A 144,179-nucleotide genomic window follows, 5' to 3' on the forward strand; every position below is an offset into this window, starting at 1 on the left:
AATCGGTCCTGCACAGCCAAAGATAACCTCATCATTCCAATCTCTTAACATACCTCTAATGCTTGCTACTCCTGGGTTTCTCAATGAGCTACCATCAAAATTAAGCTTAAAACATCCCCTAGGTAGTGAACACCATCGACTAACAGGCCTAGTCCTAGGAGAACAAGAAAGGGCTAAACTGACAAGGTTCAGCCTTAACATCCACTTCTATAATATCCCATCCCTCTTTAGTAATCGAGAGCCAAGACCAACAAGTATGAATAATATTATGCAAAATCACATCCAAAGACAATATCTTCTCTTTAAACGTTCGTTTGTTTCTTTCTTTCCACACCTCCCAAAGTGTAGCTACCCTAATAATCTTCCAAATCATTCTCCCCAACTTAGGCAACAATGTAAAATCCAGTTGAGAGATAATACCCATACAATATTGAGGCAAAGTTTCCCTTACACCTAAATGACTAAAAAAGAATTCCCAAATTCTTGATACAAAGCTACATTGTACAAATAGGTATGTTATCAATTCCCCATCATTTTTACACATCAAGCATAAATTTGACAGATATTTTCCTCTTTTGATAAGATTGTCAATAGTCAATATCTTATTTTGTCCAGCTAACCAAATAAAGCATTGAACCTTATAAGGAAGGTATAGGTCATTTCTATACTTGGGCTATCTGTGGAAATGTCGATCTCCAACGATAATTGAACAACAAAGCATACATGGACTTTACTGAGAATATACCATCATAATCAATCTCCCACACTACCTCATCCTCTATACCTCAAATAACATGTACCTCTTCTAACTCAGTAAGCAACGAAGTCAATTGAGACATCACTACTTCAAGGACTCTATTATAAGGTAGCTGAATATTCCAAATCACATGTTCTTGTTCTCCTGAACCTTCATAGATCTACTCAACTCTAGCGTAAGGATTGGATACTCTAGCAAAAAGTTTAGGGTAAGATAGCTTCAATGGCCACTGCCCACTCTACTTATGATGTCAAAAGGATATAGAGGAACCTTCACCAACGCACTACCTCAGATCCCCACGAATACAAGACCTACATAAAAAAATATCTTTCCAAAAAACTGATCTAGATGAACTCTCACCCACATCCCAAAACTGTCTACTTTATACTTAACCTCCAAAACCTTACACCATAGTTGGTCTTTAAAAATAAGACTGTGCCACTACCACTTACACAACAAGGCCTCATTCATAAGGCCAAACTTCCTGATCCCTAAACCCCCTTCAGCTTTGGGCATGCATATTCTATCTCACCTTAAAAGGTGGTACTTTTTCTCCTCACCAAACGATCCATATAAGAAATCCCTCATCATCTTTTCGATCTTTTTAATCACAACATTTGGCATTTTGATAAGTGACATTTGATAAACTGGAAGATTAGCCATACATGATCTTAGCATTTTTACTCTCCTCCTAATGATAAGTATTTCGGCTTCTACAAATCTGGCTTTCACTGAGCTCTTTGAATCACCATATCCCAAACCGATATTCTTAACCGAAAGTTTGATAATGGCAATCCCAAATAAGTGATTGGAAATTTACCAACCCTGCATCGTAGTGCCTTAACCAACATCTTGACCAGTTGATCGTCACAGTTAACCTCTATCAACGATGTTTTAAAAGATTTACTTTAAGTCCAACTGTCACTTCACAACAATTGAAGAGACGACCAATGGCCTTAATGTGCTCCTCATTTGCCTCACTAAAGAGGATAGTATCATCTGCATATTGTAAATGAGAGATATAGGTCATTCCTGTGCAGTCTTAAATCCATTAAAGTTTCCCCTATTAACCACATTACTTATCATCAAGCTAAAACATGTCCCATACAATATATACAAGAACGGTGAGAGGGAGTCCCCTTGCTTGAGACTCCTTAAAAAAATTTTCGGGCAACCATCAATGAGAACTGAAAAATGAGCCGCGGATAAACAACCAAAAATCAAATTCCTCCAATTTATCCTAAATCACATGCTCTTTAGTATTTCCAAAAGAATATTCCATTTAACCCTATCATAGGCTTTCTCCATTATTTCTACTTGAATTGAACTATTTTTTAAGTTTAAAATTTTATAACTAGAAATGAAAATAGATTCTTAAGCCATCCTAAGAATTTTTGACAAAAAAGTTATATCTTATAAAAAAACTTTGGAGATATGCCTTACCTTGATTGTTTAAGATCACAACCTTATGTGAACCGCACCAGTTATTTTGTTTTTGGGTTTTTACAAATTATGATAATTAATAAAAAGAAAGTTTATTGACACTCAAATGAAACCGGAGAATCTAAAAGCCATTATGCTTTCTTTCCAATTTTTATATGTTAGCAAAGAATGGAATGATCATGGGAACATAAGTCTTATCAAGCCAACTGTGTGGGATCGTGTGAAGGCAATAGCTGACCTACCTAGAATGCAAAAGGAATGGAATGATTGAATAAGTCTACCAAAATAAAAGAATGTGACATCTTGGCCATTGGATTAGGTTCGTTTAAAAGAATGGCAATGATGGACTTATTTCTTTATACATAAGGATCCAGTTTTGATGAGCCCGCTTACTCACATGTTCATGTACATCCTCCCTCCATAATCCATCCCAGACATGGATTCTGAACCCAAACTTTAATGAACTATAATCTATAAAGATTGTATACTATGAGACCATTTATTTTTTGTTCAAGAAAGTCACAATTTTTTAGTTATCAGATGTGAAATCTAACATATTAAATTATATCATAGCTTTAAAGAAAAGTTTTTCGGATTTTGTGCACAGTTAGTTGCACATCACCACCGATCCATTTCACATCCAATTGTTGACAATGATTGTGATCTTTTTATATCAAAAGTAAATGGTCTCATCCTATACATTTGTTAATCTATATCCCTCATGTCATAAATATGAGAAAAAAATAAATTTTAAAATTTTAAAATGGTATTTTTCTTTAAAAAAAGGAAAAAATGTTTAGACCATTGGTTTCAAATTTTTTGTTGGGTCCTCATTTTTGCAACCATCTTAGAGATGGATGTTTCATGCTCTAGGATGCATATGCCCTTACGTATCAAATACTTTCCCTATATATAATTGCCCACTAATTTTTATCATGGTAGATAAAAATTGGATTGCACAAAATGAGACTAGTATCCCTCATGCACAAGGGAAAGGTTTCTATACTTCCCCTATTGTATAGAAGATATATAGTCCACGCCAGTTGTTCACTTTAGATCAAGTGAGCCACTGATCGTTTGATCTAGATTTGAAGTCTCAGAGTATTTTATTTTTTCTTTTTTTTACAAATTATATGAATATGGCTATGTGCCATCGCCTAAAATATATATTAAAATATATTTTGATAAAATACAATTACTTAAATACCTTTGAAACTTTCAAAGGCATTTTGGTTATTTTATTTTATTGAGATTTTTTTTTACATGTGCAAGTTTAAGAGACAAGTGGACTCCTAAAATTTGGTGTCAAAACGTTTTGTAGAAAAAACCTAAAAATAAAAAGTATAGAGGCGCGACATTGTGATTAGGGTGTCATCTCAGTCGTTCATTCTGAATGGATGATTGGATAGGGGAAAGTGTATAAGTTTTATACTGTAGACGAAATGTAAAAAGTTTTTAAGGTAAAATCCAACATTAGAGGGGTGATATTTCTTTTAATGTTTTTGTTTTAGAAAAATACGAGATGTTATTTCAAAGTAGTATCTCTTCAAAACTTTAGTCTTGAAAAGCACTAATGGTTTCTAAAATGCGTAGGAGAGTATATTCCCCATTGATCTACCCAAAAAAAAAACAAACAGATGAACAGTTACTAATATATTAAAAAAGCAAGGGGTAAATATTGTCTTGACATGTTGATGTGTTTAAAACCATGAATATCTAATTTATTTTTTTAATTCCTCCAAAAACTATATTTTTCACTATCCCCATTCTACCCTCGCTCAAAATCTCCAACAATCTTTTAATACAAACATTGAAGAATTTTTGTTCAATTTTGAGCACAGTCAGTGGCACACTACCAACCATCAGATTCCAAAATCCTGTGACTAGGCATAATTGCAATCTTTTTATACCAAGATATATGGTCTCATTGTATACAAGTAAATCTACTTAATCATTCATTGATATAGAACCCAGATTGGACCCTAATAGAGGTGTTAAAAACTAGAATTCAAATAGATTTATGTTTCAAATGACTGAAAAATGACTGAGATTGCCTTTTTTTTTTTTTTTTTTCTTAGGTTGGAATATTATCTGAACATTTTCACCAAGGAAAAGCCCACAACCAATGGGTCCTATCAATTCCTAAGTAGCACTTCACACCTCTATTATGGGGATCCAAAAGGTTTTAGACCTAATCCCACAATAGAAACTAGTGTCAGTTTTTTCAATGTCATTTAATGTAGTTTATATATTTTATATGTGGTGTCAAACCCTGATTTTGATTGCATGGCTGCTTATCACAAATTAGCACAATGTCCAATATTATTTTTAATTCAATGTCAGTCACTTTGATCAAGATTGGATACTGGTTGATTCTAAAGACGTAAATTATAGGAATGACATACAATGAGACCTTTACCGGTTTACCTTTTGCACACATTGGTCACAAACACTCCGATCCATTAGAAGTGATTTTTTTAAACTTTGAGTACAATCACTAGGATAACTTTTATGGTTCGACTCTTGTCTAACAGTTTTAAAGATGATTGTGACCTTTGTATAGTTATGGTGAATGGTCTTATTATATAGTAAACTTAAAGGAGGTCAGTGTAGGACCGTAGGCTTTTTAAAGCAATGGCCTTAATCTAGCTATAAATTGTTGTTTCACCACAGGAAAGGCAGCAAACTAATCATCTCGACCATGACATTTATAAAACTAGCAAAAAATAAAAAATTTAAGTTTTAAAAGTAATGCATCTTGTTGTAACACATTATTTAGATTGCGCAATCAAGTGTTCACAAATCTGTTAGATTTGTACAATTTTTTAGAGTTTCAAATTTCATAATTAATGATTAAAATAAATTTTCAACCCCCTATGAAAGATTTGGGCACCAAAACCTTTACTTTCTAAAAAAAATGTCCCATCCACATCTTGTGGATGATTGGAAGGGTGCACAATGGTTGAGATTTCACAAGGCCATATCTAATGGCCAAAAAGTTAATTTTGTATTTATTTAAATATTATATTTATCTAAAATTTGGAATGTAAATTCATTTTATAAAGACAACTAAATAAAAAACCCACATGCCCCTAATTATATTTTGGTCGATATTTGTCAAAGTATTTTTTATTTTTATTTAACTATCTTTATAAAAATGAAGTTAAAACCCAAATTTCAAACAAATATAATTTTTAAAGTAAAAATAAAACTTAAAGAAGCATTAATTTTTGTCCCTTAGACAAGGCTAGGTTCACCTCGAACCATTAACAGGCTTGCTTTCTATTATAAATCCTGTATATAGCAATGTTATCAGGAATCAAGATTGGACTGGCCACCTAATCGGTGAGTAGGGTTGGCAGTGGGCTGGACAGCCCGGCTCTAAAAAATAGGGTTTGGGCTACAAACTATGGCTCAAGGGTTAGGGCTAGTGCTAGTGCCGGCCCGGCAAAAAAAAAAAAAAAATCTTATTTTAAAATCTAATCAAGTTGGACTGATATTTAGAATAATTTTGACTGAAACAGACCCTACACCAACATCATAAAGCTTGTAAAATTGATTCGATTGGCGATAACTTTGGCTAAAAGTTCAAACTTCGAAGTTCGGTCGCAACCAAAACCCAAAACAGTTGGACTAGGAAATTTGGGAGGTCGCTCGTGGAATGTGTGCACGCTCTCTGAAGGTACTTTTTGCAGAAATCAAAGTGCTTTTTGTACATTTCCACATAAACTAAGGTTTTTTTATATGCAGGTTTAAAGAGGAGTTTGACCTTCAAATAGTGAAAAGCTTTTCTGTTTCTTTGGATGAAATACTGAAAAGCTTTGCCTACAGGAGAGGAAGCACGAGGCCATTCTTCTGTGTTTTTTTTTCTCCCTTTTCTCATTCTCCCTAGAAAAGTATTACAAGTGCCCGAGACTTTTTTATTCTTTATGCTAAGTGCCTAAGACTTTTGCAGGAATACAATGCCCAAGATATTCTCTCTCTAACCTTCTCTCTCCAAATTTGGAAATGCTTCTCTCTCTCTCTCTCCTTTGGAAGTGCTTTTCCTTAAATTATAACAAAAGCTAACATCCACTCTCTCTCTTGCCTTTGGAAATGCAGTTGTAAAACACATAAAAAACCCAATATCATATCTCTCTCTTTCTCTCTCCTCTCTCTAATTTAAAAGTGTTAGGAAAGGGTCTGGGTTGGTAGCACCCAATTACCACACTGTGGTTTTCAAACACCACCCGCTGAGACCTTCAAAAACGCCAACTCCCTTATCTACATTTAAAAAAAAAATAAAAAAGAGAGAAGAAAAAAAAAAAAAAAAGAAAAGAAAGAAATAATAAAAAAAAAAAGAGGGTAGGAGCCTGTATGCCCAAACAAAATAAAAAATAAAAGTGTCAGTACAGTATAATTTATAACAAGGAACTGGTTTTTATATGTCCCTCAACCGATACTATTCTGGTGCGGGCTCTCTCGAATACCTATTTTTGTTGTAGACCCGGAGTCCAAATTCGTAGAGATCAATAATCTATACACTATGATAATCATGAATATAAAAAATAAAATTTTAAAATGTTTTTTTAAATTCTTTCAAGAATTTTTTGTTGTCGAGGTTCATCTTAAAGATAAAAGTTTGGGAATCAGCAGGCTAGTGAGTATGATGACCCACAAAACACTTTTCCATTATAAAAAAATCCATTCTCTCTCTCTCAGCTTTAGAATTATTCCTATTCAAGGGTGCCTTATGCGAACCACCTTTTAATAATGTACCCGTTTGTAATTATTCCAACTCGACACATGTACTTCTTTAAGAATATATTTTGATATGGTTGTAGCCCTATCTAAATAAGTAAACCTTCACCTTATAACTCACCTTGTAGCTCTGGTGTTGGAAAATCTTCAAATCAATCATCTCGGCCTTGATGGTTATGGTTGTGAAAAAGAAATTAGGACTTCAAACTCTAAAAATAATGTATATTGTAACACATTATCTAGACTGACTATTTTGCTTTAAGAATAAGTGTTCACATATCTGCAAGATGTATACTGTTTTTTTAGTTTCAAATTTTATAATCGGCTTTAGAAATTGATTTTAGAGCTATCATAAAGATTTTTTGTGCCCAAAGTGCTTCTTATCCGAGGACTCGAGATATGGCTTTACTTTGTTTTCATAAAGCCTAGGCCCTATAAAAACTGCATCCAAATTAAATAAAAAAATGTAAGGATAAAATGTTCAATAATCATCCTTCTTTGGTAATTTGATGAGCGAAAAAGTTTATATAAGGATGCTACCTTATTATGTAGAACTACGGATGCCCCTCAAAAATCCATCAGAAAAGGTAGTTTTAATGTTGGAAAACCCTTTGATTGATCATCTCGACATCGAGATGTATGACTATGAAAAACAAAAAGATTTTAAGTTTAAAAAATAGTGCATTTTACAACATATTATCTACACCAACCATTTTCAAGATTTTCATGTGTTTATAGATCTACTTGATTTTAACCATTTTTTTAATTTAAAATTTTATAATTAGATATAAAAATAGATTTTGACATAATCCTAATAACATTTTACATCAAAATTATATACCATGATAAAATTTGAAAGGCATCGTACCTCTACACCTACGGAGGCGTCCTTATGCCAACTGCACCCTCTTATGAATTACCCAGGAAATAATATTAGACTTCAAAATATCAATCGAATTAAAATATCAATCAACGCGTTGTGTATTGTTTGTGAGGCCTACTCTACTATTGAAGCATGTATCATGAAATAAATTAATGATTATCACCATCGGTCATTATTAAACTCCTTTAAAGGGAAAGGAAGATGCCACTTTGGAGACAATATACAAAAGATGAGCTCTTTATATGTATTCATGCTGACAAATGTCTAGACTTTTGATCGATCATTGAGAGTGAGTAGAAAATCATCTCGGGCATTAATTATATAGATGCTGCCGGTTGGTGACATTGCTATGGACTCACTCATAAAAAATGTTATTGGGATCCGATCAGTTATCGAATCGGTGATGGGTCTGGTCTAATCAAACCACTTCAGCAGAAGGCTGAATCAGTTGAAATGAAATGTCAAATATATATATATATATATATATATATATATATATATATATATTCAAAAGTATAAAAATATTGAAAAATTGCTCAAATTTTATTGTGGACCTAAAAACACATGAAAATTACGTGCACAAACAAATAATGGAAAGGTTTCCAAGGGATTGGACAGGAGAACACATGAATGAGAAGAAAAAGGTTATGACAAAAAAAGAGAAGAAAAAATGACAAGAGAGTGAGGAAAAAGGAGGCAGCTGGTCTTGCTTTTTTTGTAGTCTTTTTCCCCCGCAAAATGCGCCATCATCATCGGACCTTTCTTTTACGGTGCGGCTTGTGTAAGGCTGACTTCCAAATACTATCAAAAGATTGTTTTAGTATGGAAAGTCTTTATCATAACCTAAAAATTTATTATTATATTTAATTATAAAATTTAAAGTTTTGAAAATAGTGTCGATCAAGTAGATCTATAAACACTTGAAAATCTTCAAAATTAACAGAATAGATACTGCATTATAGATTAACTATTTCTAAGATTTAAAATTTTTTTTTTTTTTTTTTTACATCGATGTATCTCAATGTCAAAATACTCATAATTTAGGGTTTGTTAGCATCATAACAACTTCTCTAACTGAAATTTTGAGGTGAGCCTCAACCTTACATAAACTTTTTCCTTTCTTATATTACGAAAATCTCGTTTGATTAATTTTATTGTATGCTAAGAAAATGCATGGCCACCAAAGAGATATTTATTTATATCCCTATTGTTTAATATAATACAAAGTCCATGGCGTGGTTATGGATCTATAACCTTTTGGCATCGTATTAGTAAACAAGAGTTGATTACACATTGGTGGTCCAAAGGAAGTTGATAACGTATATAAAAAAATTGAGAGAGAGAGAGAATCAAATTAACTCAATTTATTAATGGAAAATGGTTTGATAGATCTGCAGCCCTATCAAAAAAGTAAAGCATCTCCTCACAAGCCATAGACAATTGCAATTCAAGCATTGAAAATCCTTTATATCAATCATCCCAGCTTGAACATTATGGTTGTGAATAAAAATTAGGATTTCAAACTCTAATATTGTAACAAATTATCTAGACCGTTTATTTCACCTCAAAAATAAGTGTTCACAAAACCACAAGATCTATACCTTTTTTTAAGTTTCAAACTTTATTATCGGTGTTAGAAATTGATTTTAGAACCATAATAGAGATTTCCATTGGCAAAAGTACTGTTTGGACGAGGATTTGTGGTGAGGCTTTATTTTGTTTTCATAAAGCCTAGGCCTTATAAAAACTTCATCCTTTATTTATATCCATTGGCAGGGAGCATATAAGCTTTTTGCTCAATTTAGCTTTCAAGAACATGATCGTAGTCCCCCTGCATATGGATATTCAGATCAGATTATCCTGTCTCACTTATGTACCAAACTAGCATATAATCAATTTAAAAAGGATATTAGCATGCTTTGATCCTTTCTTTTTTAACATTCAATGATATCGAGATCATAATTAGTGTTCAACAATGACAAAATAATAAACAACCATGAGAAATGAAAAGAAGCATGTGTGGAACCAATCAAATGCATGCACATGTAATCGACCACATAGACAAATAAATCAAATCTCTCTCATCATATGCATCTCAGGGGTGGCAATTGACTCGGATCCGACCCGGGATCCAATCCGGGTTTGAGTAGGGGTCCAAAAATTGGACCTGGCGAGTTGGGTCTAGGTCGAAAGTTTGGACTCGAACTGTATTTGGGTCTGGATCCGGGTCGGGTATGGGTTCGGTAATATTTTCTAGGTCCCAATATATGAAATACATTTAAATATAATTAAATACATAAATATTTTAATTTTTGGGTCCCACATTATACTTTTAGGTCCAGGTCTAGATCCATTGAATTCGGGCATGATACAGGTCCCATATCATTTTTGAGGTCCGATCCTGCATCTGGCCCGACCCGACCCCTTGCCATCCCTAATGTATGTTTCTCATTCTCTCTACAAACGTATCTCTCATTTTCATCAACACTCTCTCTCTTAGGAATAGGCAAACGCCATTTAAGTTTGGATGTACCACAAAAATGTAACATATATTTCATATATTTTTATGAGGATCTTGAGTTTGTGCGTCTATGTTACAATATGAGCCTGATAGCTCGGATTTAATAATTTGGAAGGCCCAAGTGTGGAGGTATTGACATCATTTTTATTTTGCATAAGAGTTTTAACACTTTTTATTGTGCATTTGGATTTTGTGTACCTCCCCACAAAATTTCAGCTTAAAAGGATTATATAAAAATGAAATAGTGATGTGACACACAAGCACCATTCAGTTAAACCAAGCCTCATCTACTAGCAACAAATTTTAAATTTTATTCAATGACTATATTTTTTTAAAACAAAAGTATATAATGAGACTATTTACCTTTGGTACAAAGTGGTCACAATAAATCTTGACTATTGGATATGAAATTGGGTGGTTGCATTTATTTCATTGACCAAACTCAAAGTTCAAAAAAACTATATCAATATCGTTTGAAATTGAAATTGATCAATCAATATATTTATTACTATTGTTAATGGTTATTATTATTTATTTATTAAAAAATTATCAAAATGCTTATAAGAGGTGAAATATGTGACAATTAATAAATTATTATTGTTATTATAATTATATATTATTATCATCAATAAAATTTATATATTAAGTTAAAAAAAAACATGGATGACTAATGTATGGGTTTGGCATTTTGTAAAATAAAGAGATCAAATTTGTAAAAAGAACAAAAAAATATATAATTAGAGGGATAATGGTCCCAAACTCTAAAACTTGAAGGGGTGCAAGGGATTTTAGGTAACCCATGACGTTTATAGGAATGGAAATTTCAGGGAGGAAGATAGATGTCATTTTCCCAAAAAGATAATGTCTCGAGATTGAATAGAGTCTATATTTTTTTTGATTTGTTCGCTTCCTTGATTGTTTCTTTATATCATGTGTATGAGGAAGCTAATGATGTTGATGATACTCTTGCGAAGAGAGGTATAACCTTTTACTTTTTGGTCGTTGCTGATGATGGAATTTCTTTGTTGTAATTTCTTTAATAAAAAAAGTTTGATAAAATGTCGTAAAAAAAAAAAATCTAATTGCTAGAAAATTTAAATTTTAAAATAATAGTCTAATTATTTTAGGTAGTTCCTAAAATTTCAGATTTAAAAAGAGAAATCTCATCCAAATATGTCATCCACCCAAGGAAGTAAGTGTATGTAATGCTCCTGCCCAAGGAAGCAAGCGGATAGTATGCTCCTGCAGGAGCATTACATAGACGCTCGTGATATTTCCCTGAACATTGAAAAGCAATCGGCTTCTTATGTGGACTGTAGAATTCCTCAAGGAAATCGCCGGGACTTGCCTTTTGGGAGGCGGCACGTGCGTCGTTCACTTTGACACGTGTGGATACAACGAGGAAAGTGGACCAAGTGTAAACGCAACGGCCCAAACTGTCTCCTTTTTTAAAACTTTTTATTTTTTATGTAGACCCAACTTCCCACCAACCGTTTTATGCACAAAAATCTAATAATCCAAATAAAAAAAAAATGAGAAAACAAATTATTTCCATTAATTTTCTCCAATTTTCGCATAAAAAGGGAAATTTTTTTAAAATATTATTACAAATTCAAAGAAATAAATGTATTTTATCTACTCCAAAATCCAAAGTCCAAAGTTTGCATTAAAAAAAGAGTATTTTATTTATTCTAGTATAAAAAGGGGAACTTTTTGAAAACGGTTTTAATATTAGTAAATTTTAGGATTTTGTGTTTTGTATTTTATTTTTTGATCTATGTTTTTGTATTTTATTTTTTGATCTATGTATCGGATTGAGCTCAAGTTTAGCAAAATTGATACTAATTACCTAACCAAAATACCTTTAAAATTTAATGAAAAATATAAATGCCAAAATTTAAAACTTAATCATACATAAAAAATAAATTAAAAAATACTTATTATAAAAAATAAAACTCAAGTATCAAATATAAAATATTCAAAACTAGAATTTTAAAAGTAAAGAGGAATTTTCTATTTATTTTATTAGAAACATGGTTTGTCTACTTGTAGAGGAAAATATTTTAGTTCATTTTTATTTTTGAGAAAGAAGGTATTTAGATATATGTGAAGTGAGTATACACTTTGAAGAGGAAATATGACGAGGCAAAAAAAGTTAATCAAGACTCCAATTTATTGAAAATAGAGTCGGAGACCTCAAAAAATCGAATTGGCATCAGAAACCGGCCAAGGGCTGGTTAAAAGTAACTAACAAACCGGCTGGTTAGATCGGCCTAACTGGTCAAATTCCAGCCAGTTAAAAAAGCATTAAAAAAAGAAAAATACAAAAAAATCTAAATTTTTTATGAAAATCATATTTAAAGCATGATTAAACAAAACACATCCCAATAAATTTAAAAATTAGTACAAAATGAATCTTAAAAAAATCTATTTGTGTCTTAGGGTATTTTAAATTTTTTTAAAAAAAATAAAAAAATGTAAAAATAAATATGGATGGCCAAAACACTTTCCAAAATAATAAAAAAACATTTAGAAGCACATTATAAACAAATCCATTATTTTTTGAGATTTTATATCTATTTTTTTTTAATTTCTCGGGGGATCACTCGACCAAAGTTAGAACCGGCTATTCCGATTTAACGGGTCGATTCCGATTTGAACCGGATGATATTGCATTTACCGGTGTGAACAACGACCTTTGACAAGTGAGAGAGAATGAGTTTTTAGAGAAATAATGTGTTTTTTAAGAGAGAGAGAGAACGTCAACAATAGAAAGCCCTCTATTTTTGGGTAATTGAAACAAACCCAACCATTTACTTTCTTAGTTTGGGGTGCTGTTTTCATTATTATTCTTATATTTTCCATGCATTTTCTGTATATAGACTAGAGTCTCAAGGCAGTGAGAGAAAAACCCTGAAAAACATGTGAGAGAAATTCATTTGTTTACTGGGAAAATGATATTTATCCCCTCCCCAAAACATTCATCTTTAATAGTCATTTAGGTTCACCAAAATCTCTTCTACTCCCTCAAATTTAAATTTTTAAGACGGTTAGCCGCCTAATTATATTTTGTTTTGTTTTTTTTTACAAATTTGGCCTATTTATTTTACAAATTTTTCCCTTCCCTTTCTATTGTGTTGCCTAAAACTAATCTTACTTTTGCGGATCCCACTCGATAATTTTAGACATTAAAAAAAAAAAAGAAGATTTTTTTTACATTATGACCTATTTTAGAATTATATCAATATCGTTTGAACTTGAAAAATGATTAATCAAGATATTTGTTACTATTGTTAATGGTTATTACTTTTTATTTATTAAAAACTTTATCAAAATACTAATAAGAGATGACAATTTAACAATTAATATATGATTGTTGTTATTATTGTTATTATTATAATTATTAATTTATTATAATTTATTATCATAAATAAAATTTATTTATCAAGTCAAAAAAAAAAATGGATGACTAATATATAAGTTTGCCAATTTGTAAAACAAAAAAATCAAATTTGTAAAAAAAACAAAATATGTATATATATCTATAAATAGAGGGCTAATGAAGTTTAAAACTTGCTGAGTTCAAGGGAGGGGTTATTAAAAATGAAAATTTCAGGGTAGGGGATTAGACGTCATTTTTCGTTTATTTACATTTTCTCTCTCTAAACTCGAGTAAAAATTCGAGAAGCAAATATTTTCTCTCTCTAGAAGCTCGAGAAAAATAGAAAAAAGCCGTTTAGAAACGGTTTCTCTCTCTAGAAACAGGGTAGAGAGAGAGAGAGAGTTGATAACGAGGTGGGGAGAAGAAGAAGACTGAAAATCTTCCAAAGACAAGAAGTGTCGGCAGCCACTGCGCGCCATTAACGCCACAAAACCGCCCATAAATACCACCTCTCAACCCACCCAAAACTACCACTCCTTTCACAATGTCTCCATCTGTGAGGACCCATTGCTCTCTCTTCTTCTTCTTCTTCTTCTTCTTCTCTTTCTCTCTCTACTCTGCTCAAAACGCCCCATTTTCCAGCGCACAATGGCAGCAAGCCACTGCAACCTGGTATGGTAGCCCTGATGGCGATGGAAGTGATGGTAAGTCTAGAGAGAGAGAGATTGTAGTCCTTTTCATGAAAACAGCACCCATTGCGGGCAACAGAGAGACAAAGAGGTATTTCGAAGAGAGAGAAAGTGAGAGTAGTTCTTACAAATACCCATAGAGAGAGAGTGTGTGATTCTTTTCAGAATCACAACAACAGAGAGATAGAGAGAGGTAATTTTAGAAAAAACCCAGAGAAAGAAAGTAATGTCAGAGAGAGAAAGAGCCTTGCACTCACATTAAGTCAGAGAAAAGAGAGCTCTCTGCATTTGCATTAAGTGGGAGAGTTTGAAGTAGCTAAAATGGATCATTCATATGCATTTGTGTGCTTTGTTTTGTGAAGGTGGAGCTTGCGGCTATGGAACACTTGTAGATGTGAGGCCACTGAAGGCTCGAGTCGGGGCGGTGAGCCCGGTCCTCTTCAAGGCTGGCGAGGGCTGCGGCGCCTGCTACAAGGTGAAATGTCTCGACACGAACATGTGCTCGAGGCGGGCCGTCACCATTATCGTCACCGATGAGTGCCCGGGTGGATACTGCTCCGGCGGGAAGACACACTTCGATCTGAGCGGCTCCGCCTTCGGGCGCATGGCCGTCGCCGGGAATGGCGGTTCACTGAGGAACCGAGGCGAGATTCCGGTCATTTTCAGGAGGTGATTTTTTTTCTTCTCTCTCTAGACATGGTTTTGAGGTGTTTGTTTGAAAAAGGTTGGGAGTGAGTTCTCTGTTTTTTTTGGTGGTAAATTTATTTATTTTATTTTGGTTTTCTATTTTCTTTCTTGGTTTAGTAATGTATTATGTTCCCCAAAATGGTTTTTCGTTGTCGAGTTTTCACTTAGTTTATTTGGTTTTCTTTTTACTGTTAATTTTTCCTGATTTATGTTTTTTTTATTTATTGATTTTTCCAAATTTAGCTTATTCCATTTGGTTTTATGGTTTTTTTGGGTACTAATTTTTCCAATTTTTTTTTAATTTTCCCAGTTTATTTGGATTTTTATTTATAATTTTCCCATGGTTTATTTGTGTTTCTAGTAGAAAATTTTCCTACTTTATTTGGTTTAATTTTCCTAGTTTATTTGGATTTTTATTTATAGTTTTCCCATGATTTATTTGTGTTTTTAGAAGCAAATTTTCCTACTTTATTTGATTTATAGGGTTTCTTGAGTTTTTGACCGAGAATGCTAATTTTGGTTTTCTAGGGGTAATTTTAAATTAATTATTTAGATATAAACTGTATTTGGGGCCACTTTTTAGTTAGGTTTCTTAAGATTTTTATTATATATTTTCTCATAGTAATTTTTTTTATTTAGAACTTTTTTGTTTAGGTAAATAGGAATATAGCGAATTTTCTAAAGTAAGAAGAAAAATAGCAAAGTCTCTCCTATTTGATGGCTAGATTCTTGTCATTTAAATTGGTGAACTGGTTTTGTTGTGTGTGTGTGTGTTTCTTTTTGGTTTTACAATTTTTTTGAAGGGTGCAGCTGGCATACGAATTCATCTGTAGCTGTAGAGCTAAGGTGCACATTCAAATTAAATTTTATCATGATATATAATTTTGATGTAAAATATTTTTAGGATTATCTCAAAATCTATTTTTATGTTTAATTATAAAATTTTAAATTTCAAAAATGGTTAAACTCAAGTAGATCTATAAACACATGAAAATCTTGAAAATTGATGGTGTAGATAATATGTTGTAAAATACACTATTTTTTATACTTAAAATCCTTTTATTTTTCGTGGCCATACATCTCAACATCGAGATGATCAATCAAAGGGTTTTTCAACATTAAAACTACCCTTTCCGATGGAAATTTTGAGGTGTATCCATAGTTTTACCTTATAAGGTTGCATCCTTATACAAACTTTTTCCTTTTTTTGAAACTCCATAACAAACGAAGTCAAAAGGAAATTTGTCGAAGATGAACTATTTGACATGTCACTTTTTTAATTTTATGTAAAAGAATTTCATCTCAAGACACATGAGCATGAAGACATATAATCATGTGCAATCATGAGCTAATATATAAGTTCAACCCTACGAAGTAAGTAAAGCATCACCTCATAACTTATCAATGATTACAATTCAAGTATCGGAAAGCTTTTACATCATCTCGACTCAAACATTAAAGTTATAAAAAAAAATTAGATTTCAAGCTCTAAAAATAGTGTATGTAATAACAAATTATTTAAACCATCCATTTTACCCTAGAAATAAGTGTTCACATATGAGAAAGATTTGTACCATTTTTTTAGTTTCAAAGTTTATTATTGGTGTTGAAAATTGATTTTAGAGCCAACATAGAGATTTATTTTGCCTAAAGGTTTTTTGGGGATTTGAGGTGAAGCTTTATTTTGTTTTCGTAAAATCCTAGACGGTATAGAAACCTCATCCTTTAATAAAATTTCCCTTAACTAATTATTTGTACTTGTAGGCTTATTATTATAAACTTTTCCACCATTATGGCTAGAAAGTTCTTACTCATTGTTTATGGGTGCGGTTTCAATAAGGTTACAACCTTAAACAATCCAATTAAGGCGCACTTCTAAATTTTATTATAACATGTAATTTTGGTATAAAAAGTTCGTAGGATTATCTAAAAATGGTATTTTCATATCTAATTATAAAATTTTAAACTCCAAAAATAGTTAAAATCATGTAAATCTATAAAAAATGTGAAAATCTTGAAAATGGACGGTCTAGATAATGTGTTGCAAGATGCACTATTTTTACAACTTAAAAATATATTTTTTTAACATATTCATATATCTTGATGTCAAGATGATCAATTAGAGGGTCTTTCAACATTAGAATAACCTTTTTCCAATGGATTTTTGTGGTGCATATGTATTTCTACATTTTAAAGTTGCAACCGTATATAAACTTTTCCTTTTATTTATTTATACAATATGACTATTTGATTTTTAAGTCATCATCACCGTTGCCTTTGAATGTGAAATTGTGCGGTTAAACTTGAAGTCTTAACTTAAAATTATAACTTGAATTCCGTGACACATTTTAAGGTGTAAAATTTCACATCTAACAATTATGGTAATTACAACTTTATTGTACCAAAAGTAGATGGTCGCAAAGAGTATAATATTTCTATTTATTTATTTTATTCAACAGAACCAAGTGCAAGTATCCAGGAAAAAACATTGCCTTTCATGTAAATGAGGGATCAACAGAGTATTGGCTCTCACTATTGGTCGAGTTTGAAGACGGGGATGGTGATGTTGGATCCATGCAGATCAAAGAGGTATGTTCACTTCGTTGTTATTGGAAAAAGGAAAGCATTTCTATTTTCCTCCACACATAATTTTACATATATTTTATGTGCTTAGAGACCCACATATGTCTAAACAGTTGTAGTTGAAGGTGAGTCGAAAACAATGATACATAACTATGCTACTCAACCATAACTAATATGTAAAATTATTATCAATTTACTCTTAGATTTTTTTATTAAATATATCCCCAAACATATATAAATTTAGAGTATAAGTGTGTGGAGTCTCATGAAAAATCTACCAAAAATTTCCTTTACTTTGTTTCAGTATTTCAAAATCTTGGTAAATGTGGTAGATCCTTCACCCCACAAATAATATAAAGTCGTAACTAATCTTTCTAATCAAGCAATCGTTTTTTTTACTAAATGAGTAAGCAATTATCATCATCGTTTATTTGATCCTTATCACAATTATTTGAGCTTGATTACACGAATCTTAATTTTAACATTTATGAAACAAATGTGGCTAAAATTTTAAGGGGCATGGAACCTAACACAACCATTTTTTTTTTTTGTTTTTTGTGCAGGCCGGTTCAGGGACATGGTTGCAAATGTCTCATTTGTGGGGGGCAACCTGGTGTTTCGTGGGGGGTCCACTTTCAGGTCCCTTGTCTGTGAAAATAACGACTTTATCAAGCAAAAGAAGTCTCTCTGCAAGGGACGTTATTCCCCGTAACTGGTCTCCCAAGGCCACTTACACTTCTCGCCTTAACTTTTTCTAATATTTTCTGAAGTACCCCTCAATCACAAAAAAACTAAAAAACAAAGAGAGAGGGGAAAAAAGGAAAAGGAAAGTAGCCGTTGGGATGTTTTCAAGTAGTCGTTAGTCAAGTGAGCTTGTAGCCGTTGAACTAAGGGATCTAGACCCCTCTCTCTCTCTCTAGAGACCCACTTACCTTACAACAATCTCTCTCTCTCTCTTACTTCAATCTTATTATTAAGTGGACTCTCTCTCTCTCTCTCTTACTTCAATATTATTATTAAGCGAACTCTCTCTCTCTCACCCCCCTAATTTGGGTCTCTATCCCTGTTTTGGGTCTCTCTCTCTCTAGGATTCTTATTAAGTGGGTTCTCTTCTTTTTTTAGTGCAACCAAAACCCTTGGCCCCTAGTTTTTCCTTAGTTTCTCCATTTTGGGTCTCTCTCTCTCTATCTCTAACCTTGGTTTGGGTGTCTCTCTCTCTAGGGTGGGGGTGAGTGGTCCCAAACCCTTGGCCCTTGTGGGGGTGTGAATGGTCCCAAACCCTTGGTCCTTGTTGGGCTTTTGTTTTTAGTAATAGGCACCTTTTCTAACCTTGGTCTCTCTATTTTTTGGGGTTTATTTGTGGGAATAAAATAAGGTTTTGGGTTTTGGATTGTTGTTAAAAGGTTGTAAAAGTTTGTATTTGATGCCGGCCCTCCTAAGGAGCGAGCATGGCCCTTTGCAATGTTCAATGAAGTAGCATTTGTCTTTCCTTCATCTTCCCTCTCTTTGTGTGTGGAAAAAGCTAACAAACACTGACTGCTAACGAGTACTTGATCTAAAAACAATACAAACTAAGGGTCCAAATGTTTTTTTATTGGAATTATTATTTTTAGTTTTTAAAATTTACTTATTTTTATTTTCATGATCTCCTTGTTAGAGATTGCATGTTCTTAAAAGTTAAGTCCAAAAATCTATCTAAACAATAAATTTATTAATAGGCCTGGATTCTACATATGCAGGCTTGACTGCATAGAAATTGGGTCCTATATATATATATATATATATATATATATATATATATATATATATATATATATATATATATATATATATATATATATATATATAGAAAGAGAGAGAGAAATAAATTAATAACCATGACCAATCTTTTTGCTTGTGTTGAAAGAGAGTGACCGCTTAATTAATAAACATGAATCTTTATGTTTATTTATGGAGTAATCATCCTATGAGACCTTCCTACACCCATGTGTGTAGGACTTCAAAGGATCACCATTAAATTCGGTATAGATCATTTAGGGTCCTATACACATGGGTATGGGAGATCTGATCCTTTGAGATCCAACAAACATAGGTGTGGGAGGGTCTCATAGCATCATTACTCTTATTTATGAGTGAAAGAGAAAGACTTGAGGTCCTACACACATAGGTGTGGGAGGGTCTCCTAGCATCATTGCTCTTATTTATGAGTGAGAGAGAAAGACCTCAAGTCATACACACATAGGTGTATTGGAGGGTCTCATAGCATCATTACTCTTATTTATTATGAGTGAGAGGGAAAGACTTTATGAGTGAGAGAGAAAGACCTACTTTATGAGTGAGAGAGAAAGACATGAGGTCCTACAAAGGGTCTCATAACATCATTACTCTTATTTATGAGTGAGAGAAAAAGACTTTATGAGTGAGAGAGAAAGACCACTTAACAATCATGAGTCATTTTATGTGCGTGCATGTGAGAGAGAGTGTATTTAGGAATCGAGCTTGGTCTCAAGTTCTATTTCTATGTAACCTTGTGTGAGAGAGAGTGTCCAATTATTAATAAACATGAATCCTTATGTTTGTTTATGGGAGTGTGCATGAATGAGAGCAAGGTTTGAAAATTCAACGATCTGGAACGGAAATTGTCAACATATCGAATTTGGAACGGAAATTGTCAACATCTCGGGACATATCGGGATCTGGAGAGTGTGTGTTTAGGAATCGGGCTTAGTCTCAAGTTCTATTTCTATGTAACCTTGTGTGAGAGAGAGTGTCCAATTATTAATAAACATGAATCCTTATGTTTGTTTATGGGAGTGTGCATGAATGAGAGCAAGGTTTGGAAATTCGACGATCTAGATAAGAAATTGTCTTAACATATCGGGATCCGGTTGGCATTTTCTACACTTGAATAAATACATGTTAGCATGAGGCTTGCCATGTGCCAGCAGTGAGTTGGGTGGCTAAGCCTTTTATAAAGCCATTTGTTTCTCTAAATGCCCGATGTGGGGTTTTTTTTAGGTTCTTCTGTCTACCGCATGAAATCTAGTGAGCTGCACGAAACATTTGGCTTGGGAGTCCTATTTTTGTTCTCTCTCCTCCCAACCTTAGTGTCTCTATCTCTACTAGCAACCTTTATCTCTCTCTCTCTACAAAGTTTGTTTTATTAATAATTCCACTAAATTTTCTCTCTATCTACTAAGCAGTACAAATAAATAATTCCACTAAAACTCTCATCTCTCTCTCTCTATTTCTCTCTCTCTCTATCTTCCCCTTCTATGTTTTATATAGCTTCTTTCAAAAATCAAAACTTCTAAGTTAATACAACAATAAAATAAATAAATTGAGTTAGAGATATTCATTCTATGATCATGTTGCATTTTAAACTTTATTTTGATTCTAAAATAAATTTAATTGGCAACAAATACTCAACACAAGACATGTTCTCAATATTTACATATTTTTAACATAATAATGAAAAATCGTAATGCAATTGCCACTATTTCTTTTAAAAATCTAAAAAACTAAAATTTTGAGAAACTATAGTATTTTTTGAAACTTTTTTGGGCCAAAAAAACTAACCGATTCTCCAATCCGAATCACCGATTCACTAATCCAATATGATTATTGGAGTGATCGCTCTAATAACCGATCCATTTTTTTTTTGAACTTTAAATGAGAGAGAGAGAGGGGGGGGCATCTCTCCCTTGAGTGAAACATGATGATCATGAGAGAGAGAGGCACAAGGCCCAACCCAAGCAGCACAAATGGGTAAAATATATATTTTTGTGTTTGTGATTGTGAGAGAGACCCATCAACGAGTGTTAGCCAAATATTTGTTGTGTTTGAGAGAGAGAGAGAGTATGAATAGGCCACATGCATTCTATCCAAACAATAATGCAAGTTAGGACTTCCCAATTGGGAGGAGCCTTGCATTCAAAGTGGAATAGTGTTATTGCACATGGACCCCTGACACCCTCTCTCTTCTATACCCTAGAGAGAGAGAACCCTAGAGAGAGAGAGAACCCTAGAGAGAGAGAGAGAACCCTAGAGAGAGAGATTGGGAACATGGCTCGGATATTTTGAGTTAAGTTCGACTTGTCAGGTGGAAATAAAGACATGAAGAGTTTGACAAAGCAATCTTTTATCTTCTTTTTCACACATAAGCATTCATGTGCATAGAGAGAGAAGTTTTTAGAGAGAGAGTGTGAGTTTTAAGCATTCATGTATAGAGAAAGAGAGTGTGTTTTTAGAGAGAGAGAGAGAGTGAGTGAGTTTTTAGAATGAAACTCATGGAGAAGAGAAGGTACTTTCTCTGAAAATGGCCAAAAGATTTTCCCCCGCAGCAGACAATAGGAAAAACAACATCGAGAGTGATGGAGATGTAAAAAAGGGAAAATTCTAGAAATGATAAAATAAACATTTTACTTCTTTTTTTTTTTTTTAGCATAAAAAATAAATAAACATTTTATTTTGAACCGTTAAAGTACCACCACCTCTAAATCTCGCTAGAAGATGCAGTTTCTGTGCTGGCAGTCCTTACGACAGCCCGACAATTTATTTTTATCTCAAATTATAAAATTTCAAGCTTAAAAAATAGTGCAAATTGTTTAGATTTGTAGATAGTTAGAAGTCTTAAATATGGACGGTACAGATAATGTGTTACAAGGTGCATTATTTTTAGGAATTGAAATTTTTTTATATAAGGTATCATCCTTCTACTATTAGAGCAATGCGCAACTAAAAAACTATCGAAAAAGGTTGTTCTGATATTAGAAAACTTTGAAATTGATTATCTCGACTTCGAGATGTATGGATATGAGAAAAAAAAAAAGATGAAGAGAATTTCAAATAATAAAAATAGTACATCTTGTAATGTACTATCTGGATCGTCCATTTCTAAAATTTTAATTGTTTATGGATATTGTCAATTTACACATTCTTTGAGCTTTATCTTTCATAATTAGGGGGAACAATAGATTTCATACCATCGTAAGGCTTTCTGGCATCGAAACTGCTTCTTTCAACATAATATTGAAGTGCACTTTATTTTAATTGTTTAAGGTTGAGGTCTTGTATAAAATTTGCTCTTTTATATCTATACATATATCAAAATTCTGGATGATCAATTGGAAGGTTTTTCAACATCAAAACAAATGTTTTCTAGCGTGTTTTACATATATGCCTTGCTTCTACAATATAAATATTTTTCTTTAATTTTGAAAATAAAAATGACACAATCACTCCGAACCATCAAATGTAAAATAAAAAACTTAGGGTGTACCATAGACTAAGTTGAAAGTGTGAGATTCTGTGCAAAAGCAGACATCCAACGGTTTAAAACCATCCAAACAAATCCTCTTATTTTTCCCACAACTACATAAGTTATCAATTCTCTCTCCACCTTTCGCCTCTTTCTGTCTATGTTGATAGAAAAGGACGAACTGTTGAAAGTGGCAGTAGGAGAGGAGGGCCAAATAAAGGAAAATGGTTTGATAGGGCTGCAGTTCTATCAAAATAAGTAAAGCTTCACCTCCTAACTCATCCAAAATTGTAATTCAAGTATGAAAAATGTTTATATAAAGGTGAGGCCCTAAACAATCAAATTAAAGTGTGCCTCAAAAGTTCACTACAAGAGGTTGTTTTGATGTCAAAAAATCCTCAAATCCATCATCTTGACCTCAAGATGTACAGACATGAGAACAAATGGATTTCAAGTCTTGGAAATGATGCATCTTGTAATGCATTTTTTGGAATATTTATTTTCAAGATTTTCATGTGTTTATTGATCTATATTATTTTTTAAGCTTTAAATTTTTTAATTAGATATGAAAATAAATTTTCAGGCCATCACAAAGATTTACAGCCTTTAAACAACATCTTTCGGCACTTTAAGCCAACTCAGAATTATGTGAAACTTTGGGATGAGATATATAATGCCTCAAATATGCTTTTCCAAGACTTTCAAACCAATCCCCAAAATATCAAGTTTGAGATTATCAGTTAAGATATATATTGACCGTCAATGAGTATGGATGATGGGTTAAACTAACTCTAAAGAATATCCAACTTGTAGAGGCACATGAGGCCTCATGGAATTTATTTTCATTAATACACCACATTGTGATATCACATGGTGAGGTTTCTTTATGCTCTGTTTGTCAAACACTATCCTCGACAGATGACGGATTCAAAAGATATATTCGACAGATTTTATAAGAAGACAAAAAGAATGGAAATTTTATCGGGAAAATTACAAAAAAAAACAACCTAAAATTGACTATCTATGCAACTTACCCCACCCCAATCTTTTCTCTTACTTTTTTCCCCCAAGCACCCTTTCCTCACAAATAACCCCCACACATGAAATAAGACTAAACTACCATTGTTTGTTTTCACACAGCCTTCTCTCTCCTGCTTTCACACGCGCTCTGACAGTACAAACACATGCTCCGGCATTTTGAATGTATGCTCCGACAATGCAGATCTAAGCTGCAGCGTTCCGGCATTATGAGAACTCGCTCTGGTAGTGCAAAAACGTGCTCCAGCATTCCGCTTCAGCAATGAAATCTCTGAAGCCACAACGCTCCTGCAATAAAGGACCGCGCTCCGGCATTCTGAATGTGCGCTCTAGCAATGCAAGTCTGAGCCACAGCGCTCCGCCAGTATACTATTTGGGACCCGCAAATTGATTTGGTTTGTGCGAGAAGGACATTTTTGTTCAAAAAAAAGCAACTTTTTTACCTTGGGGGTTTTTGCGAGAAAATGTTGTCTTGAAGGAAAAAGTGAGAGAAAAAATTGGGGTGAGGGTAAGTTGCATAGTCCATTTTAAGGTGTTTTTTGTAATTTTTCCAATTTTATTATACCCCATACCATCCTTCCTAGACTAACCTTGGGACGACGTTTCTTTCAAGCACGTAGAGAGCGCAGTGCGAATGTTTTTTGAGATTTTGCTAGTTTAAAGAGGTCACAACTCCAAAATGTAACGTCCAAAGTAATCCTGGATATTGATTTACATTGACCAAATAGACAATATTCTCCCACTGGAAATCAATAATAGCTTCAAAGTAATAATATATTAGTCTACATAAATTTATAGAAAAGTCCTTTTTGATTTTTAGAATTTAAAAATATTTCAATATATTTTAAATTTTACACTCATGTCTCACTTTTGAGATCATAAAGTGTATTTCAATTTTATCTCTTTTTTTATACATAGGATTAAGCTAAAATCTGGTAATTCCATACTTTTGACTATCATGAACCTACAAAAAAAGATTCAAAACATAATTCAAAAATTATAAATAACTAAGATACTCAAAATTCAGATAGATGAAATAGCCTCAGCACATTCACAAACTGCAGAGAATGACTGTTAGCCGTTGGCGCCAAAAAACTAATGGTCCAAGACCAACCAATTTGAATGCCCTAGAATACAAAGCAACCCAACAACTTTGATCTCTCTCTCTCTCTTGTCCACCCCTCATGGCCACCATCCCTCATAACCCCTTCTTGAAACCAATCCCCCCTCAAGATTCCATACCCAGAAAACACAGGCAACCTTCCAACTCGTCAACCGCAATCCAAGCCATGGCACCATAAACCAGTTGCAAACCCTGTAATTACTTCTCGGTTCCCGATTCCCTTCACGCTTTCCTGAATTCCGGACAAATAAAAACTGCCCTCCATCCCTTTCACAGAATGAAATCCTTAGACCTTCTCTTGTTGAACATAATGATCAAAGGCTATGTCCAAAATGGATTCTTCCATGAAGCCATTGAATTTTATTACCAAATGCAATCTAATGGTGTCAGTCCAGACCATTTCACCTACCCTTTTGTTCTCAAAGCCTGCTGCTATCTTATCTAATATAGCAGAAGGGAAGAAAGTCCACTGTAAATTGCTCTACGGTTAGATACTGCCCTTTTTGTTGCTAATTCTCTCATAACAATGTACTGCAAATGCAAAGAAATAGAGGCTGGGGAATTGGTATTTGATGAAATGCCAGATACAGATATTGTTTCATGGAATTCCCTAATAGCAGGGTACGCTTCCAATGGTTATGGACATGAAGCCCTTTTGTGCCTCGGAGAAATGCAACTCTTTGGGTTCGAACCAGACAGGTTCACCCTGCTTTGCACTCTCCCTGCAAGCACACTTGATAAATCTAGGGTTTATGGCATAGAGATACATTATTAGGGTGTTTACCGGACCCAATGCTCAAAACATCACTTCTTGACATGTATTTCAAGTGTGGGGACACAAGGGCTGCTGAGGGGCATTTTGGCAAGATCTCAATGAGAAACTTGGTAACTTGGAACACATTGATATCTGGTTATGCTCGTAATAAGCTAGCCCAAAAGGCAATTGATTCATTCTCCAAGATGCAAATGCAAGAAAAGTTATGTCCTGATCCAATCACAATCGCGAACTTGCTGCCAGCTTGTGCACATATAGAAGCTCTATTGCCAGGGAAATCCATTCATGGGTTCTCACTGAGAAAAGGGTTTCTGTCACTAATCAAAGAAATGAAAGGAGACCAGTTTTGCTCCCATCTGGTATTGGAAACTGCTTTGCTGGACACATATGGACACATATGCCAAATGCAAGGAGTTAGAGTATGCTCAAAAGCCATTTGAAAGGATGGTTGAGAAAACTTGGTCTCTTGCAATGCAATGATTGCTGCTTATGCACAAAATGGGCAAAACAAAGAGGCTATAGCACTGTTCCATAGCCTATGGCATGTGCCTATGGAGCCGGATGCAACCACCATTGCAAGTGTCATATCAGCTTGTGGTGAGATAGTGTCTCTCCAAGAAGGGAACCAGATCCATGGTTATGTGGTAAATCAGAGTTGGGCTTGGATACTTTCATCCTGAATTCCCTCATTTATATGTACACAAAATGTGGCAATTTGCAGCTTGCAAGAAGAGTTTTTGATGGAATTCAGAGCAAGGATGTGGTGTCATTGAATGTCATCATCATGGCATACGGGATCCATGGGTATCGGCATGATGCCCTTGAGCTCTTCTCTATGATGAAAAACATCATAACACCAAATGGGAGCACCTTTGTCTCGGTTTTAACATCATGTAGCCATTCTGGTATGGTAGATGAAGGACGGAAGCATGTCAATTCGATGCAAAATGACTATGAAATTGACCCTTGGATAGAGCACTATGCTTGCATGGTCGACCTCCTCGGTCGTATTGGATGCCTGGACCAAGCGGAGATTTTCGTCAGGCAGATGCCTACAAAGCCCACACCAAGAATATGGGGATCTCTATTAAAAGCATGTAGAATTCATGGCCACATAGAATTAGCGGAGTGTGTAGCCAAAAACTTGCTTAAATTAGAACACGACAACACCGGCTGTTATATACTTCTCTCCAACATGTATGCAGCAGCAGGGAGATGCGAAGATGTTGAAGAGGTGAGATTGACAATGAGAGAGAAAGGGTTGGAAAAGACGAGGGGGTGCAGTATGGTAGAGTTGAGCAGCGACTTGCAGTTTCGTATATGGGGAAAGAGATCACCCATAATCTGAGACAATTTATACAGTGTCAGGTATTTTGTCCAGGCTTATAGGTGAATTAGCATATAGCCCAGGGACCAAGTTTAGACTGCAAGATATAGGGAAGAAACGAGCAAATTTACCCACTAACCATAGCGTAAGACCGGCGCTTAGTCTTGGGTTGATCTCTTCCACTATTGGGACACCCAACCATATTAGAAAGAATGTTCGGTTATGTGGAGATTGTCACCATGCTCTAAAGATGATTTCTGAGAAAGTTAAGAGAGAGATTATTGTGAGGGATCCCATACTGTTTCACCACTTCAGAGATGGATATTGCTGCTGTGGTGATTATTGGTAATAAATAAATAAGAATCCTGGTTTCTAAGGACCAAGGCTTAAGTAATAATTGTGACTAGCTTTGAGGTCACGAGCTTCAATGAAGGTGTGGAGCTCTTCATTTCCACCCATAGGCTCTGGGTTGAATCCCAGGTAGCCTATGCACACATCTAAAAAGACAAAAGAGATGAGTAAAAATATGAGTCAGCTCAAATGCTCGACTGTCACAATACATTTGGATCAAGATATAAAAAAAACTGAAAAGCCCCCTCCTATTCTCCACTAAAGCATGACATTATGCAGAATGTTGTACTTGAATAAAAACATATTGATACTCTACCATCAGCATTTGTCGTTTAGATGTTCAATTCCTTGTAAAACTCAACCACGTATCTAGTTCCATGAGATAGGGTAACGCCGTCATATATTTGATCCTTCCCAGATATGTTTGCAAGTGAGATAATTGTCTCTTCAACATTGCCGCATCTCTTTTCGAGAGCCGATTAAATCGACCCATCTTTTTGTTCTGCTCTCAAGTCCCTGAACTTATGAAGTCTTGTTTCTGTAGTGGACCATACAAAATTACTGTGTTTATATCAGCAGGTTTAGCCAAATTCAATTCATCGCTATGTTTATGTACTACAAGTGAAAATAGACTTTCAGTATATTTCTAAGGGCAGCAGATAGATGTAGATTCCTTCCAAAACCAATACAAACTGCCTCAAGCCCTCAACAAATCAAGCAAACACCCAGGTGCTGATCTTTAGAAAGCCTCAAATAACACACTCCATGGCAGTTACTCATACATATCCGTAACAGCATATGATTGACTTGTTATCTGGAAAGTTCATAACCAACAAAAAATGCAAAATTAGCTAATGAATGGATAGATGGTGCTTGGGGATTCCAGAAAACAAAACCTTAACAAGAAGTGTGATTCAAGCAAGAGGCAACATCCCTTATGTTACTTCTTAAACTTTCAATTAAACATGTTCTCTTTTTTTAATCAAATCAGTTGAACATGGTCAATAGAATGGAAATTCAATAAGCCATCATATACATCTGGTATCTTGCTAATATAGCTCATAAGTAAGAGCCGAAATAACCATAATAAATCCTTCCTGCCAGGTAAACATAGTACACTTACAAAGAGTTTAACTTGCACAAAAGTTGGACCAAATATCACAAATGACTGGTCTAATCTATAGTCCTCAATCCAGCTAATAACAATTTCACCAGCATTGTTTGCGATTCCTTAGCTGATTGAATGCTTCAACTGTCTCTCCCTTCCTCTCCTTCATCCCTTCCTCCCTGCCCCCTTGTATTTATACACGTTGTGTGTGTCCATAGTAAAACAGCAGTTTTACATTATGAGTACTTGTCATAGGTAGACTTTTCTTGTTCTCTTCTTTTATTTGGTTCATGTGGGCAAGTATCTTGATCATTTGTACTTGTAACACTCTTAGACAAAGTTGATGAGACACTTCCTTCGTCAAATTATCCACAATTTAATGTGGTTTAGAGCCCAAGAACGACCAGCAAAGTGTGCACACACATTTGTAGAAGTTGTTTGGAATTCTCTGCCAATTGAAGACTGCTATGACAGGACCAGAAGATAGGATTCAAGAGCAAATGATCCTAAATAAATGCTGCAAGATCCTTGGGCCATTTCAAAACCAATTTACCTGTTGAACAAAAATCATGAAGGACCTTATGTCTGGAGTAAATGTAATTAGATATGGCCAAATCCGAATAAATTAAAAAGTGTATTGCTTGCAGGTAGTGTACATCAGATGTCTTACATCAAGAATCACAAATCTTGACATTTTGAACCACAAAAGAGGACAAATCTTGACATTTTGAACCACAGAAGAGGTTGACACATTAAAGTAAATAGGAGAACAGTAATTCCAAAAAGAAAAAAGAAATATTCCAGAACAATTGGAAAATTATATTTTCCCACATGTGCAAGAACACAAAAATGTAGGTTGTTGATACTTGCAAGTGTGACAAAGCACATATCACTAGTGTGAAGTCATGGGCCAAAGGCCTTACCTATTGATTAGATTTAAAAAATAAATTGTATTTGTAATTATTTGTTAAGCAAAAGATTTCTGACATGTTTACCAAGTATGAACAAGATACATGCCAAAACTGTCAAGTGCAAGTATGCAAGGCAAATATGGCCCATGTTTTTGAGGAAGATCCAATGAGCAATTATTGAGTTCCACCAATGTTGGGGTTCACATTCTAAAAGTAGTCATCAGTGTTCGAAATTCAGTGTGTCCGAGTTGGAGTCACTCGAGTTGATAGGGCTCAACAGCCTACAGAATCTGGAACACAAGCCTTTGGAACCGTCCAAGTTTTGCCAGTTCCCAAGGTTTTATTGTTAATGTTTCAAGACTCGGTCAAATTCTCTAACCAAGTTGGCTGAAACCAAGTTGCCCGACTCAGGCTCAAGACCCTGGCAAGTCCCAAACTGAGTCCCTTGCTTTAAGAAAACTGGTAGTAATGACAGTAGGATATCGTATTCCTTCAATTTTGGACAACAAATCTACTACTATTTAGATTATCTACAACTTTTGCATTTTCGAAATTACTATTTAAAATTGACAGAAATACATAAGAGTCCTTTCAAATTTTATATTAAAAAACATGGGAGATCAATCTAGAAAAAGCAACATAAGTAGGAATAGATCAAAGGGGAGAAATGATGTAAATCGCTAATCATCCTATTGTATCAGTGGTTAGGGGACTCAGAACTAGAATTCATTCAGGATGAGAAGGCCTAGGCTTTATGAAAACAAAATAAAGCCTCACTTGAAATCATCATCCGGAAAGCACCATCAGCAATGGAAATCTCCATGATGGCTCTAAAATCAATTTCCAACGGCGACAATGAAATTTGAAACTCAAAAAATGGTACAAATCTGCAGATCTATGAACACTTACTTTTAGGACGAAATGAATGGTCTAGATAATTTGTTACCATATACACTTCTTTATTTGCTTTTTATGAAGTACCATATACACTTTTTTAGAGCTTGAAATCCTATTTTTTTTCACAATCATAATGTTCAAGCCAGGATGATCAATGTAAAGGTTTTCTAATTCTTGAATTGCAATTTCAATGAGTTATGAGGTGAGGCTTTACTTATTTTGATGGGGCTGCAGCCCCATCAACCCATTTTCCATTAATGATTTGAATCCTAGGTCAATGCCCGATAGAAAGAGGCAGTGTTTTTTGAATAAAAGGATCGGTGGGGTGGATCGTCCACCCACCAATCCGGTGTCAGATCACCAGATTGCCAATCCAGATCAGTTCAAATCGGCAATCCAAAAAAAAAAAAAATTAAAAGAGAGGTTTACGAGATATGCTTTACTAATATACCTAAGGAAACATTTAAAAGTTTAAAAAGGAAAAAGGATAGAAAGGGGGGTTTTTAAGGGGAGACCAGGCCAGAACCAATCCCTTCCCAAACAACTTCGATCTCGACCGATTCCTGGTCCGGATCGGGCAAATTCCTAATCCAATTGTGATTTTCAAATTACTGGAGAAAAGAATAGGCCATTGACTCTTGTTGACCGAACACAAATTTCTTAAAGAAACTTGGAAATTTGGGTCTCTAAGAATGTAAGATGATTATGTGCAGGATATAATCAATATAACATCGATATTGGGATCCCTTGCACCCCACTGCCAAATGAAACCTGATGTAGTGTAACATAGAAGTTCCATTACTGTCAAGTAAATATGAAGTCGAACGAATCTAGATATTATCAGTTAGATTAAGAAAAATGTATTACAAACATGGCAAATTTCATTCAGGGATACTATTTGATGGACCTTTCAGATGCAAATGAAAATATGAAATCTTCTGTGTGCAATCCAAATAGAACAAATACTAGGACTTCTCATGGCACTAGACCAAAATTTGAGCAGATTGTGGCATACCCATTGAACCATGCCATTATTGGAGGATTAGCAAGCAAACATGTTGACCATGGGACCAGACCAAGTTTTCTAACGAACGATAATGACAACAACAAAAAACAAACAAAAAATGGAATGAGAAAAGAACTTCATATTCAGTTCGTTGCACTACAAACATCCCTATCCTCACATGAAACCACTGGTTGCATTTTAATCATAACCAAGAACGAATTATAATAGAAAGATAAGTCTTAAACTGAAAATAAAGTGATAAGGTTATTGAGGGTTAAGAACCAATAAGCCTCCATAGAAAGTGACACAACCACACATGAGATTTAACATTATTACAAGGCAACAGGATAGAACACAATTGAACTAGCTAATTACCCTTTACAAAGGCTTGACTACAAACCATGTAAGATAGAGGGTTGTAATACACCAGACTTTCAAACCAATTGTTTCATAACACCCATCCCAATTGTTCATCCATTCTGTGATTGGATGCATCTTTCAACAACCCAAAACCAATGAACAAAAATAAATAAAATCCCTAATCCTATCTACATCATTGGGTCAGATTTCAAAAATAAACATTCCTCTTTATGTCTATATCAGCATCCCTCTAAACCATCCATTTAATTAAATGGACTGTAAATCAGTTACAAGGCTTCTCCTCTTCCAGGAGGAAACCTGCGAACTCCCAGATGCAATATGTAGATAAAATTTAGTCCTCTGTGCACGAACCCTGTGTGAATGGATAACCTTTGCTTATTTCTCAGGTGCTTTGAGATCTCAACCAGTTTAAAAATCAGCATGTCCACAACCAAGCTGATAGCTGTACAGGTCCCTCCCAGGTATCGCTTTGGCATTGGCCAGAAGATTGGGATGCAACACAGACTACCTTCTCAACAAAAACGTGGACCTCCCTCTCTACCTGGATGTACCTAGAAAGGCTCGAAGGGATGGAGTTGTCTTGAGGTTCGATCACAGACTAGCAACCTGGAAAGGTAGATTCCTTTACTTTCTCAAATATCCTGATCTATCACTTATCCCTCTTTTGAATGCTAGTGGCTATTGTGAGCATTTTATGATGCCTAAAGTGGTACTTCCTGTGGGTTGGTGCTAGACTCACATAAGTTTTATCTAGCACGGTGGGACACTGCATGTAAACCTAAAAGAGCAGGGCTCCGTTAGATTTGGACATTTGGTGATACGCCATGGCGAATCCACCACCAAAACAGGGAGAAGCAGCAGGTTCTGGAAGGATACTTGATGCAGTGAGAGATCCCTGGAGGTTGACTTCCCAAACCTCTTCATCTTAGCATCAGATCAAGGAGTTCCCATCTCCCAGACATACGAGTCGTCCGATGGTAGAGTTATCTAGTTACCGAGGTTTAGGAGAAACATCAATAACAATGTTTTTGGATCTTGTTGTCTTGCTGGAATGCCTTAAGCCCCACTTCATCCACCAATCTGGAAGAGAAAAAATAGTATGGCACCATTCCTCAACAGGTGTCTTTGTATCCTCCTATGCAGACCTGAACCCCAACTTGACCCTGGCACTTGGATCTAGAGCTTGGTTTCTCCCTGCCCACCTAAAGTTGACGCTTTTAATTGGATTGTCATAACCAGAAAAGCCCTCACAAATGACAAATTCGGAGACCAATCTACCTTCCCAGCAGATGCATCATGTGTAAGGACAGTGAGGAAACAAGAGACCATCTTTTCATTCATTGTGAAGTGCAGAGAACTTCAGTTGGGCTAAGTAACACCCAAACTGTACAACACCTTTTCTCCTCCCACTTCTCACCCGCTCTCTCTACTTCCGGCCTGCAAATGTGGTGGGGGTCTCTCCTATTTGTAGTCTGGACCATTTGGCTAGGGCACAACATGCACTTTTCAAAAGTCAAGAACCCCAGACTAACGTGATCAAAGATTGTGTTGAAGCCAGCATTTTGTGGGCTCACACCTGCAAGAGCTTAGCGCATACTCCAAACCAGGCTTTAAACAGCAATGAGAAAAACTCCTATGGACTACGTTGATGACAATCTCACGGCCACTCATTGGATCCCACCTACCCCAGGTGTGATAAAACTCATCTTTAATGGCTGCGCTCCTGGCAACCCGCGGTCTAGCTGAGATTGGGGATACTTTCAGAAACTGTTCGGCCTAGACTGTCCAATCGGAGTCCCCAACACCACCATTGCTGAAGCCCAGGCCTTGCTGTGTGTTGGTGAAGAGTATTTTACGAATGAGATTAACTGAGCAAACAAATCTGCCCCCTGCCCTTGGAGACTGGAAGCCAGTTTTGAAGAAATTTTCAAGTTATGCAGCATTCTAGACAACTGTGGAGAGAAGCAAACACAAATGTCTGCTCCTTCATGAAAGACAGTGCTTCAGGCACAACGCTCGCAATCCATGGGCCTTATGACCTATAGATTGTTTCACATTTTACCCATTTTTTGTACAAACCTTCTATACCCAACACAGTTATGCATACCAAACTCCAATGGCAATCTGTACATCTCTTTTACTTAACACAAAAAGTTAATTTCTTCAAAAAAATGAAAAATGTGATATTTGTTAAGAAATACATATATAAGCTAAAAAATCTTGCAACAGCTGGAACTTTACAAACTCCATTGAAATATTACATTATAATGATATCAGCACAGCCCTGATGAGATTTGCATGCATCACACAAAAGATGCCTAAGGCATTCCGATTCTAGGTATAGTGGTGTACCATACACATCCTTGTATACAATTTGAAGTCATCATTATCCACATGATCCTACACAAGTCATCCCTTGCAACGGAATGTGGCAAGGTACCTCCTTTGCCTGGAATGTTCACGAATAAGCTTATCAGTTAAGCTATTCCAAATTAGATATCACATTAACTAAAAATAAACATGCCACATTTAAGAGACACCAATAAAGATTTATATACAGCCACAACAGCAGCACAACAACAATATCACAGAAATGGAGTCATTTAGGCAACAAACTTCAACCAAATGCATCTGGAAAGGATTAACATTGTTTTTTCTTTCATGTTCAGGCTTGCTGAAACATCTAAAACAGCAAATGGTGATGAACAAACTTGAAAAGGAGAAACGAGAAAAAGATGAAAAATAAATGATAAGACACTTTACATGGAGCAACAGATCTCAATATTTCAATGAATCAAGGATATGAAAAGGCAAAACAATGGTGGGCCAGGAACAAGATGTTTACTTGGGGATTCTGGCATATTGATGATATGGGAAAACTAAACTTGCAACTTCAATGAAGAAATGAATCAGGAAAATAAAAAAGATGAATGCATGCAAGCAATTGAATGTTGCAGGGCTTAGAGTCGCAAAATTTAGTGGAGAAAAGAATCGGAGAAAAAAAAAGGATAAACAAATGCAAGCAGTTGAATTTTGTGACGAAAGTACCACGAAATTGAATGGAGAAATGAATCAGGGAAAAAAAAAAGTATAAAACAATGCAAAACAATCCAATTTGTGGTGAAAGAGCCATCTAAACCACAACATTTGAACTGAATAAGCATTCCCCAAAAGTTAAAAATAAAAAAGTTAATCATCATCTACATTCAAAATTAACAGCTAAACAAACTTGAAAATTTAAGAGAGAGAGAAAGACAGCATTCCCATGGCAAATTCACAAACAAAAAACAAACAGAATTAGAAAATGCAAAGAGAGAGAGAGAGAGAGAGACTTACTGGTCCCGATCCTTGTCAAGCATCGCCCTGTGCTTCTCGGCAAGCTTCTCAAGGGCATTATACACGGAGTCCCTTCCCCCGATAAGCAACCGTGTAATCACCTCCGGATCCCTCTCAAACCTCGCCTCCTCGAACTCGCGACGAGCATTCTCCCTCAGCACGACGCACCAGGGCACCCCTCTCTGATCAGGCCACAAGAAGAACCTTGTCGCCCTAATTATGTCCCTGTAGAGGCTCAAAGCCTCTCTTTCACTGCTCATGAGCCTCTGTCTCAGGACCGCTTCCTCCTCTTCGCCATTACAGCCGCCTTTCTTCTTCTCTTTCTTGACGAGATGCCGGTCGAGGAGCTCCTCCACTGTGTCGGGGCCGCTGTACAGTTGCCTGAGTGGGTCTTTCTTCAAAGCAGTCATGAGAGATTGGAATTTCCTCCATTTTGACAGAGACCTCATTATTTTCTCTCCATCTCCCTCTTTCCCATCTGCTACAAATCTCAGTGAAATGTTTGTTTTGGGTTTCACTTCACAATTGCGAATGGCCTGAAAAGCAGGACCATACTTAGCAAATCGCACTTTAATCGGTTGTTTTTTTTTAAAAAAAAAAAAAATCGCAGCTTTTATTGAAACAGTTTGTTAACGGCAACTTGTTTAAAAGTCGGAAAAAAAATCGCTTAATTTCCATAAAAAAGTTTAACACGCGTTTTTTTTTTTTTTCATAATACGATTTAAATCAGGCCAAAAAATCGTATCTTTTTTATCTATAATTTTTTTTGAAATAATTTTTTTTTTTCCCCATTTTGTGTATTGCAGTCATGCTGCTTTTATGCTTTTGAAAAAAAATAAAAAATAGCTTAAAATATTCATTTTTATCCTCACTGTGTTCTTCAGAGCTACAATTGCAGATTTAAGGTATGAATTTTTTTTTCCCCTTTTTCAAAAGAACTTAAACAAATAGATGCATAATTCAATTGTTACTATGGAAAATCATTGCGTAAATGAAATACTGATTATAGCAAATCATTTTGTAAAGTAAATCATTGTGTAAATGAAATACTGATTATAGCAAATCATTTTGTAAAGTAAATCATTGTGTAAAGAAAATCATATACATGCATATTTCTGTGATTATTTGTGATAATTTTTTTATGAAAATACTGTTTATGGTACAAGTTAGAGCTCAAAACATAGTCTTTTAACGAATGTGAAGCTAAGAGTGTGATTGCAGGACCAAGTAATCAATATTTTGTTTTTGATTATGTGATAACAAAGATAAACAATATAGCGTAAACGGTAAACTTACATGAGCAAGCAATTGTACATACTGGATTAGTTCCCCAAACTTAATCCTTCAGCTCTGCTTGTTGTTTCCACGAGAAAATGAAAACCTCTTCCTTTTCTACCTCTAAATATCATTCAGGGCCTCTTCAAAAACTTATTCCATTAGAGTTTGTGAAACAGATGACTTCTTCCTTCTTCCTTCTTCTCTCTCTATAAACCCTAATAGCTATGAGCCTTGCCTTATTTTTTTCTCGTCCTTATTTATTTTTTCTCTCTAAACCGTAAACACAAATATTTGAAACCCAAATTTCTACAACCCTCTTTTCAATTAAAGAAATTTATAAAGCTTAACCATACTTATGGAGTGACCATAATCACCATACCATAGTTAAATCATAATAATGAGAAAACAAACATCGTATATTTTTTTTGGTACTTACTAAGTACGTATGATGTTTTTTAAAGTATTTAATGGTTAAATTTCTATGGTACTTTTTTTTTTTTGGGTATATGTTAGTTAATTATGTATTTAGTATTGGATGATTGGATGAGAGTCACGAGGCATTTAAATTAATTGACTTAATTATATTAGTCTAGTAAAAAATTTATGGATGAATTAGTTATCAATGGTTTTGATATAATTTTTCTTTTTTAGAATTTAAAAATTTATAATATTATAAATTCAACTGATTTTTTTACACTAATTTGTTTAGCCTAATCCGATATATTAACGATAACTTTATATGAAGTATTTTTACCGATCCATATTTTTAACCTGATATTTTCATCCGACTTTTTAAAATAAAAATGATTTGTTTTCGATTTTATGGTGAGCCGATTTATTGATAGTCCCCAACTTGCTAACTATGGTTAGGACCGGACTTGCTAACTATGATTAGGACCTGACTAGTGAGGGCACTTGTTTATTGAACCGGATATGCTTACAGGCATACAGGCCTAGTAAAGTAAAAACCGGATCTGTTCACACGTAGATAGGGCTAATAAATTGCAAACAAGAGAAAGTTTATATAAGGTTGCAACTTTATAATGTATAAATAAGAGGATTTCAACTTTAACTTTCTAATGGATTCGTTTGATTTCAAAACATATGACTATAAAGAAAAAACAAATAAATTAAAAATAATAATACATCTTGTAAAAGTTTATGTAGACCATCTTTTTTAATATTCCCAAGGGTTTGTATATATGCTTAATTCTATACTATTTTTAGAATCTTCAATTTTATGAATTATGGTTGAATGCAAATTTTCCATCATCAGATTTTGACAATGAAACGCATTACTTAACAAAATTTAAAAATGTGTTTTACTTCTATGGCCTGTTTGACAACTGCAAGCTGGTGTTATATAGAACTTGGAAGTTCCTTCTCCCTATGAATCTAGATGACATAGCTTCTAATACTGGAAAGTACTGTGTTTGGTAACTTGTCTATAATTTAGAAGGAGTCTGGAAAACTATGTTTGGTACCACCTGGAAGTTGTCAAACCCGGAGACCTGAGTAATCAGGTCGGGCTAGGACTGATTGCTCGGTTCAAGCCGCACTTTCTAACACTGGTTCAGAGCAACATACTAGTAGAAATACAAAGCCAATCCAAAGAAACACCTCTCTTTACCAAGCCATCAGCAATCTCATTAGCGTCTTTATAACCTGAAAGAAATCTCCAAAATGGCTACACAAATCCATCATCGTGATCTACATTGATCGCCAATTCCAGGGTAATTTAGATTATTTATTGTACCAATTAATCACATTAAAAAAATCTCCTTCTAGTATGCATAAACGCCCAAACTCCACTCCACTAAAATCTGCACCCCATGAAGGCGCAACTCTAAATTATGCAAGAAGATGTAGTTTGGGTATCATAAACCTTATAATGGCTTGAAAATCCTTGTTCAACCTTAAGTATGAAATTTCAAATTTCAAAATAGTACAGGTCAGGCAGATCTATAAAAAAATTGAGAACTTTGAAATAAATGGTCCGTATAACTTGTTACAAATATGTATTATTCTTCGGACTTTAAATTCTTTATTTTATATCCATATTTCTCGATATCAAGATAATCAATTAGAAGGTTTTCAAACCTTAAAACACTCTTTTGAGGTACAACTTAATTCTATATTATAAAGTAGCAATCTCATATAAACTTTCCCCTTTTTAATGAAAGATTTATTTGCACAACTATTCATGTTACTATGGAAGAATGAATAAGCATAATATTCTTAATTTATTTTCAGATTTTGAATTTTTTTTTAAAAAAATGTATTGAGAAAATATTTTCATCCACATTTGATTCTTAATCACTATCCCTGGGCGTATTCAATAAATTTATCGTTATTTTCAGCTCCAATAATTTATAGCACAAAATGTAGGGAAAATGGGAATCTCATCTCAAGTATTTGGAAGAAAGTTTCACATTAATTATTTTATATTGACATGAATTATTTTTAATGTATAAATAATCAAATTACATTCTTAATAAATATTTGCCATAAACAGGTATTATAAATTTCAATAAATCTTGGAAATCACGAGCATAATTACTGCTTCATACTTACAACATTGATTTGTATATTTTCTATCTTTATTTAATGGAAAACGAGTAAGGGTTATTCTCCCCACAAACTTACCCAAAAAAAATTGCTTCATACTAATAAATAAATGGGTTGGTTGTTCTATATCTCACCTAAATAAATGAAGGAAAAAGTTAATATGAGATTGTAACTTTACTTGTAAAAAAAAGTTTCCATTTTATTTGGACAAATGAGCAATATGGTTCATTATTTGTCAAGATATATCCTATGGTAGAGTAGAAAACAACAATGAAATATAAGGGTACAGTAAAGGACTAGAAGTGTGAGCTTTTTTAAGTTTCTCTTTAGGTGTATATTTTATTTATGATATTCAGTTATTCGCTATTGATTTGATTGCTAGAAATGAACCGACAATAGCACCAAGCATTAAATATGATGGGACACAGTTTAGCACTGTCATGTGGCATTGTTCTCACGTATTACTTATTACGATCAGATTAAGATTAGACGGCTATGCATCTCCATACAGAAATTCCATTCATTTAAGGACTCGTAAAAATGTGTCCTTTGGATATGTTATAAGATACTCCAGTGAAAGGACGGTCTCCCTCCAAGTGTTTGAAAAACTCAAACTGGTCTCGGAAAGGGCCGTTTCTGAGTAACAGGTAAACGGACTGGTTCAACCGTTTTAACTAGACAAGTCTTGGTCGGTTAAAAGTGTATTGAAAAAAAATATATGAAAAGTATATGTAAAGCATGATTAAATGGAGCACATTCAAGTGAAATTGAAAATTAGTGAAAACTTTAAAATTTAAAAAATCGGTTTGCACCTTTGGGTACTTTTGATTTTTTTTTTTTTAAAGATGGAAAAATGTAAAAATAAGTATTCTTGGCCAAAATACTTTTCAATATTTGTCAAAATAATAAAAAAATTTAAAACTCATTACAAATAAATTCCTTATTTTTTTAAGATTTTATATAATTTTTTAAAATTTGTTTTTAAAATACCTAACCCTGATCACCCAAATTGGCTAAAATCAATCTGATTTTGAAATAACGACTCGTGTGATCTAGCCAGAGTATATAATAAATTTTTTTTCCTTTTGCAATTATTTCCTTTTCTTCACGGTCTAGATCACTCACAAATAGTCCTTTTACAATATAATAACTTCAACTAAAAATAAAAAATAACAATACAATAGGATCTCAAGAACTTGAAGCCATTAAAACCATATTTTTCATTAACCTAAGAAAATACACAACATATGCTTGAAAATAAAAAATATAATAAATAAATATAAAAGAAACAAAAGAATGTGTCGAGGATTACCTCGACCGGATTCTTACACCTCATATCAAGTCACCACCTTCTGATGGCACGGGATCTAATAGTCAACCTTCAATCTCAACGGTGAAAGCAAGTTTGGATAAGCCACGCCAATGGAACATGAACCACATATAGCAAAACCTCAAAACCCCCAAGTGGATCCCCTTAGCAACCTAATTTTGAAAGAGATGATCATCATACTACCGTAACCATATAATATTAGAATCCCAAATAAAATATGGGAGGCTATGAGAGAAAACACCATGAGAAAGAAAAGTCATGAGATCAGAGATCATAAGAGAGGATGGGAGAACCACCAAGAGAGATATATCAAAGATGTGAGAGTCGGGCATGCCCTTTTGGGTCTCTTGAGAGAGAGACATAAACTTTCTTAAGAAATAGGGTTTTTTGCTTAGAGTGGGCTGTGCCCTCCCTTAGATGGATGAGAAAGAGATGGAAAGTTGTGGTAAGATATAAGGTGTAAAGATTTTGGGTAGAAACAATATATTTTTATAATGTTTGATCAAGATTAGGGTTTTCCTTGGCTTGACACTCATATGAGATTTAATATGAACCATTTATCTTGGGTTACTTGTAAGGTAAGAGATCTAAGCTCTCCATTCCATATATGTGCCATCAACAACTTATGGAAAGTGTTAGATCATTATCCCCTAATTCCTAAACTATTTTTCCATTAATTACTTAAAATAAAAATTGATATATCATAATATTATCCTTTCTTATTTGAAGCATAAGTCTTCTCTTACATTCCAAAATATTAATCAAATATTCCTCAAGGCTTCAAAACTTTCCAAAACAACACAAAACCTTATCTCAAGTTGCAAAGCTTGAACACCAATAAGAAAGATGCCATAGGTGGTGCGTGCCACACATGGTGGGTGGCGGATAATGAGCTCCACCCATCATGCAATGGTGGGCCCAAAAGACCTATTGGGCCTCTCATGCATCTTTAATTTATTATATATTTTGGAAATGCACAAAACTAGTATTTGAATATTTAAATGATTATAAGATCAATATATCTGTTTTTATAAATCTAAATTTGATAAATAAAATATCCAGATATTTAGAAAAATTTACATAAAATATAATAAAATATAAATAAAATCAATAAATCTTGATGGGAAAATGATCCATACGGTCTATGAATAAATATCAACTAGGGCACTCCATGTCTCATCGCGAATTACGAATCACGCATGCTTTTTCAAACCGACCTAGCGTTGTTTGTGACCCACAGTCTATGCAGGAGATCATTAGTGGGTCACAAAAGTATAGGCAATGGGCAAGGGGTCGCAGTTCCAGTATATAGATTTCAAGTCCCCCTCGGAGACGAAATGCCAATGTCATCCTCATATTGATGCAATCTATGGCTCGATGGTGCATATGGGGTATATCTCGCACATAAACATACTTCACCCTGAAATGTGGTATGCTTTCCTGACAATGGCTATCGATGTGCATGCTATGTGATAGAACAAATGATGAGGATTTGATCATGTCCTTTAAGGCCTCTATCACACACAAGGGTCGCACAGTCCATTGGCTCACTCATCCGGGCACACTCCAATTTCATCAAGGGATAACCCATATAACCCTCATCGGTACGATTCTCAAAGCTCATAAAACATGGGTTTACTCCAACTAGATTGATTTAGCACATCAAGCATAGTCTAGTATCAGCAAACATCATTAGCTTAGTATGGTCCACAAAGGGCTACACTCCCATTGCGTTCATGTTCTACTATATCATTTCATTTTATAAGCACTCATAAGGCATTTAATGGCCGCACTCACCCAACATATCGAACAGGCCGGCTTCGAGTTGAACCAACCAATATTACATTTACTCCCCCTCCTTAACAAGTAAGCAGAATAGCTATTCCATCATTCTCCATTAAACCATACCATACCATGTAATCATTCATTGAGTACCTATCTTAAAAGTAAAATGTCATCAAACCGCACATGCAATCACTCATTTAAGTGCCATCATCTTAAAAGTTCAATGTAGAATATGGCTTTAGATAAGTAAAATATAGTTGTTTTTCTATCTCTAAAAGGATTTCATATAGTTGAGGGTGGCAGCATGTTGGGTCAGGGCTTATGACCTAAAAGGCCCAACTCGTGCCCAACCAAGGCTCAAGAGCTCGCCTAACCATGGGTCTATGGATCACCTTGCTTGACCCGTTCTCTAGAATTTATTTCCTTACCATACTTTTAAAATAGATCTCGTTCCTCTCATGCATTGGAAGAAGCAATATGTTATCAAGCTATTCTATTGGGAATAATGAGTACATTTCCAAATACTCAAAGTTTCATATCAAAAGCAAGTTTTCAAGAAACCACAAGATTGTTAATGAGTTCAAAAAGTTCCATATCAAAAGCGAGTTTAATGAAACCCACTCTCCAAGGTTGATTGATAAGTTGAAAGACCTAAAAATGAATATTCTTCTAGGGAGATGATACCTATTGGTATCAGATTCAAAGTTTGCTCGCAAAAATCCTATTAGTTATTTGGGTGAAAAAACATTAGACATTCAATATTCTAAAAAACATTTTAGATAATATTGTAATGAGTTTTTTATATATGAAACAACGCTATCTCCTATGCTCCAATATGTTTTTGTATCTCCTATATCCTCTCCCCCATATGGATTTTATCTCAGAATTGTATATTATCGTACGTCATTTTTTGTCGTGCTTGTATCCCCGGTACGAATAAGAAGAGAGCCAGTAGCAACCTAGTCCTATCAGTACCCAAGACACCGCTAGACCATGGGAACTCTACAAAAAAAAGCCAAAAACTTGTCAATGTCTCAAAGAGTATTGAAATGGCTTCAAAATGCATGAAAATGGTATTTGGGATGCCCGATTCTCATAAAGTTTTCGTCACATTCTGATGACATGATCAGAACGAAATTTGGTTTTCAAATCCAGTTTCTATCATGTTGAAAAGTGGACATATAACTATAGCCCTAATTTGTGGGTATCAAAATAGTACCTGACTGCCACCATTATATCTGGAATGTCGAAAAACCCCTAGGTACCAAATTATGGCTCAATCAGATACTCTAGAACCATTATGGGTGTAACTTACTATAAAATGGTGGGTTTTACACTATCGCGGTGCAGCCTCAGCGAATTAGTTTCCATAGTCTTCTCATTTAGAGTGATCATATCTTGCTCGTTTTTTGTCAAATTAAGCTCAAATTTAGATACAAGCTAGATTTTGATGACCATACTATTTTGACATAAAACATGCATCTTGACGTGTTTTAAAGTGAGAGAATTTCTAGATAGAAGATATGCTCATAAATATGCAAATTCATAAAAAAACATCAAAACCTTTGGAAGGCCATAACTTATGATTCCAATAAAGAATTATCACAAAAACGGGTCTGTTGTGACCGTGTGTCGAAGCGCTATAGTTTGGTATAAGTTTTATGCGAAAATCGGAAGCCGGATGTTGCAAATTTGAAAGATGAAGAAATGCACATTTTTCAAGTCGCAGGAATCCCATTTTCCGGCGACATCCCGAATTTGGAAAGAGCTCAATTCTAGACCAAAACGGACGAAAATTATTGCAAAATGATTGTAACACTGTCCTTTACAAATTGTGACAAAAATGAAGACTTGGAACATCACAAATCAAGCAACATCGATGGTTAAAGATTTGTAAAGTTTATGAACTTGGCCGGATTTTGGGTTATTCTTAAAAAAATTGTTTCAAGACGATCAAAGGGTATTAAAACGTTCACAAGAGTTCAAGCATCGACTCTGTGACGATTAATCGTCCAAATTAACATCGTCGGTGTCCAAAAAACCTCCCAAAGACTAGCCATAGCAAGAGGCCCCTCATAGAAGGAAGGTTTTGTTATTTGTTGAAAAGTGCTTCGGGGCAGTTTGGTCATTTGGTCTAATTACGACATGATTTTTTTAATTCATTAATTCTGTATTTTTTGACAATTTGGGGTACTTTTGAGCATTCCGCCCCCGTTTAGTGATTGCTCTATGTAAGGAAGCCCTATCACTTGTAAGAGAGGTTGGTTGGTCTTTGGAATTTGTCTTGAAATTTTGAGAATTGAAGGCTTGGAGAATTTTTGCCTTTTGAGTTATTTATTTTGGCAATTTGTGAGTATTTTGGAGGGAATTTCGGTCTATTCTCTTTGCTGCGCACACACGTCCAAGACTAAGAGAGCGGGGAAAGAAACATTTGGTAGAAGGAAAAATACCCCTAAACCACCATACACTACCCCCATCATTTCGGTATTAATTTTTGCGTACGAAAATTTGTGCCGCAAATTTTATTGTTGGTTTTAGAAATTGATTTTAAATCCATCATGAAGATTTTTGTTGGATAAAGATTCGACGTGGAGCTTTATTTTGTTTTTATTTAAGCCATCTATAAACTTTATCCCTTTAAATAATAAAATATTTTTAAATTTTAATAACAAAGTAAAATTTTTAATAATTTTTCCTTTTCAATATAGGATTGTATGTAATGAGACTATTACCTTTGATATAATAAGGTCACGAGTCTCCTTATAAGCATATCCATATTTCATCTGATGATTACAAGGAATTGTGGAATATAAAGCCCTCTGATTCATTGTCTCCTCAATTGAGGAGTGGGTTTAGAGAGAGATAGAGATGGATCGCATTCTGAAAGCTGCGAGGAGCTCAGGCTCTCTCAATCTCTCCAATCGCTCTCTCAGGTCTCTCTTTCCTGCCATTTCTATTTTCTCTCCTCTATCTCTGCCATTTCTATTCCCAGTTCATTGAATGCAGGCATTAACAAATTCCATGTTCAAAATTTCTCAAATTTCGAAAAATAAGATGGTTCCACTGTATGGAAAAATTGTGGATTCAAACCCTGTTCCTTGATCCCCTTTATCGCAAATTGCTCTGAATGTTTCTATTTTGGAAATCTCTGTGATTTTTCTTGCGTTCCTGTAATTGCTTAGCTCTGTCCCTCGTTCTCTTTCTCTGTCTCTCTACTTCACTGACTTGAACACACATTGCTTACCTCTCTCTCTCTCTCTGTTGGATAAACTGTTTTACAAGATGGGATGTCATATAGTGCTTAGCAAGGCACAATTGATCCATAAAATGCAGAACGTTGTAATTGATCTTTCTTTTCAAGGCTTACTACTGGTCAAGTAAGAATAGCTCATTGGGAGAAAATTTCATACCAGTAGAAGCTTTAAACTGTTGACTTGAGAAAACCATAGAAGCATGTTTTGGCAATAATGGGTCACGTTGAGAATTCATTGGTTGCATTTCTGAAATTCGTAGTCTTTTCAATTATCGATTTCGGTTGTGTATAATTTGTTTGTCTTTATAATATTTTGCATCCAATTTGTTGGGGCATGGGGACCCTGATTCCAGGCTCTAAGATGGCAAACCGATCTATTGCAAGTACGGGAAAATATATGAAAGTTATGTTTTTTTTTTTTTTTTTTGATCAATAAAAATTAGAGCTATGCTTTTAATGTTGAGTTCGTTATGTTTGGCATGGTTATTAACACCAAGAATGAGCTACTTTCAACAAAATTTATATAAAAAATATTGCTAGAGAAAGCCGGGATTTTTGTGTTATGATATCCAGAAATCAAATTATCGATTTTTCACATTTCACCTGACCACGGTCTTTTAATCTTTTAATTTTGATAATTATGGTCGAGTTTGTTTTGTCAGGGAACTGCCAAATGAGGTTTATAGAAATTTGGAGGGGGTTGGGGAAGGCGATAAATGGTGGGAGGTATTATTTAACTTCTCTCCAATCCCAAAGCATATGCATTTATGAAATTGCGTGCTTTTACAAGTTTGGCTTGGTCTTTGTAGTCCGTGAATAATGTATAAGTAATCAAGTCTTCTAACAGGAGGTAATGATGCAATGTTTTGTAGGCTGTGGAGCTACAAAAGCTTATACTAGCTCACAATAATATCGAGGTCTTACAAGAAGATGTAAAAAATTTATCCATGTTAACTGTTTTGAACATTAGCCACAACAAGCTTTCTCACCTACCAGCAGCTGTAGGACAGTAAGTAGTTTGTTACGTTTGCTGAGTTTAGGTGGCATTCTAAAATATACATGTCTCTTGGTTTTCTTTTTCTTTCTCACCATGTCAAGTTTATCTTTTATTTACAAGTTATTGTGTGATTGACAGGCTCACTGTTCTTAAATTACTTGATGTTTCATTCAACTCAATCAAAAGTATACCCGAAGAGATTGGCTCTGCAACTTCTCTAGTCAAGTGCGTCCCATCTCGATTTTCCATCCATGAATTGGGATTCTTTATATTCATCTGCTGATGGATGCCGTCCAAATATGTATAATGTCCCTCCAACATATTTGTAGATCAATTTTAACTTTGTGGATATAGGAAGAATGATTTTATGTTGTTTCAGGGTTGGTCTTCAGAAATCCTATGTGTATTTGACTGATTATACTAACTGTATGTTTTTAAAATGAATGTAGGCTTGATTGCTCGAGCAATATACTAGAAGAACTTCCTGGGAGTCTTGGAAGATGTTTAGAATTGTCAGAGCTGAAGGTATTATTTTACTCCTATAAGAATAATAGGGGTATCTAATTCTCCAGTTCCATGGATGATATTAAGGAATATTTATTATTAGACATCTTCTGCCATGTTTCACAAGAATGTCAATGTTTTATCCATTTCTAAGATTGGGGAAATCAGATGCAATGGATGTAATAGAATGTTGACTAGGGGCTTTTTGTTCAGTGGAAAAGTGGATAGCTATGTTGGCCAAACACTGACCTGGAGTATTGTGTCTGGCATGCATCATAAGTGTTAGTACTTTGGCCTAAAAAGCCGCTACATCATGACACATCCGTATAATTATAATTTTTTCATAAAACAATGTAGTTTTCATATATGGGTAATAAATGGTTAAGGCTTCAAGCAATGGGACATCACAAAGGAGGGCAGGCCTCTCTCCTAGGCTGAAAGCTTCTAAGAGGACAACTTAAACAAATTACCTGTCTTTGCTCCACAAGGAAGACATATACTGGTTCCAGCAATCTCAAATTTGGCGATCTCAATACCGCTGGTTTTCACAAGATCGTGAGCTGTTGCCGTAGAGATAATACCATCACACAAATTAAAGTGGGGAACCTTTCTCTTGATAGAAAATGCTATTCTGCAATTCTTTTCTGACCTCTTTATTGCCACACCTGGTCCCAGGCCCTATATGGCAGATATGTTTTTTTGCAACCTTACCCCTAGACTAGGCTTCCTGGCTAGAACGGCCCTTCTTGGAAACGGAGATCCTCAAGTCCATTAAGGACCTTGGGCAGGACAGAGCCCTAAAGCCCTGATGGATTTCCAGTTGCCATTTCCAACAGCTTCTGAAGCTCCTTCCGGCATGACCTCCTCTCGTTCTTTGAGGAGTTCTACTCCAGAGGTATCATTCATGGGGCCATGAATGCCACATTCATTGCCCTTGTCCCTAAGAAAGAAGGGGCATAGAAACTCAAGGAGTTTAGGCCAATCAGCCTGATTAACAGCTCGTATATAATTATTTCCAAAGTCCTTGCATCCTGTCTCAAAAGAGGTACTTCATTGGGTAATCTTGGCACACCAAGGGGCTTTTATCAAAGACTGCCAAGTACTCGACAGCGCCTTCGTCACCCACGAATGCATCCACTCGCATCATCTCTCAAGGTTGTCGGGAGTCGTCATCAAGCTTGATTGGGAAAAGGCCTATAACCAAGTGGATCGGGCACTTCTAGACGATACCTTGTATCACATGGGCTTTGGAGTCCGCTGGAGGAACTTCTAATCCCTTCTTCTCAGTTCTCATTAACGGTTCTCTCAAAGGATTCTTCCCCTCCTCCCGTGGCCTTAGACAAGGCGACCGTCTGTCGCCCTTTCTCTTTGCCATAATAGGGGAGGTTTTCAGCATGTCCATTACTAGAGTGTACCAACATGGTTTCATTGATGGCTCCAGGATTTGGGTCCACGGGCCCAACCATCGCCTACCTCCAATACGCAGATGACACACTCCTCTTCTGTGGGACTTTGCAACCCCAAATTGACACGTTGTGGTTGTTCCTCAAGCACGCCATTGGTTTTAGGGTGAATATGAACAAAACCAAGATGATTGGGGTGTTTGTGTCCACCGAACTCGCAATAATCCAAGACCTGGCTGAGCGCTGGGGTTGTGAAGCCCAGTCCCTACCCTCCACCTATTTAGGGATACCACTATGCATCGGTAATCCCCAAACCAGCCAATGGAACCACCCAATCGACAAGTTCAATAGAAGATTCGCTAGCTGGAAAGGTAGGTTTCTCTTGCGCGGTGCAGATCACACTAATCAAATCTACTCTTTCTGATGTCCCCATATTTCAGATGTTGCTTTCCATGTGCCTGCAAAGGTAGCCCATTGCCTTGAATAGCTGATATGCAACTTCCTATGGTCGGGGGACAAAGAAAGCAAAAAGTTCCACCTCATTTCTTGGGATAGAGTGTGCTTACCTAAAATCTAGGAGGGCTGGGCATCTGCCACCTTAAATTGAACAATATTATCCTTCTAGGCAACTGGTGGTGACGCTTGACCACCCTGGAGCGCCATCTGTGGCAAGTCATCCTTCGATGCAAATACTATCTCCCCTTCTCCGAATGGTTACCTTCTGGCAGGCCTCTTGGTCGTACCTCAAGGGTGTGGAGATCCATCCTCCACTGCTTGCCTCAATTCAAAGCCTACATCATATTCCGTCCTAGGGAAGGTGGACACGTGAGATTCTGGTTGGATCTCTGGCTTGCTAACTCCACCGTCATAGAGTGGTACTCAGACCGTTCAGAATTGCTAGCCTGGGCCAAGGATTCATGGCAGATCATTTTGATTCCCTGGGCTCTGCTAGAATTTGGGACTCCAGGTTCCGGAGGGCCCTAATGGATGCTGAGTTGATCTACTTCCTTAACATGTCCTCCCTTCTCCTCACTGTTTTTCTCCCCTCTCAGGGAGCTGATGGCATCATATCGACTCTTACCACCTCAGTTCTCTTCTTAGTCTCGTCCTTCTATCGGAAACTACTGTTGGGCCCTACCTTCCGCACTATTCCTCACTCCATCACTTCTAGGACCTGGTTCCCCTTCATTCCACCTAAGATCCAGGTGTTCAACTGGATAGGCCTTGCCCAAAGAGCCTTAACTGTAGATCAACTCCAAATCAGGGCCCTCCCCATTCCCAACAGGTGCACTATGTGCATGGAGGATGAAGAGACCAATGCACACATTTTCATTTATTACAAGCTGGCAACATAACTGTGGGGGGACGTACTACAGCTCTTCAACTGGTATTGGGTAACCCCCGAAAATGTCCCCAGTTATTTGGCTCCCTTTACCCCTTCCCTTGTAGCAAATCGGGGATCTTACTTTGACAAGCAGCAGTCGCTGCTACTCTGTGGGTCCTGTGGACTGAGCGCAACAATAGAATCTTCTGGGGTGTCTCTTCCACACCTTTGGTCTTGCATAGAAAGAGAATGGAGCTCATCATTTTCTGGGCCACGAATAGCCCAGCTTTCAAATTCTTCTCACGCACAGACTTTCACCTCAATTGGCAAGCCTTGCGGTACCTTTCTCCTTCTTGCAATTCCTGGGCTTCCCTTTGGAGACCCCCTGTACTGGGGCAAATCAAACTAAATTTTGATGGGTGCTCTTAGGCAACCCGGGCCCAGCTTGGATTGGGGGCATATATTGGGACCACGAAGGCTGAACCCTTTTCTCCTTCTCCAAGTCCATAGGACAATCTGACCCTACCACCGCTGAAGCAATTGCTCTGCTTGAAGGCCTTTGTAACTTTCAAAGTTCCTGGGCTTGCATCCTTATCGTAGAGGGAGATTCCAGTAATGTCATCCAATGGGCCTTGGGCTCTTTGGCCAGTCCATGGAGATTAGCGCATATTTTTGACGATTCCCACCTTTCCAGCATGATTCTTGTCTCTTGGATGCACATGTGGTGGGAAGCAAATGCTACAGCAGATAATCTTGCTAAAGAAGGGACTCATCTTGGTGTGACTTCCTTGGGATCCTTCCCCGCCCTCTTCTATAAGCCTCCTGCTTAGTTTTTGCCATTTTGTATAGGCCTGTGGCTGACCACTTTATTTCTCTTGTATAGGGGTCCCTGAGAGGGTTTTCCGTGTACGGTGCCCAGTTGGTGGGTGGTCATTTTTTGCGTGGTCATTTTTTGTAACTTGTACTAAGTTCTTTTAATACAAAATTAAAATTTTCTCTCTCGCTTTCTCTCTCTGTAATACACACACACACACATACACATATACAAACACCTAACTATGGTTGGTTGGTGCAGCGGTAGACTCCAGGAAATTGGTACAAGATGTCTTGGACTTTTGGTTCAAACTTTTTTGCTAGGTCATTTTTTGTAACTTGTACATCTTTTAATAAGGTCTTTTAATACAAAGTTAACATTCTCTCTCTCTCTCTATAATATATATACACACACACACACACCCACATATACACACACCTAACCATGGTTGGTTGGTGCAGCGGTAGACTCCAGGAAATTGGTACAAGATGTCTTGGACTTTTGGTTCAAACCCAAGCCTTGTGCTCTATATACTCTTTTATTGTGCCCATGTTTGGAAGTGTGGGCATGGTGTCTAAGTGTGAACAGCTGTGCAGCAGCAAAAATGAAGTGTCTATGTAACATATTGTTGGAAATGAAAGGAGTAAGCTTTATTGTATTTGATAGAACTTTGATTTATCTTTTATTTATTCCTTATTTGTCTTATGTCTCTAAATAAGGGCAGTATTGTCTATAAGTTGTAATTAGGATTATTACTTAATGTTATCAGAGGAGTATAGGTCACAAGTGACCTCTAAGACACTCATTGTCCCTCTCTCTCTCTCTCTCACATGTCTCTCTCTTCTTCTTCTTCATCATCATCATCATCTTTATTTTGTTTCCTCTCTCTCTCTCTTTCTCTAGATCCTACAAAATTGTTTTCTTCTCTACTTTAATTTCAACTCATAGGTGATTATAGAGACTAAGGTGTGGTCATTATGTTTTCTGAGGACGGTGTGGGATCAATAAATAACTAAAAGTGTTGGAATGCAAATACTACTTGAGATTAGACCCATAGAAACATGCTGTGATTCACAAATTCTGCTATCTTTGAGTCTTAGATATTTCAATAACTCCTGCAAAATGTTTAGCTCTCTTAGTGGTCTACTTGGATGATTTCTTTCATATGTACCCAGATTATCCTAGAAGTACAGTCCAATCACCAAACTGAATCTGTTTGAAATATATTTCCTGGCCATGTTTTCATATTGTTCTTATTATTTGGTGATAAAAAATAAAAGGTTCGCTTGAAATGTGTGTACTTTTGAGTTTGTCAAGTCTTTCTTCGATATCAGAACTTGTGCGGCTATTGAGTTTCTTGGTACTTTCTCTTTCTTTTTGTTCTACCAAGAGAAACTTTGGGTCTTGAGAAGCTGAAGTATATTTTATATGCTTCTCAGGCATCGAACAACCACATCACTAAGTTGCCAGATGATATGGTGAAGTGTTCCAAGTTGATAAAATTGGATGTGGAGGTATTCTCTTGGTTTTTTAAATTTCTTTGATCATAAGGAGCACTGGCATGATTGCCAATAATATTCCTCTATATGCTAGGGGAACAAGCTAACAACAATTCCTGAGCATCTGGTTGGATCATGGACCTCCCTGACTGAGCTAAATGCTGGTAATCTCCAATAATGTATTATGTCAATGTCTGTTTAGATTACTCATACTTATTTTTGTATTGTGTCTGGTAATGCCAATACTTGTCCTTTGTACCCTGTTCAGCGAAAAATTTGCTTGGTAGTATTCCTGACAACATTGGGGTCCTCTCTCGACTTGTTCGACTTGATCTTCATCAGAACAGTAAGTGGGACATCTCTGGCCCTTTTTCTCCTTTTTTCCTTGTTTTCCATATTTGCAGCCTTTATCTTATTTTATGAATTTGCTTTTTGTAGGATTTAGCAGTACCTCTCGTACTTAGAACTGAAATATTAATTAGTGAGCCAGAAAGACTTGGGTTGAAAAAATGGTTAATTCAGCAAATGATGAAATGCACATAGATGTTGACTGATATTTTTGAGTGGATTTATGTGCAACATGGTTGGTTGTTGCAAGACAATATTTTCAATAGGAGGTTACTGGGTCAATTCTTATTCTGATCTTGGTGAGCAGATCATTCATAATTTATTTCTGTATGTTAGACTTAAATTCCAAGAAAATCGGGAAGTGAAAGTGATCGAGAACTTATTGATGAAAACCATCATGTATAATTCATTAGTTAATGAAATGGCAATTTAATTAAATAATTGGTTATTATTAAAACGACAAGTTCACTTCTTCTTTTTTCTGAAATTTAGAATATGAACTGGTAGTGGCATGCTTTTTACCTTGCTTTGAGGCATGATGACTGCAATTCACTACATTTTATTCTCCTAATTTGTAGGAATCTCATCAATACCGTCATCTATAATGGGTTGCTCTTCACTTTCAGAGCTTTATTTGGGGTTAGTTTGTGGCTTTACTAAATTATGTTGTACTACCATGGGATATACATCTGGAGTTTGATTTTTTATTTTAATATTATATATCACTGCGTTTTTCAGGAACAATCTGTTGTCCACATTGCCTGTGGAGATTGGTGCTCTTTCTGTGCTAGCAACCTTGGATCTTCACTCGAATAAGGTTCTCTGAGTATTTTTGTTTAACAATTCGAAGATGTAACTGCTTACTGATTTTTGGAGGTATTTGAAGCAAAATATTTTAGTGTTCCAGCTGTCTACACATTGCACATATGATCTGTTGAAATACATGCTCATTTTCGATTCTTTTGAAAGTCAAGCTTAATCAATATAGTTAGAGGGGAGAAAATTTGCTTGTGGTTGTCTTTGGTCATGTATTTCAAGGTACTGTTACATACAATTTTTGTTTCATAAGTAAACTTGATGCAGGGAGAAATAGAAATTGGAACAATAAAAACAACAAAAGAAAAGGTTGAGAGAATATACCCTATCTCAAGGTCTGCAAGGGAATCTACCCCAAAAACGATCTTTTCACAATACCAAATTTACTCAATTCTCGTTGTCTGCTCTTTACAAAGAAGGGACATCTCCCTTCGAATAAACTTTAGAAGAAAAAAACCCACAAAGATAATTCTCTCTTCTACTTACTTTCCCCTATTTTATCTCTATCCCTATTTTCTCTCTCACTTTTTCTCTCTCCCATATACCATTCGTATTTCTCTCTCACTTTTTTCTTTCCCACGTACCATTCCTATTTCTCAATCTTTAACATGGTTGATCTTCTCCATATCTAAATCCCTTGTCTTTCTCCTATCTAAATCCATCTCTATTTAAATCTAACTAAATCTCCTACCAAGATTATTTCCTATCTAATCCCCAAAATTCTCTTAACAACTCACGCACCTTCTCCCACTTAACACAAAGTCACGCATCAAAATTTCCCTCCTCCCACTTTAACTCATCCTCTCTCTCTTTCTATTTTTAAGGAAAATAAAAAAAGAATAATAAAATAATAAAATAATAAAATAATAAAATTAAAACAGCCCCAATTTTATTTGCATCATTCTTCTTGAGTTGGGAGAAGCTCGACTTTGAGCTTATAGAACTTACATATTTTAGAGGCCGTTTTGCAAGTTGGTGATGTAATCCCATCATGCACCTCGACACTTTTTCTTCAATTTCTTCATTAATCTGATTCATCGAATGCTTCGTGTTTATCTTGAAGTAGACTATAGTAAACTATGGCTCAATCTTGATTTTTCCTTCAGACTCAATTGGTTGGATTTCGAATACTGCATCACATATATCTTCTTCTTCGTAATTGATTTCAAAATTTCTTGCACATTGGGGTTATCGGTGCCATCTTTTGTATCGAGATCTACCTCTTCTTATTCTTGTTCTGCTTGTTCTGATTGCAATCTATGAAATAGATCTCGTAGACATTGTTTTACTACTTTGCTAATACGCTCTACTAGTACTTCTTTGAGTCCATCAAAGATTTGATCGAAGCTCTCCATAGCTAGATCAGGGATCTTAAGGCTTTGATACCAACTGATGTTGGGAGAAAATAACAGGATAGTAAAAATAAAAAAAAAATTGGTCGAGAGAATATACCCTCTCTCAAGGTCTGCAAGGGAATCCACCCCAAAAAGATTTTATCACAAGATCAACTTTACTCAATTCTCAATCTCTGTTCTTTATAATGAGGGACTTCTTCCCTTTTAATAGACTTTAAGAAAAAAATAAACAAATAAATAAAAACCCAAAATAAATAAAACTCTCTCTCCCTCTCACGATGTCTTCTCCCTATTTTCTCTAAATCTCTTTTCCCTATTTTCTCTCATCTATACGAGCATCCATATCTCTCACTTATCCTTTCCATATCTAAATCCATCTCTATCTAAATCTTCCATAAATCTCTAAGTAAATCTTCTATCAAGATTACCATTTCAAGATTAGTTCATATCTATTCCCCAAAATCCTCTTAACAACTCACGCACCTCCTCCCTCTTAACATAAAGTCAAGTACCAAAATTTCCCTCCTCCGACTTAACTTTATCCTTATCCTAGCTCTCTTTCTATTCTTAATTAAAAATAAAAAATAAAAAAACTTCAAATTTTATTTGCATCATTCTCCCCAGGTTGGGAGAAGCTCGACCTCGAGCTTATAGATCTCAAATATTTTAGAGGCATTCTCTAAAGTTAGTGATGTAGTCCCACCATGCGACTCGACACGTTTTCTTCAATTTCTTCATTAAGCCGAGTTATCAAATGCTTCGTGCTTATCTCTTTTTCTTCAATTTCTTCATTAAGCCGATTCATCAAATGCTTAGTGCTTATCTCGAAGTAAAACACAATGATGTCGGGCTCAATCTTAATTCTCCTTCAGACTCACTTGGTTGGATTTTGAATACTGCATCACACATATTTTCTTCTTCATAATTGATTTTCAAAATTTCTTGCACATTGGGGTTATCGGCATTGTCTTTTGTATTGAGTTCTACCTCTTCATATTCTTGTTCCTCTTGTTCCGATTGAAATCTATGAAATAGATCTCTTAAACATTATTCTATTAATTTGCTACTAGGTCTTCTCTGAGTTTATCAAATCTTTTGATCAAAACTCTCCATAACTAAATCTGGGATCTCAAGACTCTAATGCTAACTGATGCGGGGAGAAATACCAACAGATGCAGGGAGAAATAGTAATTGGAATAATAATAATAAAAAAAAGGGTTGAGAGAAGGGACATCTCCCTTTAAATAAACGTTAGAAGGAAAAAACCTACAAAGATAATTCTCTCTCTCTTCAACGTACTTTTTCCTATTTTCTCTCTCCTTCCTATATTCTCTCTCCCACGTACCATCCATATTTCTCAATCTTTATCATGGTTGATCTTTCCCATATCTAAATCCCTTATCTTTCTCCTATCTAAATCCATCTCTATTTAAATCTAACTAAATCTCTTGCCGATATTTCCTTCCAAGATTAGTTTCTATCTAATTCCCAAAATTTTGTTAACAACTTACCCACCTCCTTCCACTTAATACAAAGTCACACACCAAAATTTCCCTCCTCCCACTTTAACTTATCCTATCTCTCTTCCTATTTTTAAGGAAAATAAAAAAATAATAGTAAAATAAAAAATTAAAACAACCCCAATTTTATTTGCATCAAAACTTGTGTATAAGTGGAAATTTATTTTGGCAAGTTTCGATAGGCTTCTTTTCCTAATTTCAATTAGAAGGAAACAAATTAATTACAATTTTCTTTCATTAGTTTCTTTGTTGAGGTGGTCAGATGGGATTTATACTCAGTACCACAGTGTTATGGCACTTGCGCAATATCCTCTAAGCCAATAGGCTAGACCCCACTTCTACCATTAGGTTTACTATGTCATTTTTCAAGCCAAATCCAACCACCAATGTTCGAATTATTCATGTGAATTCTGTAACTACTTTTCTCTTCTCTTTGCTTTCCTGAAAATCCATGAATCTATCAACTATTAACATTGCCTGAGATGTGAATTACAACTTGTTCTCAAAAATTCTAATATCCTATTAGTCCAGATTCAATTTTGGCACAAATAGATCATAGTTTGGTGATTGACTTGTACTTCTGAAAATGAATGGGAAGTGATAATGCAAGACCTTTCATCTTTCAGGCATTAACCTTTTTCTGTTTTTTCAGATTGAAAAAAATTATCTTATTTCTTATAACGTTTATTTGTATTTTCTTGCATTTATTTTCCTCTTAGTTGTGACATAATGAGCTTGTATTCTAGTGGAAGTACTTATTGTTGGAAGAATTGTTGCAATAATGGACACACTAGCTAATGGTGGGGCGGGAAACTATTTTGATTTAGCAGTTTTCCCTGATCGGTCACTGAGATGCTACCTTGGCATCTCGCTGTGTATTTTATTTGTTTTCTTTTCACTTTTTCCTACATTGAGATGTTACCGATCAAAAAACTAAAAGTAAAAACTTTCAATATGTCCATCTCTATTTTTAGTTTAGTCCAGCATTGTTAGGACTGGACTGGTTACCTTAACGGTAGGGCACCAGTTGGGTCAGACCAGCTGGTCAAGAACAGTTCACCAGTAGGATTAGTGTACTAATTTCAAAAGTTATGGAAAATAAGAAGATACCCAAAAAATAAGGAAAATTATGGAACAAGAAAAGATCCAGAAAATTTAGAAAAAAGTTCAGTTCAAGATTTTCCATAGTTGCGTTTTAGCATTAAAGAAACAAAAAGCGGTATAAAAAATTCCATTTTTCTCATAAAGAAAAAACTGAAATTATCCAACATCCATGATACAGAAAAAAAATTCATCTAACATTATTCTCTTTAGTTGCATTTATGTATTAAATAACCAAAAAAAAAAAAAAAATGAAGACATAACCACAAAAACACCAATTTTTATGCATAAAACAAGAAAAAATTGCATGGAAGATACAATCTATGCAAAAAGCCAAAAACCAACAATATTGAACTTTTCTAAATCTAAAACAACCATAGACAGGAAAGAAAAATCGTTTCCCTAAAATGCAGAATATATTCCTACTTTTTTCCAAAAAGAAAGAAAACAATAAAAAAGTGGGTAGATGAAACTTACTTCATCATCATCATCAGAGCCTTTTCTCTACTATTTGGGGTCGGTCACGCGAATCCTGGTTCATCATTCTTAGGATTCATGGAAAGTTTTGGCAAAATTTTATGTTAGTTGCCTATCTAATACAACCACTCCCTTTACCCAGGCTTGGGACGGTTAAGGGAAAGTTTAAAGTTTTCATCCATCTTAGACCATTAATTAAACTTACTTGAGGATGCCAAATGATCTCTCTCTCTAAAAACAATCTATTTACCACCAAGACAACCCTGATGACATAAAACTACCCAAACACCCCCAGAAGAAAGTAAAAAGGATACAAAAATAAAATGCACTAAAAGGCATTTTTTTCTGGAAAAATTTTTTTTTTTGGTAATTTTGACGGCCCCATTGGGATCAGTCAGTTTGGTCCTGGAGTCATGGACCAGCTGGTCAGGATATTGGACCTAGTCCAGACGATCTGGACTGGGCGATCCTCTGGTCTAATCTAGACGTTTTGGACCGGCCGTTCCTCCGGTCCATGACCAGTTCGATGGACCAGCCGATCCAGGGTGCTGACAAGATTGGGAGGGCATCGGTGCACCGGTTATGGTGCTAATCGGGTCTTTGCATTATTGGTCCTGTCTATGAGTACTAACACAGTTTTGGGAAGTTTTCCATCAACTGATGACCCTTGAAATAATGTTTTATTTTCTGGAAACGACAAAAAAGGCATTTTATATCTCTTTCGTTATGTGAATATGTGCTCTTATGTCGTCCATTACTAAGGTTTGCTAAGTTTCCTTCAAGTAATTGTGCTAAAAATAGTACAAATTACTTTGTTGTCTGAACATAATTCGAAGCTTCAAAATTAAAAATCCAACAAATATGCATGTGCTACAATTATCCTATGTGTGTTGCTTGCATGTTCTCATCTTTAGGTTTTTAACCCTTGAATACTTAAGATATGAATCTCCTTTATTCGTCATTGCATTGTTTATATTGAGTGGGGAACATGCAACTCTTCTTTGATGTTATGTGATTGTTTCATAATGCAGCTGAAGGAGTATCCTGTGGAGGCATGCAAACTTCATCTCAGAGTCCTAGATCTGTCAAATAACTCATTGTCTGGTTTGCCACCAGAAATTGGTAATCTTTCTTTATGTTACCCATAATTGCAATTGGTGCAACAGACTTCCATGTGCTTTTAACTTTATCTATGAAAACCCGTGTTAGAAAATTCGGATGCTTGGCCTCCTAGATGACCCAGGCAGGCCACCGCACCTAAGGGTCCTAGGCACCTACCTTTTTCCCTAGGCGGACTTAAGGCAGATCTGTTGCCTTTTGCCCTAGGTGGACTTAAGGCAGCTGTGTTGCCTTTTGCCCTTAGCGGACTTAAGGCAGATGTGTTAGCCTGCCTCACATTCCCCTTAAAAAAATGGAAAATAAAAGGAAAAAAACAAGAGGAGGAGGAGGAGGAAAAGGAAGAAGAAATAGACGATGAAAAAATAACTATAATAGGAAAGTTATTGAAGGAAATGACACACCATGGATACAAGCTAGGTTTTTGTCTCAGTAACCTCAGCTAGAGAGAAGAGAGAGATGGGTTTTGAGAACGAACCATGGCTACAAGGTAGGGGTTCATCTCTGCATCTTTGGCTAGAGAGTAGAGAGAGATTAGGGTTTTGAGAATGAATGACGATTTCAAGAACTGAAGAAGAGGGCGACTTTCCCGAGAATTACCCCTTTCTTTCTATCAAATATAAATTCATCTAAATTTTTTGGAAATACCAGGAAGACCTGTACTTTAGGGGAGATTACCTACTTTCACCATGTTAATTATTAATTAGAATACACATTTTCCTAATGTTAAACATAGACCCGTTTTCCTATCATTAATCAGTGAGTACACTCATAGAACTCTCTCTTTCTCTCTAAAGAGAGAGAGAGAGAGAGAGAGAGAGAGAGAGAGAGAGAGAAATTTCTTGGCCTGTCCCTTACGAAGAACCAACTTAGTCCCTTGATGACAAGTCAAAAGAACCTAGGTTTAGGAGCCCACCTAGGCAGCCGAATATGCTGTTGTCAATATTGATGAAGACTAGAATCCTCAAATCTGGATTCCCATCTGTAAGTGAATTGTATACTATATTCATATTGCTGTTTCATCCCAAACAAAGTTTGATTTGTGTCTTGTATGTGATATTACTTTGGTCTTTTTGCCTGATGGATTGTGATTACATATACTGCTATGAGAACATTTGTATGATTGAAAGGATTAAATCATATGTTTAAAGGAAGAAAGGAATATTGGGAGAGCCGTTATCTAGACCTCTTCATTCTGGAAAAAGCCATAAAGCCGTTGTGCCTATATTCCTAAGATTCCCGTCATTAAAGTGGATGTCAGTGTCCTAGTTTGATGTCCATATGCTTTATGAGTTCTTTTTTTTCTGCTTTATTTAATTATAATTTTATTTTTATTTATTGTATTCATATTCCTAGTATAGAATTTTAGTTACCAAACAATTTCTGTAGAAGCTGGAGTTGTTACAAGGTAGGCAGCATTTTCAGAAGCACCTAATAATTTTGTAGGAAGTGTTGACCTCTTGAGCAGGAGTGTTTCAGTGATTAAGATTTACAGTTTCCTATATTTTTAAGGAAATTTTTGTAGATTAAAACATAAAAAATATATTTGGTATCAGTATTGTTGCTTTTCTCTCAAAGTCTTCTATAGGGTATAGGAGCATGTTTTCTTTAACCTCTTTCATCCAGGTTCTATTCTCTTATGTTTCAATAGTTTTAGGGGGTTGACCCTACTTCATGTCTTGGTTTACTCATTTTTTTAATCCATGTAAAGAAAATATAGTATATTATACCCCTGATGGAGTCTTCCATGTATTATTGCATTATTTGAACATTTTCTCCTCTTCTATATTTTTTGTACAATTGATTCTTAACATCTACTAGGAGAGTCTCTCTCTCTCTAGATTAAAACATAAAAAATATATTTGGTATTGGTATTGTTGCTTTCTCTCAGAGTCTTTTATAGGGTATAGGAGCATGTTTTCTTTAACCTCTTTCATCCAGGTTCATTCTCTTATGTTTCAATAGTTTTAGGTGGTGACCCTACTTCATGTCTTGGTTTACTCATTTTTTTAATCCATGTAAAGAAAATATAATATATTATACCCCTGATGGAGTCTTCCATGTATTATTGCATTATTTGAATAATTTCTCCTCTTCTATATTTTTTGTGCAATTGGTTCTTAACATCTACTAGGAGAGTCTCTCTCTCTCTCTCTCTCTCTCTCTCTCTCTCTCTCTCAGACGTACTAAAAGGTTGTGATGATCTTGTTGTCGTAGGCATGATGACGAGTCTTAGAAAGCTCGTGCTTACTGGCAATCCTTTGCGAACTCTTAGAAGGTGAAGAGTGAGGGTTCACATCTCTTTTTGCATTTGGAAATACTTCGACCGAGTATTTGAGTTATTTTCCTAAGCATGTGTTTTCTTGTGCAGCTCGTTGGTATCTGGCCCAACACCTGCATTATTAAAATATCTCCGAAGCAGACTGTCTCCTGATGAGAGTGGTAAAGTGGTTTTGGCTGATTAGACTTGCATAATATTTTGATCATCATTTTAATCTTGTGTAGTTTCTCGTTCTCAGGGCTCCACTAACTCATTGCCATGAGCTTGTTCTTCATGGGCATGAGTACTTATACATTGACAATGTTTTCTTTCTTTACATGCCATTGCGTCTATATTGGATGATCTTTTTTGGTTTGTTTTTTTGGGGTTGGGGGGTTTGGGGTGCAACACTTGCATTGGGTTACCCCAACACATGTTTTGTACCATAGTTTGGTTTTGGTGTTTCTCTGGTCACCTTATTGGCTTTCCTTGTTTAATTGGGTTTATGATTTGCATAAGCGTAATTTTCAGCTTCCATTGAGTTCATACTATTTAAGTATTTTTTGAAAAATCTTTTGTTCATTCTTACACTGCTGCATGCGGCCATACACTGTATTTTCCGGTTGTAACTATTATCGCTGTTTTCTTGTACAGCTTCTACAACTACTTCCCGTACTTTGAAAGAAGAGCATATTTCTATGGCAGCTCGGTTATCGATTTCTTCAAAGGTGAGTTCTTTTGTACTTGTTCTTATTAAGCTAACTTTGTGTTTTACATATTCTTGCTTATGGATGGTAGATTCCTTTGACTTTTTAGTTGTATTATGCCTCAGGAATTGTCCTTAACTGGGTTGGCGTTGACAAATGTTCCTCCAGCAGTATGGGAATCAGGTGAAACTGTGAAAGTCGATCTTTCCAAAAATTTGATTGAAGAGCTTCCAAATGAGCTCTCATTGTGCACCTATCTTCAGGTAAAATGGAGATATCAATTTTCGTAGTCCTTAGTAGAGAGAATCAAATTACACATCTCCTGCAGTGTGGTGCATATTAAACTTGCAATCCGGAATACTATGCTTTGCTCGAATTGTATTCTCTGCCTACATGAAAGACGAAATAATTATTTATGTTCTCTATAATGAAATTTTCTTTGATTATTTTTTTCATTTGGTCAGTATCTAAAACATCATTTATTTGTTGGGTTAGATTCCCTCAACGTCATTGCTGATTGGCAAATAAGTATCAAAGAAAAGCCTACACCAATACGTAGACCATTGGAATTTCAAATGCGGATTTCCCTCTCTAAACTTGGGGTCTAACATATAGGCTCCTTTAAGTTTCTGGCAATGGACTTAAAGACTATGACCATGCCTCTCATTGCATCCTGTTGAATTACCCTTGACTTAAACTCAAGCATGACTGCTTACATAGATATTGACTGTATCAATTGTTTATGAAGTAATAAGAAAGTAACTGACAAGGAGCTTCTTGGGGTTGAATGCTCTAGGAAAACTCAGCAGTTTTAGTGTGTATACTCATGATCCTCTTTTGTATATCATATCACACTGTCAAATATATGATTTGACAATCGGGCTAAAATTATTAGCTTGTCTGTGACGTTCAGAATGTTATTCTGGTCATGGTAGTTCTAATATATTTGTTATTTCTTATCAACTAGCTCTTGCTTCTTTTATGCGCATCTATGGAAAATTGCTGCATGATGTTAATGGCTGCAGAAATCTAAATGTTCTATAATTTCTGTTCTGTACTAATGGCTACTAGTAATTGCAGACCCTAATCTTGTCAGACAACAAGATAAAAGAATGGCCTGGTGCAGTTCTTTCATCTCTTTATAATCTTTCATGCTTGAAGCTGGACAATAACCCACTAACACAGGTAAATTGCATAAATAGCTGGGATGACTGTTTTGAGCTTATGAGTTCTATGCACTGTTATTTCACGATATATTATGTTCTTGAGATTGCGATAACCATCTCTTATATGCATACCTTTAGCATCTAGGGATAGATATGGAGCAAATAATGATTTTTTTAGTTATGGACATGAAGCTATTATTAATTGAGAAACACGGTGAAAGGGAGATTAAGATGAATGAGGATATGAGTGGCACACATTCAGAATTGCCTCTAAATTGATGGATTTGAATAATTTCTTACACTGGAGATTAAATGAAATTTTAAATGTGCAATCATGCATTCCAACTCATTAGTGTAAGTTCTGGTGTAACCATGCAACATATTAGAGTTATGAATGCAAAACTCATCAAGCCATATGCACCATACTAATCAAGGTGTATGGTACATGCACTCCCAATTTGTAGAAGCATAACTGGTTTGGTAAAAACTGAGCTTCATTTATGAATTTGAGTCACTTATTAAACAACATATATTTCTCTATTCCATTTGAATGTATAAAAAACTGTTTTTATCTAGTACTAGACTTTCTTCTCATAGATGATGCCTTTGAGTTAAAGAAGACTAGTGTCTACTTCTTTCATTTCTGTTTTCTTTTTAAGTGTTTCTTTTCATCTTTGACCTTGCAGATTCCATCAAATACCTTTGAATCTCTGACAAAGCTCCAAGTACTGGATTTGAGTGGTATTCCAGCTTCGCTACTTGAACCTTCATTTCTCTCTAGCATGCCACAATTGCAGGAGCTATACTTAAGGTACAAATATTGAAACCTTTGTGCATCCTTTATTTTGGTTACTTTTTGGGGTTCTTACTTTTTGAAGTTTACAGACGAATGCGCTTGCAAGAAGTCCCTTCAGGCATTTTGACTTTACAAAATTTGCGTATTCTGGACCTAAGTCGGAATTCCCTTGTATCTATTCCTGAGGTGAAAGATTTTATGCATGCAATATTTATCCCCTGTGATGCCTTATGTGTTAATTTTCTTTAATTACAGTTTCAGGAATAGCTTGTCAATTTTTATGTTATCTTCATCCATTTCCAAATTTATTTTTTACACAGGGTTTTAAGACATTAACATCTCTAAGTGAGCTCGACTTGTCGGACAACGACATCCCAGCACTTCCAGTGGAACTGGTATGCTATCATTCCTTTTCTTCTTTTGCACTCACTAGATTATGAGAGAGTTTTGATATAAACTCCTTATTCATTAGCTGATTAAAATACTTCACACTTTAAAACATTGCCATCTTTTCTAAAACCTGCAAAATATCCTTCTAAACAATTGAATAGCTAGAGGTGTAAAAAATGGGTGTGGTTGTATAGAGCCTAGGCTCTAAACAATCAAATTAGAGCTTACCTTCAAATAGTGTCGAGAAATGTGGTTTCAATATTGGAAATCTTTGCGATAGCCTTAAAATATATTTTTCATATTTATTTATAAAGTTTAAAGCTTCAAAAAGAGTGTAGATCAATAGATCTATCAAAACTTGAAAATCTTAAAAATTGATAGTCCAAAAATGCGTTACAAAATACACTATTTGCAAAACTTTAAATCTATTTTTTTCTCATGTCCATGCATCTTGATGTCGAGATGATCAATTTGAAGATATTTGGGCATCAAAACAACCTATTCTAGTGAAATTTTTGAGGTAGGCTCAAATTTGATTGTTTGGAGCCTCAGCTCTATATAAACTTTTTCCATAAAAAATTGACTTGCTTTTTTTATGCACGTAACATTTACAAAGACCAAAGATCATATGACAGACAAGGTTGATTGTGGAGAGGTTGGATTTCCCTTGATGCTGAAGAGATAGTGAGACTGTCATGAAATCTATGTTCAAATTTGAAACCAAAGGGTTAAGATGATGAACTCTAGACCAGTATGCTACATTTTAATACTGAAGCATAAGATCATTTTTGAAAGGCACTTATGCACCTTTACCGTATGAAGAAGGGTTGACGTTTGGCCATCAAAAGGCGTACAGACCTTTAGATGCATGGCACTTGATTACATGCTTAATTGCAACCCTTACCTGATAACCTATACTAATTGTTGCCCTAGACCAATATCCATCCTACCTATAAATAATTTGGAAGGATTATGTTGAGTCCGCCAACTCATGCGTACCCCCTTGTTTTTCAAGGGTTTTAGGAGACCCGAAACACATCCTAAATCACTGCAACTCCATTCCCACCTCAGATTCATGAATTTGGAGTACCAAAAGTAGGGTAGATCTGCTGATTGTAGAAGAATTGGAATGAATGGTCCAAGAAAAGTTTACAGGAGTTTCATTTTTAGGACCCAAAATTTATGTATTTTTCAGATTTATGATTGTGGTGGTCGATATGATAGACCTGTAAAGTTTCCAGTCGGAAATTCATCTCCAATATGGATTTTGGAAGGTGGATGCAACAGAACAGTGGGTCCACGGACACACCAATACCCTACCCAAAATGATTTCAGACATGGTTTTGGGTATTTCTCGTGTGCCTCTTCATGCCCGCCCATGTGCCTAAGATGCATGTTATTTTCACGAGTTTTCACTTTAGAATAAAAATATTGTTCTTGGGGATATAATAAAAATAATTTATGGTTTGTAGTCCATATAAGCTAGCATCTGCATGCGCTCACTGAATACACACTGTACAAATTCAAAACTGAAACATGGGATGGTTTTTTGCTCCCAGGGATTGCTGGAATCAACCCTACAAGTCCTGAGACTGGATGGGAACCCATTGAGAAGGTAGTATTTTGGCTTTTTCCCATTATTAAGGTTTTGTGGATAATTTTCTTTTTCACTTATTTGCTTTTCCAGTTTTGTCTAAAGTTTTTGAGTTCTTTTGGGCAGCATCCGTCGACCAATTCTGGATCGTGGAACAAAGGCTGTTCTTAAGTATCTCAAAGACAAGATTCCAACATAACCCAAGTATGGTACTTTGAGGTTGCCGTTTTTCTTATTTCGGTTATATACATGGACAAAGATTAATAAGCCCGCTAAGATTATATAAGCGAACGGGCTTATTCTGCAGCATAAGCCATTTTGAAAAGTCGGGGTCTATCAAAATCTAAATTTTCACGCCTAGCTATCCAACCATGCAGATTCAATTTGAGCCATTAGGTGTACAAGGTGAGTTACGTGAGTGGACATACCTCATGTTTCTCCATTTCCTCAGCTTGTTACATACGCTTGCATGTACAAGAAGAGACAGATTAACTTGAGGGAGCCCTTAATGGCAAAAATATCCTTGTTCGTGGGTTTGTTGAATGCAGAGTGTGACATTATACAGGGTTAGAATGCGGAAACAAGTTCATTGATTGAATCTCCTAAAACCCTTATTGTAATCAATAGCAGGGTTATAGGGTGTTATTGAGTGTTGGGAATTTCTCTCCAAGGCTTGCTGGTTTGGTTTTTATGGTTCTTCCTTTTTGAGTTTTCTTAGTATTTTTATTGTGTATACTTGATGTAATGAGCCTATCATGAAGCTCAATTTGATTGTAAACGAATTGTACTCTTACTGTTTTATTTGGCAGTGGTTATTTACTTTGTTTTTTGGGTGCAAATTAATGTTGTCAAATTCGCTTAGGAGTCTTCTTCGGTCTGGGGAGAAAAACGAAGCAACTCTGTGCTTCAGCAGGATCGGGGGAAGAGTTTGGACTTTTTTTTAAAAATTCAATAGAAATAAATTAGATATATATGTACATGTATATAAATATATAATAATAATAACTTAACATATATTTTTTTAAAAAAATACTTTTATATAGATATTTTTTTGCTTTGGCCGAATCGGCCCGAAGTTGGCTGAATCGCTTCGCTCCCGTCTAGGCCTAAAATCAGAAAGCTTCGGCCTTTTCGGTTGAAGCGAAGCAAAACTGGCTTAGGTTAAGAGAAATTTGCTCTATAGACTTTTAGATGGCTATAGATCTCTAAATACATACAAATTATCTATATATATAGGCTTTAGAGGCACGTGAGAAACCTTCTTTAAGCTTAACATTTTCCCCTTTTTCTTTTATGTGGATAAGTTATTCTAATGAAAAACCCAACATTTTCTATGCTTCAGCACAACTCTGGTTGGTTGAAAGTATTAACCGCTAAAAAAGAGTTAAATACAAAAGATAGGCAACCAAGTTTAAGACAAGGGACGAGCATCCGAGTTAATTCGGGCTAATAACTAGAGATCCTGCATATCATTAAGAAGAAAGTGGTCAATCATAAGGCATGTTTGTTTCGCATGAAAATATTTTTTGAGAAATATTTTTACGTGAAAGAATTCGGTTAAATGTGTGAATATTTTCACATGAAATAATCTTAGTATATCTTTTCACATTAATTAGCAGTTAATTGGTGTGAAAATATTTCTACACTTATTTTTTGGGGGAGTCAATGGAGTGAGGGTTCTTACCATTTGTAGGAATTGAGTTTAGGACGTAGCATTGTAAATCGTCAAGTGCTAACTAGTTAAGCCCGAGTTCTTTTCTTAGTATACCTACACCTAACCACATGGAGGAATCTTTTTCACATGAAAATATTTTCATGTGAATCAAACATACCCTTATATTCGTGAAAATAATTAGAGTGTAACTTCTTGTACTTAGTCCATTAGTTTACTATCCATTATACTTATATTAAGTCATATTTGAAGATGAGAATGATGTACCATTTAATTAGACTAGAACTATATGTAGAAAAAGACTTTAAGGTGAATGCTTGTTGAGGGGGATTCTATAAGTTGGGCATAAGGTAACTTACCTCTTAGTACAATCAATATATCTTTTTCTTCTTATAATAAATGCATCCATTTGAAAATTAATTGACAAGATAGTAAAAAATCTAATTTAAGATTAAATTTTCTTTTTTAATTAATAGCTTATGTTTATCCGAACTCAGTAATAAGTACTCTAGATTTACATGCACAAAAGAAAATAGATACCCTCTTATTTTTAGGTTCATTATTCTAGTTAAAGACTTAGATTTTTAGATTTTTAAAATGACCAAATTACCTTTGTCATTTTCAAGGGTAGTGGGATCATTTTAAGTTTTGAAAATATTTGTTTTATAGTTTTCTTGTGTGTTTTGTTGTGTATTACACACGTCAAAAATTTCATATCCATCCAATTTGTAGAAAAATATTAAAATCAATTAATAACATAAATTTTTAACCATTCAAGCAAGATGGGACGGCTGTGAGCAAAACTTGAACTACACTTCATTTTAATTGACAACTGTTGCATGAAATCATAACCCCACATATATATATATATATATATATATATATATATATATATATATATATATATATATATATATATATATATAATATGACCGAAATACCGAAATATCCCTGAAAAATGATGGGAGTATTTTGATCATTTTAAATTATTGAAAATAATAATTTTATATTTTTATATGGTGTGCAATAGTGTTAGGTATATACACCCAAAATTTCATATTAATCATATTTATATAAAAATATGGGTAAACCTTACAACAGCTGGCAAGCTATAATGAATAGTATATAGGTGGAATGGGAGCCGTCAGATCTTCATCATACGGTTTAAAATGCACATCACTATTTTAATTTTGAATTTTTTTATATAAATATGATTAATATGAAATTTTGGGTGTATATACCTAACAATATTGCACACCATATAAAAATATAAAAATATTATTTTCAATAATTTAAAATGACCAAAATACCCCCATCATTTTTCAGGGGTATTTCGGTCATTTTATATTCTGAGAAATAATTTTTATATATATTTTTATCTGTGCGCCCTATTTTTTAGTACCCATGTCGAAAATTTCATTATGATCCGATTTATAAAAAAAATAATTAAAATTAAAACAGTGATATGCATTAGGAACCGTATGATGAAGATCTGACGGTTTCCATTCCACCTATTCATTATAGCTGGCCAGCTATTGTTAGTTTTTTTCATATAAATATAAAAATATTTTTAACTATAGGAAATAAATAATGGGGATTATTGACCATTTTATAGGAACTTTTAGCTATTTTGAAATTGTGGAAAATGTAGCATAATCGTGTGAAAAGGTCGAAACAGGTATTTTCTATTTCTTATAGAAATTTGAGGTAGAAAGGTGTATTTCCTATTTCTTACAAAAAATTTGGAAAATTTGCATAAATATCCTTATAGTTTATAGAATTTGAAATTGTGTTCTCAATATTTAAAATTTTATGTTTATGTCACACCTTTTTAGAGCATGTATCGTCTTTTAATTTTAATATTTTTATATGCATGGAATTGAGTTCAAGTTTTGTATGTTCATACTTCTCACTATTATGCATATGTAAAAAATCTGATAATTTTAAAAATAAAATCACTAAAATAACCAAAATATCAACACACACATATGCATATATATTGGAAATTTTTATTTAATTATTTTATATTAATTTTAGAGATGAATGATATTGAGAAATATGTACACACAAAAAATTTAAGATGTAGAAAAAATAAAATTAAAATAATGAACACATTTTTAAAAGATGACTTGAACGTAGAGTGCAAACTATTGATTATTCTTTAAAATTTTGAGAAATATAGGGTATATTTATGTAAATTTTCCTAAAAAAAATGAATTTTTTGTATATGGATGGAGAGGGATTTTATACACAAAAGAAGGAAAATTTTTATATGAGATGTCACCCTTATATTATACAAATAAGGTGCACCTCAAACATTCATGAAAAAGGTTGTTTTTACGCTTCAAAGACCCTCGAAATATATTGATATAATTAAAAAAAATTAAACAATAAAATAGTACGTCTTGTAGTTTACTATCTATCACGTCTATCTTCAAGACTTTTTAAGAGTTTATAGATCTACTCGATCCCCACAATTTTTAAAATTTTAAATTTTATAATAAAAAATGAAAATAGATTTCATATGACCTTTTAGTACGGGAAGCGCATCTTTTGGCACTATTTAGAGGAAGGGAAGGCATGAGCTTAATTGTTTAAGATCAACACCTTATATAAGTCCGAAATATATACAATATGAACATCAATTTTGGTAAAATAAGATCACAAATACTATTAAACGTTAGATATAAAATTGGGTGATTTGAGTATCAAAATAAAATTTCATAAATATTGTGAAACACTTCGATCCCTTGAATATCACATCCGATGGCTAAAAAAGATTATGATCTCCTTGTACCAAAACTAATATAAACCACACCGCTGTCCCTATTTCACAGTATTTGAGGCTTGCTTCAATGTTGGCATTTTATTACTCAGAAATGCATCTCTTCGACTCTAAAATCTCTAATCTAATAAAATGTTTCTATTGATTTTAATCTTTACAGTGAACCTCAATTTAACGCGATACAAATTTTGATTTCTCAGAGTCTTGATCGATTAGTTTCAAATAAATCCCCAATCTAATGCAATGCGAATCCTGATTTCGCAGAGACTCTCGTGCTTTTCTGCTGGTTTCACATCTCCAATTTCTTCTGCTCCCAATTCACTATTTTCTAGACCCAATTCTTCCACTAAAAGCTGGAGGAGCTCAAGACCAGAGAAACCATTTCTGTGGTCGTCTTCTTCTGCTTCTTTTGAGCCTAGTTTGACTGCATATGGAGGATGGGATGATCTTGATTGCCATGGTGCTTCCTCTTGTTTCGGTAAGTTTGGTGAACCCCTCAATTTTGGAAATTTATTGGAAACCGAGGAAATAAAGCATGTTATTCTCTTTTTTATAGGGTTTCTTTCTGGTCTAGTAGTTTCTAGGTTTAAATCGTCATTATGGGGGGTCATCCCTGCTTCTGTGTTCCTTTCCCTTGGAGGTTTTTGGATGGGGGTTCAGTGGAATGACAGTGCGAATTCGCTGAAAAAGATGGAGAGTGGAGGCAGACGTAGTGTTAGTGTTCCATTTGAAACGATTAGGGTTTTGGGGGATTTGATTAAGAGTATGGATGATAGGTTCTCTGGTCTCAAATTTGGAATGCAAGGAACAGAGAAGGATTATGATGGTGTGGGTGAGATTAGGGCTTTCTTGGATTCACTTAGTTCTTTACAGATATCAATGTTAGGCTCTAGAGACCAATGTCAATCGCCCTCTGGTTATGATTCTGATAATTTTACTGATGATGGAAACAAAGAAGGGAAGAGTGGGCAAAAGGAAGTTCGGAGAAAGAAACAGTTGCCATTGTTAGGAATTAATTTCTTTCAAAAGTTCAAAGGAATGTTTCATGAAGGATTGGTTCCAAAAGAAGTTCAGCCTAGATATTCAAGGAAAAATGGCGGGTCTTCATTGAAGTTTGGGGTTATTCGAAATGATAATGTGTTAGAATTGCAGAAACAACAGGTTGAAAATGGTTCCCCGGAAAGGGAAGCAAGGGATTATAAATTGTTTTCATCACATCAAATGAACAGCAATAAGGATGACTCCCAAAGAAATATTGATACTAAATATGTGAATATGCCAAAAAATGGGGATCCAGAGAAGGTTTTTAGTGTAACAAAAGATGGAGAAGGGCTCAACAATCTTCATGATGAAAATTTTGTGAATTTGCCAACCAATGGGTTCTTTAAGAATGTTGATTCATCTCGAACCCATCTTTGTAAAGAAGAGGTTTCTAATGGAAACCAAAGCTATCTCTATGATAATGGAAGTTCACTAGAAGAACTTAAACATAGTGAGAATGCTTCCCCCAAAATGAGCAAGCATATGGGGGATGGTGAAATACACGGACTTGGCAAAAGAGAAAGGGCCTTGGAATCAGAAGATCGGTCTGTTCTCGATAACCTATTAGATTCAGAGGATGAAACATTTGAGAGATATGTGAACGAGGCGAGTAATTTGGTACAAGAAGCTAAAAAGTGTATAAAGGTTCGAGAAAACGAAGAATTGGTTGAGCGCCTCCTGTACAAGTCTTCAAGTTTGCTATCTAGAGCCACTGCCATGAGACCTGCAAGCTTGATGGCAGTTGGGCAGTGGGGAAACTCTTTGCTTCTTCATGGGGAGCTAAAATTACGAATTAGTCGGGAACTGAGGTCTCTTTTGTCGAGAAGCGATACCTTTCTCAATGAACAGGAGCTTAGACCTCGAGCTCGGGGATTGAATGAGAAAGGATTGAAGAGAGATAAAGTAGTTTCTGTCCTGGTTGATGTGTGTGAGGAGTGTGAAGAGCTTCTCTTAGAGGCTGGGAGAAAGTATAGGATCGCCTTATCGATCGATAAGGATGATATGAGGGCTTTGTACAATTGGGGCCTTGCTCTCTCTTTCCGAGCCCAGTTAATTGCAGATATCGGACCGGTAATCTTTGATTAAAGAGATGTTTTCGCTGTTGGAGGATCATTTTACCATTTGCTTGAAAACTTTACTTCGGGATTTACACCATAAAACTGTAGATGGTACAAGAAGGTCACTTTCACTAACAAGTTGTGAAATCTTGTGGCTGGGAGTGTGTTTATTCTATGCAGAGAGTCCAAGACAAATTTTCTCGGACTTTGAGTGCAGTCAATGAACACCTTCTGCTGCAGGATTTCAGATCTTATGGATAAAGGATATTGTGACCTTCTTGTACCAAATGTAAATGATACTATTATATACTTTCGTTATTACTTTTAAATACTCTTTCAATGCATTTATTAAGCTTTGTGTTCTCTTCGCCCTTTATGCCGATAAATATTGCTCTAGTTTTGTATCAAATTCAAGTAAACCTACTGGAGTCTGGACTGACTTTCAACATGCACACATACATGCCAATGAGCATGCTAAATGTCTCTCTTTTGACCTCATATTAACGTATGTTTGCGAGCTAGAATGTTGCTTCTGTGTAAATCGATGCATGTATCCAAGTAGGGCTGCATACATCTATGTATGTTTGTATGTATGTATGAGCAACATTTGAACATTCAACGACATTTGATAGTGCAAGGTGCATGTTTCAGTATGGTGATTGAATACACAATAGGATCCTACATTATAGGGACATGGATATGAATATCGGCATTTTACTCGGATTTGCAGAATCTTGCTCATCTACCTATATTTTGCCAAGTCAAACACACACACACACACAAAAAAAAAAAAAAATGGTGTGGTTTGTATAAGGTGATACAATCAAAGTAAGGTGCACCTCTAAATCTTGCTAAAAGATGTAATTTTGGTGCCAGAAAACCTTAAGATAGCTTGAAAATCTACTTTTATCCCTAATTATGAAATTTAAAGCTCCAAAATTGGGGTGCATCGAGTAGATCTATAAACACTTAATTTTGAAAATGGATGGTCTAAATTATGTTTACAAGATACTTGAATCCTTTTCTTCATATCCATACGTCTTGAGGTCTAGATGATCAAGATCACTTTCTTCGATGTTGGAACAACCTTAATTTGTGACTTCTTAATAATAGATGATTGATGCCAAAACATAGAAATAGGTGGCTTTAACTCAAACATACACATGTTCAAATTATAAGACATGCACCCATGCACGTATTACAAAACTATTAGTTGTCAAATGCAGCTGCATAATGCATTATGCGGCCGCATCAAAGATGCATATGCCCTTGGGTGCATTGCATCCACTCATATGCAAGATATCATGATCCACCCACATATGTGGCACATCAACCGCATATGTGGGCACATCACCCAAAATGATGCCCCTGCATATGCGGGTCACTGCATCAGGGCAGAAAAATACCAATGAGCTGGGGCATTATAGTCTTTTTCCTCCCCTGAGAAGGGGGCGAAAGAGATTTCCCATTTATCATGGTTCTAAGGGGATTAAGATCTAGAAACTACAAAACAGCCTTTTTTATTGCATCCAAAGCTTTTGATAATATCTATGGATTATTTGGGCAAAAGTTCGAGTTTATTTTGTGCATTGTTTGAAGGATATGGGATGAAGATTTACTCAAGTAATGAAAGGCTTCAAGGCGCAATATTGAAATTTATTTTGATTTTGGTTATATCAAATCAAACCTAAGTATAGTGCATATTTTAATGAATGGGATGGATTCATTTATTTTATATGTCAATTGTATTACGTAATCTGAGAAAAGAGACCAGAAACTTTGTTAGTCTTTTATCAGGCTATTAGACTATCGACAATAGATATATTAGAGACAGTTACTAAATTAAAGTACCCATTGTCACATAAATCACATATTGATGTTATTATTTGTATTATTACATTTATCATAAATTTTTATTTTTATTTAAAAATTATTGACCTCATTGGAAGTGATGACACCATTGAGCTGCATAGTGCGTTGAGTCCCATTCTGCATTTGATAACCTTGCAAAACAGGCACAAGTGTTACAAAAAAATATGCATGTCAAGTTTGTCCAATCTGCAAACTCTCGTGTCCGTATATCAGACATGTCATGTCTGCAAATAAAAAGAACTAAAATTTTGACACCCATCTCTTTTCTGTGTGCTTGTCGACACACTTGTCTAGTATGTTGGCATGTCGGACTCTCCTAACCTCATACAGCATGTGCATTTTTTTACATGGATATGAACTATTTTTCGGAGCTATCATTTGGATATTTTCTGCATTCCCGTGAAACTCGTCTTTCAATTATAGAAAGTCCTATGAAGAAGGCAAACAGACAAAGTTTTAATGTGGCAATTCAGGCCTTGATAAATCAGAGCAAGTGCGTAGGCATTGTAAAGGGTGTCTCCTATATGTGTATTTTATGTTTTTTAGGAGTTTATTATTTGGATATGATATATCTTTTGCCTTCTTTATCTCTCTCACAATTGAACATTATGATTCTTTGTTTCAGGAAGCAGCTCATGAAGCAGACAAGGTATACCTTGCGGCAATAGATAAATTCAATGCCATGATGGCAAAAAGGAATTCTTATGCACCAGAGGGTGAGCATGAATTATGTGATCTTTTTGATGACCATGTTTCTTTTTGTGTGATTCAATTTATGTAACGTGGACATACATGTCTGTGGTTTGTACTACCCATTGATGCACCAGAACATGATACCCTTGTATGACAGTCTAGAATCTTTGACACTTCTTGTTAACCTATTTGAAATCTCAATATATAAGTACTTTGATGTCAGTTAAATTTCTATTTTTACCGTACCTAAATGATTTAAGAGCCATTTGAAAAGCTAAATTTGGCGTTGACGTTTATGATACGTGTATCCATGCCTTCATAACACAAGGTTATGATACTTGATATTGATATTTATGCAGCTTTGTTCAGATGGGGTATGGCCTTGCAGCAACGATCTCATCTGAGACCTCGTCGCAGTGGAGAGAGGATTAAGCTATTGCAACAGGCAAGGAGGCTTTTTGAAGATGCATTAAGTCTTGACTCGAATCATGTTCAGGTCAAGGAAGCATTGTCTTACTGTATAAATGAGCTCGAGCAGAGAGAGAAAGAGGGGGGGGGGGGTGCAGGTATAGCTGAGCACAATTTGAGGAAAAGAGGAATGGAGGTATAGATAGTGCTCAAATAGAGACAGAAAGGGGGGGGGGGGGGGGGGGGGGGTGGAGCGTAAAGGCAGTGAGACTATATCCTGTATAATTACTTTGGGTGTTCTCAATTAGTTGAGAAAAGGTTTTGACGATCATGATTATTCGCAAGAGAGAAAGAAAGGGTTGAAGTGGGAGGGACAGGGGTTCATGTTCCAATCAAGGAAGCTGCAACCTTCCTGTATAATTGAGATAAAAAAGTGATGGGAAAGGTGTGGGTTTTATTAGATAATCAATGTAATTGCAATAAATACCTCAATAATGAATGATTAAGGAAAAAGGCCATAAAGGAGAATTTCCCAATTCATTAGTCTCTTGGTTCATAATTCCTCTGAATAAAGTTTAGGGTGCGACATTGGTATCTCTCTTGCTGTATGCTTGCTGCCTTATATGCAGTTCAGGTTGTTAATGTCTTTTCGAGGCCTTTGTACTCCCTTCCCTCCCTCTCTCTCACTTAACTCTCACTCAATGTTGGCAGATTTGCTTTGGAACTTTTTTTTGGTTTGGTTGGAAAAAAGAAACAAGTCGGTGCTTTGGCTGATTTGGATTAAGATTTTTTTAATAAATTTTTTAATATAAATAAAATATATATTTATATTTTAAATATATTAAAATATTAAAAATTTTAAAATAAAAAATAGCAAAAAGACAATTATGCATTTTTCCCGAAGCAGGCCAAAGTTGCTTTAGTCTAAGTCGAAAATTTGAAGACTTCCACCGAGTCTTCACCTCTTCGGCCGAAACAAAAAGGTCAAAAATTTGAAGACTTCGAAGTGAATGTGATAATATTGCTCTTTCTCTCTCTATTGACATTTATTTTAAGTCATTGTTCATTACTTCTTGGCCAAACGAAATGTACAAGAATCGTAATGGGCCAGGCAGCCCTGAAGCCATGCTTGCACATCGGCCTTGCCTAAATAGCTCGAGCTTGAACTAGTAAATTTGGCCAGTGGGCTGGGCCGAGCCTGAAACCTAGTCCCAGTGTCCAGGCCAGGCTTGTGCCAAGGGTGATGGTGTTAAGTATTTTTTGGGTTTAAAAATTACTCAGTTGTATATCAAAATAAGAGAGAGAGTTGTGGCCTTGTAAGTTTGTCTCACGATTAATATTTGGTTTCCCTTAGGCCTAGGCATTATAAGAACAAAATGATACCTCACCTGATTTTTCATCCGGAAAGGGCTTTAGGCATTAAAAATCCCCATCATAGCTTTAAAATCAATTTTCAATATTGACTATGAAATTTAAAGCTCAAAAAATGGTATAGATTTTGTAGGTCTCTTAAAACTTATTTTTTGGCAAAATAAACGATCTAGATAATTTGTTACAAATACACATTATTTTTAGGACTTAATCCTTTTTTATAACTATAATGGTTAAGGCCGAGCTGAATGATTCTGAAAGTTTTCTGATGCCAACATCTTGGGTGAGTTTTGAGATGAGACTTTACTCATTTTAATAGAAATGCAGCCCCACCAAAACATTTTCCTTCGATCACACTTTGACTTTGCCTTTGCCACCGTTGATCTTGGAAGTGAAAAGCTGGAAAATTCCCTCCTCTCGTCCAATCTCTCTCATTCTTTCTCTTTCCTTGTCTCATTGCCACTCACTCTCTAGAAATCACTCTCACATTTTTTTACCCTATCCATCTGCAGTCATTGAAGGGATGCCAATGGACCCATGCTCAATCCGGGACCCAAGGATCAAAAAAATTGAACTTATTGGGTCAGGGTTATTATATAAATAATATTATATAATATTTAAATAGATATAACTACATATTTACTTAGAAAAAAGTTTATATAAGATTGCAATCTTAAAATATAGAATTAAAAATATACATAATAGTAATAATAAAAAAATAAATAAAAAAATGTTGTTTTAATATTGAAAAACCCTCAAATCAATCATCTCGAAATTGAGATGTATGAATATATAAAAAATGATACATCTTGCAACACATTATCTAGACCGTCCATTTTCAATATTTTCATATGTTTTTAGATTAACTTGATTATAACTTTTTATTTGGAGCTTAAAATTTTATAATTGGATATGAAAATAGATTTTCAAAAAAAAAAAAAGGTTTATATAGAGGTGAAGCTTTAAACAATCAAATTAGAGCGCACCTTAAAATTTTCACTAAAAGAGGTTGTTTTGATGCCCAAATATCCTCAAATTAATCAACTCAACATCTGAATGCATGGACATGTGAAAAAAAAAGGATTTCAAGTTTTGGGAATAGTGCATCTTGTAATGCATTTTGACCGTCAATTTTCAAGATTTTAAGGTTTTTACTGATCGGCTTGATCTACACTATTTTTAAGACTATCACAACGATTTTCAATATTAAAACCATATTTTTTTATACTATTTGAAGGTGCACTCTACTTTGATTATTTAGAGCCTTGGCTCTATACAAATAGTATTGAGAAATGTGATTTCAACACTGGAAATCTTTGTGATAGCTTTAAAATATAATTTTTATATTTAATTATAAAATTTAAATGTTCAAAATTAGTGTAGATCTAACATAGCTATAAAACTTGAAAATCTTAAAAATTGATAGTTAAAAAATGTGCAACAAGATGCACTATTTTTAAAACTTGAAATTCATATTTTTCTCTTGTCCATATATCTGGATGTCAAGATGATCAATTTGAGGATATTTGGGTAAAACAACCTCTCTTAGTGAATTTTTTAAGTGGGACTTTAATTTTATTTTTTGAAATTTTAGCTTTATATAAAATTTTTTTTTTGAAGTATATATTATTATTATTATTTTTGGGTACATGGGTTCGGTCAGGTCCGGATATCGTTTGTCGGTTTGGTGCCCATAATGGTCTGCGTCCGGACCCGACACGTTGCCCATAAGGATTTACTGATCACTCTCGCATTCTCTATATCTCACGGGTGTACTTTGTATAAAGCCTAGGCTCCAAACAATCAAATTAGAGCCTACCTTCAAATAGTATGAAAAAATGTGGTTTCAATACTATAAATCTTTGTGATAAATTTGAATTATATTTATAAAATATATTGAATGTATTGTAATAAAGTTTAAAGAACGACACATCCAACAAAACTTAAAAATCTTAAAAATTGACGGTCTAAAAATGCTTTACAAATTAGATTACTTTCAAAACTCAAAATTCATTTTTTTTTTCTCATTTCCACACATTTTGATGTCGATTTGATCAATTTGAAGATAAATAGGCATCAAAACGACGTTAGTGAAATTTTTGTGGTAGGGTGTAATTTGATTATTTAGAGCCTCGGCTCTATGTAAACTTTTCTCATATCTCTCTGGCAATTTGTCTCACTCATTAGTTCTCTGTATCAAAATTGCACTCCACTGGAAGTCTCTCTATCTGACAGCGTGTTTTTCTCTCTTAATGGCAGCGTGATCTTCCATCAAATTTGGTGTCCCCTTCTCTCTCTAGAACCTGTCTTTCTCTCTCCAAATGCGTGTGCATAATTGGCAGTTAGCCATGGAGAGGGGAGAAATCTGGTTTTTCCAGCAGGTATCACGGGCGCACCACTCTCTCTTCATAATGGTCTGCCCCTTTTACCTGCAATCCGTTTCTCCTTCACTCTTCATCAAACAAAACCCCCCATAAGTGGACAGTTCTCTCTGCACTTCACTGTTGGCCCTTGAACCCTCCAAGCTTTCAGCCATGCTTTACTCTTCTTGAGTTCAAATATCTCATTTTCTGGGGTTAGAAAAATGCGCCGTGCCGCACTGGCAGCTTCGGCTGTGGCTTTTGCTGTGGAATTAGGGTTTCAGGGTGATTGGGCCTTCTCATCAAAGGGGGGAAACCATACTTTGGAGAGGGTGAGAGAGAAGATTGAGGGGTCAAAGGGCCTGGTTCCTTGTAGGAAAGAGCAGGTGGCTTCTCTCTCTGATGGTGTGGTGTTTGATGTATTAGTGGTTGGGGGTGGTGCAACTGGGTCTGGTGTGGCTCTTGATGCAGCGACTCGAGGGCTCAGGGTTGGGCTTGTAGAGAGAGAAGATTTTTCTTCTGGGACTTCCTCTAGGTCCACCAAGCTTCTCCATGGAGGTAGGAATTGGTTGTTTGAAAGAGAGAGAGAGTTAGGTATTGCTGTTTTTGTAGTTTGGTTTGATGTTTGTGTGTGTGTGTGTGTGTGTGTGTGTGTGTGTGTGTGAGAGAGAGAGAGAGAGAGAGAGAGAGAGAGAGAGAGAGAGAGAGAGAGAGAGAGAGAGAGAGAGAGAGGTATTGCTAGCTATAGTTGTAAAGTCAATAGCGAAATTTTACTTGTAGTTTGATTTTGATGTTTATATTTGTAAGTCATTATTGAAATTCTACTTGTAATTTGGTTTGGATGGTTATATTTGTATATCATTATTGAAATTTTACTCTTGAACCCCAACATGATGGATTAATGGTAACAGTTCTCTCTCACATTTTTAGGAGATGTATATTGTTGAGTTTGATTAGAGCAGAGTTTTAAAATCTGACGATTCCGTATCCCGACTGCCGATCTGGATGGTAATCGGTTGGGACCGAACTTGTTCTAGGATGGTACGGATCTAGGCCCGGTTTCCCTTGTTTCAGTATCAATAATCTTTATGTTGGCCTGAAAATTTATTTTCAACTCTAAGTGTAAAATTTAAAGATTAAAAAATAGTGTGAATTGAGCATATCTATGAACACTTGAAAATTTTGAAAATTGGAAGTCTAGATGATGCATTACAAGATGCACTATTTCCAAGATTTGAAATCTATTTTTTCTTATGTCCATAGATCGTGAAGTTGAGATGATCTAATTAAGGGTTTTTCAGCATTGAAACAACCTCTTGTAGTGAAAATTTGAGGTGCGCCTTAATTTGACTATTTAGGGCCTCAACCCTTATATAAATTTTTCCATAATTAATCTCCATGTGTTTAGCCTGCGCATGAGACAAGATTTGTAGTCATATATGTGGCACTGATATTATCACACCATAGTATTGGTGGGTCCCATGGTAAGACTCCAAGATTTCTTAAAGGATATTGGGTTCACACAATTTCTGCTGCCGTGTTGGCCAGGGTGCAGTATTCGGGATCAGCTGTAGATAGAGCCACAATAGGTTGCTTCTTCGCACTTCAGGACTGGTTACCAAAAAGACGTATTAGCCACTTGTGGATTGTTGATCATTAGGATGACCATTGTCATTAGTGTTTGAGATGGCAAGAAGATGAAGAGGGGAGGAGCGTCTGAGAAATAGCATGTAAGATATGTTCTTGAGATAGCACAAGATGTGTATAATTGTGGACCAATGATCAGAAGTGAGGCACTGCATAATTGGTATGCTTGATTAACAGAAAAGGGATTGTTTGGTGTTGTGAAGGTAAGATACTCCAGTGCAATAGTCAGTGTCTAAGAATGCAGAAGGCATTGCCTAGAAGGTTGTGTGAATCACAATAAGGGCAGAAAGGGGGGGGGGGGGGGGTTATTTATAGTATGAAGTTTCCATAGGTCTAGGCTTTATGAAAACAAAATAAGGCTGCGAACGAAGTCGTGGCCGGCAACGAGCAACCTCTGCCATAGTCACGAGTTGATGCAACAAGCCAAGCCAGTGGTAGCAACATAAAAGCACAAGTTGAAGAGGGTTTTTTGCTCTTGCGAAGCACTCTCAAACAAGAGCTTTGCTTTACCTGCAAAGCACTCTCAAACAATAGCTCAGCCTCACCTCAAATCCTTATCTGGAAAGCACTTTCAGCAACGGAAATCTCCATGATGGCTTTAAAAGCAATTTCCAACACCAACAAAAAAATTTGAAACTCAAAGTGGTACATATATTGCGGATCTGTGAACACTAATTTTTAAGGCGAAATGGACAGTCTAGGTAATTTGTTACAATATACACTATTTTTAGAGCTTGAAATCCTAATATTTTTTCACAACCATGATGTTCAAGTCGAAATGATTGATGTATAAGGTTTTCCAATACTTGAATTGCAATTTTTGATGAGTTATGAGGTGAGGCTTTATTTATTTTGATAGGCCTGCAGCCCTATCAAACCATTTTCCTTATATATATATATATATATATATATATATATATATAGTTTCTATAAGTCCCAAGCTTTATGAAAAAAAGGTAGAGCCTCGCCTCAAAACCTCGTTTAGAAAATACTTCAAACCACTATGATGGCTCTAAAATCTTATTTTTTTTTTGGGGTAGATAAGCTCTAAAATCTATTTCCTACACCGATTCTAAAATTTGTAGCTTAGGAAATGGTACAGATCTCACATTTCCATGGACAATTGAACATGGATGGTCTAGATAGCGTGGTTACACACAATTTTTAGAGCTTGAATCCTTTTTTTTTTCGCATCCATAATCCATTATGGTCAAGGTCAAGATGATTGATTTGAAGGCTTTCCGATGCCAGAACTACAATTCTTAGTGAAATTTCAGACGCGACTTTACTTTCTTTCAATAAGGCCTGAGCCTTATTTTAACCTTTTCCACATGTGTGTGTGTGTGTGGAGAGAGAGAGAGAGAGAGAGAGAGAGAGAGAGAGAGAGAGAGAGAGAGATGCCCTCCAAGTGCTCGCTATAGGAAACGGATGCCCTCCAAATGATCGATGAAATAGTGGCCTTCCAAATGCCTGATGAAGCAACAACTACGAGTAACAACATGCCGAGGCCAAGTGGCTCTAGCATCACCTTGGACAAGGTGCTAGGGGCCAAGTTGGGCCAAGGTGCTAGCCGCCTTCCTAGGCAGCTGTTTGGCCACCTAGGTGCATGCCTCGGTTGGTACCTAGATTCCCTATCCTAGGCACCTGCCTAGCCCGAGGCCCTAGGCGAGGGCCAGTGTTTCGTCCATGCTGCCACTGTTTGAACGGATGTACTAGTATCAGTTGGCGGTAACGGTAAAGATGAGGAGGATGCAGTTGTGGCATGTATCATTCCCAATCATGGCCCATGGTTTTGGGGAGGTGTTTATACGTGAAATATGAGGTTATATAGACTACTCAAAAGTCTATCCCATCTCCATTTGTGTCTAAAGTAAATTGTTCGATATCATTAAAGAAAGGGGTACCGTCGTTTTACAACTTATGGAGAATCAACCCTGAAAGATCTGTTCTTCTGAAATTGTTGGCAGTGCTGGCCTGGATTTGCGTAAAAACAAGAAAGAAAACAAGAGAAACGATTTTTGAAAAGACCTTAGAAATAGATGGACAAACAACAAGAAGAAAAATAAAAGAAATAAAGTAAAATAATAGAGTACTTGAGAAGCCGGGCATGTAGGCCTGGCACCTGAAGTTGTGGCCCAGATCAGACGAAAGATGCTGAGTTTTGCTCCCTGACCTTCGTGCTTTGCTGATCTAGAATTATCTTAAACTCTAGGGAAGTTTTGCCTTGGAATTTGCTTTTGGGACTTTGGGCTAGGAGGGATGTTCTTCTCCTAGGATTTGCTGTATTTTTAGAGATTAGGGTTTAATGGCTGCTGGAACTGAAGTCTGGATCTAGGGTTTGAAGGCCTAAGTCTAGGGATTAGGGTTTGGCAGAGGTTGGAAATTAGGATTAGGGATTCGTCTCCCAAAAGTCCCTTCTGACAACCCAAAATGGTCCTTTTATAGCAAAAAAGTTTCAAAATAAGCAACCTAAGCACCCTAGTCGATCTGGACCATATGTGGCCCATCAATGCAGTGTATGTCACTAGGCCTAGATTGACACTATGCATCGATGAGCCGTTCGTGAGCTAGACACATGCAAACTTTTTCGGGGTTGCTAATTTTGTGAGGTTTTCTGTTAATTCAGCCCTATTTCAGTTTTAACCTCAGTAATTTGTAATATTTTCGTTTTTCTCACTTAGGACCTGCCTATTTTGGGGGCCAATCTCCTAAAATGGGTTCTATGGAAAATTTGGGGAATATTCTAAGGCGAAACTATGGTTCTAGTGTAGACTGTGCTTCGATATATCCTATGATTCACTTGGCTAGTGTGCTTTTGGGGTTCAAGAACTCAGAAATAACACCAATTTCAGTGGTGGTGTCTACATTTGCCCCTCTTCGGCACTTCTTGCTCTTTGAGGAACAGGTGAGTGGCAAAGTAGTAGACACGTGACGAGTGGAAACTTAAAGCCCTATAACCAATTGGTTACAGGATAACCGCCCATCAGGTCTATCAGCTACCAAGTGATATGCAAGACAACCAGTTGTTGCAGTGGTGCATCACCCTAGCATGCATGGTCAAAGCAATGATGGGCAGGTCAATGTTGTATTATCAATGTGGTTGCATACCTGGCAGACCAGTCAAATAGAAATAGGGACCTAATGGTTGTTTGGACCAACTATTTGTGTGGGGACCACGAAAGCACCATGGCCATGATTGCTGGAGACGTGGCTGATTCCAGTTGCGAGTGGAGGGGTTGGTAGATGTGGTCGATCCATCGAGGAGAGAAGCAAGATTGTGTTGTTTCAAATGCAACTCTTGATTGAAAAGTAGTCCGTGTAGATCATCAAGATTGTAGATCATCAAGATTGGAAGGTCCTAACTGGGTTATCACAGAATTAACATAAACTTCTTATTTTGATCCAAGGTAATTGAGTATATATAGTTTGAAATAGGGAACTGGTATGGGCTGGGCAATGTCAGCAAGATTGTCAATGATGTTTTTGGCCATCTGAAGGTAGTCAGTGATGGAGAGCGTGCCTTTCTTTAATGTCTGTCTGCTTCTGGAAGCGGAGCTGCATTATACATGCTCAAGAATGGGAGGAAATCAATATTTCAATATTAATCCAAAGTGAGGGAGATTATGACAGACACTCTTAGTGGGAGATGATATAGGCTAGCTTAAGAGAAGGGGGTTTTGCTTCTGCCATTAGGCATACTCCGGGTTGATCACAGCTGAGACCTTATTGTCATCTCCGGTGAGATATTTCAGACAACATTGACATGACCAATCGATATAGTTAAAGAGATCATGGCCATGAAGGGTCAGCGGAAACTCAGCCCTCCTTAGGAGGTAATTGTGGCGATTGAGTTTCAGAGATATAAGTTGAGAGATTTTTGATAAGGGTATGGAAGAAGGGTTGGTGGAGCTGTTAATAGGTGCAAGAGCTGTGATGGGGTTCCTGGTTGGCTTCTCCACGATAGAGAGATGAAAACAAAAAGGAGGAAATTATCAGGAGTTTAACAACATAATATAATAACGCGATATCAGGGAAAAATTATTGGGAATAGGGATTTTCTTGTCTGGGTTTTTTAGGGATTCTCTAATTTTTTTCATTGTCAATTATTTGATTGAGCTTGCTCGTTTGCGTATGCCTGTAAACAATTTTTATCTTTTCAGTTAATATATGAAATATGGGTTTTCTTCAATCGGTTTGTAGGTTCTTCTAAATTATTCTTTGAGGATAATTAAGTTTGACTTTATTTAGCTGAATTTGATGACGTTGAAATGAATGACACTTTTATGTTTCATTATTTAGATTTTGATTAGTCAAGCTATGGATTGCTGCATGGTCTATGTGATTGTGATGATGCTAAGACTCGCATATGCATAGGATATATCTATTTATTTCTAATGGGATTTACGCACAGCTTAGTTTTCATAGATCAGTTAGCTTGTGGTTATTGTTATTCTTTTAAGTTCAGAGCATGTTTGAAATTAGTTCTCATTTCAATTTTGTAGATGCCTCTGTCGCCTTGCAACTTCAGTCTCAATGTACTATTGTTATACTAAGAAATTTGGTGACCATTTTCTATTTTGAGGGTGGTAAGCGTATGGGAAACTGAACTTGAAATACAACCTTTTCTTCTATTGTTTTTTCCTTTTCCAGACAGTTTAGACTTGAAACATGATTTTTGAGTTAGAGCTCCATGCAGGGGTTTTAGATGAGTAGAAATATTTCAGTTATAACCATTTGGGATTTGATCCTGTTTATAAAGTGATTGTGTTCTTAAGCACATGGTGTTTGGACAAGAAATTATGCATGCGTGATTGTGTATATTAGTTAGTTTATGGAATCTGGTCTTCTCTGTGATGTCCATGCAGGCGTGCGTTATCTAGAAAAGGCTGTATTCAATCTCGACTATGGTCAGCTCAAATTGGTTTTCCATGCACTCGAGGAGCGTAAGCGGGTTATTCAAAATGCGCCACATATATGCCACCCTCTGCCAACCATGACACCATGCTTTAGTTGGTTCGAAGTGGCATATTACTGGCTAGGTTTGAAGATGTATGATTTAGTTGCAGGCCCTCGCATCTTGCACTTGTCAAGGTATTACTCAGTGAAAGCAGCCGTTGCTGTCTTCCCAATGCTTTCCAGAGAATCTCATGGTCGAAACTTGCGAGGTGCAGTTGTTTATTACGATGGGCAGATGGATGACTCTCGTCTTAACATCGGGGTGGCTTGCACTGCTGCATTAGCAGGTGCAGCTGTGTTGAACCATGCTGAAGTAATATCCTTGCATAAAGATGAGCAGGGCTGTGTTATAGGTGCATGTGTAAGAGATAACTTGACAGGTACAATTTATATGGTTTAGTTAATAACTAAACCACTCATGTTGCATGCTGCTCCCGCTGAGAGAAAATAGATAAAACAAATCATCACTATCATCATCCGAGCCTTATAGCAACTATTCGGGAATAAATTTCAGAATATTAAATTTAATTGAAAAACGTATTATTAACTTTTATTTTTAAGTCATTAATGTTTTTTTGTAGCTGCCTAATTTTTTTATGCCTCTTTGTAGATATTTTTTTTAGCTTTCTTATGTTGTTTCTTCCAGTGTTTGCAAAATCGAACCGGAACGGTTAACCGGACAGGAGCCCGGAAGTGGTTTAACTGGCCTAATCGGTAAATTGGCCGTTTCAACCGTTTTAACCGGGCAAGTCCCGAGCGATCAAAAAAGTGTTGAAAAATAAAAAAGATACAAAAAAAAAGTTTACTAAAATATGAAAAACATATTAAGAATGATTAAAACCAAACACATTCAAATGAAGTTGAAAATTAATGAAAAAAATAGATTTTAACGAATTAATTTTGAATTAAAGTTAGTATTAATGAAAAAAACAATTTTTAATCATTACCATAATTTAAAGAATATTAAAAACTACATTATAAATCAAATTTTTTATTTTTGATTTTTTTTTTTAAATACCGGTAGATCACCAAAACCGGAACCGGCCACTGGCCGGTTCCGATCTAACCAGGCGGTTAGCGGTTAGATCACCCAGTTTTTCTAACTATGGTTTCTTCAATAAGCAAAATGCTCTTATATAAGTTCGTATTATTGGTAAGAATAGCCAGAATATAAAAGCCGTTTCTGAGTATCTAATATTTCTTATTTTTTTGCTCTCATCTATATCTTCTCCATAAGAAAATATTGTTTTTACTTCAGGATTGGGATAATACATAAAATAAAAATTTAAGGACAATTAACATGACTTTTTTGGCAACTTATTTTCATTTTGTTTTCACCCCCTCCTGTTTCTTGTCCATGAATTATTTTCTTAAATGAGAACTAGGACAAAACATAAAAGAGATTTTTACAGAGTGATTGGATATGTTTTTCTGGGAACTTTATCATTATATTTAGATAATAAATCAATGATATTTTAAAGAGAGGTTAGGGAAGTGAGCATTGAGACAGAAAAAGAGAGCGGGAGATTTTTTTTCAGCATTGTGAGGTTTGCGTTTGAAGTCTTTTCGATGGGTAGCTTTGGCGAGTTCTGTATTATATGGCGATTTTGACTGGTGAAATTTCTGTCATTATAGTAGTTAGCAAACAATTGGGTGTTGGACACAACTGGTGACACAGCCAGTGAAGTTCTTTTGGGACTGGAGGGGAAAACCCGCATTGAATAACATTTTAAATATGAAAATCCTCTTTGCCTTTTTTGAAACCTTATGATTTTCCTTCTTGGTAATTGCATCAAATAAGTGACATTGGAGTTGCAGTGCTATGTGATTTTGTTTTTCAGATACTTATGGGCCATTCTTGTGTATTTTGACATTGAATTATTTTCTCTTGTATTAATAGAAAAAAAAAATTATTTGCTTACCTATTATTTGACACTTTTATGGCACCGTCACCATCAAGAAAAAGAAAAAATAAATTTATTGGCTTAAGTAATATTTGACAAGTTTATGGCACTGTCGGCCTGTTTCCGGTATTCAAAAATCGAACTGGAAGGGTTAACCGGACATGGGCCCGGAAGCGGTTTAACCGGCCTAACCGGTAAATTGGCCGATTCAACCGTTCTAACCGGACAAATCCCGGGCGGTCAAAAAAGTGTTGAAAAATAAAAAGATACAAAAAAAAAAACTACTAAAATATGAAAAACATATAAAGAATGATTAAAATAAAACACATTCAAATGAAGTTAAAAATTAATGAAAAAAATAGATTTTAATGAATTGATTTTTGAATTAAAGTGAGTATTAATTACAAAAACAATTTTAATCTTTACCATAATGTAAAGAATATTAAAAAATACATTATAAACCAAATTTTTTATTTTTGGGAATTTATATTTATATTTTTTGAATTTTTTTTTAAACTACCGGTGGATCACTAAAACCGCCCATAACCGAAACTGGCCACTGGCTGGTTCCGATATAACCAGGTGGTTAGCAGTTAGATCGACCAGTTTTTCTAACAATGCTTGTTACCATCTATTGTGAATTTTGGTTCCTTAGGAGCTATTTTAACTATTGTAAACATCTTCTGCATCAGTCTTGCTTAGTTTGCTGCCTATCTGGACTTGACAAGCATTGCTTTTAATTTTCTCTATTTGCTTTTCTTTTCGCACTAAAAGTTCTCTCTCATTCTTTGACTGTGCTTTAGCATTTTTGTGTTTTTTTTTCAACAGGCAAAGAATTTGATGTTCACACGAAGGTTATTGTGAATGCGACTGGGCCCTTTTCTGATGCTGTAAGAAAGATGGCAGACAATGATGCAAGAGATATGATATGTCCTAGTAGTGGAACTCATGTGGTTCTTCCTGATTATTATTCTTCGCAAAGAATGGGCTTAATTGTTCCTAAAACCAAAGATGGTCGCGTGATTTTTGTGCTGCCATGGCAAGGAAAAACTCTTGTTGGAACTACAGATAGGCACTCACCCCTATCCAACCTTCCTGAACCACATGAAGAGGAGATTGACTTCATACTTCAAGCCATTAGTGATTACCTGAAAATAGAGGTGCGCACACAGTTTAGAGCTTTGCTTTAGCCTATTGGTTTAATTGTAAATGAGTATGCTGGTCCGTCCTAAGCAGGGTCCTGGGAGGGGTGGGCTGGAACGGTCCTAACCTTTGGCTTATGCACAAAGTGGCCACTCTTAGGACTCGAACAGTGGTTTTCTGGCAAATGCTAGAAAATGTGTAAATTTCTAACGGGGTTATGCCTGTGTATTAGGTGTTATGGCACTCTTCCATAGCCAATATCTTCCATCTCATGTCAATTGTCTGGAAATAGGATTCACCTTTTTGCATTCCATAGGCCCTTGTAGTTTACAGTTTCTTTAGCTGCTTTCAAGCTAGTAATCACGACCTTTTTGTTTTACTCATCATGTGGCATTTAGGAATTAGAACCTGTTCCTATTGGTCATAATTAAGATTTCTATGTTCATTGGGGAGCTTCTTGATCCAATCTCATGGAAGCAGGGACGGGAGGTGGATGGTGGATTATGGAACATGTTAGGAGAGGATAGGTAGGAAGGTATGTGACTGATTGCTAGGAAGTTGGAAGGTCCAGATTGAATCCTGCCAAGGGTTCTCAGGGAAGGTGGACAACGAAGCTTTTAGTTTTGTGATTTGAGGAAAGGTATTGTGTTCGTGGTGGTCTTTGGGCAATGGCAACAAAGTCTCACACAATGGTGATGGATTCCATGCATTAAGAAATATAAAGAGAATTAACAACATGAACGTGTGGTCTTTGACATTGAGGAAGAGAGCAGGAACTTATGTGTATTTTCTTGATGTGTTTTTTTTTGTTTTGGACACCACTTTAAAACTTGGAGTTAACTGCATATTATTACCTTCCTGAATGAGAACCTAACTTGAATCTATTTGTATAATCCCAGATCCATGTAAACTGATGTATTATGCATGAATTTTGGGTCTTGTTACATTCTCTTTTGATGAAAGTGACTTTATATTACTATATTAGGATAGTTACAGAAAGGACTCAGAAGATGTGAGTCAAGGCATCCCAAAGGCCGGGTGCTCAAAACCAGCAACAGTCTTGTTACACTCTTGTGTTGGCCAGTAATTATTATTGGCTCGTGGCCATGTGTATGCTGGGTTCTGTGTTTTTCTTTTGCTTGATTGGAGAATTTTCTTTGAAATTTGTTAGGTGAGACACTCCGATGTCCTCTCAGCATGGAGTGGTATACGTCCATTGGCTACCGATCCTTCAGCCAAGGACACTGCTAGCATTCGCAGAGATCATATTATATGTGTGGATTGCCCTGGTCTGATTACAATTACTGGTGGGAAATGGACTACTTATCGAAGGTAATTGTTTTGCTCTGATTTTCTCCATTTGATATGTAAAGGTATCTCCATCCCTCTCTCTTTGTCTCACTCACATAGCAACCTGATTCAAAAAATATGGTTCTCTTACCTTATATGCTGTTATTTGTGATTGTGGTTGAATGAGGTTTCTATGCAGATAGCATCCTCTTCTGACATGGGAGGATTCCATTGGATAGTTTCTGGGATCTCTTATCTAAGGAGGCACTCCTGGTCATGGAATGTGGTTCCATGGTTCAGGAGCCAGTACTCGTTCCCAACGCTTTGCATCCCCTGTTTTCTTGGGAACTCTTTCTTCTAAAGTTGTTAAGAACCCAATCTCTCCTTTGGTGGGCTGCATTGTGGAACCTACAGAATGCATCATTAGGTAAATTTTGGGTTTTAAGGAGTGAGGTACATTTTTATTCTAGATATAGCTAAAAGAGAAGGTTGACTTGTTAGCTGACCTCAATTAGTTGGAATAAGGCTCGGATGATGATGATATAACTAAGAAAACTCGAGCACCAAAATCCGTCTATCATTTTTTTGAAGTGTATCTTATTTTTACATACCTATAAATTTATAACAAGAAATTATTACTACTTAGTTATATGTGCGCTCCCTAATTAGGGAGCTTCTGGTAAGCAATGATCCCTGCTCCCTATCCACCATGACTCCCAAATCTATTCCTGCTCCCGACAACTATGTTCAATTGTTGAATTCTATAGATGCATGGACTTCTTTGGCCATTGGTATGCAGCTTTTTTTAATCTTCTGTGTAATTTTTTAAACTTCCAATATTGTCGGTTGGGTTTATGAATTAAATAAGAGAGAAACTAATAAATATCTTAAAGAGATAAACTAATATACTGTTCATGGCTTTTTAATCTGAGATGGTGTTGTCATCCATTAGAAAAGAGAATCTTATTCTCATTGTGATTTTGGTTTTTAGCATGGCAGAGGATGCTGTTGATGCCGCTATTAAACATGGGAATTTGAGCCCTTTGGGTGGTTGTGTAACGGCCAATCTTCCTATAATTGGTGCCTATGGATGGGAGGCATCATCCTTCATAGCTATTGCTCAGAATTTTTTGCGCATGAAAGTCACACGTGATGGGAAGACAGTGCCCGGGACAATGGATACCCCTATAGCAAAGCACCTCTCTCGTGCTTATGGGAGCATGGCCATGCATGTCGCCGCAATAGCTCAGGTCAGTACTCCAAAATCTCATCTTGTAATTAGTGAAGTGAATTGAAGGTATTTATCGTAAGAAACTTATAAAGTGCACCTCTCAAAACCTATACGTTTGGTTGAGCTCTGATTATCCTTATAGTTCTCTCTCTCTCTCTCTTCCCCCCCCCCCCCCCGCCCCACGCCACCGCCCCCCCAAGAAAACAACCCACCCAATCCTAAAACTCTGCAAATTAGGCTAAGCTTAATAAAATGTAGAAATTTGAGATTTGACATGAACTAGAGAGAAAATAGGACATGCTAATAGAATATCATGACTATTTTGGACATTGTTAGAAATTTTGGACATACACATGATTTTCTTGTCTCCTTTAAATATGATATATATTTCGAGAATTCCCCTCTCATAACAGATTCAATAGACCGTAGTACCGTACAAGAGAACAGATATGTTTTTTAGTATCGATTATGACATTTGAGAAGTTATTGCTTTTATATATAGGAGCCAACAATTGCTGGATGGATTTGTATTTGATTTGAGAGGATATCTATTATGAATGATTTGTTTTTGAGAGGTATTACTGTAGAAAGAACCTATAATGCAATGGAAACCAAAGCACCGTCCAATGAAATAACCCACTAGAACAGCAGGTGAGTGGGTTCTCTACTCTGTTCATCACTTTCCATCATTTAGTTGTTATGTTTAATAGTTCTTTAAGATTATTGATGAAGATCCTAAGCCTTGAAAGCCAGCCGGTCACTGCTGATACTCTTTCTGTCGGAGTTCATTAACACCCCTTGACGAAGAGAGCTAAACCGTTGCACTCAATCCTGCCACTGAACCCTCCACCCTTTTTACCTTCGTGAAAGAAGCTACAGTTACCCCAATGGGACTTTTAATCATTCATTGGATAATAGTATGCTTTCCAAAGACAAAAGACTATCAATATGTGTGCAACATTTAGACAGTGGGTTTCTATGGACCTGTTAAAATAATGGTCAACCTTGTACCAGTGTTCTAAAACCAACACTCAGCATTGGGATTTAGAAAGTGCCTGTCAGCTCAGCAAGTCCTGATTGCATCCACTGCGTCCTTCCTGAGTCCTAGAAAATTTGGTTAGAAAATTCCAAAAAACAGAAAATAAAGAATAAGGAAAATCATAAAATTACAAAAACTATATATAAAATGAAAAAAATGTGAACATTCTTTCACCCAAATTTCTTTCGCACCAATTTATTCAACAAATGTGAACATTCTCCAAAAAAAAATAAAAAGCAAGAAAAAAAAATATTCTAGCCAAACCCAGATTTGAAACAAAATTCCCCAATTCTGTTGTTCGAGCAAGATCAATGAAGAATAAGCAAGCAAAGGGAGGGAAATTTCCTGCACCCCCTCTTCATATCATAAAAGCATCAGGCTTGGCATGTTCTTGAGGGCCCGCTCAAGTCTGACTTAAACTTGCTTGAGTTCCTGTTGCAACTCAGGCGAGTAGGTCTACAATAAGGCCTCTCCAATGAGTTGGGGGGCTTTTTGATTCGTCAGGCTATTGTGACTGAGTAAGTCGGTCTAGTCCAAGTCGGACTTGGTACTAAACTTTTATTGTTTTACCAACAAAAGTAAAAGAAGGGAGATGATGTAAAAGCACCCTCCTTGGCGGTTTTATTTATATATCTATCTGCGTATGTATGAACTTTTTTATGATTGAAAAAATAAAAGCCAAGAACTTTAATAGGGCATTTAAATTTCAAACCTTTTGGATTTGATTCATTTTGATGCATCATGAGAGGTCACAATCGGTGATTTAAAGTTCTATGTTCGTTTAAAACATCAAAGATTGGAGATCGGGGGAATAAAGGTGAGTTATCTTTGGTTCAATTATACATATAGAGGTCATCTTTGGTTAAATCATAGTTGCCCAATCTAGGCGGCAATCCTGCTCAGGAGCTTCAGGAAAGGGATCTTTTAGGGTTATTGATTTTTAAATTTTTGTTGATATCAATCCTTGATATTAGGGATCTTGATCCCCTTCATTAAAGACCAAAATAACAATCAAACTGATGATTTTCTTTATTTATAGCCAACTAGCAATGCAACTATACTTAATGTAGTTGTATTGCTTGCTAGCTATAAATAAAAATATTCTTATTTTGAGTGTATATAGCCATAGACTATATACACTCTTTAAGGTTGGGAGAAAGATCCTCAAAAGGTACCAAGTTCCGTAATTTGGGATCTTAATTCCCAAGATATGCATTGTAAGGAAGATATGCATTGTAAGGACAAGGCTTCCAACCATAGGGATCTTCTAGCATTTCACGATCCCCGGCTCTCGATCCCAATAACTATGGGTTAATTATACATATACATATACTTTATATATATTTTTACATGCATTATATGTTATTAATTTATTATACGCGTTATTACATGCATTATATGTCATCATCATCGTCCAAGCCCTATCCCAATTGTTTTGGGTCGGCTACATAAATCTTGTTCCTTCATTTTTTTGTATCAAGGGACATGCCCTCAGTAAGACCACAAGTTACCATATCTTTTCTCACTACTTTTGGAGTTCTATCCATGTCTTTGTGGGTCTTCTTCTTGCCCTTTTAGTGACTTCTACTTGAACCAGTTCGCGCTTTCTAATCAGTGTTGTATTAGGGCTCTACTGCAATGGCTAACCCACCTAAGTCTACTTTCCCTCATCTTATTGCTTATTGAAGTCACTCCTAAGTTCCCTCGTATATATTCATTCTGAATTCTATATTCTCATCTCAGCTACACTCATCCATTTCAATATTCTCATCTCAGCTACACTCATCTTATAGATATGTTGTTTCTTGACTGCCCAATATTCTGTCCCATAAAGCATGGCTGGTGTTATAACCATCCTATAGAGCTTCCCCTTCAATCTCAATGGTACGCGGCAATCAAAAGGGAGGACCTGAGGCCAGAGAAAGTTGGGTTGGGGAATAGAGCTGTAAGCGCAGTGGGGAGGACCGGGTGGGGCTATGATCTTCTCATTGATTGTTGGGAACAAGAACTCCTCTATATTCGAAATAAAGACCAGCCATCCTATAGAGCTTCCCCTTCAGTCTCAATGGTACGTGACAATCACATAAAACTTTGGATGCACATCTCCACTTCGCCCACCCTACTCTTTCTTAATCTCTCCATTCTCTAAGATTATCGACCCTAGATATCTGGAACAACCACTTTTAGGTATTTTTTGACCATCAATTTTAACTACTTTCTGGTTTCTATTCCTATTATTACTGAACTTACATTTCATATTATATGTAATAAGTTTTAATGCATGAATTTATTTTACATGCATATATGTGTATATGTAAGGATGGGGCACCTCAAAACTGAGGTGCCCACATCGTGCCTAGGCGTCCAGCCCCCTCGGCTGCCTAGGCACTGCCTGCTGCTTTTTAAAAACTTCGTGACAATAAAATAGAACATGTTTTTATAGGTACATGTGCATATTAAATCATTGACTAAAAAAATTATTGGATTGGTAGAAATAGTAGCATCTCCTATTATTTCATTAGACATTTGTCTTATATTTTTGTACATGCCCGTTCTTTTTGTAATGTCTGAATATATTCTACTGGCTTTCAAATTTTAAGATTTTTCTTATATTTTTTTATGATGTGCTTTTATCTTTTTGAGATTCGTACACTATATACTACGAGGGGCATGCTACGACTACTAAATATAGGCAGAGATGGAAACTGGGCTATCCCTCTGAAGTGGAAATCAAAAGAATTGATTTCTTCTTGTTTCTTTTCTCTTTCATGACGATTTTCCCTTGGGTAGCATATGAATTCAGAGAATGTGAATTTGGTTGCATGAGGATTACAACGAAATTGAGATAACCCATTAAAGAAAAAAAGGTCTATTATTATTATTTTCCGAGTTTTCGTTTTCTTTAGTTCCATATGAATAGAGTTAATGGTAAATGAATTGCAGTGAATTTGGTTTGCATGAGGATTGCAACCAAATTGAGATAAACCCATTAAAGAAAAAAGGTTGATTCTTATTCTTTTCCAACTTTTTTGTTTTCTTTAGTTCCATATGAATAGAGTTGATGGTAAATGAATTGCAGAATGAAAGCTTGGGAAAAAGGCTTGCACATGGTCACCCCTACATGGAGGCAGAGGTGGCTTATTGCGCGAGGAATGAATACTGTGAATCAGCCATCGATTTCATCGCTAGGAGGACGAGGCTTGCTTTTCTTGATAGAAATGCTGCAATTAGGGCCCTTCCGAGGGTCGTTGAGTTATTGACCAATGAGCGAGGGTGGGGGCCTGAGAGGCAGGAAAAGGAAATGGAGGATGCTCTCTTCTTCCTTGCTACTTTCAAATCTGGCACCGGATTGTAAAAGCTATGGGTAATGAATGATCCCTTTGCCCCCCCTTCCTTTATATATAAAAACAAGGACATTTTTCCTTGGGTAGTTTAAAAAGAAGGCTACTCAGGGCTTTATGGACAAAATTCGAACTGTGACCTCCCTCGCCAAACCAGTGTCATTTCTGGGGTTGTTTATATGTTAATAATCTTGATTTTTTTTGTTTTATGTATTTAAAGCGGGGTGTGGAGAGAAGAGAGTGAGGCCCTTAACTAATTGGTTTCAAGAGAGAGATGGACTGTCTGTGTAGTCGTTGATAATTGGTCAGTTTTTATTGTTTTGGTTTTTGGTTACACTTATCTTTGGGCTTTTTACCATATGCTTTTGTAGCGGTTCATGTCTTTGCTTAAGGGAGATATTTGCCCTACACTCACAACACTAATGCTTTCTTTGGGTGTTCGTTCATTTTTTTTTTTACATTTTTTATTTTGTGGTTGTTTTTAGAATGAAAGTGTTATATTTAGAAATTGGTTTCATACAAATGGTTCTAACATTATTTGATTTGTTATGATCGTTTCATTACTAATAACTGTTGCATGAAATCATATATATATATATATATATATATCGTTTATTTTCATCACCGTTCAAAATTCATCGTACGATTAAGATTATTCGATAGTATTTTTTTATTTTTTTTCTATAAATTGAAATGATTTAAAATTTAAAGCGTGCGATCATAAAAAATAGGCGAATTTAAGAAAATTATTAAAAAGATATTTTACATGAAAAAAATTAATTGAAACATCTTTAAAAAGTTTTGGAGGTATTTTGATCAATTTTTTTTTCGAATTAATTTTTTTATATATTTATTAAGTGTATTTCACTAAGATGTACATACGTTTCAAATTTCAAATCATTTCGATTTGTAGAAAAAAAAATGAAAAATAAAACATTATTGGACAATTGTGATTGTGCGATGAACTTTAGACTGTGATGAGAGTAGATAAAATCACTGTTTATTTTCATCTATAGGTGTTGGGAAGATTTATATATATATATAGGAAAAGCCTTAAAAACACAGGTGAACTGTTATAGTGTTTTGCCATGTTCGGGACGGTTTTATGTAAAAATCGCTTTTGGGGTCGTGTCGTTTCTCATATTTTTTGTGTGAAAAAGAATCCCATCACGGACATGCTATGCTCATAACATCAACATCGTCCAAAAAATTTGTACAACTCCAAACCTATGGGTGAAAACATTGTTTATTTTCGTCTATAAGTGTTTTATATTCTCATATATATATATATATATATATATATATATATATATATATATATATATATGAGATTGTGTACAATGAGACCAGTTATATTGGTACAAGGAGGTTGCAATTGCTATTGACGAGAGATGTTAAATTTAATGGCTTGGAGTGGCACACTGTTGGAGAATTATTTTCTGAAATGTGTCTAATGAATGATACATTCACAACTGCTCGATTTAAAATTTTATAGTGAAGAATAATTGTGACTTCATTTAAAAAGAAACGGTCTCTTCTCTTTATATATTTTTCCTATATATAGCTTTGTGAACGTGTATAGATAGACATTTAAGTGTCCATATTTATACATATTGTTATTAATAGTAATTAAAATTTGCAAAGTAACAACCACCATGTATGTATGCGCACACTCGCATTATACGAGAGTTTTGTTATTTACCTCGAACAAATATACTTGTATGTGTGTGTATGTATGCTATATATTTTATCTAATCTATTTATTGGATAATCTCTCTATTTCTTGTTCTCTTTTTTGTACACATGTGCGTATGTATATACACGTGGGTGCTATTTATTTTCTTATTTAATAAACAATAAACTTGAAAAATCATGCTTATAAACGTGGACACTTGGGGTATATATTTACGCATATACAAGGATATATGATACATAATTTGTAGACATTTAGAGTTATGTAACGTATATAAATGTGCGTCTATGCATCATCGTCACCATTGGTCCAGGATTTTTACGAAATGTGTTCATGCATCTATAAATAGGCATCTTGCACACGAAAACACATATACGTACATACATGAATATATACGTATATACATACCCAAGAGTCTGAACTCTGAACTTACTTTCACAACATATAAATATATACATACATACCCAAGAAAAAAAAAAGGTATATACATACTAAAGAGTCAACTTACTTTCACAACATACAACTGAGTATGACATGGGTGTGCTGGTATGTATGTCATCATTGTCATGATCATCATCATCATAGTTTTTTTTTTAATTATTTAGGTTCGGCTGTACACACACTCTTAATGTGTTATTTTTTAGCTAATTTAATTAAAAACAATTTTTGATAACCGTGCATAAGACTATAGACACTTGTATATACATACCTATTCATGTATTTACATGTGTACATGGATATACGTATGCAAGCTCACATTGATAAGCTATAGACACTCGTATATACAATTAATTGGGTCAGTTGCACGAATCATGTTCTCCCATTCCACTTTATCAAGGGCGATACTCTTTGACCATAAATCATCAAATATCTTCTCATTTTTCCATCTAGGGATTAAAATATGTGCACAAACTTAATGTTATTCTCCTCCAATTTATTCTATTAATCATTCATATAAATGTACACTTATCTATATATGTCTATTTATATATTACACATGCACATGGGTATATGGATGTATATGCGCACATGTTCGTAATTTGAATGTATGTACTGGTGCTTAATAGACATGTAGACTAATATGCATAATGCACCTATGTATGTGTATGTTTTACTATACATATATCTGTATATATACACATGCACAGTCACTCATGCACATGCACACTTCTATATATATGGTAAATGTTATTTACTAAGTTCTAAAGAAAAATAAATTCCAGCATCGGTATAAACATGAAGTCGATCCATTTATTTCCTCGTGCACATCATCTTCTCTTCTTTTTTTTCTTTTTTAAATATACATGTGCACATCATAGTCGGAGCCTTATCCTCATTATTTGGAGTCAATTATATAAATCTTGTTCCACTATTCCACTATGCACACAAGTGCGAAATTGCATACGCGTAAACTTATGCACATATATGTGTATATGTATACATGCACACATAAATAGACATATATATCCGATTCGTTGCAAACAAAATAGATGAATATATCCACACAGAGAGCTAAGATACGTATGACATGGTCATTCATATTCTTCCATTCCATCTCTATTCCAACTTCCATTTCAGTGGGAGCACGATGTATAATTGATCCCTCAAAAACTCCCCAAAGAGAACTTTTAGGACCCCAAAATTTGCGCCTGTGAGTTACTAAACCTAGCAAGCCACCTAAAGATAAAAGAGAAAAAGTGATATGCACTCTATTAGGGTCTAAAAGCCCTAGAATTGAACACAGGACACTTCGATTGGGCAAGAGATAAAAATCCTCTTTTTTTCATTTTTTAAAATTTCCAGTGACTTTAAAGTGGCTACCAAAATTTTGACATAAAAAAATAAAAAAAAAATCCCAAGTGGGTCTTTTGCCTCAAGGAACAAATGTGAAATCTTCTCCTGCTCGAGCTTAGTATACATGACCACAAATATACTATGCACATCAAGATTTCAAGAGATGATGGAGTGTCGCACAGAAGAGAAAGGAGAAGAGCGAATAAAAAAAATCAAGAAAAAGGGATAAAAATTATAGGAAGGGAGCATGCCTTGGTGATGCACATACAAGAGTAGAACAACAGAAATATAAGTCCTCTCTAGAAAGTGATGGTAATACCCAGAATCATTAATGACTCCAAGAAAATTGATTCTTATAGAATACATGCTCTATGCGGATGTGGTCAAGGTGGTTAGGGTCCAGAACATGACGTCTAGAGTTTCCTTCTCATCAGGTCCCAAATTAACATTAGAAAAAAATATCATATCTCATCCAACAACTTCCTTCTCTCTCTCTCTCTCTCTCTCCATATGACATGAAAAAATGGATACATAGTTCAAACAAGAAAAGTGGAAAAGTCTGCAAGACATGTGACCTGTATTTGCTACAATTTCAGCAGGAGATGCAACAATTATACATGTATAAAACACCTGAATCTCAAACTAAAGATTTCCAAACTTGGAAAATAAGAGTCACTTGTAAACACATGGAAATAAAATAAAACAAATACTACTTTTGATACATCACAATCTACAGAGAGACTCACCTTCATTGGATACCTAGCACATCCGCCTGATCTACTCTTTTGATCTCCATAGGCTCTAAGCATCCTCTCAAGAACTCCTGCCCAAGTTGAGCCCTCTCATTATCCCCAAACCCTAAGATCAAACCCCTGTTTGTGACCACCACAGTGTGGTAAAGGCCTGTGCTAATTTGTGAAATGTGGTGGCCTCTGAGGGTCTCGAGGACCCGTGGTTTCATTATTTTGTCCGAGCTGCTTCGGTCCGAGAAGCCCAGGCTCCCAAACCCCATCCATCCAAAGGCAAAAACTGACCCATCATCCAACAAAACAAATGTCTTTCTCTTCCTTGCACAAACCTGTATTACATACCAGAGCACAAAAACCTTTCAACATTTCAAGTAATATGAGAGAAAGAGAGAGAGCGAGAGAGAGAGAGAAAGAGTAGTATTTTAAATAGAAAGTTCAATTATAAGCTACATGAAGAGTTATGAGAGAGAGGAAGTTCAATTATAAGCTACATGAAGAGTTATGAGAGAGAGGAAGTTCAATTATAAGCTACATAAAAGGTTCAGAGAGGGAGAGAGTATTTCAAATTGAAAGTTCAATTATACGTTTCATAAACAGTTCGGCAGAGGCAATGGAACTTGTAGGCCTACTCAACATATTTCAGGCATTTACTGGCATTCCCCATAGGCACAAGTCAAACAAATACAACACAGTAAGAATAAAAAATTACTAAAAAGAAAATATAAAAGCCAGTTTATAATGCAAGACCTGGACTGCACGATGAGCCCGAAGGCTTGTCAATAGCTCAGGAGTGGTTTTGTCATTCTCGTCCCCATGGCCCAGTGCCCCACAATAACCTTTACCCCATGTATATACCTGGAAACACATAGCAGGTCATAGAGTAAAAAGAGTGCAAGGAAGAAAGCAAATCTTATTTTTCTATATTAAAGCAAAAGCTTCTTCTTCTTTTTTTTTTTTCTTTTTTCTTCATGTTTTTTTATGAAGGTTCATTGTCAAAATAGAGGCTACAAAATACGCAGCGAGATAAATTTTTTTAAAAGAAATAACCTGATCATATAACTTCAGGCAGAAACATTAAACACAACTACACAAGCACACACACACACACACTCATTAAACTTTAGGTAGAAACATTAAACACAACCACTCATGTACAATCTCTCAACTACACATACACAGGCACAATGTAGTGTAGAGGTAACACTTGGTTCACATTATGTCTCTATAAGTTTGGATTCATCACTCCAATATATAAATTTTCAACAAATTCTTTCTCAAAGAAGCAGTGGTGCTTCTGTGATTTTTTTAAATACTAAGTATTACACTTAACATTTTAGTAAAATTAAACCAGTGATATTTCAATTCTTTTCAAATAAAGTGATTGGTATTAAATGATATCCCGTTATGGAAAAGTATACCATATGCCTCAAGTCCATGGAGGTCATCTCTGTCCAATCAATTGTTGGTCAGCGATTCAGACTTCAGAGATAGCGGACCGAAAGATGACATGACTCTCTAATGGTTGGTTAGATTCTACCTCCCTCACCAACCACCCGTTGATTGGATGGTGATGAACTGTTGCAATTCATGACATGACTCTCTAATGGTTGGTTCGATTCTATCTCCCTCACCAACCACCTATCAATTGGATGGTGATGAACCCCTACAATTCTAGACTTTCCATTAACATGAAGAGTACTTCCGTACACTAAAACGCGCACACAAAAAAAAAATTTCATAGCATATACTTTTCCCTCCTTTTACTCAAGTAGAATCGCAGACAAAATACTCACATATCCACTTGAGTCGAGGGCAACAGCATGCTCATCACCTGCTGAAACACGAAGTATGTGTACATTTCTCCTCTTGAACCAATGCAAAGCTCGGGGTTGCAACTCATTATGTTGGTCACCATGGCCAAGGCAGAAATTAGCACCATATCCAAATGAATAAAGTGTGCCATCTTCAGTTACAGCTAAAGTGTATGATGCGCCAGCAGCAACTTGAACTACACGTCCAAGATTTCCAAAGCTTTCGATGAGCTTTGGGGTAGGCCTGTCTAGAATGTCACCATGGCCGAGCTGGCCATGAATGTTACTTCCAAATGTATAAACATGGCCTTCCCTTGTCAGGACCACTGTAAAATTGAGGCCTGTTGCGACCTGGAAAAGGACGCATATATAATCAACAACAGAATAATATGAGGAGGTCATCATCAAAGCAAGTAGTTTTTTGCTTCTGGTAAGTCAGATAATTGACTACATACTTGGTGGATATCGACAAAGTTGTCAGGGGAGACGAGAAACAGAAAAGGACAAAATGGTTTGATGAGAAGGAAGGTAAAGATGGACATATTTAACAAAAATATCTAATTGTTTTTGAAAAAGAACAGAGAGAGATGCTAATGTGGGATCAAAAAAATTGATGAACTATTGAAATAAGTGGCAATTTAAGATCGACCACACTATCACACTACCTCATCATGGTGAGTTCCGTATTAGCACTATAACCATGAGGACTGCATAGAACACAATTGAACTTTTCCTTTAGATATTTAAAACACAGCTAAATTTTCAATCTACAGAAGTAGGGGTATAATAGTACAATTTTCTTATGGTGGTAATGACCTAGCATGTGAGCAATCCCCGACTAGTTCAAGTCGTGTTTAGCTTAATTTAGCTCCATCTTAAAGAGGTGTTCAATAAAATTTTGTCACATCGTGCTTCTCTTCGAAGAACTCATGCCTATAATTGAATTACATTTGGAATTCTTCGACTAACTCACCATGCATCTAAAGCTTTTCATGACCTTAAGATTGATGTGAGTGTGTGCATGGTAAATATTGTACAACTCACAACCATCATTTACACCATACCTCCTTGCAAGGAATTCCCTTCAACGCTACAACTTGTGTAGGCCGGAAAATGGCATTCCTCACTTCTCCATGACCACAACAAATTGAAGAATTATCTCCACAAGTAAACACCTGAATTGAAAACACAGTTCACACAACTTTGTCACCACTCATCAAGGATACAAATAGAGGACAATAAGATGTGCTACAATGAAAGCAACAAACCTCTCCAGACTGCATTACAAAAGCTGCATGGTTGTGGGAGCCAGACATGTGGATTACACGTGATTTGCAAGGGAAACTAATTCTGCTCAAGGATACACATTGTGTAACAACTGTACCATGACCAAGAACTCCACACAAGCTGGATCCACAAGAGTAAACAGAATAACCATCGAGCAAAAGAGTGTGATATCTTCCAGTGATGACCTGAATCTGCCAAAAACATAACATAAATTTCATCAGCTTCTTAGGCACAACAATCTTAGAAAAGATGAACCACCTACAATGCCCCTAAAAATATTAAACAAGAAGGCCCAGATAAAATATTCCAAACTAATTGTAATAAAAAAGTTCCAAATTGCTTTACAGATTTTTTTTTTTTTTTTTGAGAGAGAATGATTTACAGATACCATTAAGAGTTCATTCCAAAATGTAGACATAATATCAGCTCATGAGCTTCAACCCAAGTAACTAACCAAAATAAGGCATTCCCAACAAATTAATCAGTAGAAATGTGAATAACTTCCAGCCAGCATATTAAAGCATTTATTGACAAAATAACTGAAAGTTCGTTTCCAAAGAATCTTCAAGCATCGCAAGTATCAACCTCATAGAAAATTTCAGTCACAATAGTCAAGAAAATAAAAAGGGTTCTACCGCACTGAAGGCAATCTAATAGTACAAGTTATTGCCTCTCATACAACAATTATGATCAATCCTACAACTCAAAAGAACTAGTGAAAGACCTCATTACTTCGGCAAGAGAGTCAAGATGAGAGTAGCAAGAAGCGAATATGTGGAAAGGTCCGGGCTTCTTACAAGGTTCTCCAAATTTCACTCTTTAAGTTTTCGGTAATGACTAAGATAAACTGTAACAGGGGTGATGATGGCACAATGAGAATCTTGCCTGAGTATTTACAAGGCAATTCCCCAAAACATTTACCTTGCACCTTTTGTGATTATTCACATGTATATTTGGAGAAAATTTTTATCTGAAGTGCTTCTTGAGAAGCTTTTGCATGGTGCATGTCTCTTAAGCATTTTTTTTTTGCTAGATTTAAGGTCCTCTCCCTTTTCTCAGATTTTTGGGGTTTCAAATCTGTTAGTGTTATTCACTACACTTGTAAAGTTTTACACATAGAAATGCAATTCAAACACATGTAACCATTAAGAAAGGACATTGTTTTGCCATGTCCACCACAATTTCTCATAGTAATCTACTTAAAGCCTATTTTACAAATTGTCCCCTCTGACACCCCAGTTTAGGCTGGGTTTCCACCAATGTTCAGAAAGTCGTTTGTCCAACCGCCTAGGCAGACTTTTGGAGAAAACACCTAGGCGTGGTCAAGGCGGACACTATTAGTCAGCTGCCTAGGCGCCCTCCTAGGCGGTGTAAAAGGCAGACGCCTAGGCACCGCCTTGAAAATATCATAATTAATTTGTAATTATTAATTCGTAATTTGCATGTAACAATAATTATTAATTTATTCGTAAACTAAAAAATAGTATTTTGTAATTATTAATTTATTGAAAATGCTTTTTGTATGTAACATTAATCATTAATTTATTGATAAACGAAAAGATAGTATTAATTCATATTTATTAATTTATCGTAAATACTTATTGCATGTAACATTAATTATTGATTTATTGGGAAACCAAAAAATTAATATTAATTCGTAATTACTAATTTATCGAAAATTCCTTTTGCATGTAATAGCAATTAATTTATTGGGAACCAAAAATGATAATTACGAAAATGCTTTTTGTATGCAACTTTAATTATTAATTTGTTGGGAAAATGAAAATAATCGTATTAATTTGTAATTACTAATTTATTGAAAATGCTTTTTGCATGTGATAGTAATTAATTTATTGGGAACCCAAAAATAATACGTACAAAAATGCTTTTTGCATGTAATATTAATTATTAATTTATTGAAAAGCCAAAAAATAGTATTAATTCAGAATTACTAATTTATCTAAAATGCCAAAGTCAAACAACTTCAATTTTTTTTTTATCGAAAATGGCTTTTGCATGTGATGGTAATTAATTTATTAGGAACCCAAAAATAATAACTACGAAAATGCTTTTTGCATGTAACATTAATTATTAATTTATTGGGAAACAAAAAAAATACTATTAATTTGTAATTACTAATTTATTGAAAATAACTTTTGCATATAGTAATTATTAATTTATTGGAAAAATAATAATATTATTTATAATACTTAATTAATCAAAAGTGCTTTTTGCATATAACATTACTTATGAATTTATTGGTAACCAAAAGATAGAATTAATTCGTAATTACTAATTTTTGAAAATGCTTTTTGTATGCAACAGTAATTATTAATTTATTGAAAATGCTTTTTGCATGTGAAAGTAATTAATTTATTGGTAAACCAAAAAAATAGTATTAATTCGTTATTATTATATAGTATATACAATAAATGGGGGAGGTGTGGGGAATCCAAGTTTAAAAAAAAAACCAGTAGTTGCCTTCGGGTTTGGGAGCCCGTCTAGGCGGCCCAGTCCCCCCCCCCCCCCACACCACCTCCGACTTATTGAACATTGGTTTCCACAAATATCTCGCACATTTCTACTCATTAATTAATGTAATTCACATCAAATAGGCTGAAACTTCTGGTTCAATATATAATCTGGAGGAAGGTATGGTGTTTCATCCAAAGAGGAACTTGCCACTTTAAGCAAACCATATTGCTCTAGATTGATAAAAATGTACATAAACAATGGATATGAGATAAAGCCAAGTTCAAATTCCAAGAATCCACATAGATTTCACCAAAAGTGAGAATCTGTAGTGTTTAGGTTTCAAGCTAAAAGTAAGTTTCTGTAAGCTCATATAGCTTTCTCTTTTTACTTTTTAGATGGTAACTCTGTGTTATGTGCAGTTTGAGATGAACTAGTGTTGGCAAAATCAACGTTGCTCCTGAAACTCAAAGCCTGGTATCACCTCAGTTTGGCAAGTGGCAAATGCACTTAGTGAGTTCCCTAGAGTTGTCTGAGATTGCCATAAAAAATGCCCAAAAAAGGGGGAAATTCCTAGAGAATCAGGAAAAATTAGGAAAAATAAAAAAATAAAATCAATTACTTAAATTTAAAATGAAAAATTGAAAATCACCCAAAGTTTCAAGTCCATCTTCTAATGTGAATCAACCTCTCCAATCTTTGTCAAAGTGTTCTCAAACACCCCAAATCAGATTTGGGTTTCGAGTTCAGATCTAGTTGATCCGAGTTCTTGAAACTTTTAGGTAACTAATATTTCGAAATAAAAATCTAACAAATGTGAGATTTTTAGTGGTTTTGTAAGAAACAAGCCTATGATTCAATAAAGAGCACGTAAATATCCTTAGGTAACAAATTTCATCCAAGATTGAGCAATAGTTGTGAAGAAATCAGGACTCTTCGAATTTGACCTACATTTAGGTCAACATATTTTATCTCTTTTTTCTTCTCAAATCTGATCTATACAATCGATTGATCATGTGAAAACATTGGGCTTGATCAAATGTATGGCTGAAGAGAAATGAGGTCTTTTTTGTGTGTGTGTTGGGGGGGGGGGGGGGGGGGCGGAGTGGTCATGTTCAAACTTCCTCCCCTTTTTCTTGGGGAAAAAAAATATTGATTCACCAGATAATGATAGACTCAGAGAATCTATCAGAAGAACGCTATGTCCCTGACAAACTCAAACTCTAATAGGCTCGAATAAGTCATGCCAAGTATAGTCACAAGAGGGGGAGGGGGTGATGAGCCCAATTGGCTTGGCTGAGTCCCAATGGAATTGGCCATGTTTCTAAACGCTCGAGAAAGAGGTCGTATATAAAATTGGGATTTTATACTATGAGATAGTTTACCATTGTTACAAGGAGATCACAATCAGTCCCAACCATTAGATGTCAAAATGGATGGCTTGGGGAGTGTTACGAAGTTCGAGAAATTTTTTTGGAACTTTGAGTCTAGTCAATAACACATTTATAACTACTCAATTTAAAATAGGATGCACAAGAGTGGTTATGACCTCCTTATACCAAAAGTAAATGGTCTCTCTTTGTATACTGTTCCTATAAAATTTGTTTAGTGTGTATTTCAGTGAGAAATCGCCTCTCAACAAATGAGTTTAACAGGTACTTGATTGGAAGAACACATCTTGAAGAGTTGCCCAAAAGTCGATCCTAATCTCCAAAGGCAGGGTGCTGAAGTTTTTGCCTAGTTTATCACACAGTTTGAGAGATCCCCTCATAGTTTTGGGGATAGGGCTAAGGTCCCACCTTAGGAACTCGATCCCGCGGTTCCTCAAAGGGATCTTAGAGGGAGCTGGGTTTAAAGAAATGGGGATCTCATTCCCTAAAAGATGGGATCTCGGTATGAGAGAAGTTATACTATTAATAGAACTATTGCTCTTCTCCTTGGTATTATATATTTATTTCTTTAAAATATGTTAAATTCTGGTGCATATCACATCGTGGTATACTAGAATTATGATATTCAAAACCACAGTCTAATATCATAAAAAGCCAATTTATGATGTTATTAAATTGTATTATTGTAATAAAGTGGAGTACTATAACTATGGTATGGTTAATAAGATTAGGTGTATGATAATGGATCTAGCAGGAATTGATCTTGTTTTATGTATGTGGAACTTGGATCCCTCTAAATCAAAACCTCGATCCTAGGGACATGGGATCTCGCTCCCAGGTATCCTAGGATCTAGGTTCTCAACTTGTTGAATGTACCAACATTGATCCCAACCCCAAGGAGCTTCCACCATATGGTAGTTTGGCATTTCCCGAACCGATCCCGCTCTTGCCTCCAACAGCTATGGTTCCCCTCAACCAATAATGGGTCACCCCCGCTATTTCCAAAAAGTTTCAACCCAAATAGTAACACCTGGACCTTGGCGAAATTGGAGTTGGCCACCCTAGGCGAACCAAAGTAAGAAGACTGGTTTCAACTGCATCATTCCTAAGAATGGCCTGAAACCAGCCAGACTGGAGTTGCAGAGGGAGCAGTAGCCAATGTTTAGTTTGATTGTGGCACATGCAAACAGGAACCAGTGAGTAGACATGAGGATGGGTATCAGTTTGGATCAAAGGATGTGCTTCCATGACTGTTCGCAGTCTACCATTGAATGTGCACTGACTCTTTGCTATTATGGGCACAAAAGATCATAGTGGCTTTGATGTGATCCTTCCTAGATTTCATTTGAGATTCTCCACCATCGAACACTCACTTGTTTTGCACTATCCAAATGTCCTAGGTGATTGCCAGGATGGAAGCCCGCCAAAGGTGTGTTTGCGACCTCATGCGTCAGTTTGTGGATTTTTGTTTTGCTTACAAAACACATAAAAGACTCCAAGATACCAGAGAAAAAATACCAACAAAGAAAGCAACAATTTTGATTAAAAGGCTTTTTACAAATGGTTCAGGTACACCACCAAGACACATATATCATAAGCTCTCTTAGACCCCCGGCTGTACCGGCGAGGTGCCCCAATTGCCTCCGTATTGGCAATGGAGAAGGGAAGAGCATGAGCACAAGGGATTTCCCAAAGCAAGATTTGTGATTCTTGCTTTTGACCCCTATTTGATGAGCTAGGGTTGGGAGTGTGCTCCTGCTCTTCACTAAACCACTGCTACCCTTTTGGAGGAATTTGATCCATTCAACTTCAAGGGAGTAGGTTTGTTCTAAGTTTGGGCAGACAAGTTTAAGGTTTCAAGCCTTGTATAGTTTTAGTTTGGGTAAGGCTGGGGTTTGGATGATTAACTTGGAGCCCAAGTCTTCGAATTAGGGCAAGAGTTCAACAATCTCCCACAAGAATTTCCAACCAAAGTTTTCAACCCCAAAAATGGCCAAGGGTGAGGAAGACTAAAAGTTTAGAGCATCGTAGACTGGAAAACTAACTTTTGCCATGTTTTTCATCTAAAGGGCAAGGTAGTTATAGTCTTGGGGGTGAAATATCATCCACTTGCCCGTACGGGCCTTGGGTCATCTTATAATGTAAATTTCCTTTATTTTAGCCAGATTTTGATGGATTTCTGGCCATTTTCTCTCATAAACTTGTGGAGAATTGAGTTGAGGTCATTTTGCCTCAAGAATATCATCAAAAAACCCTCATTTATGGAGTTATGGATCTTTGATTGACCAAAGGTCATTATGCAGCAGAAATTGTTTTCGGCTGCATTGAGCTTCAATCTGCTCTCCAATCATACAAATAACCATGCAATAGGTTACATTGACGTTCAAGGGATTGAGTGAGGAGCTTATCTGCAAATTTTCACCTCTAAATACCATGAGGTAAAGAGAAATAAAGAGTGAGGCAGCCAGAGGTCATGCTAGCAGCAACTTTTTTTATCCCCTTATTTGATCTTCAATCTGGTATTGATCCATGAGAATAAACCTACACACGCACGCATGCATGCATGCGCGCACAAAAACACACACATACACACAAAACACGCGCATGCGCACAAACATGCACACGCACCCGCAAACATGCACACACACGAGGTTTGGGAAATATGCCCCAAAAAGTGTAGGTCATCATGCCTGATTGATGGTTTGTCCCAGAAATCCAACCGGCAGTAGTTCATGAACACACCTGCTGTATTTTTCACATAAATCCCTTCAAACATCAAGTTAAACGATGTCCAATAGCTATGAAATTTTGAACATATCATCTTTAGACCACAATCCATGTTCCCTCTTTTCGGGCCACCGGCTGCATGGATAATACCCTGCATGTGGCTCTCGACTTTCGAACCCGTATCTTTGGCATCTGATATTGGAATTCCTTGATTTTTGGAGGGCTATCTTGGGGGTGCCTTAGATTAAACTCCAGTTCATTTTGACAACTTTTTGAGCTCGTCCGATTGGATTTGGCTCTTTCCCTTATCCACCATCTGTGTGATAGTTCAATGTCACAGCAGTGTCCTAAACTCATGATCTTTGCCTAAGAAGTCCCATTTCATATATTCAAATATCCTTATTTATTTGGTTTTGTTCTGAGGCGGTTTTGACAGCCTTAAGCAGGTTCCTGTAGTTCCAGTGTATATGATATCATTTGCCTGTTTGACCAGCCAACCTAGTACTTCTGCAGTTGAAAGGTTACTGTTGTTCAGATCTCCACATATTAGCTACCTTTAAGGTTTCATTTGGTCATATGGGGTTCTGATGTCCATCCCTAAGTTTTAATCCCAGGTTGCTAAAATAGGATGGCCACGGTATAGTCCACTATTCTACTACATATTGCTTGGATTGATTTGATGCCATGTTGTACAAACCTGACAGGGGAGGGGATTAGAACTACAAGAAAAACAGGTGTTGGACTGGCCTATTCTGGGCGTTGTCTAAACCCATCCAAAGAGGTTGAGGACGAAGTTCCAAATGTTGCTTGCTGCATTGCAATGGAGGAAGAGGTGGTTGAAGGACTCTTCCATGTCCTTATGCATTGGAAACCTATTGGTTAAAAGGATTCCCCTCCTCTACATTTAGTCAACAATGAGCACCTTTTTAGAGATAACCATCTAATTGAAAGCTTGGACTTCCACTTGAGGCTGGCATGAACTAGGCCTTCCTTGCCAGCATTGGAGCTTAGCTATTGGGGTGAAAGTCACCAAAGAAAGAGGCCAGAGAGAACACCTCTAAGGAAAAAGGGCACCAGACAATTTTGTCCCTTCCCCTCCTGGGATGAAGTTGGAGTCCACGTGACCCAATAGAGCCTTGAGATAAAGGACTTCATGATCTCAGAGGTTTCTCCTAAACCACCGAGATCAAATGGTTTAACCTCCCACCCAGTGTTTTAAAATGCGGGATGCGGCCCTGATGCGGTGGGGGGCCGATGCGGCTCGATGCGGCCCGGATGCGGGTGCATCGCGATGACACGGTCAATAAAAATATAAAAAAATTCTAAAAAATTTAAAAAAATAAGTTAATGCATAGAAAAAAATATGAAGGTGTGATAGTAGGTATTTTAGTTTAATGATTAACTTCAAAACTATTAGCTGTCGGAGATTCTGTATCCAGTTATCCACCCATATAAGTATTTCCACAAAGCAAGCATATCACACAATTTCGATCTTTGGGATTTTTTAGTTTAGCATATTTCCAAGCCAGATCCTTATTACTAGAAGATTGGGAAGAAGACATTGCCCCAAAAATATGTATAATAGTAATATTGTACAAGAAGGAAAAAAAATTTTACCGACTTTGTGAAGTACTGCTCGATTTCTTTACGACCTTTGAAACCCCCGATTTTTTACAACAAATTCACCCTAACATCTCCAAATCAACAATCTAAGGCATCCAATGAACATCCAAGTATCAAACAACCGCCAAATCGAAGATTTTGATGAAAAAAATTATTCCGCCTAAATTTTTTTTTACCTCGGTTTGATACAAAAACAGCCACAAAAGTGGCTGAAAATCTTCGTTTAGGGCCCCTAATACCCCCCCCCAAACAGTTTCTCTAACATTTGGATGGTCAAAAAGACCATTTTGCCCCTCCTCGAGGGGCAAAACAGAAAAAAAATTCAGCAGATACTGTAGCAGTGGGATGAGGTCCGATGCTGCCTATGCGGGATGCGGCTATGATGCGGCCTGATGCGGCACATATGTGGCCGCATCTGTCAAAAGCGCATATGCACCTATTTCTGATGCGAATGCGAGCGCATCCCGCATGATGCAGCCGCATTTTAAAATGCTGCTCCCACCTCATATGAATGGGAGGCAAACGCATTTGGATTTGAAGCAATTGGGTAGAGGTTAGGGAGCTCATCCAGCCGGGTTCTAAACCATAGGTATTTTGGATAACCTGATGCCAAAGTTCCTTCTAGAATGGTGGAAAATGCCACAATTTCTTGCCTAAGAGAGAAATGTCACTGTTATTGAGGTTCATGATGCCTACTCTCCTTCACTTTTAGTTTTGCACACAATTTCCCAACAAAACAGTGGAACTTGTGCATCTCTCTAGTGCCCGACCAAAGGAATTCACACATAAGGCATACAAGCATGCCACAACAGCCAGCGGCATGTGAGATAAAGAAAACTATAAAACCAGGATATTCTAGAGGTTAAATTTGATTAGAGTAATTCCACAACCAAGTGACAATAATAAACCTTTCCACGTGGCTTGTCTACTTTCCAAAATCCCAACCACGTCATCCCATTGACTTATCCTGGATTTTCCCAGGCGACAGAGGAAGAGCCAATAATTTATTGGACAGGGTATTAGTAGCAGAACCCAGCCTTTCAGCAAGTCCTTTGGTGGTGTTAAGCGGTACTATGAGTTGAGACTCACCCATGTCAATCTTTAGGCTTGTTGGGATCTCAAAGCACCTAAGAAACAACCATAGATAATCCAATTGCTTAGGGATGGCAGCACAAAAAGCCAAGGTGTCAACCGCATATTGAAGGTGGGTAATAGAGGCGCCACTCTAAGACGTGGGAAAATCCTGGAGCAAGTTCTTGTGGTACAGGTTTGAGATGGATTTATTAAACGCTTCTACTATGATAGCAAAGAGCAATGGGGAAAGGGGTCCCTGCTAAAGACTCCTCAAGAAGTGTAGAAATCGAAGACATCCATAAATAAGGATGAAGAATTTGGGGAGGGTGATATACCTGGAGATCCACAATCTCCATTCTGCCTAATTGATGTAGAGATTTAATAAAGATAATAGAAAATTAAACAAATTTCAAACAAAGCACATGCACCAATTGAAGGGAACCAAGGTTTCCTCCCCAAAACCTAATTAGGCAGCAAAAGCTTCCTCTTCCTTTTTCCTCTTTTCTAACTCGGTGAATGCCCCATAAAGCCCCACGCACCTCTTTTATTTAATATTTAATTAACAAAATTCAATAATTCCCCTAACCAAAATAAAAAAGGCTAAAAACAATCCCAACTTAAAAAGTAACTTAAAATTAAATATCCTAGCTTAAAATAAAATACCTAGAATGCCACTCAATTGAAAAATAAAAGATATCAAAACTCAACAGAAAATTCACTTAAAAATTCCCAAAATAAATAGAAAAACATCCTGATAGTTCCTCTTATTCTTTATTGGTACCTCGTCTAGGGTTGCATTCTCCAAATAGATGCGTGTGTTGGGTGGATGCATGTCCTTCCTGTGATACATCATCATCTTGCTAAATCACCCACATTGAACTCCTTAAAACGAAGATATTTATCTTCTGCTTCCTTATACTTGGCTGTATTGCCATTTAAAGTAGCCCACACCTGGTCGTGGACTTCATCTGATCAACCCACTCCTCAGCAATAGTATGACCCTCAACACTATTTTCGATAGGAACCAAATCTAGAGAACAAGTAGGGCTCGTTCCATATACCACTTCAAAGGACTCCTACCAGTCGACCTACTACGAGCACTATTATAGCCCAATTTGGCTTAAGGTAGCGCTAGGTCCTACTGCTGCTTATTTTGCCCCACAATTTTTCTAAGAATATTTCGATTTACCACTTCAGTTTGCCCATTAATTTGTGGGTGATAGGCACTACTGAAATCTAATCGAGCACCCAATTTCTTCGACAAAGTTCCCCAAAAATGGCTGAGAAACTTAGTATCCCGAGTGATTGTTTTTCAAATACCATGCAATCTCGCTATCTCTCTAAAGTACAAATTGGCAACATGTAGCATCCAATGTCTTCATGCAAGCTATAAATGAGCCAGTTGAATATTTATCCACTACCACAAATATAGAATCCATTCCTCGTTGTGTATGCGAAAGACCTACCGCAAAATTCACGCTAATATCCTCCCAAGGTGCATTAGGAATAGGAGGTAGAGAATAAAACCCGGTGTTCTCTTATCGTCCCTTAACTAGTTGACATGTAAGACAGCCTTCTAACCGAGTAACATCCCTCTCCAATTTTGGCCAGAAATATTTAGACTCTACCAATGATATGGTTTGCCTAGCCCAAAATGTCCACCAAGACCTCCATGAAGTTCTGTAATCAGAGTCTCTCTAAGAGAACCTGCAAGTATACAAAGTCAATTTCCTTTAAAGAGAAATCCATCATCACAACATTGAACCTCTATCTCCTTAAATTTGACATCATCTACATAAAGATCCTTCATGAACTCAAACCTTATAATGGTGGTTGTCACAAGTTGTTCTTTTGCTCAGAGCGTCTGTTACTCTATTTTGATTGCTTGCCTTATGCCGAATGACAAAAGTAAACTCCTACAAATAGACTAGCCACCAAGCATGTTGCTGATTTAGCTTATGTTGCCCATTAAAAAAATTTAGTGGTTCATGACCTGAGAACAAAATAGCATACAACTCCACATCATAGTAGTGTATCGCTGCTGGGTATCATTTTACTTTTCACTGAAAAAGACCATAGGACGCCTTTCTGGACTCAACAACGCATCAATACCGACATGCGAAGCATCACAATCCAACTCAAAAACATTATCAAAGCAAGGAAGAGCCAAGACACGAGCCTCGAACATCTTCTGCTTCACTAACTGAAAGCTTTTCTCGGCCTCATCCGTCCATACAAATGGCCCCTTCTTTAGACAATCAATGATAGGTGCTACATTCAAACTGAAGCCCTAAAAAAAGCTCCTAAAAAAAGTAGCCAACCCATGAAAACTAAGAATATGATGGATTGTCGGGGGCATAGGCCAATCCAAGGTTGCTATTACCATCTTTTGATCAACCTTGATGCCCTCAACTGACACAACATAACCAAGAAAACCCAGGCTGCATGTCGTAAAATCACACTTCTTCAGGTTCCCATGCAACTGTTGCTCCCGTATATGGATCTGATGGTACCCACTCCGCAAATATAAAAATAGTAGCACCAACCAACATGTCCAGCATATCATCCAGGCAAGGAATTGGGAAAGCAATACTTGATCGTAATCTTATTAATGGTCATGTTGTCCACCCACCCGCATATGCCAAGTCCCGTCCTTCTTAGGTATCAATACAACCAGGACAACACATGGATTCAAAGTTCTCTCACAGGAGAAGCTCTATAACCTGTCTTTGTAACTCTTCATGTTTTTTGGGTTCATCCTATATGCTGCCTTGTTCGGTAAGCTAAACCCAAGAACAACGTCTATGTGATGCTAGATATCCTCACAAAGGAGGTAACCCCTCAGGAAGCTCATATGGGATGACATTATGATAGTCCCTCATTAATGGCTCTAACTGTTGTGGAATCAAACTAGTAGGCTGCTCCTCCCCTCGGACCACTGGGTACAACATCCTGGACTCCTCCTCCCCTCGGACCACTGGGTACAACATCCTGGACTCCTCCTCCATAAACTCCCCTAAAGAAAGAAGATTAGTACATACCTCATCTAATTTAGATGCACTTTCCTTCTTAGATGAACCTAAAACCACTTTTACCCCATCTTTGACAAAGAAGGAAATGTTTTTTAAGCCCATCATGTATAGTGCATTGTCGTATTACCACCACCTACATAGTAATAAATGAGACACATCCATAGGCACTAATCTCCCCATACTTAATCTCTTAAAACTTTCCACTTGAAAAAGAAACCAAACAATGTTTGGAGATTGATACTTCATTACGCTTCTTGAACCAAACTACCTTGTACGGCTTTGGATGGCTTTCCATCTTCAACGACAGCTTGTCTACCATCTATTAGGACACAATATTCTCACAGCTTACTCCATCAATTACAAGACTACAAACCTTCCAGTATGTCGTGCATCATGTATGGACGACGTTCGTGTGCGCCAATCTTCTTCTTCCACTACCCAAGGTATGATCATCCTACACCAAATCACCAAAGCCTCCCCATGTTCACCGAATGTTCCCTCATGTTCATCTTCTTTAGGCACCTCATCACAAATGAGGTCTATCGATTAACTGCTTATTTTCCTCTTTGAAAACTTCCTCATAAAGGGTGAAAACCTTTTTATTCCAGTATGGATAAGAGACATGTACGATTCCCAAACACTTAAAGCGCTTGTTAGCACTGTTCTTTGGTCGATTAGGGCGACTAGAACCAGCCCCGTCACCCATACTTTCCAGCTGTTTGGACCATAGTTGTTGGGTACGAGAACAGAAACAGATTGGGGGTGGGATCGATGCCTGTACAGCCTCAAAGGTGATCGAGGTCCATGTGTGATGGGGATCGAGCTCCTTCATTACATAGGATCGAGAATTATTATACGAAAGTGCGAGATCCTATACATAAGAACGAAGTTCCCAAGGCATTTTTTTGAGTTTCTTAACTTAGGGAGCACGTTACTAAAGTGATCCAAACTATTATAGAGCGAGGAATAACTTTTATAGGAAGCTCTCCATTTTCTTAGAACACAAGTTTCTAAAGTAGGAAATAAGGATCCGTGGCTTTAAAATGTAGCTCCTAGCATTGTTAATCAATAACATGTAGGTGTAGTCCTTCTATGAAATAAACAAGGAACTTTAAAGCGATCCTATATTGGTGGGATCTGGATGCGATATATGGTGATGCTTGTGTTCAGTTATTTTGGAATCTAGATCCCAATACACTTTGGAGCACGAGCCATAAGACTAGAGAACTAAATCCTCTCATGTCCAGGAACGCGAAATTAAATTGTAAGGTACTCATTCCCTTATAAGATGGAGCGCGATCTCGAAACGACTAAATTGAGTTTTAGACGAGATCCACTTCGGGATCGAGAGAATCGAGGTTCAGCAAGAGATCGCCAAGCAAGGGAGGAGATCCCGGTAACTATGGTTTGGACAGATCAGTAGGACTAAAACTTTGGCCAACCACAGTATTATTGCCTTTCCTCTAAAAACACCACCAAGGTTTGCATGTACCACCTTGGGTTGTGTTCCACCTTAATAAGGGTCATTTCTTTTGAGTTTCAACTTAACAACAGGGTTGTACTCTTTCTCAAAAACAACAACAGGGTTGTACACTTCATCCAAGGTGTAATTATGTTGTAACTCCACCACATCTTGTATGGATGTTTTAGCCCACTGACATACTATGGGTTGTTCCTCACTTTCAATCACATCACTTCGGACCATTAACTAATTAAATTCATTCATGTATTCATCCACACTCCTATCTCCTTGACAAATAAAGGGACTGCAAATAAGTTACAGGTAGGTATTTTTCTTTTAATGCTCTTTTAAACTTCTCTCAAGAAGTAACTTTTAGCTTTTCCATTCTTTTCCTTCTAGCCCTAAGCTATTCCCACCATGTCGCACCCTTCTTTCATTTTCTGGCAATAATTATTTACCTTTTTCTTATCAGGGCACTTCTTTGTAATAAAAAACCTTTCTTCAGGTTGAGGCTTACCATCAAACTCAAGAATATCCACCTTCAAATAGGCATCTCAAGAGTAATGCACCCCACATCAAGGCCTTATGTAACTTTCCTCTTCACTTGACTCCTCGAGCATAGCAGAACAATGAAATGGATTGAAACGAAAAGCTCACTTATCTTACGGCTTAGCTTAGGTAAACGGCTTTGTACTTGACATCTTCTTCGGTATAATGGCCACCGTCTTGCTCATGATTGATGCCCATGAGTTGTTATGCAATTTGTTGAACCTACCTCCTGAGATTCTCAATCTCTTCATCTCTAGCATCTTGGGGTAGGTCAACAAGAGCCCCCCTTCTACAACCCTTTCTTGCTACCATAGGTTCACTGAAATCACAAATCATAAGTAGAAAATCAGCAAACCCTAACTGAAACCAGCAAGTTCTAGGCTGAAATCAGTAAACCCTAGGCTGCAATCAAGAAACTCTAGCCTAAATTCAACAAATCCTAGACTTGACCGAAGAGCTTTGACACCAATTGATGTAGAGATTTGATGAAGAAAATAGAAAATTAAACAAATTGCAAGCAAAGCATAAGCACCAATTCAAGGGAACCAAGGTTGCCTCCCCAAAACCTTAATTGGGGAGCAAAAACTTCATTTTCCTTTTTCCTCTTTTTAAAGTCACGTGAATGCCCCATAGAGCCCCAGACACCTCTTTTATTTGATATTTCATTTAACAAAAGTCAAGGATGCCCCTAACCAAGATAAAAATGGTTAGAACAATTCCAACTTAAAGTTAAATACCCTAACTTAAAATGGAATACCTAGAATGCCCCTCACTTAACCAGAAAATAAAAGATATTAGAACTGAACAGAAAATCAACTGAGGAATATCCCAAAATAAATAGAAAAGCATCTCGGTTAGACCTTGTTCTTCCTATTCTTCTAAGTAACTTGCCTGGGGTTCACATCCTCCAAATAGGTCCGTGCATTTGGCGGAACCTGCAGCTCCCATTGATAATAGTCTTCACTAATAGACTTTGCATGTCCTCACTAATGCCCACCGACTCAAGACCTTCTCCAATATTTGCAAGTCAACATGATCAGACAACTTCTCCCAATCCAACTCAAGAATAAGGCCAAGAATTCTTTATAAATTCTTGGCATGAATGCATTTGCCAACAGAGGACCGTACCATGATCTAATGGCCTCAAACAAAGGCTCATTGAGATGGAGTGGTGATGAGATTGAGTACATGTCTTCGTAGAAGCTAGGATTGTTTTGTGTAATTAAGAAATAGCATAACGCAAGAAAGCTTTATCCAGCTACGGATAAAATAAACTTAAAAGTGTGCCATTTTCCAATGAAGAAGAAACAATAAAAGTACAATGTCGTTAATTGGGCCACAATGGTGTGACGACCAACATATGGTTTGTTGTTCTAGCCAAAGTTTCCAAAAGCTGGGCCTAAGTTATAGCTGAAGTTTTCCAAATTTTTAAAAATCAATATTCGATATATAATTGCATCATTCGTTATATAATTGCTTCAACAAGAAGTAGTACATTGCCTGATGGTGTCTCGACCAAACTCGAAGCCTGTTCCACCGACTGTATGAATCTCAAGACGAGCTTCCAGTTGCCCCCACATCTATCTACAAGGCTGGTCCTTGCCGCTACTGACATACCCCTGAAAATTGCACCCGAACTGCATAGATGGAAAGCAGCGAACTCGGCCATGGACCGAAACTTGAAAGGGAAAAGGCTTTGATGGCCCCGAAAAATTCGACATGAGGCTTCCAAGCAAGCAAGGTCAGCAGGGCCGAGACGACCTGAATTCAGTATCTCCTGAAGAAGATGGGAAGGCAATTCCTCCAAAGACATTGCTTGATCAGCCATGGCAAGCTACGTCATGTATATGTCAAGAGAGCCCCACCCCACCCCCCCCCCCCCAAGATACAGATGTCTGCAAGGACAAGAGGTAGCTAAGAAGTCAAACAAGATGGACAAGATTTTCAAGAACCGGGGGGAATGAAAAATTTTGTCTTTTTCCTTGTAAAGAAATTTTATCTTTTTATTTCACACAGTAAGAGATTGAAAACTAATCCCAGCTTGTGAAGTACATTATGGTTTTGCAGCAATAGGGGAAACAGCAAAGCTTCAATTGGAAATTATGAGATAGTAAAAAAAAAAGTGCACAGAAAATACGGCGATCATTAGGCAAAAAAGGCAAGAAAATGAGCCCAAGTTAATAAGAGTTTGTAATATTTTGCAGGGTGATTGTTTTCTTAACAAGAAAATATCTTGAATTATGAGGCAGCCTAACATTAAAAAAATAGAATTGAGTAATATAAGGGAGAAAATGGGGAATTGCAAGTAAAATGAAATCAAATTCCTCGAGCATACAACAATTTTACAGGAGATTTTCTAAAAATGTTAAGCAACAGCCCGAAAGGCATTCTAACATAAGCAAATAAACATAAGAATCTTATGCTGAAAAGAGAACATGTGAGACAAAAGGACTCTTAAGCATTCAACTTTAATACAATGAAGGGGTTTTTGGATAAACTTGTACCTCAAAATTAACAGTCTTAACCAGCAAAAATAGAAAAATATAGAACTAAGACAAAAAAAATTACAGCCAACATTTTTGTGTTACTCAAAACTTACAAACACCAATTAATCAAACGCTTTGTTGGTGTGCAGAAATTATGATTTTTGAGTAACTCTTATGTCTTGGATTAATATGCAAAGCAAAAATTGAACCCAAAACGAGCTTGGTTCTATTTAAAGGAACGAGGGTTCTCAGACAAGCTAAATTATGAAATTACCAAATGTTATTATCAGAAAAATCAAATGAAATAAAATGGGCGGAACCATCAGACCTTTTAGGAACAATAGTCATATAATTCAACAAAAAATATCCCTCAAAGTTCAGAAGAAAATTACGTTTGAAGAACAATCCATCAACTGAAAATGAACAATCGTTCACTGAAACCAACATAACAGAGTTTGAAAGAAGCAAACCTGAATAATCAACCCTGAAAATATGAAGGAATTAATGCTTCTAAATAAGCTCAATTGAGAATTGAATTGACGATTGCAAAAACCATGGATATAAACTACCAGGAATTGGTGACACGAGAAAACGCACACAAGAGGAACCAAGAAAACTGATGAATTAGGGCTCAATGGAACCCCACAAAACGACAATTCAGCTAAAAAATAAGGGTTTTAGAAGTTCAGATACAAGATCGTACCAGAAATAGGAGGGTTTCTCCAGCTTTTGCCGCCCAACCTTCATCTTTTCCACCGAAAATGAACAGGAGCGTTCTCCGAAAAGGGCAAAAAAAAACAGAAAAGGTTGAGAGAGAGTAAGAAAGCAAGAGAGAGAAAGAGAGCTAATCGAGAAGATTCGTAACACGGTTTCGTGAAATGCTCTCTGATTCAACTATAGTGGCGGACGAGAGAGATTAATAGAATCCAGAAAAGCTAGGGTTTCCTCGTTTTCGGGCTCACTCTGGTGTGTGACAACGAGCAAGAGAGAGAGGGTGAAAAGAAAGAAATATAGAGAGAGAAAATAAAATGTAAGAGAGAGAGAGAGAGAGCGCGTTATTCATTGGGTTGTTTGTGCATTGGAGTCACCGTGTCCAATGATGTTTCGACACGTGGCAAACAAGGTGTAAACCAGTCTCATACCAACACGACATTTTTATAAAGGAAAAATGTTTGATACGGGTGGAGATCTATCAAAATAAGTAAAGCCTCACGTCGAAAATTTCAATTCAAGCATTAAAAAAAAACCTTTACATCAATCATTTTGATTTGAATATTATAGTTGTAAAAAAATAAAATATGATTTCAAATTTTAAAAATAATGTATATTATAATAAATTATCTAAATCGTTCATTTTTTTAAAAAAAAAATAAATGTTTGAGGATCTTCATTATCTATACTATTTTTTAAGTTTCAAATTTAATTATTGATGTTGGAAATTGATTTTAAAGCTATCATGCAGAGTTCCTTGTTGAAACTACTTTTCGAAAGAATATTTGAGGTGATGCTTTATTTTGTTTTCATGAAACTTAAGCCTTATAGAAACTTCATCCATAACAACTGTTTTTACATGGCTCCTATGTAGTGCATATGCACTCATCTTCATGATCCATCCTTGAAATGAATTTTGAACTTAATCTTTTTTAAGTATACAAAATCTCTAACATGTAGTCGATTAATTAATATAAATAGAGTTAATTTTTTATAAAACTAAAAATGATCATTTTTTGAAAAAAAATTTAAGGACATTGATTTTTAGTTTCTTTGGTGGGACCACCACTCTTCGTCTATCTTAAAGATGTATGTATGATGTCTTGGAGGAGGACGCAAATGTTGTTATCCATCTCCATCCATACAAATTTTTCTTTTTTATAATGTTTACACTGGGTATTGTGCACCGACCTTAAACAATGAAAGGGAGGCCACCTCTTAATAGTGTCAAAAGATATAGTTCTAATGTGGAAAATTTTTATGATGGTCCGAAAATCTATTTTTATCTCTGGTTATGATATTTAAAACTTCAAAAATGGGGAATCGAGGAGATATCTTAACGGATAAAAAACTTGAAAATAGACAGTCTAATTGATATGTTATAAGATACACATTTTTTAAGAGTTGAATTTCTTTTTATTTTCATATCTGTAGGTATGGAGGTTGAGATGATTAATTGAGGGATTCTTCAGCATAGCAATAACTATTTTCATTGAAAATTTTATCTCAAAATCTATTTTTAGATCTAATTATTAGGATTATCTCAAACTCTATTTTTAGATTTAATTATAAAATTTTTAAAATATATGAAAATCTTGAAAATTGACTGTCTAGATAATGTATTGTAAGATACACTATTTTTGGGACTCAAAATCTTTTTTTTTTCATATACATCTCGTTATGGAGATGATCAATTAGAAGGTTTTTCAACATTAAAAAACCTTTTCAATAGATATTTGAGGTGCATCCGTAATTCTATATTTTAAGATTGCAACTTTATATAAACTTTTTCCTTTAAAAATATATAATACAAGAACAATTGTAACTTTCTTTCACCAAAAGTAAATGGTCTCTTTGTACTTTTCCATAAATTTAATGCTAGATCTCTTGACACACAAAAAATAAAATCAGTGGCGATGAATAGCGCAAGAACAAAATTTAGAATAATCCATTTTTGATGTTCAACATCTATTTTTTTTAGATTATGATTGAGGTCGTCCACCCTATCAAATTACAAAAGCTTGAGGTCGTCCACCCTATTAAATTACAAAAGCTTAGGTCCAAAATCTATTTTTAACATGTATATTTGAAAGTGACCGTATTTGAATACGCCAGTAAACTGATGCTCCAAAGCAATGCTATCAAATTCTTTTAGCTTCAGCAAAAAAGGTTTAAATCTTTGAAATTTTGGCCTAGACCAAAGTAAGGCAAAGCTCCGATGCATCCGCTTCGGCCTACTTTGGGCCGTTTTTCGGCTCATTTCGATGAATTTTTGAAGTGTACGTTACAACCTTATATAAACTTTTTCCTTTAGCATTTTTGTTAAAGGGAGCGTGTTGAATTTGAAGAAAAGCACAGGGGAGCCTTGGCAGCCCTGATTTCTTCTCAATAATTGGCTACAAATTTGTTGAAATCTTTTTACAAGAGGGATTGGATACTATGAGACTATTTATTCTTGGTAAAGGAGATCATAATTACTTTTAGCCATTGAATATGAAATCCATTAGATGAAAGCGTGTCATAACATTAGAGAAATTTTATTTTAGATGTTGTGTCTAAACGATGACACATTCTCAATATCGGATTTCAAATCTAAGTATCAATGATGATTGTGACTTCCATGTATCCAAAGTAAAAATCGCATTATATACATTTCCTTTACAATATTAGATATTAAGTTGAGTAACATCATCAAAATGATATTGTCATTAACAAAGGTAATAGGTACAAGCAAGATCTTTTTATTGTTGGGTGCAAAAATTGCAACTAAAACCAAGAGTATATGCAAAATTTTGAGGGTGAGAGAACAAACATCCTCAAAATGTTACAAGTCTTTTCCTGGTTTTGTTATTGGCAGGAAAACTTAAAGACCCCACAAACCATGCATATAGAAAAACCCATGAATTTTGAGAGAGAGAGAGAGAGAAAGAAAGCAGTTGAAGAAGAAAAAGATTATGGATTTTGGTTGGAGCAAAGAGAGTTAGATCCGCAAATTAATTGACCATGTTGCAAATTAGATCTAGGTTTATTATATAAGAAAATAATCTAATTTATCTCAAATATGTGAAGAAGTATGTGAGGATGATATGGTTTTGATTGATGAGATTCGAAACAAAGTCAACATAAAGTTAAAACTTTGGAGAGATGCTCTAGAAACCAAAGGTGTTAAAATTAGTCGGACTATGGCAAAGTATATGGAGTGCGCATTTAGCAATAACATGAGTACAAATAAGGAAGTAGTCAAAATTGCTGGCCAGAAAGTACAACAAAAACCGCACTTTTGATATCTTGGGTCAATAATCCAACAAAATGGAGAGATCGAAGACGATGTCATACACATAATTAGAGCTGGGTGGGCAAGTGGAGAAGTGCAACTGGAATTTTATGTGATCGCCGCATACCAATGAGGTTGAAGGGCAATTCTATAAGACATGGTAAGACCAGCTTTGCTCTATGAGGTGAAATGTTGGGCAAAGAAAAAGCAATATACCCATACAATGAGTGTAGCATATGAGAATGTTGAGATGAATGAGTGGCAAGATAAGAAGGGATAAAATTCGAAATGAATCTATTCGAGAAAATTTAAGCATGGTACCAATAGGCGATAAAATGAGAAAGAGTAAACTTAGAGGTAGGCCATATGTAGCCCAGACCAAGTACAACGCCTATTAAGAGGTGTGAGTTAGTTCAAGTGGAATGATTGAAAATGGCAAGGGATATGCCCAAAAGGACGTGATTGGAAATAATCGAAAAAAATGAAGACTTATTGCCTCATTAAGGATATGACCTTTAATAGAACATTATGGAGAACCATGTTTCACGTAGCCGACTCCAATTAATTATAAAAAGATTAAAATGATGATGATAATGATGATGTAAAAAAACAAAAAAAGAATGAGTGATTATAAATAAAGTAATAGTAGTAATAATAATTGAAACCAATGTAAAAATGTTCAAAAAATTTCTAAAAAAGTGCTAGCTTATTTTTATGTATATTATTTAAATGTATTTAGTAAAAATAAAGGGAAGTATATAATGAAAGTACAAGACCATTTACTTTTGGTACAAAGCGGTCACAATTGATTTTGATCATTTATCAACATGCTTCCTTGGGAGTACGATCGAACCAAAAATTGTCACTTGTCAACTTGTTGAGGACCCCTTGACCATTTCTCAAACTACAACAGCCATTTTCTAAAAGAGTGGTAGTGTGAGTAGCTTTTGACAGAGGGTTGGTGGCTAGTAAGTAGTATACGAACATTATTAATTTTATTCATGATAGTTAATCTTATGATAAAAGCCATTCTATGTTTTGAAAAGTATGAGGTGTTTCACTTTATCTTTTTTGTTTTTTCCTCAAAAAAAACATGAAACGTTTATAAGAGAATTGGAAACCACCACTAACCGCAATGAAAACCATTAAAACAATAGAGAGGAAAACAAATGGGAGATATATCATGGTGGTTGAGATGAATGCCAAATGCGAGATATATCATGGTGGTTGAGATGAATACCTAATATTGACATTTAAGATTGTCTTTTTCATCCCAAACCTTGAATCACATCAACAAACTTAGTCTGAAAAGAAAAAAAGGTACAAAGAAATAATTAAAAATAAAAATTTTTATATAAGGGTGAAGCTCTAAGCAATTAAATTAAGGCACATTTCAAAAATTCATTGAAAAAAATGTTGTTTCGATGCTCAAAAATCTTCAAATTGATCATCTCGACCTTAATATATATAAACATAAGAAAAATAGATTTCAAGTCTTGGTCATAGTGCATCTTGTAATGCACTTTCGGACCATAAATTTTCAAGCTTTTCAAGGTTTATAAATCTACTTAATCTACACTATTTATTAAGCTTTAAATTTTATAATTAAAAATAAAAATAAATTTTCAAGCCATCACAGAGATTTCTAATATTGAAACAAAACCTTTCAACACATCCATTAAATATTGTACCTACCTCTACAAATATTGTTTAGGCGTCAGCCATAGACAAACCACATCCATTAAATATTGTACCTCTACAAATAAAGGTTGAAAGCAAGAGGGTATATAAGATGACTAAGCAAAAGGAGCGCAACATGCCAAGCATAAGGCACTTCAGCCACTCTCATTTAAAAACACCATGTGAGCCATATATAAAAAGGAAAAAGTTTTTATAAGGTTGAGGCTTTAAACAATCAAATGAAGGCATATCTCAAACATTCACTGGAAAAGATTGTTTCGATGCTCAAAATCCTCAAATCAATCATCTTGACCTCAATATGTATGGACATGACAAAAAATAAATTTCAATTATTGGAAATAGTGCATCATGTAATTCATTCTTTGGACTGTTAATTTTCAAGATTTTCAAGTATTCATAGATATGCTCGATCTATACTATTTTTGAAACTTTAAATTTTACAATTAGATAAAACTTTTAGACCATCACAAAGATTTCTAGTACTAAAACAATGTCTCTCGACACTATTTGAATGTGCGCCTTACTTTAATTTTTAAGGTATACAAACCATACCCTTTAAAAAAGGGTATGGTTTGTATAAGGTTGAGGTCCTAAAGAATTAAAGTAAGACGCACCTTCAAATAAATCAAATTACTAAAACGAAAATTATCTCACGACCGCATGACTAAATATCGTAGACAACCTATTTTTAAAACTAGTAAATTTGGTGCTACTCTTGAACCCTAAGGACCACACTATCCCATTAAATGCCAAAACCATAGACCATCATAGTCTGTGATCCCTATCATGTGATCCATAATCATGCAATACCACTATTTTAGTAATAAATCAAGTAAACATAGCAAAATAACCTATTTTTACATGATCTTTAGTAGGCAATATCACAAAAACGCAACTGCTCCAAAATGAAAATTTGTCTGGCAAATCTGCTTGAAATTGATATATATATATTCTAATATGATTTGAGCTTTTATATAAGCACATTTTGTAACCTATTTAGAGTTGGACTTTGTTAACCCATAGGCCAAGAAACTTGAGCCTTTGAGAGACCAAAGAGAAAACCGTGAGAGATCAAATATCTAGACAAGTTCTAGCCAAACCGTAGCCATTAAACCTGCAACCTTAAGCTTAGAACAGGTCCAAGATAATATTTCGTAGCCATTAAACCTGCAACTTTGGGTTTGTCGAGCAAGCTGGTGCAGCAAGATATTTTTCTCATCATCTTTTCCTTTATTTTTCCGTTATTTTGTTAGATCTACGATTTTATACTTATGTCATTTAATATTTCGTGCTTTTGGATTTCTTATTATCTTTTTCTTTATTTTTCAGTTATTTTGTTACATCTAGGTTTTTATTCATATTTCATTCAATATTTCGTGTTTTCAGATTTATGCTGGCTCTGCCATTGAGCTGAGAGCGGATCTATTCGTTTTTTAGTAGTTTGGCCTGAGATTAGAATTTGATTATCCAACTCTCTATCACACTTTTAAAATCAGTTTGTGGTACGGATCTGAGTAATATTCGTTTGAATATCTCTCCAATTTGCATTGTAAGCACATATACGGTCCAAACAGTGTAAAGCATCGATCTTAAAGATGGATGCAAGTAGGTGTTCCATTTAAAAACAATGGAAACTAACGGTCCAAATGTTTTCTTACTATAACTATTAATTATAGTTTTTAAAAGTTACTTATTTTTTCATATTCATGATCTCCATGTTAGATATTACATGTCCTTAAAATTAAGTCAAAAAATCCATCTCAAAAATAGATTTACTAATAAGCCTGCATTTCTACATATGCGAGCTTGGCCGCATAGAAACCGGGTCCTTACTAAAATATGCCACTTTTTTTTTACTCAAAATTGTGAACATGTTGTTGAGAGTTTGAAAGATGGATGACACACAAATATTTACATCATTTGGCTTTAGTTCCTCAAGTTGGCCAAATTACAATCCCAAATTCAAAGAAAATGTAATTTGTATTTTGACTATTTTTAATATAAATAAATAAAAAATCATACAAGCCTCTCAAAATTATTAAATTTTATAATAATTCTCTCTTATTTTTCCTGTCATGTTCTACAAGTATTTATGAGCCCACCCACTCCTTACATTCCATACCTTCCTTTCTTATTTCTACCTCAATACCTACCCTCAAACCAAATATACATTTCTACCCTAATCCTCCTAATCAATCTTGTCCCTCAATAAATGACCCCGATAACTCGTTTTCTCCTTGCTCTCTCCTAGAAGATTTTCCCTCTCCCTCTCTTCTCCAACATATCAAGAATTCTCTCTCTCTCTCTCTCTCTCTCTCTCTCAAATCCACACAATACGAGAGAATGGAGGGAAGTTATTAGGCCTTCTTTATTAACTAAGAAAACAAGAGAAAATGGCATGTTTTTTTTTTGTTTGGGAATGGGAAAAGTATAGAATTGCGGAGCAATGCATTTCTCGGCATTTCTATGCTTTTTACCATTTTGGGGGAAAATTACAGTAGTTGATTTCTTAGCAAAATAGGGAAACATTAAACCACGTTATTTCATTTTTATTTCTTTAACCTCATGATCTCTCTTCCATTTAAATCTCTCTTTACCCATGCTCTACCCCGAGCATTCTCTAGTTTTCATGGGCAGGTTACCAAATAAGGGTTCTCAGAGTTTTCTACGTCTATCTTTTTTTTAAGCTTCAGTTTCTTAAAAAATTTCTACGAAAAACATCTTTCTCAGTTATCAGGGTTATTTTTTTTTAGGGACAAGAGAGGGAAAATAAGCATATCTTTCGTTTGGGGCAATTATTGAGGTAAAATTAAAGAATTAATTGGAGAGACATGATGAGCGACTGGGATGATACATATTTTTAGAATTTCATGCACAATAGGAAAAATAAGAAAGGATTATATGAAAACTTATAAAATTTGAGGGATTCATAAGAATTTTTCCCTGAAAAGTTACCTCAAGTTTAAGAGAATTACATTATTGATATGTTATTTTGACTATGATTTGACCATTTTAACTGTAAATTCATGAATATAAATAAATACATTCGAGAGAAGTTAGGTGTAGCTTCAATAGGGGATAAGATGAGAGAAATTAGACTTAAGTAGGCTGATCATGTGCTACGCATATCCACTACAACACTTGTTAGGAGGTGCAAATTGATTCTAGTGGGAGGCTAAAAAAGAGCAAGAAGTAGTCGCAAAAAGACTTCGTTAAAAGTAGTGAGACAAAATATGAGAACTTATGACCTTACTAAGGGTATGGCCCTTAATACAATAGAATGGTGGACTGGTGGCCCTTAATATAATAGAATGGTCGATTGGGATTGGTGTAGCCGACCTCAAATTGTTGGAAAAAAGTTCTGATGATAATGAAGATGATAAACTACAAATTTATGAATCTAAAGTAAAAATGGATGTATAGTGATTTGATATGCATATTGATGGTAAGTGATTTGTAAAAAAAGGGCAACTAGATGGTAGATGTAGAAGTTGATTGACTTACCATATATAATTCCAAAAAATAATGCAAAGAGATTATTTATTTTTAATATAAAGAGATCACAATCACTCTGATCCGTTAGATTTCGAATTGGGTGGCTAAGAGTGCCTCTTTGACTAAACTCAAAGTTAAAAAAAAAATCTCAAACTTTGTCACACCTTAAGCTATCCAATTTAATATCTACTGGCTAATAATAATCGTGACCTCCTTGTAACAAAGATAAATGATTTTATAGTATACAATCCCTACTTTTTCTTTTTATTAAGTTATGATATATTGAGTCACTATAACTACTCATTCAATAGGTATTTAGTATGTCTTTTAAGTCCTAAATAAATTATAAACTCTATGTTTTTTATACCATCATCATCATTGAAGTCTTATCTCAACTATTAATCCTATATCAACCATTTGAAATAAGTAAGATGAAATCCTAATCTCTCCTCATTGTTAGATATAAAATCTAATAGCTTGGGATGTATCATAAATTTGAGAAAACTATTTTAAATTTTTTTAACCCAAACAATAAAAGAAACAGTTTATATAAAGCATTTGCCTTATACTATAGAAAGCGCACCATAATCAAAATATCCATTTTTATGCTAAAAGAACTTTTCAATTGATCATCAACCTCAAGATGCAAAAAATGAAAAAAAATGATTTATAGTTCTCAAAATAGTACAACTTAAAATATACTTTAAGGGCAATCCATTTTGAATTTTTTGAAGTGTTCATAGATATACTCAATCTGCACTATTTTATTTTCGGAGCTGGGAATTTTATGATTATGAATGAAATAAATTCTCAAACAAAGGATTTCCAGCACCAAGACCTTATGATAGAGTTTACAGATGCGCCTTATTTTGATTGTTTAAAATTGACTCTCTTTACAAACCATACCAAACAAAAAAACAATCCAAGTGCTGAATAAAACTTCTAACAGCTAGAAATCATTACGACCTCCTTGTACCAAAAAAATAATTAGCTTAATTATCTTAAGTGTTACTCGTAAAAAAGCTTAATAACGCCAAGATCAAAAGTAATCAAACCATTTGCTTTTCCTCTTTTTCTTAATCTCATTTTTTAATGAAACTAATTTAATATCCCGGCAAATAAATTCCATTCAAGAGGGGCCACACACAAATCCTCACCCCAAACCAATGTGTAAAATCTGGTGTAGCCGGACCAAGCACACAAATCCTCACTCCAAACCAATGTTTAAAAAATCGCCGAGCCAAACCAAACGGTTCGAGTAAACAAAACACCATAGTCACCCAAGCCTCTATCTTTTCATTCATATTTTTTAAACTTTTCTTATTAAAAATTCTCCGAACTGACCCGGATGAAGGGACCCTGGCTAGACCCAGGTAAGCCAAAGGCCAGGTCCTAAGCCACGGCGGGTGCATTGATATGATCCCAAAAGGCACCCAGAATGTCCCTAAAAGTGACCACGCCAACCAGTGAGCACTCCTCGTCCTCACAAACCCAGACGTGTGTTGCCCGGTGCGCGAGAGCCTGCACCATGACTGCCACCAGTGAGCTCCAAGCCCGGCAAACCACCGCTTCTGCCCGCCGCCCACGGGATGTTGAGAAGCTCCCAGATCTGCGTGCCCTCGCCAGAACTGGAGGTGCAGGGGGCGGCAATGGCCCTGTTGGTGAGCCTGCGGTGAACTCCTCGTCTGATGCCTCCGACGAGTCCTCGGAAGAAGCCGTGAGCATTGACAGTGTGAGGTCGTGGCTCCATGCATCCAAGGCGACAGGACACATATCTCGAATATGGGAAATGAAGGGCGTGGGGGCATTGGAATCAAGGAATGCAAGCAAATCTCCAGCATACAGAGTAGCAAGCGCTGGGGCAGCTGCTTCCTCACAAAGCGCGAGGGCCTCGGGGGAGATCTCGCCAATGAGGGTGTCTCCACCGGCGGTGACGGCCACTGGGACATGGCGGAGGAGCGCAGTAATGGCTTTTGATGATGGGGCGGTGTGGTTGAGAGAAGGGTAATCTGTGCGTATCAGCTTTAGCTCAGAGATCGAGCAGGCAGGGAGAGGCGAGAAGAGGCCGACAGAGTTGAGGAAATATCGGACCAAGTCTTCACGGGTTAGGCAGCAGAATTCGCGCCGAGTGGCAGGCTTTTTCATGGCTTTCCGGGTGTTTCCGATGGGAACTATCAGGATCTCGGCACCTTCAACTACCAGTATCTCTAGAGCCTTTGATAAGCTGCAAAAATAATGCAGGATGGAGAAGTGGGTTAGTTAACCATAAGAAGAATGAAGCCAATAATTGCTAAAACAGTGAAGTAATAACAAAATTGTGGTAAAAACAGAGAAATTTGTGGTTAAATATAGATAAAATTTGCACTTAATATGAGTTTTCTTCAAATTAGAGATAAAACAGGGAATTTCAAACACCCTATTTAAGAATTACAAAAATTTTGCAAATTAGAGAAAAAAAAATAGTGGGAATTTTGAACACCCAAATTTGGTTGAATGAATAACGAATTTTTGCAAATTAGAGATAAAATAATGGAGTTTTTTTTTTAAGAAATTCTAGTGTAAAATTTTAACACCCAAATTGGTTAATGGGTGGAAAATAAAAGAGGGAGTGGGAATATGGCTATGTAAGTGGTCAAGACTCAGTCAAAAAAGGTAAGCTGATATTCAAAGAACAATATGATTGGAAAAATAAATTAATAAACGGAGACCAAAACTTTCAATGTGAGAGTGAAAAGTGAATAGAATATGCTGGAAGATCTCGTCAATGGCGGAGAAAATTCACCAAAAAAAAAAAAATCAACAAAGACAGCAAGAAATCCTTATCAGATGAATCAAAAATCGCAAAGTCTATACCCCATCAAGCCTAAGAGTTGCAAATTATTCAGTCAAAATTGCTAAAAATTTAACTAATTAAACATTAGAAAAATGTGTAACTTTATTAAAACAAGGAATCATAGAGGATATGTGCAAATATTATCAGAAAAAAAATCCATGGAATGAATATTTAGCAAAGGGATAAAGTAAAATCAAGGGATCAAAGGAAAGACAAAAAAAAAACAAACAAAAAGATGTAAATTTTACACAATAGCTTCAAAACCCCCAATTTAAAGTAAAATCAAGGGACAAAAAATTAACTGTAAATTTTGCACAAGAGCTTCAAAAACCCCCCATTTATCATCATACCGAAAACACAAGCTTTACAAAACTCTAAAATCCTAACCCAGCCAAAATCAATTCTTCTAATAACCACAAATCACAACCCCCCCCCCCCCAAAAAAAAAAAAAAGCAAAATCGAAGCAAAATCCTAAAAATAAAAAAGGCTTCGCAAGCGAACACAACTTAATTAGGAACTTAGGATCCACCCCCAAAAAAATGGAGCTAAAATTAAAAAAAAAAAAAAAAAAAAATGCAAGAAAAACTCACCTGTAATTAGGCTGAACAAGCCTTACAAGTCCGGGGACCTTCGGCAACAACACCGAAACAGGCGAATGAAGAGCCTGATCGGGCCGGGCAAGGTTCTCCTCTCGCACCAGGAAACAGATTATATCTACCATGCAAACAGTGCCCAAGCAGACACATTCCTCATAATCAAAGGGAGAACTGATCGCGGGATCGCAACTCCAAACCACAATGCAATTTTCGCTCACGGTGTTTGCCCTGAGTTGGGAGAGAGCATCGCCTACTGTGGCAGATTCAGGGAGCCACTTCAGGGGTGGCCTTCCGAGACAGAGGTCGGATACCTCATGCTGTGACAAGCTCACTGCCATGCACAACCAAGAAATCCCTAGAACTCCCGGACTGAAAATCGAAGAACTCAGAAAGAAATAAATAAAATCAAAAGGAAATCGGTGGAGAATGTATGGATTAGTGAGAGAAAATCGAAAGGAACTTGGTGAAATCGAGGAATCCTGTACTACGAGTAAAACCCAAGAATGAAATATTGGTTAGGATAAATCTCTCAGATAAATTCAAAGGGAAAAGCAGGATTTGAGCACAGGCGCTTTCTTTTGCAGAGGGAGAAGAGATTAATAGAGAGATTAACGAGAAAATTTAGCAGAGATGAGAATGATAGAATTTATTAGATACGTGAATGCGCACACATCAATGAGAGAAAAACGGGATATGAGAGAGAGAGAGAGAGAGAGAGAGAGAGAGAATGGGTACATATTCCATTGCTGAACAGAGTGGTGGAGGATATTTATAGGGGGAGATGACGATGTGCAAGCGGGGCGTGTGGGCTCAGCGGGGCTCAAGGTGGGCCGCAGGTACACAGCGGTTTAGTGACGCATAAAAAAGAGCTCGTGATTAATGCGGTGACAGAGGCTTAGAGAGAAAAATTTTGGTTTGAATTTTAGAGAGAGAGAGGGGTGAACAAGGCCTAAAAAGAGATAAGTTCGGTTTAGCAAAGACGGTGATAGAGATTTATTATTGTTGAGATATATTGGATTTTGAATGTATTCGTTATATTTGAGATCGATAATTAAAAAATAAAAATAAAAAGATTAAAAAAAATGTGATGTAGAATTAGAGCAGAGTGTGTAGAGATGTACAATTCAAGTTTAATTTGATCGCCGGATGTTAATAAAGTTAAAAGTCAAATTCTATAAGACAATTGCAAGACGTACTTTTTATAGGGCAAAATGTTGGATGGGAGGTTGAGATGGATGAATGGTCAAGAATTTGAAATGGATACATTTGAAAGAGTTTTGGTATAGAATCAATAGATGATAAAATGAGATGAATGAGTGGTGAGACAACAATGAATGAAATTTAAAATAAATACATTCAAAATAATTTAGGTATGACATCAATAGATTAGATAAATAAACTTAGATAAGTTGGTCATTTACGGTGTAGACACAATACAACACGTATTAGGGTGTGCAAGTTAGTAACACATACAACACATGTTAGGATGTTCGAGTTAGTTCAAGTGGAAAGCTAAAAAAAACAAGAAGTAAGACCAAACGGACATGGTTTGAAATCTCCAACTCAATAACACTCTTTTTTACTGGATTTTGAGGTGCATCCTACTTCTACAGTATGTAAAATTTTATAATGTAAGATTGCAATTTTATGTAAACGTCTTGAAAATAAATAGTCCAAATAACTTTTTACAAAATACAATATTTTTTAATAATTTTTACTAATTATATCTATGCATCTCAAAATCGATACGATTAATTAGAAGGTTTTTCAACTTCGCAACACTCTTTTCTATACAGAGGTTGCAACCTTTTATACATTTTGCTTCTTTTGTGGTTTTTATAGCGTGTATAGAGAAAGATTTTGGTCTAGATAGGGGAATTGGTGATAACGTTTGAAGAAAAATTGTACGTGTATTTTCAATAATTAATGTTATTTTATATTCATTTAAATTATTATTATTATTATTACATCCATATTATTTTTTACAAAATTTTTTTAGTGATCGAATTACCATATTACAAATTTTCAAGATCCAAAATAACATTCTCTAATTTTAGTTATTTGTTAAATTTGTAGATATTCAAAATCACAAAAATTTAGATTTTTAATGTCTAAAAATAGGTAAAACCCAAATTTCATACTTTAGGATTTTGAATATTTTAAAAATAACTAAATTCAAAGAATATTATGTAAAATCCAGAAAATGGTTATGCAACAGAATTCCAATATTTCGGATATTCAAAATCCCAAATTTGAGTTCTCAATATCCGTAGAGTTAGACACTGATGATAAAGGCATACCCCCAACCGTTTCCTTGCTAATTGACTCACTTCTCGACACCACCATAAGTTATAAATAAGTAAGCACTGAACTTTATGGAGGAGGTTCGTATAAGGTGTCAACTTTTTACTATTCAAGTAAGGTGCACTTCAAAACTATGTTGAAAATGCAATTTTAGTGCCGCACAGCCTTGCGATAATATGAAAATCTATTGTTGTTCTCAATTATAAAATTTAAAGTTCCAAAAATTGTGATGATCAAGTAGATTTATAAACACTTGAAAATTTTGAAAATGGACGGTCTTATTAAAAAATAAACTATTTTTAAGACTATAAATCATTTTTTTGTTTTTGTTTATGTCTATGAATCTCGATGTTGAGATGATGGAAGGTTTTTAGTGCACCTTACCTGTACAATATAAGGTCGAGACCTTATATAAAATTTTCCGAACTTCAATATTTAGTTGGTAAAAATATTGGGTTTTTTATTATTTATTTGTTAGTATTTTTTATTACTAATTTAGACCCATATAAACAAAATTGTCAATCAAATAAGGAAATAGTTTCTATAAGGATACTACCTTATAATGGAAAACACAGATGCCCCTCAAAAATCCATCGAAAAAGGTAGTTTTAATGTTGAAAAACCCTTTGATTGATCATCTCGACATCGAGATATATGACTATGAAAAATAAAAAGATTTTAAGTTTAAACAATAGTGCATTTTACAACATACTATCCACACTGTTCATGTTCAAGATTTTCATAGGTTTATAGATCTACTTGATTTTAATTATTTTTAAAATTAAAAATTTTATAATTTAATATAAAAATAAATTTTAAAATAATCTTAAAAATATTTTACATCAAATTATATACCATGATAAAATTTGAAAGTGCACCCCGACCTCTACACCTACATATGCATCCGTATGCAAAAGAGCACCCATCAAACAATACGATGCAAATTTATCATTTTGCATTTTTAAAGATTGATTTACATTAGAAAAAAAAAGATAATTTTTTGAAAGTCAGGAGATGATAATAGGGTGGCGGTCGGTACGGTAGGGTTGGCATGTGGCCGGATGGGTGAACCGCCTTTGGGGAAGGTGCGGGGTCCAGCAGCGATTAACCGCATACGGAAACGGCAACGAGCCACGTGATGCGCGCCAGGAATTGAGCGCGGAGCTACGCACCGTACTGCGCCCAGGACATGTCTGACGTGTGGACCCCACACCCTTCTTCTTTTGCCTCAACCCTCTTGTCACATCCTCTACCTCTCTCCACCTGTCGCAATCGGCCCCATTCGACTTGGGATCCAACCGGTACACCAACCTCAACCTCAGAATGAGAGTGGATTTAAATTTTGAAACCTAATACTATCCGAATTCGGATTTGGATTAAGCCGGACACAGTCGTACCTGAAGTAATAAGATATATGATGACAATCATGTGTCTTTAAACGTGTTAAATCTTCATATTGTCACAATATTGATATTTTCAACAAAAAATAGAAGCTCGTAATCATAAAGTTTATGATGGTAAACAAAAATAGGCAAAAAAAAAACAAAGCTCATAATCATAGGGTGGCTATGGATCCGACCAGACCCGAGACTCGACGGGTATACCCGGGACCATCGGGTCTGGGTACGGGTCTAAATTTTGGACTCGAATTCTATTCGGGTCTAGGTCTAGGTCCAATCGGACCCAACCCGTTGCCACATTGTATTTCTCTTTTTCTATCTTTCCTTACTACAACAAAAGTTTTTTTTTAGTAGGGTGCGGTTTTTTATAAGGTTGCAACCTTAAACAATCTAATTAAGGTGTACCTCCAATCATAACCTGTAATTTTGTTGTAAATAATTTTTAGGATTATCTTAAAATCTATTTTTATATCTAATTAGAAAATTTTAAACTCAAAAAATAGTTAAAATCAATGAGATCTATAAACATATGAAAATCTTGAAAATAGACGGCCTAGATAATGTGTTACAAGATGCATTATTTATAAAACTCAATAACTTTTTTTTTTTATATTCATACATCTCGATGTTGAGATGATCAAATAGAGGGTTTTTCAACATTAAAACAACCTTTTAAATAGATTTTTTAGGTGTATTTGTAATTCTACATTTTAACGTTGCAACCTTATAGAAACTTTTCCGTTTTTAGTAATTCGATGGGGAAGATATGTTTTTACTTCTTTTTTCAAATAGTTTAAGAGTTATTTTTTTTGAAAGTATTAATGAGGTAAAATCAATGAAAATAGAAACCAAAATGATTAGGGTGTGAGGGTGTTACCAACACGACCCACTCCCTTTCCTCACAACTAAATTCATTGATGAAGAGGAACCAAGCTCCAAGGCACAAGAGAATGAAGGAGAGCAAGACAAATTACTCCCTACAACCTAGGACGATCAAATATAACTACACGACATAACGCTATCTTAATCTCAAATGATCTTGTACGTTGAAATGCCAAACAACACCATCTAAGCTACTATAGGCAGCAACTGTAGAAATCTTTTCACTATGACGCCTCAATAACACAGTATCCCTTATGCGATCATCTTAAAGGCTGGGGTTGAAGCTGTGCACAATCGGCTCAGTAGCAGCACCCAAAAAACAACAAATAATAATAATAATAATAATAATACTAATAAATAATTATAATAATAATAATGAAACCACAATGGCACTTTAACATGTGGCAACATACAACCTGCGACTCAAAAGTAAGATTTAAAAGATAGGTCACCAGAGAAGGAGGGAACATGAAATCGAAAGGTATGTCACCAAGGAAAGAAGAGAAAAAAAAAAAAAAAAAAAAACTATAGTGAAAAAAAGAGAATAGATGCATAATAGGTGGGTGAGAAAAGGGAATTTAACGACCAGAAATCACTCACCCAAAACATAATCCAATTCTCACACTTCCATACAAAAACAGTACTCGACTACAAACTGGAGTCGAAACCCCAAACAGGGACCTGAAAACCGCGACAGGGCTTTCCTATACCCAAAGGACAGCATGTTTTAGGCGTAAGTCCTCATGTTTGGTCCCCTCTATCTTCTCTCTATCACTGCTTTGTCTTCAAGTTTCATCTCCTTCTTCTCTCTTCCAAATCAAAGTACAACTACTTGTTTCAAGTTTCATTCATTCAAGGGTACGATTTTTATAAAGCTGAGCTATAAATAACCAAAGGCGCACCTCTAAATAGTAACGAAAGCTGATTTTTCAAAAGCAAAGATTATTGAGATGGCTTAAATTTTTTTTTTTTATTTCTAATTATAAAATTTAGAGCTTTAAAAATAGTGTAGATCGAGTAGATTTATAAACACTTGAAAATATTGAAAATTGACGGCCCAGATATTGTGTTACAAGATGCACTGTTTCTCAAATATGAAATATATATTTTTTGGTCTATACATATTGATGTGGAGATGATTGATTTAAAGGTTTTTCGACATCAAAACAACCTTTTATAATAAATTTTTGAAATACGTCTTAATTTGATTGTTTAGAGCGCAACTATGTATAAACTTTTTTATTCATTCAATCTCTCTCTTTTCCCTCTACCATTGCTTAGTACTGTAGCCTGTCTGAAGTTTCATCCCCACTCTCTTCCAAAATTATTTATGTTCTCTCTAAAATGCTAACCTCCAAAATCTCTCTCTATCTCAACTTTGTCTTAACTTGATTTGTGTGTTCATCTCTTAAAACATATTGTTGCTCTCTAATAAAAGTCCCTCATGATCCTAACCAAAGGTGCTTAGTTTCACTAGTCTCTATTACAAGGTGTATTGCCCTCTTTAATCTTATATCCTTTTCCTATAATTTTTTCTCTCCACAATGTGTTTATTTATTAAATTATCTTGTCTTACCCTCTGTATCTTTTTTTGGGTAATTCAGTGGGGAAGATAGACCCCTACTCGTTGTTTTCAATATATTAAGAAGTTACATTTTGAAAATGTTAATTGAGTAGCAATAGATACCACGATGTGGTGACTGGGTGTGGGGATACTACCACCACGGGCCTAGCCCATTTCCTTCTTACCCTCCATATCTTTTCTTAAGCATAGACACTTGGCTCCCCTCACATTGCTTGGGTGAGTCTGAGCTCGTCCAAGTAACTTAGCTCGTGAATCTCTGAGTTGGGTGTCAAACTCGGGGATTTTTTGAAATATTAAAAAAGACTTATAAAAGGTCTAAAAGAAATATGGAATTTATTTTTAATATGGTTTTTTTTTTTTTATCATTGTTGAAATGGTTTTTGGTATGAATATTTATTTTTATATTTTTTTCCTTTTTGTATTATTTTTAAAATACCTTTGATCAGAAATTGGTTTTTTCAAATCCATTTTTCACAAAAATTTTAACCTTATCTGCAGGTGTTATGTTTAATCTTACTATAATCATAATCCTATTTTTATGTTTTTTTGCACTTATTATTTTATTTTTTTAACACTTTTTGGCTTCTACAGTATTGGGCCTTGAGGTGCTCTTTCCAACGCTACTTTGCACGTTCCTTCTTGTTTTCTTCTTTTTGGGATATGTTAATAGTAGGAATGGAGGTAGGAACGGAGGGCATGACGTTATTTTGAGGCATCCGCCCCTTAACCACCGGTAGTATTGCGACATTAAAAAACTTTTCTAGTTATTTTATCTACCAATTATCACATTTTAATGAAAGAATGACACGTGCGATCTAGCTGGATTATATAATAAATCTCTTTTCATTAAATTTTTTTCCTTTTTTCACAGTCTAGATCACTCACAAGAAGTCTTTTTACAATATAACAACTTCAAATAAACTAAAAGAAATGAATATAATAGGATCGAAGTCTTTTTACAATATAACAACTTCAAATAAACTAAAAAAAATGAATATAATAGGATCTCAAGAACGTGAAACCATTCAAAATCACACATTTCATTAATAAAGAAAAGGCACAACCTATGCTCAGGAATAAAATATATAATATATAACTATGGAAGAAACAAAAGAAGGTGCCAAAGATTACCTCGACTGGGCTTATTATCCCACACTGAATCATCACCTTCCGATGGCATGGGATATAATGGTCAACCTTCAATCTCAGGCAAGAAAGCACGTTTGGACAAGCCACACCAATGGAACATGAACCCTTTTAATCATAAACTCAAACCTTAGGCGAATCCCCTTATCAATCTAGTTTGAGAGAGATGGATTTTCTTTTTGTTACATCCTAAAACCCTTAACCATAAATCCATAGTTGAGAAATGAGACAGAAAAGAACTACATAATCTAAATCCTTAGCCCCTTTTCACAATGTGTGTGAGAGAGAGATTCAAGAGATGGAGAGAGTGGGGCGTACCCCTTTAGGCTTTATTGAGAAAGAGAAGTTTCCAAGATGAGAGAGCGTGACTTTCTAGAGTGGGGTGTGCCACCCTAGATGGATGAGAGAGAGATCAAAAGTTTGGTATAAGAGAAATTGTGTAGAGATTTAGGTAGGATACAATCTATTTTTATAGTGCTTGAACAAGATTATGATTTATTAAGGTTTTCTTTGGCTTGCTTCTCATACGAGATTGAACATGCACCATTGATTGGGGCGAGAGATATGAACCGTCCATTCCATAGATGGGCCATCAACAACATATGGAAGGTGCTAGAACCATTATCCCTCACTTTCTAAACTATTTCCCCATTAATTAATTCAACTTAAGAAATTAATATATGATAATATTATTCTTTTTTATTTTAAGTTCAAGCTTTCTCACATATACTAAAAATTTGATTCAAAATCTTTACAAGGCTTAAGCTTTCCAAACACTTCTTTCTTATCCCTCAAGAAAAGAGCTCGCGCTCTTAAAAAAAAAAAGGCAAGTTACCTAGGTGGGGCATGCCACCCTTTGTCGCACATAATGGGCCCTACTTAATTTGCTATGGTGGCCCAATAGGCATAATGAGCCTCCCATGCAATCATAATATTTTTATATTTTTTGAAAATGATAAAATCATTGTTTGAATATTTAAATTAATATAAAATCAATATTTTTATTTTTATAAATCCAAATTTGATAAAAAAATATATCTAAAGACTTAGAAAAATTCAAATAACAATTCTAAAAATCATATATTATTAAAATAAACAAAATTAAATACTTTGATGAGAAAAAGATCCTATATGATCTAAAAAAATGTTCATTGGTGCACTCCATATTCAACTGTGGACTACAGACCACATATGCTTTCTCAAACCGACCTAGCATTGCTCATGACCCACAGTCCATACATGAGATAATTAGTGGGTCATCAAAGTCTAGCCAATGGGCAAGGGGTCGCGGTCTCAATTTATGGATTTCAGATTTTTGCCTAGGAATGAACCAAGGTCACCCAGACATTGATGCATTCTATAGCTCAATGGTGCCTAGGGGTAACTGTCGCACATGTACACGCTTTATCTTGAAAGGTGATTCACTTTCCCGAAAACAGCTATCAATGTACAGTCGTGTGATGACACATGGATGAAACTTTGGCCTTGTCTTTAAAGGCCTCTATCACACACAAGGGTCATACAATCCTTCAGCTCACTCATCGAGACATATTCCGACCTCATCAATGAATGATCCATCATAACCTTCATCGGTTTAGTTTTCTATGTCCAGGTAATCATGAGTTTGTTCCAACCAAACTGGCTTAGGACATTGAACACAATCCGATATCAACAAACATCGTTTGCTTACTATGGTCCATAAGGGACCATACTCTTACTAATTCACATTCTACTTTATATTCTTTCGTTTTACAAGCACTCATAAAGTCTTTAATGACCGCACTCACCCAACACTTAAATGTGATCTACAATGAATAAGCTCTTTACCAAGTGAAGTAAGGTAACCACTCATCATCTATTTTTATTGATGTCATCATCTTGATCTCAAGATATATGAATATCAAAAGAACTTCAAAGCTTAGAAATAGTGAATATTGTAAAACATTATCTTGACTGTCCATTTTCAATATTTTCAAGTGTTTACAAATCTACTTGATCAACACTACTTTTTTTAATTTTAAATTTTAGAAGATAGCCTGAAAATTTTGTCCATCACAAGGATTTTCGACAACAATGTTGCATGTTTATTGACAATTTAGAGGTGTTCCTTAACTTTGATTCTTTCAAATTGGCACATTGTACAAAACACACCTAGATATCCAACTGTATATCGATTTCACTTTACACTTTCAAACCATGTGTTAAATATCCAACTCTACATCAATCCCCTACAACATAGAAATTCTATCCTCCCCTTACCATCTAGCCGTCCAAAACAAATTTGATTACCATCTTATGTAGCCCAAACACTGCCACTAGCCATCTCTCTCTCATTAGCCTAGCTGTAGGGTAGCAATGGACTCGACCAAACCTATGACCTGACGGGTAGACCCTGTTGTGCTCTGATACCACTTGTTGTGTACGGAAGCTCTAAACTTGATGGGTTGATTTTTTGGCTACTAAAGTATGAGTAATAAAACATGAAACACATATATCAAGAACACAAATATTTATGTGGTTCACCCAATAGGGTGAAATCCACGGCGACAAACTAATATCCACGGTATCAATAAAAATTACATCAAAGATTTTAGAACAAACTTCGATAAAATATCTAAGTCGAGTAAATCCTTTTAAACCATTCTCCCTTCTTTCTCTTTACTTCTGAGAACCATTACAGACAACACCAAATAGAGACGCGAGAGCAACGAGAAACTTACTTTATTCTTAACTAAAATGGGAACAACCCAAAATCTTTATGGGAACCGCTTCTCTACAAGAAACAAACAAGCATCTCAATCTTCGAGAGTCTAAAAGAGGCACCATCACAATGTTTCTGTCCAAATGAAGCTTTCTTCTCTTTAAGAAGAAATTACATCTTATGCACAAGAGACTTTTGCTCCCTCTCTCTCTAGAGTTACCACCATTCCCATATGATAACTCAAATAGGGCACACGAATTCTCTGCACTTTCATCTCATATATATAAAATTAGAAGTCTATACTAAACATGAAACTTCTTATTGATATTACATATATCTCAAAACCACGAGATAAATTCAAAAGTTTTAATATTTTTGGATTTCTATTTCCCTAATGAAACTTATCGATGTCAATATCAATCCTTAAGATAATATCTCAATCTCCCACAAAATATGGGATTTCAATAAATGGTTGATTTTGAATAGCACCAAATCCAATGTACCGAACCTCGAATCTGAGTATGGGATTAAATTTTGGATCCAAAAAGTGAGTCTAAGTCCAAAATCTGGACACAACTGCTATTTAGGTTCGGGTACTGGCCGAATAATATAACTATTAAAATAATATTTAATAATATTATTTAAAATTTCACTCAAATAAGCTTTTCCCTTTTCATCTTAAAAAACAATAACATTTTACCTCGCACCATTTCCCGCTCTCTTTTCTATGCTTCCCCCTCTCTCTCCTTACAGGTGGAGTTAATTGTTTAAACCAATGGCCAATGATAAGCAATGATGTAAAGAAAGAACAAAAAAATAAAAAAATAAAAAATATGAAAAAGCTCATAATCTTAACTTTCGTGTCTCACGAAATTAATGGGACACAATTATTTAAAAAGATTCAAAGCTTCTATTGGCCGATAAAAAATATATTTAATTAGCACACAATTATTTTCTCTTGTCAAAGGCCACATGCCTAACATGCACTTGTAACATACTCTCTCTCTCTCTCGCTCTCTCTGGTCGAGGTCCCATAGTAATTTTTGCGTCCGGGTCAAGTGAATCTAAATCTGGCCGGATCCAGGTCTGGGTTCCATAATGCACTTCCGGGTCCGGGTCCGGGTCCGGGTCCGGGTCCGGGTCCCCCCCGTTGCCGAACACCCCCACATGGTCTTTTTCTCTCATATCAAGTATGGAAATGTTTTCTCTCATATCAAACATATGAATCTTCCATATTCAATGAGAACGCGTACAAAGCGTGGTCGGGTTTGTCTCTAGTGGAGGACAGAGTTAATCCAATAATATTATCATTCAACTAGAGCCGTCAGATTTGAAATATGTGTTAGTTTGGTCAGATCTTGAGGGACCATGGTTAGGGTATAGGGACCACCGAACACTACTATCAAAGATTTGAATCCTAGTACAATCCACAGAATTTGTGTTCATTAATACGTGGAACCAAGCTCTCCACATCCGAAAATGATATGTACAAATCCTCTTTGGAATTGGATTGAAGGGTATACAAGGATGTATCTATTGCAATGAGTCCACAGTCTTTTCTAGAGATATATTTTTTATATAGAATTTTGCAAATCTAAATCACCACAATCATGAATATGAAAAAAATATTACATAGAAGAAGAAGAGAATTTAAGCTTTGAAAGTCCATTTTTGTGTTTTTTTTCTTAGGTTGTTTATTTCCGTTATTCACTTGTCATCCAATTTGCATTGTTTTCAAATTTAATAATTCATGGATCTAAAGAAATTAACTTGCTGTAAATTATGAGATGTTTCATGTGCTGAATCTATTAGTTAACAATCTCACAACATGAAAACGTTTATATAGGGGGCGAGACTCTAAACAATCAAATTAAGACGCACATCAAAACTCTACTAGAAGATGTTATTGGCTCCCAAAACTCTTCAAATCAATCATCTTGACTTCAAGATGTATGGACATGAGAAAAAATTGATTTCGAATATTGAAAAT

The 144,179-nt window shown here is 35.7% G+C and overlaps 7 protein-coding genes and 1 pseudogene across 31 annotated transcripts; 5 read left to right on the forward strand and 3 right to left on the reverse strand.

Moving 5' to 3' along the window:
• The first annotated feature begins 13,918 nt into the window (after window positions 1-13,918).
• LOC18423109 (expansin-B16) lies at window positions 13,919-19,179 on the forward strand. The gene is made up of 4 exons (XM_006827728.4): window positions 13,919-14,430; window positions 14,778-15,084; window positions 17,562-17,691; window positions 18,249-19,179. Exons 1-4 carry the CDS (start codon window positions 14,271-14,273, stop codon window positions 18,441-18,443), a joined length of 792 nt encoding a protein of 263 aa, XP_006827791.2. The 5' UTR covers window positions 13,919-14,270; the 3' UTR covers window positions 18,444-19,179.
• Window positions 19,180-25,251: 6,072 nt separating this feature from the next.
• On the forward strand, window positions 25,252-28,070 carry LOC110007718 (pentatricopeptide repeat-containing protein At4g35130, chloroplastic pseudogene; annotated as a pseudogene). Its single transcript, XR_016058753.1, has 2 exons — window positions 25,252-26,294; window positions 26,337-28,070. The product of XR_016058753.1 is annotated as a pentatricopeptide repeat-containing protein At4g35130, chloroplastic pseudogene (transcript).
• Window positions 28,071-28,512: 442 nt separating this feature from the next.
• On the reverse strand, window positions 28,513-36,803 carry LOC18423144 (uncharacterized). 11 transcript variants are annotated; one of them, XR_016059057.1, is made up of 4 exons: window positions 36,495-36,803; window positions 35,199-35,676; window positions 34,215-34,311; window positions 28,513-29,220 (listed from the first exon to the last, which is right to left on the reverse strand). XR_016059057.1 is itself a non-coding variant. In XM_011627234.3 (3 exons), exons 2-3 carry the CDS (start codon window positions 35,645-35,647, stop codon window positions 34,272-34,274), a joined length of 489 nt encoding a protein of 162 aa, XP_011625536.2. In that variant the 5' UTR covers window positions 35,648-35,734; window positions 36,495-36,803; the 3' UTR covers window positions 33,998-34,271. The 11 variants fall into 11 exon arrangements, 5 of the variants coding, with proteins under 5 accessions (XP_011625536.2, XP_088727710.1, XP_088727713.1 ...); XR_002282091.2 differs by having other exon boundaries at window positions 35,199-35,734; window positions 36,495-36,802; XR_002282088.2 differs by having other exon boundaries at window positions 34,124-34,311; window positions 35,199-35,734; window positions 36,495-36,802.
• Window positions 36,804-44,953: 8,150 nt separating this feature from the next.
• On the forward strand, window positions 44,954-66,438 carry LOC18423143 (Leucine-rich repeat (LRR) family protein). Of its 11 annotated transcripts, none has more exons than XM_088871589.1 (22): window positions 44,954-45,134; window positions 46,075-46,138; window positions 46,285-46,421; window positions 46,548-46,634; window positions 46,859-46,934; window positions 51,894-51,968; window positions 52,048-52,117; window positions 52,222-52,299; window positions 52,880-52,940; window positions 53,040-53,118; window positions 58,602-58,692; window positions 60,904-60,964; window positions 61,058-61,128; window positions 61,601-61,674; window positions 61,779-61,916; window positions 62,734-62,838; window positions 63,506-63,630; window positions 63,705-63,801; window positions 63,936-64,010; window positions 65,565-65,620; window positions 65,726-65,803; window positions 65,977-66,438. In XM_088871589.1, exons 1-21 carry the CDS (start codon window positions 45,028-45,030, stop codon window positions 65,796-65,798), a joined length of 1,800 nt encoding a protein of 599 aa, XP_088727715.1. In that variant the 5' UTR covers window positions 44,954-45,027; the 3' UTR covers window positions 65,799-65,803; window positions 65,977-66,438. The 11 variants fall into 11 exon arrangements, 10 of the variants coding, with proteins under 10 accessions (XP_088727715.1, XP_088727719.1, XP_011625544.1 ...); XM_088871593.1 differs by having other exon boundaries at window positions 44,954-45,092; window positions 46,548-46,710; XM_011627242.3 differs by having other exon boundaries at window positions 44,954-45,092.
• Window positions 66,439-70,085: 3,647 nt separating this feature from the next.
• On the forward strand, window positions 70,086-75,668 carry LOC18423110 (uncharacterized). Of its 2 annotated transcripts, none has more exons than XM_020671794.2 (3): window positions 70,086-72,168; window positions 74,653-74,743; window positions 75,080-75,668. In XM_020671794.2, exons 1-3 carry the CDS (start codon window positions 70,300-70,302, stop codon window positions 75,328-75,330), a joined length of 2,211 nt encoding a protein of 736 aa, XP_020527453.2. In that variant the 5' UTR covers window positions 70,086-70,299; the 3' UTR covers window positions 75,331-75,668. The 2 variants fall into 2 exon arrangements, with proteins under 2 accessions (XP_020527453.2, XP_088727721.1); XM_088871595.1 differs by having other exon boundaries at window positions 70,107-72,168; window positions 75,090-75,668.
• A 2,986-nt stretch (window positions 75,669-78,654) lies between these two features.
• On the forward strand, window positions 78,655-95,744 carry LOC18423145 (glycerol-3-phosphate dehydrogenase SDP6, mitochondrial). Of its 2 annotated transcripts, none has more exons than XM_011627911.3 (6): window positions 78,655-79,417; window positions 85,372-85,842; window positions 88,195-88,526; window positions 89,681-89,841; window positions 90,791-91,049; window positions 95,149-95,744. In XM_011627911.3, the coding sequence occupies exons 1-6, from the start codon at window positions 79,084-79,086 to the stop codon at window positions 95,422-95,424; spliced, it is 1,833 nt and encodes a 610-aa protein (XP_011626213.1). In that variant the 5' UTR covers window positions 78,655-79,083; the 3' UTR covers window positions 95,425-95,744. The 2 variants fall into 2 exon arrangements, with proteins under 2 accessions (XP_011626213.1, XP_088727723.1); XM_088871597.1 differs by lacking the exon at window positions 78,655-79,417 and adding an exon at window positions 83,366-85,092.
• A 3,619-nt stretch (window positions 95,745-99,363) lies between these two features.
• LOC18423111 (Regulator of chromosome condensation (RCC1) family protein) lies at window positions 99,364-120,535 on the reverse strand. 2 transcript variants are annotated; one of them, XM_006827733.4, is made up of 7 exons: window positions 120,264-120,535; window positions 118,570-118,969; window positions 102,726-102,935; window positions 102,522-102,632; window positions 101,440-101,808; window positions 100,394-100,501; window positions 99,364-99,975 (listed from the first exon to the last, which is right to left on the reverse strand). In XM_006827733.4, exons 2-7 carry the CDS (start codon window positions 118,900-118,902, stop codon window positions 99,646-99,648), a joined length of 1,461 nt encoding a protein of 486 aa, XP_006827796.1. In that variant the 5' UTR covers window positions 118,903-118,969; window positions 120,264-120,535; the 3' UTR covers window positions 99,364-99,645. The 2 variants fall into 2 exon arrangements, with proteins under 2 accessions (XP_006827796.1, XP_088727724.1); XM_088871598.1 differs by having other exon boundaries at window positions 99,364-100,002; window positions 100,317-100,501.
• A 9,276-nt stretch (window positions 120,536-129,811) lies between these two features.
• LOC18423112 (CBS domain-containing protein CBSX5) lies at window positions 129,812-132,858 on the reverse strand. Its single transcript, XM_006827734.4, has 2 exons — window positions 132,166-132,858; window positions 129,812-130,965 (listed from the first exon to the last, which is right to left on the reverse strand). The coding sequence occupies exons 1-2, from the start codon at window positions 132,507-132,509 to the stop codon at window positions 130,134-130,136; spliced, it is 1,176 nt and encodes a 391-aa protein (XP_006827797.1). The 5' UTR covers window positions 132,510-132,858; the 3' UTR covers window positions 129,812-130,133.
• Window positions 132,859-144,179: the final 11,321 nt, after the last annotated feature.

The sequence above is a fragment of the Amborella trichopoda genome, chromosome 7 (genome assembly GCF_054954075.1).
Source record: "Amborella trichopoda isolate Santa Cruz 75 chromosome 7, AtrichopodaSantaCruz75HAP2 v2.0, whole genome shotgun sequence".
NCBI lineage: Eukaryota > Viridiplantae > Streptophyta > Magnoliopsida > Amborellales > Amborellaceae > Amborella > Amborella trichopoda.

Excerpts from the sequence above, each read along its gene's own strand:
- LOC18423109 (XM_006827728.4), top strand. The coding sequence starts at position 14,271 with ATGTCTCCATCTGTGAGGACCCATTGCTCTCTCTTCTTCTTCTTCTTC. Across the intron at positions 15,085-17,561 it reads ATTCCGGTCATTTTCAGGAG|AACCAAGTGCAAGTATCCAG; the intron begins GTGATTTTTTTT and ends TTTATTCAACAG. Across the intron at positions 17,692-18,248 it reads GATCCATGCAGATCAAAGAG|GCCGGTTCAGGGACATGGTT; the intron begins GTATGTTCACTT and ends TTTTTTGTGCAG.
- LOC18423144 (XM_011627234.3), bottom strand. The coding sequence starts at position 35,647 with ATGAGGTCTCTGTCAAAATGGAGGAAATTCCAATCTCTCATGACTGCT. Across the intron at positions 34,312-35,198 it reads CTTGACAAGGATCGGGACCA|GCAAAGGAGGTACCTTGCCA; the intron begins GTAAGTCTCTCT and ends TGAACATTCCAG.
- LOC18423143 (XM_088871588.1), top strand. The coding sequence starts at position 45,028 with ATGGATCGCATTCTGAAAGCTGCGAGGAGCTCAGGCTCTCTCAATCTC. Across the intron at positions 51,969-52,047 it reads TGATAAAATTGGATGTGGAG|GGGAACAAGCTAACAACAAT; the intron begins GTATTCTCTTGG and ends TCTATATGCTAG. Across the intron at positions 61,129-61,600 it reads ACTGTCTCCTGATGAGAGTG|CTTCTACAACTACTTCCCGT; the intron begins GTAAAGTGGTTT and ends TTTCTTGTACAG.
- LOC18423110 (XM_020671794.2), top strand. The coding sequence starts at position 70,300 with ATGCGAATCCTGATTTCGCAGAGACTCTCGTGCTTTTCTGCTGGTTTC. Across the intron at positions 72,169-74,652 it reads TAATTGCAGATATCGGACCG|GAAGCAGCTCATGAAGCAGA; the intron begins GTAATCTTTGAT and ends TCTTTGTTTCAG. Across the intron at positions 74,744-75,079 it reads GAATTCTTATGCACCAGAGG|CTTTGTTCAGATGGGGTATG; the intron begins GTGAGCATGAAT and ends ATATTTATGCAG.
- LOC18423145 (XM_011627911.3), top strand. The coding sequence starts at position 79,084 with ATGCGCCGTGCCGCACTGGCAGCTTCGGCTGTGGCTTTTGCTGTGGAA. Across the intron at positions 79,418-85,371 it reads CACCAAGCTTCTCCATGGAG|GCGTGCGTTATCTAGAAAAG; the intron begins GTAGGAATTGGT and ends ATGTCCATGCAG. Across the intron at positions 91,050-95,148 it reads ATGTCGCCGCAATAGCTCAG|AATGAAAGCTTGGGAAAAAG; the intron begins GTCAGTACTCCA and ends AATGAATTGCAG.
- LOC18423111 (XM_006827733.4), bottom strand. The coding sequence starts at position 118,902 with ATGGCTGATCAAGCAATGTCTTTGGAGGAATTGCCTTCCCATCTTCTT. Across the intron at positions 102,633-102,725 it reads TTGTAATGCAGTCTGGAGAG|GTGTTTACTTGTGGAGATAA; the intron begins GTTTGTTGCTTT and ends TTTTCAATTCAG. Across the intron at positions 100,502-101,439 it reads CCCTCGACTCAAGTGGATAT|GTATATACATGGGGTAAAGG; the intron begins GTGAGTATTTTG and ends ATGTGTTTCCAG.
- LOC18423112 (XM_006827734.4), bottom strand. The coding sequence starts at position 132,509 with ATGGCAGTGAGCTTGTCACAGCATGAGGTATCCGACCTCTGTCTCGGA. Across the intron at positions 130,966-132,165 it reads CTTGTTCAGCCTAATTACAG|CTTATCAAAGGCTCTAGAGA; the intron begins GTGAGTTTTTCT and ends TTATTTTTGCAG.